This window comes from Syngnathus typhle, linkage group LG21, assembly GCF_033458585.1.
Source record: "Syngnathus typhle isolate RoL2023-S1 ecotype Sweden linkage group LG21, RoL_Styp_1.0, whole genome shotgun sequence".
NCBI lineage: Eukaryota > Metazoa > Chordata > Actinopteri > Syngnathiformes > Syngnathidae > Syngnathus > Syngnathus typhle.
Genome location: NC_083758.1, coordinates 6,927,750 through 7,049,645, shown reverse-complemented (window position 1 = coordinate 7,049,645; position 121,896 = coordinate 6,927,750). Strand labels below are relative to the sequence as shown.

Here is a 121,896-nt window from a genome sequence, read left to right as displayed (position 1 = left end):
CGTCACGAACGTTTGCCGTCCCGATGATGCCGCGGCGGAAAACCAGACTGGCAGCGACGCCAAAACCCATTTGGCAGTTTCCGTACGCCGTCGCCCGTTTGGGCTGGAGTCACACGGTTGAAATTCGATCAGCTTCACAGCATCTCACCTGAAGGTTTCTCCATCATGCCAGTCAGGCCCGATTGGAGTTGCGGACGAGCTAAACGCCCTGGAGTGCATTTTGACTTTCAGTGATTCCGCCACATCCTTTGCGTGAAATTGTTTTCTTTCAAGAAAGCTATCCAAAACTACAGCTCCAAAAACCGGCTCCTGGACAAACGTGAATAAACTGGATTTACTTTCCAGGTATGAAAAAATACAGTCCGCAAAACCTCATTGAAGATAATCTGTCACTCAGAAATCAACTAACAAATAACTGCAGGGAGAATGTACTTGAAAAAAAAATAGACGTGGGGATTTGACCATGCTTGGTAGATTCCAGCAGCTTGCATGCAAAGGCTACAAACCTATGTTTAATTTCCACTCGCTCCGCATCGGTTAGCTTATGAATTATTTATGTCCTTCGGCGGCAAAGGCAGCAGTTCATTTTCAAAGCTCTCTATTTGGTGTCGAGTGGGAACAAGAGACAAAGTGGGATAAAAAAAAATATTGCAATTTTAACGGGTCACGGATGTTTACGTAGAACAGACCTGGGTCAGCGATATTACATCGGCAACAGTCGTGGACCTAAAACAGATCCCTGTGGCATTCCCACTTTTGACTTTTACCCGGTTCGCATGATCTTCCTTCCATGCAACAGAGCTGAAGATTTTAAAGTTCCTGGCTACTCGTTTCATAAGCCTCGATGGTAACACCACCAGAGACTAAAAACACGTAAGCCACACGAGAAGCAAACAGGACCAGTTACACAGATGCACATTAGGGCAATGAGTCCAAAAACACTAAAAATTTTATAGAAATTCCTTAATCTGTGCTCTGTATTAAATATACATGCGAGCTAATGCATGTGTCACCATCTGGTTTGGAACGAGAAGCGCAGGAACAAGAACGGAAATGAAAAAAAATGGATGAGCGAGCCTGCACAGGTGCTACTTCGAATCACACAGAGGTCAAGGGTCACCCTACGTCATGGCCGTTCCGAGCGGGAGTCGCTCATTTGGTACAAACGCCTCGCGTGATAAAAGAGAGCAAATGTGTTACTGACCTATATTCTCCGCCTGCATATAGAAAGCAATCCGGCGAACCGGATCCCTCCTGTACCCATCTGCTACTCCCCCTCCCTCCCCCGAAGCTCGTTGGGAGGTAGCTCTGCTTCTCCGCTGTGACAGGTGCATCCAGACCCGGGAAAAGGTTGATTCATGGATAAATCGTCACAAAGCGATCCTTTTTGTACTACCCGCTGGTACTGTGTCGCACAGGTGCAGGCGGGCTTTGTCGGACACATAAATCACCGTTGTAATTATTAGACATTGGCTTCCGAACAATGCCGGAGCCAATTAGAGCACTGAGATGGAGTTCAAACGAGATGTAGGTCAAATATGAAAACGCATATGTCAGCTATCGAGAACAGTCGTGGACCTAAATCAAATCCCTGTGGCATTCCTAAATTAATCGGATTTGGCTTTTACCCGGTTCCAGGTATGAGTCTGATTCCAACATGATGCAGATAGTACCGTATTTTCCGCACTCTAAGGCACACCTGACAACCTCCAATTTTCTCAAAAACCGACAGTGCGCCTTATAATCAGGTGCGCCTTATATATGGACCGATATTGAGCAGCAGGTGTGTCCAAAGTGCGGCCCGCGGGCCAAATGTATACACTACCATTCAAAAGTTTGGGGTCACAAAATTGCTTGGGTGACCCCAAACTTTTGAACGGTAGTGTAAATATTATTATAATAAAATATTATGAATTAAATATTATAAATTATATCTTATATTTGTATAAGATTATATATAATCTATGAATATAAGTATACATAAATAAGACTTTTTACACAGAAGATTATATATATAATCTATAAATAATTATCTAGATAAATATATACACTACCGTTCAAACGTTTGGGGTCACCCAAACAATTTTGTGACCCCAAACATTTGAACGGTAGTGTATATCTTATATATGGACAAAGTTTTCAAATGGGCCATTCATTGAAGGTGCGCCTTATAATCCAGTGCGCCTTATAGTGCGGAAAATACGGTAATGGGACTTTTGCCCATGTACCGAAAAAACGGCTAACTCAGATGATTCAACTCCCCCTTTCCACGTTTCCCTTTTCTTTGTCTTGATTTGCATTGCAGAGAAACTCTCCCGCCGCTATTCCCTAATGACACTGAAAGCAAATAAATGTTTACAACAACAGACTGATTGCTCACCGCTCACAAAGTGCACACATTACACCGACGCAGCCACCCGTGCACGTAGCAACAACAACGTTGGAGTGAGTTCCAAAAGCCATCAGACAAACGTAGGGGATGAATTGCTTTTTATGCCGTCGTCAGCATCTTTCTAACAATACTTGGCATAGTTCTACAGTATAATCCATGCATCCATTATGTTCAGGGCTGCCGTCTCAAATGTTCTCCGCCTAAACATGCTTATCCGAGTCAACACATTGCTTTTGTCTCCTAGCAAATCTTACGTTGGGCGTTCCCGTGACAAAACGTCTGCATTTGACTATTGATGCTAATTGTGTTGCATTGCACGATTTGGATCCATTTCCAAGTCATCCATCAATTTATCCGTCCTATTCTTCTCACAATGAAACGGAACACTCGATATACACGGCTAAACCTGGCCGGGACTTTCTAATAGCTTCGACTTCATATTGATTGATGAGGGGCTGGCTAGCCTGACGCTGCTTCTGCATTGTAGCTGACTTGCAGCATTTGCCATTCACGCTGCACACGGGTTGTTTACTGCCAACGGCGGTAAAGCGCAACCCGGCGTGTTGTCGTAAACTTCGACGTGGTTGCTTTCACGCAGAAATGTCCGCTTCGTATAAAAGTGACAGACAATTTGCAGTTTTAGGACTGACATGAATTGAATCTGTCTTTGCGGGCCACGTAAAATGATTAGGCGGGCCATATCCGGCCCCCGGGCCTGGAGTTTGACACCTGCGCCTTATCGATACGATCCGTTCAAACAATCAAAGCTTGTGTAGCGTTTTCAAACTTTTCAATGTTTCTCCGCCGCATTTAATCACCACATATGCAAACTCCCCGGTCGTAAATTATGAGTGAGACTTGCCAGCGTCCACCCTGCTCCTCGGCATCTAAATGATCTCATTTCAATATTATAGAAAGAGCATAGTTTAACAGTCTCGGACAGCTCTTCGCTGGCAAGTGGGCCACTGCAGGAGAAGAAAAAGTGCATTTGGCCAATCTATCTGTGGGTGAGTCATGACTAGAGTACATTACAGATGGGAATGTCAGTATCAAACAGCGGCTTTGCGGCAACTGAGGGGAGGTGAGGAGAGGAGGGAGGAGCTCAACCTGGATGTTAGGACAGAGGAAAAATGTCTGGAAGATGTGATGCGGGTGTTCTGACATTTATGAAAAACAGCCGAGTGGGATTTTAGATGATTACCAAAACCCTTGAAAGTTTATTTGAAAAAGTGTAATATAACACAGTGGACAAATTTACTTGTATTTTAATTTATTATTATTGATTATTTTTATTATTATGATTATACCGTAATTTTCGGACTATAAGTCGCACCGAAGTATAAGTCGCACCAGCCATAAAATGCTCAAAAAAGTGGAAAAAAACATATATATGTATATAAGTCGCTCCTGAGTATGTTGCCCCCCCCACCCAAACTATGAAAAAAAACCCGACTTATAGTCCGAAAATTACGGTATATAAATTAAAGCAATAGTGATAGGTTGGTACCTTCTTCTCATTCAATTTGTCTAACGCCTTCATCTTTGAGAGTAACAGTGGGCTAATAACGGAGCCTTGGGGTACTCCGCAGATTGGAAAATATAAAATACAAATAAATACTTTCATAAAACGGTTACGTTTTATGGTTATGGAAAGAACTTGAAGAAAGAAAGAGTGGAACTCACACTGCCGTTTATCCTTTGGGGTTCTTTGTTTCATTTAAGGTGACTTTAGTCATTTGTTTCAAAACCATTAAAGCCAAGGCAACATATTGTGCCCATTAAAATGTATACTGTACAGTAGATACTCCTAAAACCACAAACTCTTAATTGTTTTTTTTTTCCAAATGATGCCTTTTAGATGAAGTTAATTGAAAAATGTGTCTTATTACTTTCAATGGGGTCTCACATAAACATTTGGCTTCAACAATTCAAACAACATAATGAGCAAATATATATATATACGCCAAATATCTGCAATTCTTCTCAAGGATCGTTTCGAATCAGAGGCAAAATGTCTTCAAGCTAAATGGTGTGCATTTCCATCGGAGACAATGGCATTATTCGATCATCTTTTTGGCAGGGGAATGAAGCCTTTTTATTATTGTTATTATTTTAAGTACGTTTCCCAAATACTGACTGGAGATTTCACCGATATTGCTTTTCTCCCAGCGTGTCGTTATTGCCGACCTGCAACGTGACACTGAGGCAAATGGCTTGAATATTTGGCTTGAGTGGAAGGACTGCACAAAATGGAGAATAATTGCATTTTGCCTGAAGCAAAATAGAGAACATTTAAAATAGCTTCACTCTATTAGATTTCTCTTGGGGTGTGAAAAAAAAAAGAAAAAATTGAGAGACAAATCCATGAAATTGTATCAATTTCATTAGTGTGTCTTGTTTTTATGGACAACAAAAACTTGTCATATACTGCTGCATACTCACAAATCCAAGCCTATAATATTTCACTAGTAAAAAAGATATTGAAGCAAATGTATTGTAAAAGACACTCTGTGCTCAATCGGGCGCTTCTCCCTTTAATGTCTGTGCTTTTTATCTGGGCTCTAACGATGCATAAAAGTGCTGACCCAAGTCTATCTTGACATTGCGCGAGAGGCGAGATGAACGCAAACGAGGAGCGATTGGCACGTCGGAAAAGTGCGACCAGATGAAGAACTCAAACGGTGAATCATCAGAAGGTGCGCTCAGGTTGTGGCGGCCCGGGCGGGCCCAGTCACGGCGACATTGTAGTCACATTCGTTTTATTCGTCATTTGAATATTCCACTGGCTTACTTTTTTTGCTCCGACGCCAACTTCTTCACACCAACATGGATCCTGCCACACTTAGTCAGCCCTCAGCTTCTGATCATGAGTCACCACCTTCTTGTTGATCACACTTTTTGGTGCATCAGATGAACACTGTTGAGGTTTGTGGAACTACAGCTGATGGGTATTGTATTAAAAACATTTTTTAAAAAAAAGGTCTCTTTTAAGCAGTATTGAGTGTAATTCCACTTTCAAACTCTAGATGGCAACGTACTATATTTTAGTTGTTGAAAATGATTACCGTTTTTTTCCGTGTATAATGCGCAAAATTTAACTAATTTATTGTCCGAAAATCTGGGGTGCGCATTATACATGGGTACAAAAAATATATATATATATTATATATATTTTTTAATCCGGATATGATACGGAGGCCGCCATTACAGATGCGCTTTCTTCTCTGCTGTTCACTTCAAACACAATGCTCTGGTATCAGACGCTTGCTCGATCACCTGCTCGTTTGCTGTCACAATGTACCCTACAAAAATCCGAAACATTTCTTCGCTATCGAGTTTGCTAGCGCATGCGCAATGATACTGACCGGCAGAATAACATCCGGTTGTTCCCAAAGATGATATTTTTTCTGAAATAATTTTACGTTTACGGACTTAAGTAGGAGTCAAAATTTGGGTGCGTATTATACATGGGTACAGGCTTTTTTCCAGCATCAACACGCCATTTTTAGGGTGCGTATTATACATGGGGGCGCATTATACATGGAAAAAAACGGTAAATGTCAAATTCTGAATTTTACGCCTACAGAAAGTCACGGCTGCAAGGTTTGATGATTAATTCTGAGATTTTTTAGTTTGAAAAAATAAAAACACCACGATGACATAGTAACAAGGGTCCGATGTGCTCCACAAAAATAAACAGCATGCTACGCTAATAAACAAACAGACACTCCACAAACATGGCCAACACAATCTACAAATATGGCTAAGACCCCGTGCTAGACTACGAGAGCAACAGACTCCGCAAAAACGTATCAGACTGCTGATAAAGACCGAGCCGGATAAAAAAAAAAAAAACTAATGAGGGCGGCTATTTCCGAAGCCAAAGCTAGTTTTTCATTTTGAGTGACTGTCAGGCTCATTTCCCTCTCACCCATTTTAATTCTGCACCTGAGAGCTCCCAATTAAAGAGCATCTCAGCACTTCCACGTGTCCTCTCTCTATTATCGATGTTGGACTCGAAGTTTTTTTTTTTTGGCTCGCCGACAGGCAAGCAGATGCTGATTTGTCAAACCTGAGGAAGCACAGCGAGGCTCCATATTTTCCCTCCATGAGCCGGCGTATGTATAGCGAAACACAACAGAGCGAAGGGAAATCAAGTAGCCACATCTTTATCCCTCATCCATCTGGCGATGGGAGGCTGAACGCAACCAGGCGGCGTCCGCACTTTGACAAAACGCTGACTAATCCGGGCCAATTACCAAATCAAATCGCTCGTTTGTGAAGCGGTGTGTTTAATGAAACGATAGCGGCGGCGGCGGCGAGCTTGACCTCAGGACAAAGGCCCATTAGGCGGCGGCGCGCCGTTAGCTTTAAACGGGTGTACGGCATTTCACGCGGGGGGCGCAAACAAATTAATTGTTTGGACGGGAATTTTTACTACCGTCAGCACTCTTGAAGTTTAAATTCAAGGTCCTGGTAAAGCTAATCCAAGAGTCCACTTATTGCGCAATGACTCAAAATTATGGTTGCCATATTTAACGCATGGGAAAAACACCATGATGCTATGTCAAATGGATCTTCTCCAGTCTTCTTCTGGGGTGGGTGTGAAGGTAATTACACACATTTCTTATCTTTGCATTGTTTCTTCCAGCATCTCTTTTATTCTCCTCCTGAGAGACAAATAAAAGTCAAGAGTCTTATCGTGTGTGTATTTTTTTCCCCCCACCCGACTCAACCCAAAAGCTGTTTCTGACTTCATCTTCTCCTTGTAACATCCTCACAGAAGATGAGACCAGTGATTGGACGGAGCTCTCCAGGCAGGCTGATGGCCGCCGTGTTTTCTGTGAAGAAGCCCATCGAGATGATGTGCGATTTTTTTTTTGTTGCCTTTTTCTATTCGCTGCCTCCAAATACTTTCATGTATAATTAGTTCTATCTCATTTCCTCCCTGAACAAAAACTCTGCGTGGCCACGACAAGCGCTTAATGGCTTTCCGTCTTGCGACTTTACACGCCGTGACGGATCAAGTCACCCAAAACGGAATGTACCGTAATTTTCGGACTATAAATCGTGTTTTTTTTCATAGTTTGGGTGGGGGGGGGGGACTTATACTCAGGAGCTACTTATATACATTTTATGGCTGGTGCGATTTATACTCCGGTGCGACTTATAGTCCGAAAATTACGGTATTTGCTTTATTGTGTTTGAAGATTACATGATGTAGTTCTCGAGATTGGGTTTGGACTCAAGGTATGTCTCCCATTAGAGCAGAGGTACCTTCTGCATAATTTAAGTGTCTGACTTTTTCCACCACATCCTTCCTCCTCGCTCTTTCTCCTCTGAGATTCTCAGAGGAAAGACCAACGTATCTTTTTTTTTTTTTTACAAGCTCTGATAAATAGCTAAGATGGAAGGTGTGTGTCTGTATTCAACACCCACACATACGCACTACAAAATGATTTTATCACCACGTAGGTTAATTATTCAGAGATGTCAGATTCGGGGTCTAATTGGATAAATGTGATGACTCCTTCATTGTGTTAGTGATCTTGTTACTCGACCAGAGATGAATAGAGATGATGAATTAAGATGAACAGGAGCCTTAATGACGTTTTTTTTTCTCCTTTGAGGAAGAGTGCCTTATCTTTATTAGGAGAAATTTGGATTTTTGTCTTGTCATGTTAAGTAAGTCATGAAGAAGGTTAGGTTATTTTATGATTGGGAATATTTTATTCAGCAGTGTCAACAATGCTTCTATTATAATTATTTTGTTTGTTTATTGGACATATGACACTTCTACACTTCTATTTTCCCCATCTTTTGTACTTAAGTACGTTTTTTTTTTTTGTACTAAAAATATTGACATCAACCTTTGTCCAACTGGCTAAACAAAAATCGAAGCTTGGGATATTTGACCCTCGCGCCTCGCTGTAGTTTAGAACCCGGAAATACAGCCGCTGTCATTTACTCCTCAACATGTAAGTTTCATTTAAGCGATCTTCAATAAAACTAAGCACCAATTCTTTCACTGTTTACTCCGCTCGGTGTCCGAACGCGTCTAATCCTTCTCTCTGCTTAAAAAAACGAACATATTTAACTTACGGTGATCGGTAAATCAGCGCTAATGCTAACGTTAGTTAGCATACAGCTTCATTGCTAGACTGCCACATCGCCTAAAAACTGAGGAGCACCCATGTAAATGTCTAATACTTCCCAAACTAATGTTCTTTAATACTGTTAGATGCTTGTCACGTTATTTTAGTTTCAGCAAAATCATGTCGCAGCACATACTCTGATTGTGTTGTGAAATTTCACCTAAAATGCCAATGAGTTGAAAAAATAACGTGTATTTTTTGTATTTTTTCTCAGGGGGTGATTTCTAACTTAATTCTGTTACACCAAAAGCCTTACTAGTATCTTCTGAAACATCGTTTTCGGCTTTGTCAGCCATGGCTCACGACGATGAAGAAGAGGAGCTGATCGTGGAGGGGCCCAAAGAGGTGGACATGATCACATCAATACGTTGCCTCGGGTACCTGTCAAGCCTCAACCTCCTGGTGGCAGTGTGCGTCGGAATGTACCTGCGCTGGGAGGTGACGAGCGAGCCCATGATCCTGGTCATCTTCATCCTCTGTCTTTTCGTCCTCGGCATCGCCAGCATTCTCCACTATTACTTTGGCATGGAGCAAGCCAGCTTGAGCCTCTTCCATCTGTGGTTTGGCTTCCTGCTTGGTCTCCTGTGCTTCCTTAATAGTCCCGCTTTGGATTCCAATGTCAAGGAAGTGGTTGCCAATTATCTCCTGTTGGCCAGCGTCATCATCAAGGTGGTGTGGGCCGCCACGGAGCGAATATGCCGCTCGATTCGCTACAAGCCCGTTTTGTTGAAGTCCACCGAGTTCCTCGAGCTGCTGGGCTTTGCCATCGCCAGCACCACCATGCTTCTCAGCAAGTCAGTAGCCATCGTTGGCCTCGTGGTGGCTCTGGGCGCGCTCATCGTGGACTTGAGGATGAAGTCCCTGCTGGCGTTGCCCAATTTGATCAGCTTCGCCCTGGTGACCTCGCTGGTGTTCTTCCAAGCCTTGGGCATCGCCGCCAACCCTTTTGCCTTAGGGTGCTACTTGGGCAGGCTGCTGTGCGAGCCCGTGTTGGACGTGTACTTCAGCGCGCTGGGCGCCACCGAGCGTTGGATGCCCGTGCTCACTTTGGGGAACATGTGGAGGCGGCTGTCCCTCCTGCCGTTGAGCCTGCTGGAGCTGACCTTCATCATCCTGTCCGCTTTTAAGGTACAGCTGTTTTACGTGATTGAATTCCGAGCCCAAAATGACCTTTGCTTCTTTTCCATCTGTTCGTTGGCTTCGCTTCGGACAAAAGTTTGGAAACACCTTCTAATTGAATTACCTCTTGATCATGCACAGCTGGGAAGTGAAAGGGTTAGAGGTCAAAGCGTCACCCACATCATAGAGCTGACAAAGAAAATACCAAAGATATACAAAGCTGTTATGCGGGCAGAACTTTGTCGAATCGGAAATAGTTCCATCAATTTTTCTCAAGTGTTAATTGACATCTCGGGAACTTCTGAGAAAACACATAATGAGAAGGTGTTTTGATTATGCGTATTTTATTTATGAATATGTCCACATCCAGTCCATCAAAAATGATAGTGACCAAACCACAGATCTTAAATTCAATTCTAATCGCAATATTGATTCCTCTCACATAGCTGGGCCACTTGGAATTGTGGTACTTGGTGATCCCAGGCTTCTGCCTCTTCGGCCTCTTCTGGTTCGTCTGCCACGTCATCCTCCTCATCACAGTTTGGGGCTTCCATAGCAAGCTGAGCGAGTGCCAGAGAGCCTGGCGGGCGCAGCGCTCCAGCAGCCGCAGCTTGGAGCAGGTCATGGCCTCCAGGGGCATCCGACATTTTTGCCTCATTTCCGAGCGGCTGGTGTTCTTCAGCCTGCTGTCTACGGTCATTCTGGCTGCGGTATCCTGGCAGGTAGGAAGGAGGCTAAGAACAAATGCATCAGCTTTGGGCATAACAATGAAAAATAATCGATAGAGGACCAAGTCATGATCCCTGCGGGACTCCGCGTGTAACGTTAGCTGATCAGGAAGTTATTGCTCTTTTAAATGAAGAGTGGTGGGTAGGGGGTTATTTTTTTCAATTCAATTTATTTCTAGTCAATAAATTATTTTCTGAACAGTTAACAGTATTTGGGGATCACCGTTAAAGACATCTTGCGTTTTCGCTATTTCCACTTTTCATTCGATTAGTATTCTCGGAAACGGCAGCAGGAACGTGACGAAACCAACACGTCTGCTCGAGAAGGCTAAATGAGACCGCGTTCCAGTGATTCATGAAATTGATTTTGCTAATAGCGTTAGCAACTCCAAAGTTTCTGTTTATCCTTATCAGTTTGCTTCGCTTTTGGATGTTGAACGATGTGGCGACAGTCTTAACGGTCCCTTGTGTCTCTTCTCGCCTGATCCTGCAGTCGGTCGCTCTCGTGTTGCGTAACTCACTTGCGGGCTGCCACCGCCAATTAAGTGCCCGTGATTGCTTCTGCACAAAACGCAAGTGACAAAAGGAAGGAAGGAAGTGATTTTGCCGTGTTCCGTTCTGTCCCCGCAGCCGGCCAATGGTCTCTTCCTCAGCGCGTTGCTAATTGTGCTACCTCTGGAGTCGATGGCCCACGGGTTGTTCCATGAGCTGGGGAGCTGTCTCGGGGGAACCTGCGTCGGCTACGCCTTGGTCGTCCCCACCTCGTACTGCAGGTAGGATTTATTTTAATTTTTTGTATTTATTTTGTTGTTTTTTAAATTTATTTTCATACTTTTTGTTTTACATTTTATTTTTGTACTCTTTGTTTTACTTTTCTTTTTTTTTAATATATATTTTTACTATTTGTTTGACATTTTAATTTAAAAAAAAATTTTTTTTTACAAATGATCCCCCATCCCAAATCCCCTCTCAGTTAACGCAAAACCAACTCAATAAATAGGCCAATAACGATGCATAAACATGCCGCTAATGTTCCGCCCCTAAAGGGATCGTTCCGGCGCTCTCCATGCAGCATACTAAGTCGTGGAGCGGGTTAGCCATTAGCTAACGCCACTCCCGACGCCTCCCCCAGGTTGCTCTCAAGAGGGCCCGGCATCTTTTTTTAATAGGCCGGTTCGGTTTGATGATCTCCTCCCTCGCCTAAAGCGCGGCGGCTCGCCGTCATACATTAGTGATGTCAGCGATGCTCAATCGTGCATGGAACCCCTCCGCGTCCCAACTCCGGTCCGGTCGTCGCCGCCCGCCGCCTCTCTGCATTCGAAGCGGGCCCGCGGGGACGACTTGGGGCATGATGAGAACGCAGTAGCGCGTAATAGGCAGTTTGATGGCCGCCGATTGGTTGCCGTAGTGACGAGCCCCGTGGGGAGATTACAGCCGTCGGGGTGAGAAGGAGGGGGGGGGATGCTTTTTTGACAAAAGGGAGAAGTTCACAGGGAGGATGAAAGCTGCGGCGTGAATCTCAAAGTACGTGAGATCGGAAAAGATTAGATGAGCTTGGCAAGACGCGCCCGGAGGATGAAGCGTGTCGTTTTTCTTATTAAAAGTTGCGCTTGTGTATGCGCGAGGCGTCGGCAGTCAATATCGGCGCGTCCTCGGGCCCGGTCGAGTGACACGAATTTCACCCGGCTGGAGAAATTAGAAATCAGAGTCGCTTAATTGACATAGCATCACCGGCGCTGTCCAAGGTGCTGATGTCACTTCGCTCCATCAAGCCAGCAGATTGAAAGGGGATTGTATGGCCGTGTGATTTGCAGGCAGCCTTGACTTTGCGTGCGCGTGTGTGTGTGTGTCACCCCTTGCCGCCGCCACACGCACACCGGCACACACACTTTTCTACAAAACGACTTTGCCTTCAACTTTTCAATCTCGGTCGTCGTCAAGCCGCTCGCCTCAGACTTTTGCTTTCATTCCGCTGATGCAAAACGATCAACTCCCCCTTTTTCTCAATTTTCCCACGCTTCAGCGCCGACGGCCAGCCCACCCTGCTGCCCCCGGAGCAGGCCCAGCGGTTGAACCTGCGCTCCACGGGCATGCTGAACAACGTGCAGCGGCTCTTCTCGCACCACATGATCCAGACGTTCGGCTGCGACTACTCGGCCAGCGGCGTCAGCCTGGAGACGCTGCACGGCAAGTTGCGCAACTTCCTGGAGTTGCGGACGGCCGACGGCCCGCGCCACGACACCTACCTGATCTTTTACAGCGGGCACACGCGCAAAGAAAATGGAGCCTGGGCGCTAGCTGGTGAGTCATCACTTATATGTATTAAAATTCTGACTCGCCTTAATATGTCAGTTTTTTTCTCCGAAGAAATTGGATGTGTTTTATAATTGACAGTTCAAAATAATTATTTATCTCGGTTGTTTTGGTAGGAGGAGAGAGTCTTCCTCTTTCCCAGCTGTTGGAGTTGTGGAAGGAGAAGAACGCAGGCCACTGCTCACGTCTTATCCTGGTCCTGGACACGGAAAACTCCCTCCCCTGGATCAGAGAGGTACGTAGAGCAGACGGGGTCTACGTCGCCGTGCAAACAGCCGAGCTGTCGGCCGCGAGGCCCGACCCGGAAGCGGGCGAGGCCCCCGCGCTCGGGGACTTCACGTCCGAATGGGTGGAGTTCAACTGCAACCCAAACAGCGACACGCAGTGGTCCGAGAAGGGCCGCGGCGTGGCGGCCGTTTACGCCGTGTCCAAACGCTGGAGCGACTACACGCTGCACCTGCCCACGGGCAGCGACGTGGCCAAGCATTGGAAGACCCATTTTCCCAAAGCCACGTATCCCATGGTGCACCTCTCCAACTGGTGCTGTGGCCTGAACCTGTTTTGGTTCTGCGGCATGTGTCTGCGCTGCTTCCGGAGGTGCAAACTGGCGTGGTTCCCGCCTGCCATTTTGGACACCGGGCAGGGCCTTAAACTGGTGCACTCGTAGACGGGACTTTCGGAGGGGGTGGGAACATTTAAACACGTATGTTTGGGTGAGGTCACGTCGCTCTAAAAAATGTTGGGTAAAAAAAAAAAAAAAATTTGATCTGATTAGGGATAATCCTAACTTTGTTGATACTACACAAAGTTGGGTAAACTTAAATACTTTGCCAAACCCAAATGATTGGGATGTTTTGTTTATTTCAACTCAAAAAGTTGCTTTGGTGCCTTTTTTGATCAAATCAGGTCAAGTTGGGTTTTAGTCTCATTGTAAGACTAACAAAAGAGGAGATTGCAGTCTTTTTTTTTTTTTAATTCATTTACAAATATTGAGATAATTCTAATATTTCAGATTTTTTTTTTTGCTTCCAGTGCCTTATTAATCCTCTTTTGCACTCTTTGGCCTTTTTCTTTGTACATAAACATTTTTTATTGAATTAGGTCCAGCGTGCTCACAAACGAAAGCTGCTGAGAATTTATAGTAATGCGGGGGTGCGCAAAATGACCCGCGCTTTGAAATATGCGATGTAACCACTTAGCTGTCACAATCCAAAAATGCCGACACGCTCATTATTTTGTTGTTGTCGTGGCGACTTAAAAAGAAAAAGAAGCTTTTCACCCGGCAACGCCGAAAGCGAGAAAGAAAAATTACCCTAGTCAATTTTGGAAGGTACTATTTCTTTTCTGTTGCCTTAAAAGGAGCCCATAGAAACTGTATATATCTCTGGACTGTCAGAACAAAATGTAATAAAGTCATTTTAACATTCATATTTATCGTAGTCCCCATGTGGCGTTTGTCTGGGGGAAAAAGGAATTGCGCAGGGAAGGGGAAAATGAGGAAAAAAGAAAAAAAAAAAGAGATTAGCTTCCGAATAATAAAAGGAAAAATTAAAAGGGTGACTGCTTTTTCATTTGATCGCTAACAAGCTGCAGCCTCAGCAAAGGCCAGCAATACATTTGTGGATACGCCAACAATCATTCACCACGATATTAGATTATGGGCCAGATTCATCCCCCAAACTGGATTAGGTAATAAAAAGACCCCCCCACTGCCCCCTTTTCTGGACGATGTGCTGAGTCAGAGTCCACACGCGTGTCGTGTGCGGCTCCTGGCTTAGCACGCAGCTTCCAAAGTGACGCAACGCTCGACGGCGGAAGTAAATGTGCTTTTTACGGCCTTTTTTTTTTTTCATCTGACAAGCCAACATTTCTCTGAAGGCAAAGCGAGGGCGGAGGGCAATTTTATGCCCTTTAACACGATTCTCGCTCGCTAGTTTTGCTCCAGTAATTTGGCGCATTACCGCGGGTCCATTCATTAAAATTGCAAAAGGGTGTATGAAGTCGGTAAAGGAAGACTCGATAATTGCTTTTTAATGCCTATGAATGAGCGCAGCGTGATGGCTTTTTTGGCGTTTTACGCTTTTTCGCTACCACTTTCACACATGAGCTCATCGAAATACACGGAAAAAACAAAACAAAATGGACGTAAAGATAAACGCTGAATTTCCTTATATTATTTCCGAGTCCTCTCAGAGCGGAGGAAAGCGATTACTGCTTTGTCCCGATGTTCCGAGGGCATTGCTGATCCCAGTAGGCTTCTACTATCACCGACAACGAAATGTCAAAGCTATTACTTTAAATCACAGAGGGATGGATGAGAGGACGTGTTCACCGCTCGACGTCGAGAATTGAATCAGATATAGACAGAAATCGATATATAACGCAAAGTTTTTTGATCGTGGTCATAGTTTCCTTCGAAGGGCCATTACGACTGACGACTCAAATAAATGTATGAACGTCTCATTATATCAGTTTTGAAATCGGAGACGAGTAAAAATTGTTCACATTTTTTATAAAATTATTTTGAAGTGAAGCCAATTTGCAATTTTAGTAATGACACATAAAATCAATTTGTCTTTGCCGACCGAATACAATGACACTGCGGGCCAAAATTAGCCCACGAGCCGCAGTTTTAAACCACGGCCAAGTTATATTATAATATTTTGTTGCACAAAAATCTTGTAGGCAGGTGCTCAGTAGAACCGATAAATCCCAATCATTTTAAACGGGGAGGAAAGAAAGCCGGATGTATTAAATTAGGCCGGAGTTAGTTTGAAAATGGACAGATTATCTCGTTAATAGGCGCCGCGAATGTCGTTTTACAGGTGTCGCTGTAAATAGCTGAGTCGTCTCTCATCAAAGATATTGTAAGTACACTTTGAATGAGGCAAAGAGCTGGCTCGCCTGATGGCATTAAAAGCCTAAATGGAAAACTAACAAGACATGGCGCTCTGCGGGATCCCGGCGCTTGGTAATCAGCAGGCGGAGTCACGGTCGGCGAGATTCCCGTTGTGCATCTGGAACTGGAGTCGGAGGGAAATATCGTTTGCCTCGTTCTGTTCACGGTTTTATCGAGCCCAGCTTAAACCGACGGCATTCTTCGTCTGTCGTCGCTTATGCTACGCATGAATACGAGCTATCCGAGCTATCTGCCGGCTGTCAGGTAGCGACGGCCTGGTGTCTTCTCAAGCGTGACACAACAAGGCACTCAGGCAGCGACTTTTATATGTTTACTTCTTGGAAAACAAGCAAGCGGCGGTATTAAGAAAGCTTGACTTGACAGGGACCAAATGTATGCGGTGATGTGTTTTATTCCGCGTGATTTCAGTCAGGGGTGGATGTGTGGTTCCTATTTTCTGCGTGCGTGTGTGGAGAACCACGGGGGGTTCTACCAGGAGCTTGTTTGATTGCAGCCTTGAAGCTGCTTCCCACTGAGGATGAGGTGCGGCAAACAAGGCAGAGTTTAGAAGGATGAGACGGATTTATAAGCATGTGGAGATGGCTCAATTGTAATTGTGTTTCAATCGGGCCATCTGTCTTGCCCAAATGGAGCTAGCTAGCTAGTTAGCATTCCAATATCTTTTTGTATGTCCAAAGTAATATGAAGAGCGACAAAATAGCTAGCTAGCTAGCGTTCCAACATCTCTTTGTATGTACAAAGTAATATGAAGAGCGACAAATATTGCGTTGCCCAAATGTAGCTAGCTAGCCAGTTAGCATTCCAATATCTTTTTGTATGTACAAAGTAATATGAAGAGTGACAAATATTGCGTTGCTCAAAAGCAGCTGGCTAGCATTCCAATATCGCTTTGTATGTACGGTATTGCAGAGTAATATGAAGAGCAACACCGATTATTTTCAGGAGACAATAAAGGACCCTTGCCATCTGTTTTGCCGAAAAGTAGCTAGCTAGCTAGCATTCTAATATTTCTTTGTATGTACAAAGTAATATGAAGAGTGACAAAGTAGCTAGCTAGCTAGCTAGCGTTCCAACATCTCTTTGTATGTACAAAGTAATATGAAGAGCGATAAATATTGCGTTGCCCAAAAGTAGCTAGCTAGCTAGCTAGCTAGCATTCCAATATCTCTTTGTACGTACGGTATTTGCAAAGTAATATGAAGAGCGACAAATACTGCGTTATGCAACGCCGTTTATTTTCAGGAGACAATAAAGGTCCCCCCTGCCTCACATGACACAAATCGAGTTTATGTTTCTAATATTGTGGCAATTTTACTGCAATCCACCCCGCCAGGTCGGGCTGACATCATTTCATTATTTATTTCCTAATCAGCGGAAGATTAATGAAATTCCAATTTAGAAAGCGAGAGACTGGTGCCCCTAACACCCCCCCCCCCCCCTTGCGGGCTACATTTTCGTTATTTACTCATCATTGATGTTTACTTGGAGATGCGGGACATCGGGGAGTGACTTTTATCACCCATGGGTGGAGGTGCAAGGAGTGGGAGTAGCGCTACTACTCGGCGCTTGCGGCTAGCCACCATGTGGAATAAAAGCTTTTTATCGATTGTCTCCGAGCGGAGTTAGACACGGCGGTGATTGCGTTCTCTGCAGAGTGCATCAACGGCAAAATGACTCCCAAACCACATTTTCCCCCCTTTTCTTGTTTATTCATCGCAGCAATGGCCTTCCAGACATCTCTCGCTGTGTTAATTAAAACGTCTTGCAGTCAGACATTCATTTGCCTGTTTTGGAAAGTGTCAATCGTTTGTTTCCCCATGTGCTGAATTGAAAGTAAAAACGACCGTGTTGGCGCCAGAGCAGCCTCTGGGAGGAAAACGAATGACCCGGAAAGTAGTTGCTATCAAAGTGAAGCATTACCCCGTCGCAAATTCATTTTCATCACGCTTCGGAATAACGCTTGTTCTCGGAAGCGCCGGGCTGAAATTGCTTTGGGGTCAACTGGACCGCAAGACAGCGTCGGGTGTTTCCGCGTAAGCCAAGCGCTGGTCAGTCAGCATGCTACTTTCATATTAGCCAGGTGATTTATACGTGCGGACGTGCTAGGCGGTCCTCGTAATGGAGGCTTATGACAGCATGACCGAGTGGCTTCACGCTCGACTCCATTTCCAACATTTTTTTTTGTGTCCCTGTTGCCATGAGACCAGCCCTACATTTTCAAGCCATAAATATCGTCGCTAATCTACGGTCAAGCCTCGAGTCGCCGCACGCTCGACCACGGCGGCTAACTTTGTAAACAACACTGATTGACCCGCGCCGCCTTACAATCAATCATACTAATTTATGCGAAGAACTCCGCTTAGTTTGTTTTTATTTTTCCCCCTCCTTCTGTCGTGCTGTATTTCTGCCTCCCTTCATTTTTTTTTTTGTACAACTCGCTATCGACGTTGCGATGAGTGCTGCCCTGCTTTTCGTACATTTTGCTTTTAATAAGTGCATCCCAGCAGAGGCTGGCAGAGATGTCCGGGAGCCGCCAGGGGAGTACATTGCCTATTTGTTGCATCAGTGCTTTAGTGGATGCAAGCCCCGGAGGAAGCGTCCGACTCAGCACTTTTGCCAACGATTATCGGCTTTTTTTTTTTATGTCTGACAGACATGTCGACGACGAGACACAAAAGAACATGAGGGCGAGCGTAATAGTTTCTTCAGTTTTGCATGTTCCTCTTTCTTTTCTTTCAGGGGCTATTTAGCACACAAGTGTCAAACTCAAGGCCCGGGGGGCCAGATAGGGCCCGCCACATCATTTTATGTGGCCCGCCAAGACAAATTGTGCATCAAATTGGTGTGTCATTACTACAATTGCAAATTTGTCTTCACTTTTTTTTTTAAAAACTCTTTTGACTCGTCTGATTTGAAAACGAGTCAGGTTGTTTTGTAGCTTTTACTGTATATAATATGTGGTGCTCATACATTTATTTAGGTTGACAGTCATAATGGCCCTCCAAAAGAAGCTATCACTACATTGGGTCCCGCGAAAAAAAAAAGGTTTGACACCCCTGCCTTAGCAGAAAAAGTATTTTGCATGTGTCGTACTAGCATCAGCATCAAGCTAGTGGACTAAAAACTGTTGGTTTTTTTTAAATACACAAAATCTTTGTTTTCAATTTAGTTTAATGTAAATAGTGTCAGTAAAGAACTTGAAGCCTATTTTTAAAAGATTTCCCCCCCAAAATTATACATGCCAAGCTGTGAAGTACACCAAAAGTATTTTTTTCCTTGTTTGCATTAGCATTAAGCTAGTGAACTGAAAAAGTGTGTGTTTTTTATTTTATTTTAAAATACACAAAATGTAATTCTCTGTGTTGTCTATTCATTCGAATGTAAATAGTGTCAGTGAAGAACTTGAATCCTATTTAAAAAAAATATTTTCCCCGAAATTATACGTTATTTGTTCATTAATTCTCCTTTTAAGTACATGTTTTAAGAGCCTCTCTAAATTCCCGAGCCTTGACTATTGATTAAGATTCCGTGTGTATCCACACAAGTGATTAAGTGCTGATGCTAGGGGGGAGGTCTGGCCGGAGGTGCGGGCGCGTCGCCAGCTCTCGTCCTCGTTGTAGCCACACAAAATCGAATACAGATGACTTCATCATTTTTTTGCCTAGCGACCTTCCCGGCATTCCTTTTTTCCCGCTCCGCACCCTTCCTCCTGTACGACCTTCCCAACGTTGCTCAAATCCCCCTCAAGGGCGTTCCCGCTCCGAACGATTTAAGGCTAAGTGGCGAAAACTCTGCTGAGTCGAACCGGCCCCCAAATCGGAGAAACCGAGCGATCGATAGCTCCCCCCCCCCTGTCGACTGTCAACCGTTTTATTTCGCAAGATGTGTGCATTTATCAGACGAGTATTTGTGCGAGCTCCTGCAACCTCGTGTCTTTCGAGCACATCGAGGCCTTACACGTGTCCTGCGGCTCATGTCCACTCGTTGGAGGTATCTGATGTGCAGAGCTGCAAGCGCTAGAAAAGTTTTTGTTGCGTTGACTTATCTCGCTCAAAAGTTTCATCCGTCATCCACCCGTCCGTGGCCGGGATCAATTTTAGCGAGACGGCCATGTTTTTCCGAGACTAGGTCACAAAGGTATTGAGTTACGACTTTCATATGTAGGAGGAAGGACGAGGCCAGATGAGTTGCAGAGCGAGAACTCTCGGCTCATTTTCATCTGCAAACGACTTTGCCGGCGATGACTGTAAATCACCAGCGTGGGAAGGAATGATTTTGCCGTTTGTTTGCAAAGGGCAAAGAAGTCAAGGCGGTTGAATAGCAAGATGGTCGATCAAAGCCAGGTTAAAGACTAATTAGAGGGGGCATCAATAGTGAGGTGAGGCTGCTTGAGGGGAGGCTCAGGTTGTAGACCACCTGACCAGAGGTTAATAGATGAAGGGGAGTGACACTGACACACATTGCGGGAACGTATGCAATGGGCTTGTTATTTATAACGGCGCCGTTCAGGCTCGCTTCGAGGTTCGGTTGTCATGGAGATGCTTAGAAGTCGCAGCAGTGTGACTGAAGGCACCTTAGATGCGCTTCGTTTTTATTGCCATTTGGTTCCTGTCCATTTTTTTGCCGATCATTTGAGTCCATTTGACCAATGTGTGTATCCTTCAATGAAATTGTCACCACGTTGCGTCCGCCAGGTTAGCGCTGCATGGTTACCATGGTAACAGCAGCACTAAAGCGGGCTCACCAGAAGATTCTTCTAAAAGATTCTGTCTTTGACTTTTTGACCATAAGTCACCCTCGTGCAACGTTTGTATGTGTTGCATTGTAGTGACGCAGGGTTTGCTTGTTAGTGTGTAAAGGCTCCAGCGAGTTTCTGCTCGTAGCATCGCTGCCTAATGAGCTGTGAAACGAACCACTGGCCTTATTCCCCTATATGCAGATACAAGCTGCTCGACACGTTTCATCTCGCATTGTGGCCCGGTATCTGTCATAGTGAATGGAGTGTAAACTAAAACAACAGTGGATAAATATACTAGCGTGTGCGTCGAAAGCTAAAATGGCCGCCGACGGGAAGTGTTACATGCTAGGTCGAAATGAAAAAATGACCGTAGCACTGTTTCCTCCTGAAAGTCGGCATAGTATTAGGAAATTGACAGATATTGAGATGGCACAACTCGACTCATCAGTACGGCACTAATATAGACTGCAAATTCAATCTCCGCCCCGATCGAGACGGGCGCCGGCTTTATCTCTCCGGCGAGGACCGGGCGTTTGTTGTTGTGACAGACGAGAATTTATCACCGAGATTACCGGCAGCCGCGGCACCTTACGAGGAGACAAAGCCGTCGAGAAATTCTGTGTGGAGAAAAGTGGTGAGACTGAGAGAGAAGTTGCGTGATTCACGGCTAAGGCGTCGGGATTCCCGATTGGAAAATCGTATTTATTATTGTGCGTGCTTGTTGACGATAACAAACAAACTGTGAGAATTTGCCGCTTTTCTTTTTTTTTTTTTTTTTACAAGCCGTTAATGTCGAGAGACAAACCCGCCTTTGTATTTGTCATTTTGTTACATAGTTTAGCTTATCTATTTTTATTACGTTGTTTTTATTCAGGCGGTGTTCCAGCTACCTAAAAACACCAGGCTTGTATTTCATTCCTTTTCAGACGTAGCCGCAGAACCGGTTTTGTTGACGGTAATCTGGAAATCTGCTGAGGTCAACTGAAGGCCTTCAAGTATTCTGATTTTATGTATTCTTTATCATTTTCCTTTCATATCATTTTTACATAAGCCCTTCTTGAGGCCCCTTATCAGGCGCTATGTTAATGTTCCATCGTCAAGCTCCGGGAAGAGCGAGGATCAGTATAGAATGCTTTTAAAATTAATATTTTTTAAAAGGTCGCTTGTCGGCCTAGAAGTGCGAGATTGAAGGGAAAACGATAAGCCAATCTCGCCTCAGATCATATAAATCTCTCAAAGAGCTTTCTCAGCCCGGGTTGCCATGGCGACGTGGCCAGACACGGCCGTGGCGAAAAAGTGAACCCGATTTGTGACGTTGACTTTTAACCGTTGCTCTTTCGGTCTGCTCGCACAGAATGGTTCCATCCACATCCCAAAATGTTTTTTTTTTTTCTTTTTCTCCAGCTGTTCTTTGCAGATCTTTTCCTCGCGTGCGCAGCCCGCCCCGAGTGACCTTGTTAAATTCAGTACGTGCATCGCGGCGCTCGGGCTAGCACGCAGTCTGCGGCCCCTGCGTTTGTTGCTAACCGGCGAGCGGGCTCACCTTGAGGCCGGGGACATGTTTTGTCTTGTTTATCAAAGGCTATCAAGTGCTGACGGCGAAAAGGCCGCTCGGTTTGAGTCTACCTCCATCACTCGTATGATCAAGTGCGGAACGGTCGCCTTTGGGTTTTTTTCATTTCACCTCGGGGGGGGGGGGGCGATAAAGGGGAGTAAGAGGAGCGTGGTGGACGTGCTAATTAAATCGCGCGTGCGGCGATAATGAGACGACCGAAAGCATCTTGAGGAGCTTCCTTTACGGGGAGCAGCCAATCCTACCGGCGAGTTTGCACACTGATGAGCCCGCTCGACCAATCAAGTGGCTCGTTCCGAGCCTTGGCAACAACCTCCGCGGCAAAGCAGAAACAGCAGTGCGATGTGTGGAATGAGAGGGAGGGTGTCTTTGCGTGTTGTGTGTTTGGCTCGTAGCGCCTCGTATAAAACGTGTCTGGACTCTCTTGTAGGCAGCTCGGGTGTTTGTGTGTGTGTGTGAACATGCACACACTATACACACACACACAACGCCACGTCCCATTCCAATCTCTGTAGTTTCTCTCGCGGGTGGCATAATACTTGATGACCTCATGAAGTCCTTACGAGCATCCAATCTATACACACACACACGCGTGTCAGCCTTGAAACACGCTAAGGTGTGCGCTCGCATAATTAAGATTGAGCGGAAGATTCATCCGAGTCGGGAACGGAAGGAAAATTGATTGTTACAACAGCTGATGTCCCCCTTGGCCCGTACGAATGTAATTCAATTGGAGTTTAGATTGGAGCCAACGGTGAAAGGAATCCAAATGAGCAAAGGAGACAAGTTTTCCCCACATAAAAAAAAATAAAATACAAATAAATACATCAATTTAAAAAATAAAATAAATAAATACATCGATTAAAAAAATATATACCGTAATTTTCGGACTATAAGTCGCACCGGAGTATAAGTCGCACCAGCCATAAAATGCCCAAAAAAGTGAAAAAAAACCATATATGTATATAAGTCGCTCCTGAGTATAAGTCGCCCCCCCCCACCCAAACTATGAAAAAAAACCGCGACTTATAGTCCGAAAATTACGGTATATATATTTATAAAAATATTTAAAAAATGGTTTTTTTTTCATGTCTCGGCTGAGTGCTTTTGACTTGGTGCCGGTTTCCCGGCAACCCGAGAGACATGATGTACTCTGCAAGTCATTTACGAGCGGCAAAACAACCTTGAATATTCAGTCCGACTAAAACGATGATTAGACATTCTTCGATTCGTTCGTTTGACAATATTGCGAAACTACTTGACCCAAAGCGAGGTGTAAAAATGAATGGATACTTGTCCCAAAAATAGAGGGAAAATTGAAAGTTGCCAGAGAGATAAATGTTTCATTTAAGTCCGGGGCGCTACCAGTAGTTTTTGTACCCGACGTGCATGACTACGGCCTCATCCGGAGAACAGTTGTCAGCCCTGATGGGGGTCTGCCATCATCAGTGGCCCACATAACGGGATGGGAAGGAGGGAGGGTTGCGTTAACGGGGGTGTGGCGGGCAGGAGTGGGAGGTATGATGTGTCTGCATGTGTTCATGTGTGTGTGCTCATAACAGCAATGAGTCACACAGTGTGGGGGCTGCATTGCATCTGCGCCCGGCACGACAAAATGTGCATCGCTGCACCGTGTTTCAAGGCTGCGAGCACCTTCCATATGCTCCGTTTCCACTCGCACATGAATGAAACGCATGTACGCTCGCTTCGTACGATTCGATTCACGGGATTATCATTTGCAGGGGTGCGTTGTCGTGGTCGAATCGAGGGTTGCCATTGTTGTGGGTCGATTTGAGAATTGTGTAATGGAATATTTTCAAGCTCCAAACTGGGTGCTCGGTGTCATCACTCGTGTTCATTTTCAAGTGGAGACATGATTAGTGTCAATGCGAGGGATGCTGCTGCAGCAGCCAGGCAGATGGAGGCAAAGCGCCACCACTTGGCCAGCAATGGAATTGACACTCTGCTCACTGAAAATTTTAAATACATTTTTCTATTATATATAGAAAAATATAATATATACACTACCGTTCAAAAGTTTGGGGTCACAAAATTGTTTGGGTGACGCCAAACTTTTGAACGGTAGTGTAAATATTATTATAATAAAATATTATGAATTAAATATAAATTATATCTTATATTTGTATAAGATTATATATAATCTATGAATATAAGTATATAAGTATATTATAAGATTTTTTACACAGAAGATTATATATATAATCTATAAATAATTATCTAAATAAATATATACACTACCGTTCAAAAGTTTGGGGTCACCCAAACAATTTTGTGACCCCAAACTTTTGAACGGTAGTGTACATATAATTGTTTTATAAATATTACATATATACATATATTAAAATAAATATTAATATACATATATTGAAATAAATATTTAAATATACATATTTAAATATATCCCAAAATTTCAAATCATTTTTTTGCCAAGGTACGACTTTCCTAACCGTATTCGAACGATCGCCAACGACGACACAGCTCTTACTGCCCCGTTGCTAACGAATAATAGCTCGTTAGCATTATTTTGCCAATCCAATCAGGACCATCTTGTTTACTTAACAGGATAGCTGCGGCTAATTGTTGATAACACGCTTCATGGTTACTTTGTCCGCCTCCCTGACAATCTTGCAATAACCACAACCTTGGGGAGTTCACAAGTGTGTCTGGGATAGAGGGAAGTGGGGGTGCACATTGTTCTGCTGGGTACCCTTTATGGGCAGATTCCTCACTCTGATATAGAGTCGTAAAAGAGATTCACACACACGCCAGTGGCTCACAATGACCTTCTCTCGGTGGAAGGTTCCCGCTCTTTAAACGTGCTAAGCAAAGCGAAAATATATATTCCAGCAATCCTGGGGAAATTCATTTGACAAGCCTTTTTGTAGCTATACTGGATAGTTTGACATTTCTGCCAGTGGGGGTGAATATTTGATCATTCCCAAGGTGAATGCGTTCCTCAAAAAAAAAGTCAAATCCTTTTGTTTGCACTTTATTACCACCGTATTTTTTCTTCTTCATACACCCAATGCAAAATATAGCAACACCAGGTTGGACACGTTGAAACTTCTCGTGGTCAGCTAGCTAGCGCAACGTAACAAAAGAGGGCGGACGAAAATATAAATACGATCAGTACTAATCTAACTTTACTGGAATTTTGAAATCTGACATATGTACAATATCACAATGAGTGTGAACGCGCTTAACATACAGGCGTAGTGTTACAAATGGTGTAGAAATTACCCAAAACGTTACACACATGTTAAAACAAGTGATTATAAGCAAAGAATATTTGTAAATAAGTTGTTCACGGGAAAAAAAAAAAACAACTTAGAAGTCGCCCACATCTGATCTCTTGTCCCTAAACTTGCTTCTGGCTTTGGTCCGAGCTTTGAAGGCGGCCGAGTTGTGAAGATGCTGTGAAAAGGGAAGCCATTTTTTATTTCAACATTTGCTCCGGCTGCGATCAAAAAGCAATTTTGTGGCTTACCCTCTCAAAGCGGGAGATTTTCATGGCCTTTATCGTGGCCGAGTCGACCAGCACTGGGGGCCCGAGTTGGAACACGTCTCGGATGAATTCGTTGGCCTGCGAGGGCGGACCGGCGGGTTTCGATTTAGGACGGCGTGACATCACGGCGGCGACAAACAAACGCACCTGCAAGTGGTAGTTCATTCCCGAGCCCACAAACTCCCTGAAGGCGTCGTACATCCTCTTCCTGAGCCAGCTGTCGATGGTCATGCGTTCTGTCCCGAAGCGAATGCTCTCCGACTGGAAGTCGCCCTCCTGGAAAAGACCGAGATTGGACTCTCGACGTCATGCGAGGCTCAAGCGTCGGGGTTCAGACTCACCTCGACGGCTTTGAGCACGTCCCGGAACACGGAGCGTTGCTTTTTTTTGTCCGTCTTGGCGCGATGTTTGTTGCAGTCGGTGGCCAGCGCGCTCAGTTTGTCACACAGCTCGTCCCAGGCGTCAAATTCAAACTCCTAGAAGACATTTGAGGTTCTGGTTGATATTTAAAAAAATTAAATAAGAGTCACTCTGGATTTTCAGAGCACATATAGGTCAACTCATGAGGTTCCGCAAGGTTCTATCTTAGGCCCCCCTCTTTTTTGCCATTTATATGAATGACATAGCAAATCGGTATTTCTATGACATTGTTATCTCTGCACAAAGTAAACATCTCTGCCATTTTAAAAGCATTCAGCACGAGCCGCTCACAGGGTCCAAATCTCTGGCCAGCTCGAAAAGCAGCGCGATGGTCTCTCCCGCGGCGATCCTCATGTTGACGTCGTCGCTCTCCAGCAACCTCGGAAGCTTGGGCAGATGTCTGAACAACAAACGTGGGGAATTATTCTCAATTTGTTACCCGTCTTGGTAGAGCGCCGTCATGACGTACTTGCGCAAGATGTCTTTGAGCTGGCTGCCGGTGCAGATGGTGAGGAGCAGGGCCCAGGACAAAAGAGCGTTGGTGTGGAGCTGGCTGACGGGAGCGCTGATGGAGGCGCACGTGCCGTCCGCCCTGGCGTAGGAGCGGCTGAAGAGGTTCTCGAAGCATTCCATGGTGGCGCACACGTCCTTGAGAACGCAAGCGGCCGAGGTCAACCGTGTGACGCCACTTCTATCAAATCAATCAACTTACCAAAACGTCATCTTCGGCAACCAACGTGCAGAGGCCCAAACTTGTCGCCACCTAAAACAAGAGCTTCATTTGAGTTTCTCTTCCTAAAGTTCCTTCACAGCGATAAGAAGAGCCACCGACCGCCTGTCTGCCTTGCATGTTTGCCGAGCCGTCGGCCAGGATGTTCTTGAAAATAGGCTTGAGCGTCTTCAACACTTCCTCGCTCTCGATGCCAGAGCCCAGCTGGATGCACAGCAGGCAAGCCAACGACGCCGCGGCCCGCTGCTCTTCACCTTTCCCTGACAACAGCGACCCGTTAAACCCGACCCCGATGTTTGCATCTTCCATTCCGGAGCGCCTTACCTTTCTTCAGACTGCGTTCGATGCTATCGGTGATGGTCATCCTTTGCTCCGAGATGAACTCGTACAAGATGCGCGTGGCCATTGCCGTCTTGAGCCCGTCCAGCGCCCCCTGTCTGGTCTTAGCGCTGAAGAAACAGCAAACGTTAACCGCGGCTCATCCTTTCAACGCGACAACTCCATTACCTCTTGTCCACCGTGCTGTCGATGAATCCCTTGAGCTTGTACTGGAAATCCTCTTGGGCTGCATCCTCGCTGGCCTCGCCACCTTAGAAAAGAACCCACCCTTAGTACTCTTAACACAACAATTAATATTTCCTGCTCACCTTCATCAGCCACACTGGTGACATCGCTGAAGCTGCTGCAATGACTGAGCGTCTCAACGGAGGCGTCCTCGTCGCTGAAAGGCTGCACGTTTCCATGCTGCGCCCCTGAAGAAGAAAACAGTACATCTGCTGCAACTCTTCTTACATAATACTGGCAGAGGTACCTGCGCAAACACGACATTTATCTAATCTGTTCCCCCGTGTGCTGCTGGTTTGCAGATTACAACATGCTCGGGGTCAGTCTGGTTTATTTTAAAAGCTGTTCAAACAGTTTGGGGTCATAAATGCATTGACGGGGCAAGATCTCAAATGATTTACTGGGCATTCCAGGATATATGTTAAAAGATCCAAGAAGCGTGATGTTGGGACTTTAGCACACGTCGGCCATTTGAGTGCATGTGTTGACGTGTACTGAACAGCTGATCTACGGAGGGGGAGAAGCCAGCACCGCCTTTAACACGCCCAAAACAACCAGCAAATGTCCGCATTCAGTCCCGACACAACAACAGGGCCTAAACGCCTTTAAACTGCAGAAATAATCCAAAGCATTTAAAAGAATGCAACTCCAAGACATATTATTGAAGAAATAAAATCGGAACGTTTAACTACGGTACAAAACTAACTGATGCAAAGCTAGCTAAAATGCTGCAAAAAAAAAAGGGAGGAAAACTCAAACTTTAACCATGGCTGGATAAATACACTCGGGCTTTATAATACTATAAATGTTAAAACGGGCAAACATTAACCCACGTCGTGTGTTCGCACGTTTTTACCGCTTTGTGTTAGCTGCTAAAATAGCCGCAAAATAGAGTTGGACGAATACGAGTCCATGTTTGTAGTCCGCGCGCGAGACACGTGCAACGCAAGTCAACGCCCGGGCGCCCCCGTAAAAACTACAACTCTCATCGCCCAACGCTAGGCCAAAACAAGGCCCGATTTCCTCACTCACCTCTGCCGCTCTTCTTCTTGGCCTTTCGCATTTTCTTTGCTTTCCAAATCGTCACTTTTTGATCAAAAATCAGCCAATACACGACCAGCTTTTATTGTGTTGTCTAGCAAAATGAAAATAACCCCGCGGCACCGTGAAGAAAAGGCAATTGAAAGCGATCTGGGAGGTACACTGTTGTCCGAGACGATACATTTTCCTCTCATACACACCAGTGCTGCGCTGATCACGCGACACCACCACTTTTTACCGGCAAGGCTGACCAATCGGGCGACGGGATCACAGTCGCGTGTGCGCACGCGTGACGTATTTGTGCGCACTTTGTGGGCGTCTCGTACAACGCTCACGTTGTAACTACAGTTGCATTTGCATACTCTTGCAAACGTGCACACATTTGAAATGATCTTTTTGAAGGCGGTGCAGTGTAAAGTAATATAGGAGATTATGTCTATGCAAGCGTGGGTCACACCCAAAAAGTATAATCGGTGAATTAATCACTTTACGTGTCACTAACAAGGTCTGCATGATTGCATTTAATTGTTACAGTAATGAACTGGTTGATTACATCAAACACATTTTAAAGGAGGCTGCAAGAGGACTCTCCAAAACTGGCACACTAGGGGGAGCCATTCTGTTTGAAATTCAAATAGCTTTGCCTCACAGCCCAGCAGCACCAGTTGCAAAGGAGCGAGTGAAATTCCCACAGATAGGTTTCTGTGATGCATTATTTAATTTCACTATGCTCACTGGTTAATAAACAGGCACTGCAACCAGGCTGGATTGCAAAAGTAGGATTTATGCGTGCCGTCTTAAGAAAGTGCGGGCTGTTTATCTGAAGTTTTAGGAAGTGAAGGAGATGTGAGTGGATAATCACCTGCCACAAGAAAGAGGCAACACAGAGAAGCCCAGCGTGTCGGCCGCTCGGCATGCCGTGCACGTCGCATGGGTGGGCACGGGCCCCGACCAACTTGATGCCAAAGGAATACTGATGATGGCACCGAGGTAGCGGAGTGAGATGGCGGCGTGAGGCGATTTGGCCGACAGCCCACGATAGATGGAAAAAAAGGTGAATATTAATCGCCACGCTTCGTCGTTTTTAAATAATGTATCTGGCGAGGCCCCCCCGCGGCTGCATCGGTTGTCAGGGAAGGAATATTGAGGCCTAAAGGCCGACGCATGTTGAATTGAAGTGACTCACTTGTTCCATTTTATAACCATGAGCAATCATTTCAAACATCACTACGCACGATTGTTACAAATTGACTGTCATTTTCAGCAAAGTCTGCCATCTAGTGGTGAGCGCTGTTATTACAACTCAACATCTCTCTTCTAGATCAGGCGACTCTCTGTTAGCGGTTACGCTAATGCTAACACAATATGAGAGATATGCAGGCAAGTCCGCCCATATTAGAGTTAATTGATATTTCCGCGTCGCCACGGTAACAATGGTGATGACAAGTCACTGTGTTATTCTGTGAGCCAGGAGTTGCTATTTTAATTCTTATAATGGTTCTGGTGTGCTTTCTTTCGACTAATTTGTATGATTTCATATTTCATCTACCCACCCCTTCATCTTTTAAGGGTGACGGAGGGCCTTGTCAGCAAAACGCCCTTTCTCCTGATTGGCGACATGGATTTTAATTGATGAAAGCAAGCCGAGGGAGTCGAGCGGCGGGGGAGCGAGGGAGAAAGAAAGGTCGGTCAAAAAGTCCCGACTCGCTCTACCTTTTCATGTCTGACTTCAAACCTCATCACACTCTTGTTTTTTTTTTAATAGAGACGCTATTTGCCCGCGCGGCTTTCCAAATTGTACGCTCGTCAATTTCTCGTCGGAAAATCTGCATCGAGTGCTTTTTTTCGGGCTTATCTGGAGCTTGTGAAAAATCCATTAAGCCACCTTTGAGGTGCGCCCCCCCCCCCAAAAAAGATAAGATATTGTCAAGCATCCATCCGATTAACTAGATTAAACACACATTGGTGATAATTTGTCACCTCATTTACCTGCAAATATCAAACAAACCCTTTTTAATTGTCTCTTTCCTGTTGCGGGAAGCCATTTTGCCCACTTCCAAAGACAGATGGGTTTCCAATCCGTCGTGAGCCATGCTACCGGACAGCTGGTTCTGTTCCATTCCCTTCCAAAAAAAGCACCAAAAAAAAGTCCTTTTTCTATTCAAGGGATGTCCTCTACCCCCCCCCCCGTCCTTCTTTGTGGCGGATAAATTGTGTTCTCACAGCCAAATTGAATTTGTATTTGAATGTGACCCTTTCAACCTGGTGTTCAAGTAAATGTCGAAAAATAAATTGTATGTCTGTGGAGTGGAGACGAGGCCTTTTTTTTTTTTTTTTTGTGAGCTTATAAGGACGGCTTCTGTGCACTACAGCTGCATTTAACATACAGAAGAAGGCCAGTGTGAGGACGGGGCGGCACAGTGCGATGATTGTTCCGTCACAGGGTGGAAGGCTGCATTTTACACTACGCAGCTTTTTATTTATTTTTATTTTCTGCAAAGCTCGCCACTTTGGCAGCGGCATGGGCCGATCCTCCCGTCGCAAATCATGTCGCGTCCGAGCGGCGGCGTGCTAATGTTTGAGGACGTGCGGCTAAAAAAAGAAGATGGCGCACAGACAATGTGGCTCCAATGGTGTGGCAGATCCCACGACTTTTTAGGGCAGCATCAGCGAAACGGATGTTGTCACTAATTTCAACTCTTTCTGACATTAGAAAGGAATAGGGAGGTCTGCGCCGCTGTGGGAGAGCTCACAGCTAAATTCAATCAACACACAAAATCCAGCATTGTCTCCCAAAAATAGAACCCTTTTGATTATTTCACGACTTGATGAGCAGAGAACCAAATGGGCTCTCCGAATGATGCAAAATAGTTTTAAATGTGTGTGTGTTTGGCACAGAAAATGGCAGGGACACCAATAAGTAGACCTTGTTGGAGTTGCCTGGCAACCCTCTAGGCCACAAAGAGGGGGAAGTTTGGCACTGATTAATATCTTACGTAAACACGGCTTGCATAATAGAAAGTGGATGAATACAGCCAGGTAATATATTTGCCACACTCCAACCTGGCCATACTATATTCCGCTCACTCCTCTTCGATCCGATGCACCCCGCTTTCGTCCGGGGTGATATTTTGGCTGCAATAGGTCAGCACCCACTGAGCTCCACGGGGGGGGGGTGCAGCCCACTGAAGCCACAGGAACCTCCTGTGAACCTGAAGCGAGGCACGCTGGGGAGGGGGGACGGGATTCCACACACTGTTGCACTCCGAGTGTTTGAAATAAAGCATGCTAAAATCATATATGATGTGAAAACAAAGAATTAGCCAATCAGAATTCAGTACAGTGAATAGAGGAATAAGTTGTAAATCAGCAACTGTGAATTATTATGATGATAATATATTATCACTGATTGAAAAAGACACAAAGAGCGATTAATACATTTCTTTTTTTTTTTTCGAGTGCACCAAAATATAACCCATCGAGTCAACCCCCAACCTGTCTTCAGAGGATTCCATCAGAATTCTTCACATGTCACATGATTCCATGCAGCTAATGTATGCAGACAGATCAAAGATCCACACGTACGTGAAGCTGCTAACCGTCTTCAAAAGCGCCCGGCGGGCACAGGGCGTTGCCAAGGCCAAACAACTCCAAATATCGCTCCCTCCCATCTTTCACAGTATAGCCGTTCATCTGTGCTCAAATCTGGATACTGCCAGGAAAAAAAACAACACACACACACACACACATTCTGGTTGAGTTTCAAATCACTCGGCCTGACATTTGCCAGATTTTTTTTTTTTCCAGCATGGAAATCTGTTTGTCTTGTCTGGCCATTGCGGCAAATCAATCCATCAGCAATCCATCCGTCATTGACATAATCCCGCTCCTCCTTTTTCGTCTCTTCCTCCTTCCACCGATTCAGCCTCCGCATTTTTTTTATTTTTTTTATGCGGAGTGAAACTTTCATATTATTGAATTACTATCCTTCGTATAAGGCAGTTTAAGCGTAACCGTGTCTGCCACCTAGTGGTGAATCCTGATATTACAACATAAAACTACATTTCATTATTATTATTTTGATTGTATTTTAAATATTTTTATCAACCCAACCGCATATGGAACCAGAGCGACGCGCGTCATCATCGACGCAATATAACGACCGAGCTAATCGCATAAGGAAGGAAATCACAGATTGGGATCACCAGCCGGATTTCATTAAGCCAACTTGGCTTATCTGTCCGTCAAACCGAATGAAATATTACACCGTGGGTTGTTTCAAATATTTCGGGCCGCTCGTCTTGAGAAATAAATGCCTTTCTGACAGTGTCATGATCATTATTTGTGTTTGAGGGAAAGGCCTGAAAAGATCCACTCACGCCAGCAGCGGCCTGGAGGCGACGGTGCGAGCGGCACCAACACCCACCGGGCCGAGGTGCCGATGGAAAAGCCCGGGCAGATAAAGAGCAAGTGTGTCATTCGGGCCGTTGGCCACTCACTGTGGTTTTTGCACGTATGAGTAAGACGCGTGACTAAAACCAAGAAACAAAACTTTGCTTGTCTGCTCGCTGCTCACGGCACTCAGCTTAAAAAAAAAAAAAAAAGGAACCGCATGATTCAGTGTTTCCTCCTTTATTTAGATACACTTTAGTCCATTTCTACCAAAGATAAATCTGGCATTGGGGAATCGCTGATCCGAAAATATTGTTTTTTCCCCTGCGCACTTGACTTTTGCCATCACTTTAAATCCAACATTGCATTGCATTTTTACATCAATTGAGATACCGTTTTTTTCCGTGTACAGTGCGCCCCCATGTATAATACGCACCCTAAAAATGGCATGCTGATGCTGGAAAAAAGCCGGACGTGAAAAAGGCGTCTCTGTATGGGAGAGACGTTGAAGAGGAATAAACACACCCTTGGAAACCAAAACTTGGTGATTTCAAGTTTCATTTCGAGGGACATTTGTCACGTCTCGTCCCCAGTTTTGCTATGTGTCTAGGTTGCCATAGTTTCTGTTCGCGTCGCCCCTCTCTTCCTGCGTCACCTCAATCGATGTAACGTGTTTTGTATTTAAGTCCTGTCTGCCCCTCGCTCACCGTCGGATCATTGCATGTGTTACTGTCATGGTGTCTGTTTGCTTTCTGTTCCTGTCTTTGGTAATGTCACCCTGTCTTTTTGTTCCACGACTTTGTCGGTCAGTCCTGTTGTTGGTTTTGTTTTCTAAAAAAAAAAAAAAATTAAAAAATGTTTGTACCCATGTATAATGCGCACCCCCGATTTTAGGACAATAAATTCGTTAAATTTTGCGCACTATACACGGAAAAAAACGGTATGTCAAAATGAATCCGTTCATCGACAACAAGTAAATAAAGTACAATAAAATATAAGTAAAACAAGATAATCGATTCTAAGAATAGTGATAACCTATAAAATTATAACATTGACAAAAAATAATCGTGTAATATTGACTCCACCCAAAAAAATAATAATGGTTTCGCTCTACTGCTCCGGTGTAGAAATTGGACATGATGCGTTGAACGTGATCTTGCAAAATCATTTATGAATGCCATCTGTCATACACTTGCGGGCACAATCGGGGTTTTTTTTTTTCGGGGAGGTGGCGGGGGGAGGTCCAGGTGGTGCAAAACTATAATTTTGCAGCCACAGAGTGCGACAGCACGGGGTGTGTGAGTCATAAAAACACACTCAATCTGGAGCAGCATGTCACCAAGCAAACCTTAGAAGAAAAAAAAAAAAGAGGCTTTTGCTTTTTATGACTTTTTAAGTGGTAACATGACACAAATGAAAGCGCTTGACCGGTCCAGTTGCAGTTTTTCATTACCCCATTTTGTGACGTCAACGCTCAGCAAATGGCCTCAGTCGTTCCTGTTTCTTAGAAGTCCAATAAAAATCCCCTCGGCGGTGCCGCGAGGTGACAAAAAATACATTTCGAATCATCTTTTTGATGCACAAACACGTGAGGCGGAAATCTTTTTAGATGTTTGAATCGCTCAAAGGCTTAACGAGGAATGGACATAATCCGACGTGAGCTTCTGCTCTCACATGTCCGTGGCCATCGGAACTTACCCTAAGTGGGGCAGCGTTTTAGAGGAAAGTCCAGAACGTGTCCATTATGAAGATTCTATTTTTTTTCCTTTCCATGTTTATATCTGGAGACCTGCTGCTTTTGTAAGTGAGGATGTTGCCTGCTGCGTCCAAGCTGTGGGATGTTTTTTTTCGACCCACACTTCCTGCTTTGTTGCAAATCTTTTTTTTTTAAATCAATACTTGTTATGTAAATAAAAACAAAGCCGTGTAGGACGCATCATCATATTTTGTTCTTATTCAAACAGATGATCACATGATGTGCTGTGTTTCCTTTATGAACAGGAGGAGTCCCTCAAGGTACAATCTTGAGTACCGTATTTTCCGCCCTATAAGGCGCACCTAAAAACCTAAATTTTTCTCAAAAACCAACAGTGCGCCTTATAGCCCGGTGCGCCTTATATATGGACCAAATTCCTAAATTTAAACTGGCCCAAAGCATTGTGTCATGAAATCAATCATAAGTGGCCCGCTGAAGACTATGAATCATGACTCAAAAAGACTATGGATCATTATTTTATGATTATAAAGTAATTTGTTTTCGTCTGAAGTTGAAATAAAAAAGATAAAATGGAGAATGATTTGATTTGGATTAAAAATCTGACATGATGCATTAATGGTGCGCCTTATAGTCCGGTGCGCCTTATATAAGGATAAAGTTTTAAAATGGGCCATTCATTGAAGGTGCGCCTTATAGGCCGGTGCGCCTTATAGGCCGGAAAATACGGTACCCTTTCGTATTTTTATTGCTATAACCGCACGGCAGGGGAAAAGTCTTTTTAAATCATGCAATGTTTTCCCTCTTATTTCTCAGGAGTAGCAAGTCCCACTTCTGTTTTCACGTTTTGCTTTCGTTGCACTGCCATTATGTTGACAACACATTGATTCGCAGTCGCAAAACATCACTCGGAAACGAGATCACCTCTCTGGTCCTCCATGGGATGAATCTGCGGGCTTTTTTTCTTTTACTGCGCTACTAACCCCCCCCCCCCCCTCTTGCGCTTATGATTTATTCATATGCGGAGTAGAACATTCTACAATCCAACAATTTACCCCCAAAGCTCCAATCAGAATGACCGAAGCGAGGCAGCATGTACTGTACTACTAATCCCATTCAGTCTGGTTTCTTTTAATTAAAAAGGTCCACTGGAATCTTTTTTTGTGCAAGACTGTAAAAGACAGTCGGGTGACAACCAAGCCGTGATGCTCCCAGCATGCAAGAGCTTTTTTTTTTTTCATTCATAATTCACCAATGAAAAGACAAACTAGACGTATAAATGGACATGATAAGCGCTAATGGGACAGAGCGACATGTTTGACGCTTTGAAAGCGTCATTAATGGGTACAGCAGAAGGCATGAGCTTCGGAACACGGTTCGATTTTTTTTTTTGTACTCAAACTGTGAGCCAGACAGATGATGAGAACCCGAGAGTGTGTGTGTATTTGAGTGGAATTGGGTGTATTAAGGAGTGAGGACACAGCCTGCTCATAAAAATGGTGTGACATTTGGTGCACATGCACACATAGAGGCACGCACATGTGCAAACTCACTTCTTTATGCACACACACACACTGAGCCGCCTTTTCATTTGGGCTATGCAACCTTCTCCACTTTTTAGCTTCCTTCATAGACACTCATCCATTTTTCATGCATCGGTTGTCCCACTTCAAGCTGTGTGCTTGCGGGCGCGTGTGTGTGTGTTCATGGTTTTGGTCAAGGTCATGTTATGCACCTCGAGCAAGAAATGAGATGTGTGGTGTACACAAGTACATTGTCAAAATATAAATAAAAACAAAACAAACACAACTTTTGTTGCCTTTTTTTGAGCACACAACTTTTTTTTTTAGTTTAAAGCATAATATATTATCACTTTGTGCTTATATTTATTTTTCTTTCTTTCTTTCTTTCTTTCTTTCTTTCTTTCTTTCTTTCTTTCTTTCTTTCTTTCTTTCTTTCTTTCTTTCTTTCTTTCTTTCTTTCTTTCTTTCTTTCTTTCTTTCTTTCTTTCTTTCTTTCTTTCTTTCTTTCTTTCTTTCTTTCTTTCTTTCTTTCTTTCTTTCTTTCTTTCTTTCTTTCTTTCTTTCTTTCTTTCTTTCTTTCTTTCTTTCTTTCTTTCTTTCTTTCTTTCTTTCTTTCTTTCTTTCTTTCTTTCTTTCTTTCTTTCTTTCTTTCTTTCTTTCTTTCCTTTCTAATTAAATGTGACATGATGGGAAGACCGCTTCTTAAAACCACATTGACGTCACCGGATGCTACTACAACACCCACAATGCAACGCGGTCCTTTCTGGCTGTGTTGCCCGGGCAGGAGCATTCAAATACACCTCGGACATTTGTGTATTCGACCGTTTAAAACCTTAACTGTTAGCGTGAACGTAAATGAAACTATTTAGAGGTCATTCCAGATAATAATAGTAAAATGAAGTCTTAATTACAATGTCGTTTGCGTTGAATGCCTAGTATTGTATAATTACGGAAAACGTATCACGCTTTGAAAAACGCCATAAAGTTCCAACGTCCGTGTTATTGACTCACCACTAGTTATTATATCCACAAATTTGCCCTTAAATAGATAAACGAGTCCAAATGAAATCAGTGTCACCACGTCAGATTCAACTGTCAAATCACGTCCGCGTAGTAGCTAGATTTCCGATGATACCTGAACGCACCACACTCCGTACCTCGACCAGCTGCGGCTGCCGTGGCAGCGGCGCATTCTCGCTTTGCAAATCCAAACAATGACTCCGACTACGGAGCGGAGGAAAGCACGCCAGTAGAATGCATCTGATGGCGCCGCTATTTGCACGTCAAACTTGAAAGCACCCGCCGGAAATATGTGGATACCTACGGAGCAGGAAAAATACGGCGTCGGTAAGTTGATTGCATTTTGTCTTGTTGAATGACAAAGTGCAATACGAGCGCTGCGTTGACTGACGCGGTGATGTTTTGCATTTGATTGTTTATTACGAGGGGGTGCTTTTGTTGTTTTTCTCCCCCTTACAAACAATGGGAAGCATCCGATCTAATGATGAGAGGTTGACTGCCACATTGCAAAGCACAGTGTTGTCGCTGTGACCCCCCCCCCTCTCCTCCTCCTCACACCCCCGCCCCCCACGGGTTGCTAAATGAACAGCATCTTAAATATTTTGTCTCTTTTATTCATTGAATCACTTCTGTGCAGATTTACTTCATTACTTAATTCTCATTAAGATGCGAACATCCTTGACTGCATTGTTTCAGGTTGTAATTCAAATACTCAAGACAAACAAGCCTACACAAACCAAATGTAGGAAGCTGGAGGAGGAAGGGGGGGGGGGTAACACAGTCTTTTATTCCTGCTTGTGTGGTGTGAATTCCTATTTGCTACCCCCTCCACCCCCCTCCTCCTGCTCCGCCTCTTCCTCACAATGACATGATCATTGAGATGTGAGCGTGTTAAAGGTCTCATAATAACATTCCCTTGAGATATAAATCTGCAGTGTGGGAGTGATGCTTCCTAAAATTCCCCATAATCAATTTCTGTTTTTTTGCCTCCTCCATCCTGTCCCGCCTCTGCACTTTGAGGCTACCCTTACCACCGTGACCTAAAAATCAACTAGTACAGTCAACGTTCTGGACTTCTCCCCCTAACTTCCTATTCCTGGCGGCAAAAAATAAAAAATAAACGGTCCACAGATCCTCCATCCAGTCTGCAGGATCCCCATTTTAATTGCAGACTATCCAATTTCAAAGTCCACTTGGGCTGGATTAGAGGGAGGATATTCATATTTAAGGCTGGGTAGTCACCATTGTCCCCCTCAATCTGCCGTTAATTGGATTAAAAGTACTCCATCCCTTCTGCTTGAATAAGTGCAATTTCATTTTTGAAACATTCTTTGCTAGCAGAACATCTTTTGTTTTTTTTTGTATGGGTCCCCTTTTTAGGTTTGAGGAAGGAACCGGTGTTTTCCTGTTGTGAAACACCAAAAACACATCTGAAGATGTGTTGGCATGACTTCAGGGCATCGACGCGAGTAGGTGACGAGGTCGCACAGAACCTTTCAAAGTTGAGTTTCCAGATTGGATCAAATATGAAAACGCATATCTCCTCCATAAGTCACTCAAGGCGACGTAGTGTCACATTATGCCCCCAGACAGACTCCGCCTCCTCTCCTCATTAAGACCTTTTGTTAAAACCAATCAAGCGTATCATTGCTCATCACAAGCGCATAATTAAACTATTTTAACGAGCTGGCGTGCGTCAAAAGTCTGCGTGCGTTATGAACGATGATTTATAAGCTACGTCGGAACCTCCAAACGGAACAAGAGCTCGTCGGATTATTGCTTGTTTGTCGCCGGAGGCCTGGCTGGGAAGGAGACCCCGGCCCCCCCCTCCTCCTCCCATGGGGGGATGTCACTGTGGGTGCTGGCGCGTGTCAGGGGCGGGTTTATTGTCAAGGGGCACCCGCTCTGCCCCCCCCCCCCCTTGGACTCCACAGGGGGTTTAGCAGGTTGTTTCCGAACGGGGCGCCCATTCCACCATTCTCGCCGCAATCCCGTAATGCAGCAAAACCCCCAAAGCGAGGTATGGATAGAATTTTGGGGGGGGGAGGTGAAGTGTGTTGAGGTGAAGCCTAGCAGCTTTTAATTGCTTCCCCGCCTGCCGCCTCGTCTCCGTCTGCAAAGATGGCGCCCCTTCGCCAACGTCAACATGGGACATGTCGGCGGCCCGCCCCCCCCACTCCCTCTTGTCAGTTGAACAGATGTTGAAGACAATGGATTAGGAAAAAAATAAATCCCATAATAAAATAAATAAATAAAGTAAGTAAAAATATAAATAAAAAATAAATAAATAAAGTAAGTAAAATATAAATAATAAATAAATAAATAAATACAGCCTATAATTGTTGTGTTCAACTACGGCCGTCCTTTTTTTTTTTGTGCAGACACACTGGATAATAATTGAAATGCATTGTTACGCAAAGATGAGAAAATGCCCTTGCCGCTTCGTTGTTCAATTCATCCACGCTCTGTTTATTTCGCCCTGCAATTGATGTGAACGCTTACTTGCATCTGTCAACACAAAGATGTAAGGAAGAAGGAGATGAATGGAACGCGAGGAATGAGGTTCCCCTCCTTGCCACTTCTCGCTAGCTTATCCCATTGTTGGCGGTGACACAGACAAGCCCACATGCAACATTAGGCCACAGCTATGCATGATGTTATGACAGGCCACCCCTGGGGGGGGGGGCTGACACGGGCTTTCCTGCTGCTTTTCCACTCCAGTGGCATCCATATTTTATATATGAGTCCTGGATTCATTTTTTTGGAGAACAATCATGAAATTTGGCAAGGACATTTCCAAAACAACCCGCTGTGGTGCTACTTCTCGATATCAATGTGTGAACTGGAGGTTAATGGGATGTGTTAGTGGAAGATGGGCCGAACGGGGAAATATGATTGGCGTGGAATTTTCATACAAAAAAAAAAAACAATTGGGGTGCCTGCCGATGCCAATCACTGTGATTGGCAGGTGAGAGGCGCCGGGAGACACTTGTTTTTCATCCTCGTTCATTGTGTAAAAAAAATGATTGCACACGTTGGCGTGGTGTCAGTTCTCCGTTTCCTGCGGCTGTAATCACGGCCGGCCCGTATTGACCATAAAGGAAGTGTACATCGATTAGTGTGTGTGTGTGTGTGTGTGTGTGTGTGTGTGTGACCCAGTGTAATCGTAATGACCTCAAGGCTTCCATTTCCCCATACTGCTGGTTTTAGTCAAAGCTATTTTTTGCTCAGCTGCTCAAGTTACTTAAGTCAACGTGGGGGATTCATTATTAATATTCTCGTTAAAAAGGGAGAGATGTGATCATGTAATATTGAGAGCTAATACAAGTGTCCGAGCTAGCTGGGAGCAGTTAGTTCAAACTAAACAAATGTACTTGTCATATATTATATTATATTATATTATATTATATTATATTATATTATATTATATTATATTATATTATATATTATATTATATTATATTATATTATATTATATTATATTATATTATATTATATTATATTATATTATATTATATTATATTATATTATATTATATTATATTATATTATATTATATTATATTATATAAAATAAAGAAATATATATATTTTTTATTTTTTCAATTATAAGGTATGCAGAGATGTATGCAAAAGTAAGCCTAACTATAGTACCGCTAAATACTCAACCTGCTTTAGTGACCGTGACCTAAATGGTGCCAATAATGCCAATAGGAAACGGCATGAGCTCAGCGTGGAAGTTCAGTTTCACTCGCAAGCCCTCTCGTGCCGTTCAGGTCAGCGGGTTTGTCAGGATTAATTCCAAAGTAAGCCAGAAGGCCCGAAAGGTCTTTGGACTGATAGCGCTTAAGAAAGCTGCCGTTTGACCTTGACTTGTCTTTTCAACCCTTAATTCCGTCTTTGGTCGATGTTTTACTTCAAAGAGAAACATTCCCAGCAAAAGCAAAAAGGGTTGGATGAATTTTGAAAAGAAATCCAAAACGTGCTTCCGTAGTCGAGCATGAAAAAGACGTTAAGTCCTGTTTCCTCCTGCCCCATTTCCTGCCTGGGTCTTGCGTGTTCCAAGGTAGTACTAGCCTGACCCTTATCTCACACTCTGCTCCCCCCCCACCCCCACCTGCTCAAGCCTCATCCTTCTTTATCTCGTACTCCTTCAAATCCATACTCATCTGTCCCAGATATTCCAAAACGTGCTTGCTTATGCATAATTTGTTTATTTGTAGCCCGCACACTATCGCATGTGCAAGCCTCGGTGGAGCTCACGTCTCGGAAATGATAAAGCACTACAGATGCTCGGCGGCGGCGGCTTAGGAGAGCCTCTTCAACCCCGCGAGAGGATCTTTGGTGTGCCACTCTCAAATCTTACAAAACATGTTATGCTTTCTTTGGAGGCGTGTTTTACGCTGCAATGAGATTTGAAACGGCTGTAAACTGCTTTTTTTTTTTTTTCTTTTACGCTTCTTCTGTCCCTTTTTTTTCTGTATACAAATGCTGTTAAATGAGATTAGCGATGGATGAAGCTTAGCTCCGTTTTTTTTGTTTTTTCTTTAGCTTTTTTTTCAGTCACAGTCCAAGGAGTTAAAATATGTAATGTAATGTAATGTAATGTAATGTAATGTAATGTAATGTAATGTAATGTAATATAATATAATATAATATAATATAATATAATATAATATAATATAATATAATATAATATAATATAATATAATATAATATAATATAATATAATATAATATATAGATAAATGATTGCAAACAACGAATCGTCTAAATAAACCATTATGTTGAGTGCCACTGCTTTAATTAATCAGGTTGATTAAATCTGTCGCGACCCACTTTGCCCCACACAGAGATAAAAAAAAAAAAATAAATCTGGATTTTTTTGTTTTGTGCATCTTCATGTCTTCTGCTTAAAATATTTTTTTACAAGCCTCATAACTAGCAAATAGTATTTCCTCATCTATTTACATTTTGTTTGATATTATGTCAGTCCCGTGGTAATCTCACTGCCTTTTTTAAAAAATCCACTTTGGTTTGAAGTGAACCACCCCACCCCCTCCCCCCCGCTCGCCACAAGCTTAACCTCATCGAGCGTCCACCTGGCGTCTTCATTTTTCCGACTTCAATCACTCCCCGGCCTCAGGGGTGGGAGTCCGAGGACCTCTAAGCGTCAAGTGTTGCTTCTAAAAGTAGCTGAAACATATCCCCTTTTGTGTGGGCGAGAGGAAACCACCGTGGGAGCCTTTTGTTTGACCGCCGCATGGCGTACGGAGACTTGAGTATGGCAGAAAATATGACAATTGAAAAGGAACCTCCGCCATCCGATGGTTTTTCCAACCCCCGATGAGGCCGCACGGCTATTCTTGCTAACAAGCAATTTGTGTTGAGAGCTGGCCCCAGATAATATACATACAAACGCTAGCATGGAAATAATCCAGCATGTGGCACTTAGCAAACGTCCACGTTTCACTGGGATTCATGGCCAGATTCTGTTTGACGACAGATGGCTTTGTTGATCAAGCGAGAGAGATCGGGTTGTGGGGGTTTCTCCCCCCCGCCAACCCGAGGGGGGGCTGAAAATGTAAAAATAGCTCTTGACTTAGAGTAATCTTCACGATTAAGTCATTCACTGCCAATCCAGTTTGTTGTCTATAACCGTCAATGGTGGTGAATGAGTTAGGTGTCAAACCCGAGGCCCGGGGGCCAGATCTGGCCCACGACATCAACTTTGTGTCCTTACTAAAATTGCAAATAGTCTTCACTTTCAAAAATATTGCTAGCAATTTTTATAACTATTTATCTTATTAAAATATTTGAACAATATTTACGAGTCTCTGATCCCGCGACAAAAAATAATTCGACATGGATCAATAATGGAAATCTTTCGGCTCCCTTTTTATTTCAGTGGCTCCGTTCTGACCTTGATGCTGGCAAATCTCTGGATCAGCTTTCAGTCTTTCATGCTCACTTAAAGAGCAGGAAAAAAGCAAGTCAGTGATTTGTGCTTCTTTGAAACTGGACTCCTTCCCTGGTGGACATTGTTCACACCTCAAGGGCTGGCTGCTTTCAAGCTATGCTGTGAAATGAGACCTATTTGTTTTTTCATCGCCCTTTGAAATGCTAAGATAAACGAACGGGATGCCCCGTTCTGGACCTTTTTGAGCCTTCTCCTCTGCCGTGCTGACCTAATGAGCGTGGAGAATCTATAAATAGTGACCCGCAAACGGATCATACCGCGCCTCCTGTAGGATTAGCTCTCGGCATGCTCAAGGAATACACGGAAGGTTAATATTTTTTCCCCCGACTGCCTCGTCGGAGATCAACTGCGGTTATGGGAATGAATGATTGATTTGGATGGGTTTCCAGACATCATCAGTGATGATGGGCCCACCCGTAAGCTCCCCCGGGACCCTCATCTGGACTGTAGCCATAATCCTCTTTGCCCTAATGCACCAGTGACCTTAGCATCACCGTGGTCACCGAGGAATACAGATTCAGAGCCTGAACGTGGCTAACGATTCGCCGGGTAGTCTTCCGATAAGATTCCAGTCTGTGGGGATTTTTGTTTGACAATCCACGAGTTTTGTATCACAGTATCCGGTACAAATCAACCAAGAACAAGGCCAGGAGAACGAGGAGACAATAATAGGACGGGCTGTCAACGGACAAAGTATTCTTCCTCTCAGCCGGGCGGCCATGTTTGTGTTTCTCCACAGCTCATTAGCGTGTTTTATACTTTCTTCCCTCCAGCGAGTGCCAGGCGTAGAATGGGCCCATAAATGAGGTTACCTTTTCTGCTTTGTACAACGGTGGGAGGAGAAAAACAAAGAGGAAATTAATCACTCCAGCCTTGCCCGTCCCTCCTCTTCATCTACATCTCCCTCCTGTAGATTTTTTTTTTTGGGAATACTTTTATTTAATCACCACCATCCACCGTCACTGACCTAAATGGCGAAACTGGGACAGTTTTGTTTTCCCCCCTCATCCTTAGGTTGATTTTTGTCAACGTGACTATAGCCACGTCCAATTTAATCTACCGGATTTACCGGGGAATTGGGATTCAATTGAATCCGAGGTGCCTAACAGGAAGAGAGCCATTATGAATCCGTCTTACTCTCGAGTTTGGGCGATTCGATACATGTTCCACAATCCATAGGGATTCTACAAAGACTCTTTCCAATACCTCATTGTCTCTGATAATCATCCACACCAGACATGCCAGAAGTTCCTCGCTCCCCCCCCTGTGGAACAATCCTCCACCATCCACCGACGGAATCCTGGGTACAGTAAAATAGCCTGGACGACAGCTGAACCTTCTTTATCCTGCTGGAATGCCAGACGACGTGAAGGCCAGTGGGTTCCCCTCGATAAGTTGACTAATCAGTCCAACCCTTCAGGGCTTGAGTAGAACCACCCTGTCAGTTTGTAGACCGAAAATAAAATCGGGAACTAAAGTACGGAGACATTTTCTCGTCCAACTGGTGATTGGAAATCTATTGTTGTGCACTTCTATTGATCTCCACTTCTTGCAGATGTTGGTAGCATTGGCAAGACAACAAACCGCAGAATCCAAGCCGCCAGGCTCCTTTTTATAGGAAAGAATGAGAAGCCGTGCCAGTATAGACACAGCAGCCGCACACTGGCTCCTTCATTTTCCATATGTTGTGGCTCATGAAGAGGCCAACGCATATCACATGAAAACGTTTTATTTTTATTCCGAGGCTCGGGCTGGCTGGCTGACTGAGTGATCCCGCCTCGCTCGCTGTCCGTCTCCGCTGGCACTGTTTTGTCATCTGGCCATTGTTCTTGACGAGAAATAGCCCTAGTAAAGAACCCCGGCTATTGTTTTATTGTTGCCCGGGTCCATTCACTGAATCTTTGTCTTGGCTAATAAACTATTTTGGGAGGTGTCTGCGGTCTTTGCTTAATTACTTACTGGATAACAAAAATGTGACCTTGTCACTAGACAATGGGTGTCCAACCTGAGGCTCGGGGGGCCAGATACAGCCCGCCACATCATTTTATACGGCCCCCGAAGACAAATTTTTGTCTTAATTTTAAAGAAATACAGATATTGCTAGCAATTTTTTATGACCATTCATCTTTTGAAAGCTCCCCTGAAGAAGTTCTCAAGGGCGTGCTTTTCTTTCCAAAAGTACAGAGTTGACATTTGTGACTTTGTAGTTTTTGACTTCATGTTTGACATTGAGCGTCCTGCAAACTACCACTTTCCAATCCGCCCAAACTGGCCGACGGGCCTGGCCGATAATGAGGTCCGCTCCATTGGCTTGTACTTGTGAAGCACCTGCCATCTGTGTGTCCTTGAGTGGAGGCCCTGTTTTTGTCTTCAGTCGATCTGGCCGCGCTCCGAGGCTAGCGCCGTCTGTCGAGGCGAGCCCGCGCTTATCAATCGAGACTTCCTTCTGCGTCTCGGCAGATCCGTGCGTTTCACATGGAGACCCGCATCCACTTCAATGGAGACCTCCAACACTGCAGTCTTTCATTGACTGTCTCAAAAAGCACACAATTATCCAGTCTGCCTCTCACTGAGGGCTTTGTTTTTATCTCGCTGAATGAAGGCTACTGGGCCAGGATGTAAAGCCAATGTGTGAGATAACGACTAGACAGAATTTGGGATTCGGATCCGCAGGGAGCAACGCTCAGCTGTTTGTGATGCTTCTTTCATCCGCCTCGCCTTTTTTGTCTTTGAGCTTGTTTGCGGCAAACTAGGCTAAATGAGACTCTCGGTGGTTGACGTGCCACATTTGACGAGACGTGCAATAACAAATTTGGCACTGGCCGTCTTCCTCTCATTTGCATTCCCAGCGACTTGGGTCTGTCTCGGTGGTTGCGCTCTACTGGAACTTGTGGGGAGGCTTTGCGGCGTTTCTCCCAAAAAGATGTTTGGAGAAAGAGTTGCCAGTCTAAGTGATGATCACGCTAACTTGATCATGCTAACTCGTGTTGCTATGGCCCGAAGCCATGGAAAGTCGGCGAGACGGTAAAATATGCAGCCCTGTCAGATTTTGCGTGTGTCTCACAAAGCAAGGTCACACTCGGAGACCTGACGCCACTTTTGTGTGTTTATAGTTGCATGCGGCATAATTTTTTTTTTATTTGATTCAAGAGAGCCTGAAGTGCAGATGGAGGTCGATGCCACCTACTTGCTAAAGGAAGCGGAGAGGCTTTTTTTCTGCGAGTCCGAATGCGCCGCCTACTTTTAACAGTTGGGTGGCAGAGCCAGGCAGATGTTTAGTCGCCTGCGTCTTTTTTTTTTGCTTTCCTCTTTCGGGAAGGTGCGTAGGGGGGTCAGCCCGACCTGAGCCGGAAAACTGAAAATCCGCGGCGCCCCCGGAGAGGCGACAGATGCCGATGACGACCGAACATTAATCCAGACTCAATTATTGGATCACACTTCCTTTTTGGATGCTTCTCTTCACAAATGTGTGAAAGTGATGATGATGTCACGCTCTGGGGGGGATTAGGAATCTTAGCAAATTCGAACGGATGCTTTTAGCAAGCAGATTAACGTGATCCGGTTCACTGACCTATGTTCAGAGGAACCGGACCAACGTACCTGATAGAATATCGAATTCATTCGGTGTCCTGTAGAATATCTTAGCATTTGCAAGTGTTGCTATTTCCAAAAAGTAAGTAAGGTTGCGCTTCTGCAGTGTGATTTGGTGGTTTTGTTAATCTTACGGCGTTCAAGGCCTCCCTAGCGACGAGCAATAGCTCGCGCCTGACCTTTGGTAACCTTGTGGCGTCAGGCTAATTTGTTTGCGGGAGACTGAGAAATGTGTTGAGCACCACCGAATGCTTTTCCGGGACGCCACCATTTGTGCTAGCTTGTTAAGCTAGCGCTACATCGCCGCGACTGTTTTCCCAAACGGTTTCTTAACTCATACAATCGCACTAAAAATTGTCTTCCTTGTGTTTTTGGAGAGTTTGTCATCCAACTTGCGTCGCTAACCACAATCCCAGACTTATAAGGTCGCGGGATGTATTTAAAGTTTTTTTTTTTTTAAACTTCACCACAGAGTGCGAGATAAATGCGGAAGGGCCCTTTGATTTAGGAAACAGTGTTCGCAGCGTTGGCCGAGACAAAGCATAGCTCGGCTAGTTTTGGTTTGAGTCGGAATGTTTCCATGTCACATCGGCGGACTAAAAGTACCCATCTGGTGGTTTGGCGGCTTTACACGTCAGGTCTGACCCAGTGAACATGCGCAACAGAAAGCAACGATGATTGTTCTTACCATTCGATGTATTTCACTTCTGTTTGTTTGCACTTCCAGTATTGCGAAACAGCGGGGAAAGAAGTGCCGCTTCCTCTTTTTTGCCGTGCTCGTTCTGAGCGCGTCACGGCAAGTGTTTATTGGCGTGTTTCGTAATGCTCACACGTTCTGTATATTCCCAGTTGAATATTCATGAAGCGTGCATTTGGCAGCGATGCCGGCGAGGGGAACGCCACCGGTTGCTGCGTTAGCAAATTAGCATATTAATGATATAAATGCTGTATAATGAACACGTGGGAGAGGATTACGCGGGTGAATCATTGTCAGATCAGTCAGGGAGAAGAAGGAGTCAAGCTAAGGAGGTCAAGATGTCCCTTAAGATGAGTGGAATGTCTGTTTTTTTTTTTTTTTTTAATACTCCTGAATTTAACCTAATCTGCCTGTAAAATACGATCAGGTACTCCAGCCTCCTTTAATCAGTCTACACGTTTTGAATGGGCTTTTTTTTCCCCGCACTGCCGTTGCACGTCGGCTGCGTTTGTTCTTTTGAAGCAGCGACGAGCGAGCCCAATTTAACGTGCTTTGACAAGCCGGGGTTTCGAGTGGAAGCGGCAAACACCTGTTAGAGCCATCTGACGAGAAGCCTCGTCGGTCGGCCTCACCACTTCCTCTGCAGAGCGGCGGGAAGCACGTGAACCCCACCAAAATGCAAGCACAGCTGAAATATTCCGTCTCAGTATTTTTTTAAGGGTACTTGTGAAGCTATCCTGATACTTATCCTAAAAACCAAACAAAAAAGCCCTCCTTGCCAATAGTTGGCGCTACACTTTCGGACTATCACTCTAATTTTGTTCTGGAAGTAATTTAAATAGTTGGGTTAGGGTTAGGCATTTTTTGAAACAAATAGATATGTTTGATCTTAAACAGCCAAAGCACAAGCTAGCATGCAACACGTCTAAATATAAAGCTGCACACTCGGTACTGACGCTTGAGGTGTTAGCGCAGGCATTGACACCTACCTTGCATGTTTAATGAGCTGAAAGATGTGACAGCAAACACTGAATTTGAATGACATGCATTCGATTTGCATCGTTGAATTGTTCCATTTTTTTTTTTTTCTTCAAATTTAGCAATTCTGTCCAGGACCTAGATGGGCCAATAGCATGGTAGCGGTTCCTTTTTGTTCAAAGATCAGCTTATCTCCTCTGACAACCTTGACATGAAGCGCCAGTGTGACAGCATCATGGCTGGTGATGGAGATGAGCGTTGACATGTTCACCTTGCGCACACCCGTCTGACACACTGCATCTCTGTCACACCATTCACCCCGCCCCCTCCCTCTCTCCTGCTTGTGACCCGTCAGATTTTATTGAAAGACCAAAAATGTTCCGAGCTGCTTTGATTGTCAGTTTTCTGACTCAGGCAGGGAATCCAATCATAAAGAATGCACATATTGAATTTTTTTGCCGTTGCTGTCCGCAGTGCTGGCCAGTTTCCGAGGCACCGTCCAGCACGGCCTCCCGTTGGAAATTGGCGACACGGTGCAGATCCTGGAAAAATGTGAAGGTTGGTATTACCACGCCAAACATTAACCGGACACACTTCCTAATCAAAAACGACTCAATTGAAGCTCAGCCAAGATTTTTATTGTTCATTTTTTTTCATCACACATGCCCAAACCACATAACAGCTCAGCTCTCATTTTAAAGACGGCGTCAAATCACACTGGCTGCTGTTTTCTTTCAAGGGAGCTAGCTGACTGCTTTTCCAGCCGTCCAGCCCACGCCGAGTCTGTTTTGCTCCCACGTACACAATTTTGCTGTCAGTCCACTTGAGCTCCTCTTGTAATGATGGAAAATCTACTTTTGGGGATTGTTAGGTGGTACATACATTCTGTAAGGCATCGAGCGCAATGGAACTTAACAAACCAGATTTCCTGTTCAGGTTTCGGTTGTGTGGTTGTCAGGTTAACCGCGCCAATTCTCCCCTTTTGACTTGTCCTCACTTTCTCTTCCTGTTTGTACACGGAGACAGGCAGTCAGTCAGAGGAATGTGGCCTTGCACACACGCATCCCTAGGAAGTTGACAATAGCCCAGCCAATGGAAGACTTTGCCCAGAAGGCAACAGCAGCGGCGAGATCATCAACAGCGAGGATGCTGAGTGACAAGCGGCGTGACAGTTACAGAGGCGGGCTAATGGCTTTGCCTCACGTCGCTGCCGACACTTCAAAACACTGCAAAAGTGTTGACGCCGACACGCAGCGGCGGTGTGATTTTGTCTTTGAACAGCACTCTCTGCGTTTTTCCACAACGTCGATCCAGATCTTGAAATAGTCAGCTGTCGCTTCCAGATGCGTTGCCGTCTCGATAAGCGTGTTCATCTCTAACGGCAGCGGTGAAAGGAGAATGACATCACTCACTTAGCAATCCTGCAAAATCTTGCTCCCTTTAAAAAAATAGACAGAATATTGACATTATATTTACCACACATGCTGTGCCATGTTGCTCGATGGTATGATGAAAATAACCCAATGGCGCTTGCTTTCTGCAGGCTGGTACCGAGGATTCATCTTGAAGAATCCAAATGTCAAGGTAGATAGCCTTTGGAGAGCTGTTTATTTTATTTTATTTTATTTTATTTTATTTTATTTTATTTTATTTTATTTTATTTTATTTTATTTTATTTTATTTTATTTTATTTTATTTTATTTTATTTTATTTTATTTTATTTTATTTTATTTTATTTTATTTTATTTTATTTTATTTTATTTTATTTTATTTTATTTTATTTTAGATTCTGCATAATCTGGCTAACATATAGCTACGCTAGCCCGAACGCTAACCCTGATGTTTGTCGTGGGCCCCCAGGGAATCTTCCCAACCAGTTACATCCACCTGAAGAATGCCCACGTCAAGAATAAAGGCCAATTCGAAACCGTCATCCCCGTGGAGGACTCGGTCATCACCGAGATGACTTCGACGCTGCGCGACTGGGGGGCCATGTGGAAACAGCTCTATGTGGTACCGATTCCTTTTCAGCTTTTTGCTTCTTTGTTCATTTCAATCACCAAAAGCCATTTTCATTTGTCGTATTGTGACCCGTGAAGTTATCTGGGCCGCTGATGAATCCTTACACATCAGACATTTGAGGCTGAAAAGCAGCAGGACGCCCAAGCTAATTTGCACAAATCCTTTCAAAGTTTGGATCCAGTCTCCGGCTCACATGAAAGTTTCATAATTTGCGCCAGATTGTTTGAGCGTTCTCGCTTCTTCCCTCAGAAGAACGAGGGGGATTTGTTCCACCGGCTGTGGCACGTGATGAATGAAATCTTGGACCTGAGGAGGCAGGTTCTGGTGGGCCACCTCACCCACGACCGCATGCGGGACGTCAAGCAGCACATCACGGCCCGCTTGGACTGGGGCAACGAGTGAGTTCCGAGACACTTGCTCTGCCTTTTCTGTGTTTTTCTTGGCACGTTAACTCCTCGGTGTGCACTCTGTCTTCCACCTGTCTTTTTGTTTTTTCCAATCGCCCTCCCCTCAGTGCCACACCGGCGCTAAATAAATGATTAATCACTCTCTTCGGATCCTTCACTCTATATTTAGTGACATCTCGTCTGGGTCTTTCTGGGACTTTTTTTTTTTTCTTCTTCAGACAACTGGGTTTGGACCTGGTCCCTAGACAGGAGTTCAGCATGGTGGACCCTGATGAAATCAGTGTGACGGAACTCTACAAACTGGTGAGTGCTTTTCCTTGAGACGTGCCCATTGCACTCCAAAAAGTTCTCAGAAAACAGAAAAAAAATCGGAAAACGATATTAGCGGGAATGACAGGGTGGACATTTATGGCTAATGTTAGCATTTAGCGGGACGTACAGTCAAATCAGTGTATGTTTTGTCAAAGCCGGAGCTTTATAGATTTGGAAACGTACACTTACCTGCTCCCTTGCTTCCCCTTCACATCTTCTGAGAGCGCTGTTACCATGACAACCACACCTCTCTGATACACTGTCGGGAAAATTGCAGCTCACGCATACACACACACACACTCAAAGTGAGATGACTTTCCTCTCACGGGGGGTAATTGAAGCACTTAATCCATCTGTTTCATTTTTGTTGTTGCAAACAAAAGCAAACGCAGCAGGATGGCGAGTTTCCTTCGCCCCACGTTGGGCGCCACATGTCAAATCCGCACTTATTTTAACATAAGCAACCGGAGTTTCCGTTCAAAGGGTTAAGACTCTCCCGGGTCCCCGGCAACTCTAACCTCGCGTAATGGGGAGATGCAAAATGGGCTCTTTTAACCCATTGGTAGCACCATGGCTACGAATGATGAGCCATCACAGACACGATTTGGGCTTCTTTTTATTTTGTCATTCAGTCAACCTTTGTTTATACAGTAAAGGGAATTGAGGAGAGATTCTCCATGTTGATTTTTGAGAATGAAAGCGTGTCCTCGAACGATTCATTATTCCGTATTTAAGCACAAGTGTCATTTGTTAAACACAGCAAAATGTGATTGGCTGCTGTGGAGATTGTTCCTTCAATCGGATTAACTCTGTTTGATTTGCTCTCATCCTGTATTTGAGGATTTTCAGCTTATAGATTTAGCTTTTTGTTACCCTCAACAAATCCATTCCTTTGTATAAGTCAATATTTTTTATTCGACGCCTGTCTCCAAAATGGATTGCATTTTCCCCTCATTTCACTTTTCGCGCCGCAGATGGAGCATCGGCATCGCAAGAAGGAGACGCCGACGCCCGCCAGTACGCATCACTTGTTCGTCCACGTTAAGAGTCTGATGAGTGCCAATTTGGGGGAGGAGCTTGAGGTCTTCTTCCACATATATGACGGGCGAGAGAACCGACCGCTCAGGTATTCACCAAAGTGGCTGAATGTCAATCGCCACAAATTAGCATCCAGCGCTAGTCCGCTAAAAGCCTTTTTTGTATCTCTTTCTTTATTCTTTAAGGAATAATTACAATTCAGGCATTTTTTTTCTGTAATACACTGAAAAAATAATAATCAGTGAAGGACATAGGGTCAATCTAAGAGTGAAAAAAAAACTGGGTCAGAGGTCATTCAGCAAAGGTTTGTGTCGAGGGGGGAAAAAAAAAATCCAACCATGGCACCTCGCCAGCGATGTCTCACACTGTCTGGCAGCGCAAGTAAACAGACACACATTTCCAATGGCCGCCTGGCAGAGCGCCATTTCACCGCTTGACTCCGACGTCACAGACCAGATGGAGGTCCGGCCCGTCGTCTCAGTACGGCGCCGCTCGTCGCCTCCATTTTCTTTGCGTTGGCCACCATAGTACCCGTTTGGTGTCTTTACGGCTTTCTACAATAGCCCCGCCCCCTTTGCAACGGGCGAGCGCACGGGTCCAAATGCAATTATCGATATCAGGAGAGAGCCGAGCGGGCCCAGAGGGAAGGGAACCCGGCCATTCATGTTGTGTTAATACGAGCGCTGATAGAACCAGATAAGGTCCCACTGGAGTTGGAGGAGGGGGGGTCCTCTAAGCTCGGGTGATCAACACGCGGCATCTGTGATGGGGGGAGGACACGAGTAGCTGTTAATTGACGCGTTTTAACAATAGGCTGCTAATTAAGGTGCTGTCTGATGCACAGGAATCCGTCTGCGTACGGTCGGATAAATGGCGTGGAAAGTTCTCGGGAGCGGCTAACGACTAGCAAGCCAATTCCCAAGCCAGGCTAAAAAATATTCTCCGACATAAACGCTTGAAGTTTTTTTTAATGAAATAAATCATCTGAAGGCTAATTAATTCAAACACGAGCGCCAAGCAAACCCAAAAGACCAGCTGGATTTTTTTTTCCCTAAAGGCTTGGTTCCAAAAAAAAAATGAAAGTGAAACAAGCAGTGTTTTTGTTCGGCGCTCATGATGAGCAACAAGTCGATTTGAAATGATTGGCAATGAAAGATGGACGCATCCACACAACAGCGTCGGGTTTTTGGTGCCCTTGCGAGATTCGCCTTGTCAGCAGTTTGGCACATGATCAGGCTCTGTGGTGCATTACAAGGGTTTCTCTCCGCTTATCTCGCCAACTGTGAAAGTCACCTAACCGGATTGCCGGGGCCCAGCAGGATGCCTTTTTATTTTTTCTTATCCAAATGCAAGTCGTCCTTTCTGCTTTTGTCCGTCATGCGTGTTCTGGTCATTTGTACCAATTTGAAATATCATCCCAGCAGCAGTCACAACGCCACTTTATCCAGCTAGCATTTTTTTTTTGCCGCTTAATATTTCACAGCGATGCTAGCTTAATCCCATTTTTGCTTTTCTTTTCTTGCTACAGTGAAAGGTTCTTTGTCAGGCTGAATAAGAGCGGCTTGCCCAAGTCGCCGGAGAAGACGGAGAGACAGTGCACACTGTTTGTGGTAAGGAGACGATGCCAAGCGTTTTTTTTTTTTTTTTTTGCGAATCCCTAACCGAGTATGTCAAAGCCGTGTTTTGTATTCCCGTCAGGATCTGGGGAGCAGCGATCTTCGAAAAGATGTCTATATTGTCGTGCACGTCATAAGAATAGGTGGGCAAAATAAATAAATAAATATATTTTTTTAAATTTTCTTAAAAATTAATCCAATTTCATTTCGTTTTTTTGCACAGGGAGAATGGGCGCCGGGGAGAAGAAGAACCAGTGTAGCGTTCAGTACCGCCGTCCCTTAGGCTGCGCCATCGTCAGCATCGCCGATCTGCTCACGGCCGACTCCAAGGACGACCACTTGCTCAAGGTTTACGCGTAAGAACCCAGCCGACGCCCCCCCCCCGTCACCACAACACACTTCCAAGATCAATCGGATACGATTTTTATTTCATGGTTCCTATTCTTTTGAACCGATTATTACTCTTTGTGGCGTCTCAGGTGTAACACAGAAAGCGAGTGGTACCAAATTCACGAGAACATCATCAAAAAGGCCAATTCCAGATATAATCTGTCCGGATCCAACACAGGTAAATATCGCAGTCCACATGATGACATTGTATCTTTATTTTTTTAAATGAGAAAATAATTTGTCATTTTAGTACCGTAATTTTCGGTCTATAAATCGTTTTTTTTTTTCATAGTTTGGGTGGGGGGGGGCGACTTATACTCAGGAGCGACTTATATGCATATATATGTTTTTTATCACTTTTTTGGGCATTTTATGGCTGGTGCCACTTATACTCCGGTGCGACTTTACGGTAATGACACAAAGTTAATGCAAAATGTATCTTTGCCGGCCGCATGAAACGATGTGCTGGGCCATATCTGGCCCTCCAGCCTTATGTTGGACACCCACGTTCTAATCTAACCCCATTAGCGATTTACTGATTTTTGCTATACTAGAAATTAGAAATCTATCTGTGTGAGTTAAATCATTCATGTTAATAATAGGAAGCTTTACATCCCGTTTTAAGCTATAAATGATGTTGCAATTTCTTCAATTGGTCTCTTTGCCTGTGTCATCATAAGTCTGGTGCCGTGAGATCAGTCCACTTCCGGCCAGTCTGAGTCACAGTGTTGTTTGGTGCGCATTCAACTTCTTCTTTCCGGAGGAGCGATTGAAAAGTCTCACATGGTCGTCTCCGCAGGAAGCCTGCCAGCGGTTGCAAAATGCATTCACACGCTTTGTATAAATAGTACACGGAAAACAGCCGCATCAGCCGTTTCTCATGGCAACAGGTTGGCCAGAGATGGATAAAAAAAAAAAATAATATATGTCACAAAGATTACGGATCGTCACATTCACTCCAGAGCAGTTTGATACCTGTGAAAAGCGGAGCTGCATTCACAAATTCCCAAAAGTGCTTCGTCAGCAATTCTTTCCACCTTCCCCCGGCGAACAAATAATGACTGCAGGAGAACTCGGGAAATGATCATTTATCATCTCTCAAAGGCGATGCGGCAAAATTGTTATCTTGATGTATTTGGAGATCGGGTGTCGCCGAATATGAAGCGGAGATTTTTTTTTGTTTTGGTGGGCTGTTGCAAAAAAAGAAAAAAAAATCTTCCAGTGCATTGAAAGCGGTCGTTTCATAAGAGTGTTTGTGCAAGCGATGAGTCAGGGCCAGGTAGTCGCTTCAGCTCTCACCTCCATGCCAGCGTAGGCAAGCTCAAATGTTTTGTTTTGGACTTTCCTTCCACCCGCTCGACGAGGAGGCGGGCCGGGTGGGCTGAGGCCAGCGCGGGGTTGAGGACGCTTTTGTCAGCCCGAATAATAATGAGGGCCGGCGTAGATGCTTTTGTGTGTCGGAGAAAGAATAACTCGCTCGACACAGAAAAAACGTTTTATGTAAACAAGTTGTTACCCCCCTTGGGTGGCTCCGCCCCTTAGGCCCTGTGTACATCCTATAAAACTATTCGACATGTATGAGACATTTATTTCTCAATTTATCTCCTCCTTGATTTTTTTTTTTTTTTCCATCTCTTTGGTCCATCACATGACTTCTCATAGCGTTTTCATCTCTCCGACAACAAAACCTCAAGCGTGACCTTTTCTACACGTGCTATTATTCATGCGGACATTTCAAGTGGTCCCATAAGGGCAGCTTCGTATAGGGTGTGATTTGTAAAATAAAATAAAATAAAATAAAATAAAATAAAATAAAATAAAATAAAATAAAATAAAATAAAATAAAATAAAATAAAATAAAATAAAATAAAATAAAATAAAATAAAATAAAATAAAATAAAATAAAATAACTTGGCAATGCGTCACAGGTGTTTTATTTTACTTTTTGTGTGCAGTGGGTGTTAGCGGTTATTAATATGGTCAACAAAAATCCGTGTGTGATGCCTCCTTGTGTTTTCAGGGCTGGCCGTGGCTCTCCAGCTTCTCCATGGGGACATTGATCAGCTGAGGCGGGAGTACATGGTGCTCTTCACAAGGGGAGTGTCCATCACTAGGAAACTGGGCTTCTCTGATGTCATCATGCCAGGTGGGATAGCAGTAAAGTCGCTTTTCAAGCACGACGGGATGTAAAGGGGGCAAGCTTTTGCGGATAAATGTTTTCCCGTCTGGACATCCGCTTCTCGCTCCGGGCCGCTGCTTCTTTCAATCCACTTTAAGCGACTTAACACATGACTTGAGGTTTGAACGGCAGCCAAAAAGCCGTCATCTTCTGAGCCCCATGCGGCGGAAGGGCAACAGTAAACTCTTTTATCATATCCTAGCTCGTTTATAGGCTCCCAAATCACATATTGAGACTTTTTAGATGTGCAGTATTTCACTCAGCTTTTGTAGTTTGAAGTTGTAATGTCACTAAACACCACTAGATGGCAGACATGTCTTACTTGGGTTTATATTACGTTATTAGGCCCAATAATTTTTTTTTGCACGTTTGAAAATGAGGAAACGACAAATGTAGCACTTCAAAATGACTGGAAAACTTATAAAAAATGATTATAACTAAAATTAGCCATCCCTAGCACAGTATTGCGTGTGCTCTGTATACATTGACCTGGCTTTTAATAACTACAGCGGTTGCCTTGGCAACATCTTCTCACACAGCTCGAGAGCAAATAACCTATACTTGATTAAATATTCATCAATAATTCTCAAGTGCACACAGTGTCGATAGGTGCCTGTCAAATGATGCAGATGACCTTATTGTCATGCATCACATGACTACTCCAAAAAAAATGTATTTTAAATATTTTTCCAGTATGACTGGACAAGTCTTTTTTTTTTTTTTTCTTTTCCTGGGTAAAGCGAGGTACACTGTCTGGTCACACAGATAAAAAGCAAGCGCAGACTGCGGCTCCCCCAGCGCCTCACTAACACAGATTTATGTTGGCTCCCTTTGTCTCTGCCTGACTACAAACCCCTTCCACTCACTCCCTCGCTCTCTCCCTCTCCATTACTGACCAAGAAAGTCCGCCTCTGGGCAAAGGAAACCGTCCCGCTCGCTCGTCTGTGGGTGACTGCATCATTTGCTCTTTTTTTTTTTTTTGCAAACTCCCCACCCCCTACCAACCACACCTTCTCCTCTTCCCTTTTTCGCCGATTCTACCCAAGATAATTGAGTCTATACTTACCTGCCCATATTTTTATTTTTTTTTTATCCATTTGCGTCTGTGCGGTTACAGTATTGGATGCTCTTTGTTGCTATGGTTACCACTGTCAAGAGCAGCAAACAGCAGCCAATAAATGTTGACTCGAGATAGCAATATACAATTAACTCTATATTAAATAAATGTATAATATATATTTATATATATATAATAATATATAACAAACAAATAAATATATAATATAATATAATATAATATAATATAATATAATATAATATAATATAATATAATATAATATAATATAATATAATATAATATAATATAATATAATATAATATAATATAATATAATATAATATAATATAATTATCACTATAAAAAATGTATTCACGGGACTAATAAAAGTTATATTTTATACGGGGGTCAACCGTAACAGTTAATATGATTTACGGATTTTTTCTAATCGTCTTTCCGAACATGCAAGTCCAACTAATCTCTTTGCAGAGTCACCTGTCTTGCCTCGGAGGCAATTAGCTTTATTTCTTAACTTGTTAGCGTGACTACATTAGCCCCGTCAACAATGACAAAAAGCTGACCTTGGGAATATACTCAACTTTATCGGCCGTGTTATTAGATTAGTGTCCCTCGTGTGATAATAAAACACAAAAGGGCAAAAACACAGTGAGTCGAAGTCGGGTTTTTTTTTGTTTCTTTGTAATTTACTCGGTACTGACGTCTAAGTTCAAATGTACATAATAGCCGCTAAATGTCAGGTCACTGGCTTTGATTTAACGACAACACAAAATGTAGCGTTAAGTGCTACTAATGTAAATGCTGTCCACCCCCTGTCAGAATACATTAACACACACACAGACACACACACAGACAAAAATGTCTCGAAGCTGTTGGTAGGTCTGCTTGTTTTGTTTTTTCTTTTTTTATAATCAATGTCTGGTTTTGCAGGAGAGATGAGAAATGACCTTTACGTCACGCTGGAGAAAGGAGAATTTGAAAAGGGTGGGAAGAGCGTTGCCAGGAATGTAGAAATCACCATCTACTTGCTGGACATTGATGGACACATCCTCAAGGTATAAAAGATGAATATTTGCAAATTGACTTTCATCCAATTAGTCTGGAAGCTGGTTCAAAAAATTTCCCGTGTCATTTTCAATGAGTCTCTTCTCAGCAGTAAACACCTCCAATTTGAGTCCTTAGTTAACTTAGCTTGTCCCTTAATGGCTTCTTATTTTTAGATGCTAGCTTATTATAGAGCTAAATTCTTCATTTAAATATGGCTGACCCAGATGAGAGCCGCACCTCCAGCGTGTTGCTCATCTCCGAGCACTTCTGCTTCTTTGCTTTCCGTATCGGACAGAAAATAGAAACGCATGGAAACCACTGGATTTTTTATTTTTTTTTCTTTCAGAGTCACGTAGCCGCCGGCTCGGGGGAACCGGGCGGGGACGAATATCACTCGTTGGTGCTGTACCACAACAATAGTCCACGCTGGGCGGAGCAGATCAAGCTGCCCATCCCCGTGGACATGTTTCGGGGATCGCACGTGCGCTTCGAGTTCCGACATTGCTCCAGTAAGAAGCCATGGATATGCATGCCCGGAAAAAATATATAATGTATAAAATAAATACATATATAGGTATAAAATAAATTAAAATATTTAAAAAAATATATAAAAAAATAGAAAATACAGTTTAAAAAAATAAATAATAATAATATATATATATTGAGCTGTCCATGTTCGCCTCTCTCCGCAGCAAAAGAGAAGGGAGAGAAGAAGCTGTTCGGCTACTCCTTTGTACCGCTGATGCAGGAGGACGGAAGGACTCTGCCAGATGGCACCCATGAGCTCATTATCCATAAGGTACTGGCCTGTTTGCCCTCTGCAGCAAAAAAAAAAAACTGATTCAGTTGACAAAGCTTCTATATTGTCTTGGCTGTAATTTCATTTCATTTTAAGCCTCCCTATTTATGCACACAAGCTATTTGTGTGCATCTTGCAGCTTTCCTCCCAAATGGAATGACAGAGTGTATGATTATGTGATTCACGCCTTCTCAGTGCATCTTTTCACTATTTAACGCCACGGGCTGTCAAATAATAAAAAAAAAAAAAAAGTCATGTGACACTTCTCACTCACTGCTTTTTAAAAGTACCTCATCTGCATCCTGGCGTGGCCGTATTAAAGACGCACGCTCGTCGCTTCAAACCTTTTTAGTGGTGACGCATCGAAAGCCAGGAGCAAATAAACCAGCCCAAAATCGTCATTTAAAATGAAAAAAAAAAAAAACATCCCGCTTGGGCCGTAATTGCAGGCTGCAGGCAAAAGCGGTGTGTGTGTGTGTGTGTGTGCGCAAACCTCAGGCACAATGACGCGCACGCCGCATTGATTTATTTGTCAGCCCGCCGGACACGACAGTCACCCAACGTCTGATTCTTTAATGTATTTTTACTTCTTTGCTCGCTATAGGCCATTGGTAGCATTGTCAGATTCTTGCTTGGGGGGAAAGGGGGGGGGGGCGTGGCGAATGTCAGATGCAAGTTGCCGAAGAGCTCAATGAAAACTTCCATGGCCTAGTTTCTCGTCGGCCCCAAAATAGATGCTGAAGCAGCAGTCCAAAATGTGCCAAGCTTTCGAAGCTCCAGCGGTCGGTCTAAGGCACCGCACGCTCCATCAATAAAACAGCCCCCCCCCCCCCCCCTCATGTGTGATTGCGTAACGCCAACTTGGGTCGGATTCCCTAAGGTGACCTTTCAGGTACCGACAGGCGGAATTTGGACTTTTTTTTTTTTCTCTCATGTGTCCAGTGTGAGGAGAACACCAGCTTGGCGGACTGCACTCGCTATCTGAAACTGCCTTTCTCCAAAAGCAACATCCCGTCCAATAACCAGACGCTGAAAGGCACCAAGGAGTCTTTCTGGATCACCAGCTTCCTCTGCTCCACCAAGCTCACACAAAACGGTGAAAAGTCCTTTTTGGCCATTTTTTTTTCTCTTTCCTCTCTTCATATTGGAAGCTTGCCTGATGAATTGTGGTTAAGCTCAGTCTGGACTGAACGTAATAGTCACAAATAAAATGGCAGGCTGAAAGCTGGGAAAAACATTTTGCTTTGGTTTTTCGTACTTGGGTGACCCAGAACTGAATCCTGGAATTATTTTTAAAGCGGGTGCGTCCCTGCGTTCTTCACTGTGATGATTTTTTTTATTTAAAAAAAAAAAAAAAATCACGGAGAACTGTGACTTCGTTGGATTGACTGTAAAAATAATTTGCTCTTGCGTAGAAAAACGCTTTGAGTGCGACAACCCAAAAAAAAAAAACGCCTCAGGTTCAATCCAATACGAAGAGACAAGCGGAATAATGTTTTATTCATGTTTTGGGGGACGGCGGGAAATACGCGGCTTTACTTGAAAACGTTTGTTTAGATGTGCTTTTACCTTTGGTCGGCGTAATTGAAGACGGCGGCCATGTTGACGCGGCTTTTTTTTTTACATCTCAGGAGAAATGCTGGACCTGTTGAAGTGGCGAGCGCACCCCGAACGGATCAACGAGAGCCTCTCCAAGCTGAAGGAGATCGACGGCTCGGAGATTGTCAAAGTACGCTCGGAATCGTAGCTGGTTGACCTTTATGACCTTTAACGTGTATTGTTTTTTTTTTTGTAGTTCCTACAAGACACTCTGGACACACTTTTTGGTATTCTGGACGAGAGCTCTCAGAGATACGGCCTCAAGGTGTTTGACTCTCTGGTAAGCGCTTTTCTTGAAGAATAAAAACGCTGCACCCGCTGTGGGAAGATGGAGAGACGTAAACACATGAGAGCGCCGTAAAGCAATCTGGGCACCGTCACGCTGAGCTGCTCTGATAGATCTTTGTCTCGGAGCACATGTTCTCTGCTCGGCGAGGTGCTCAGAGCGGAAAAAAAAAAAAATCTGCCGGATCCGATTGTCACCTTTCCGTGTAGTTTTTAAATCTATGACAAAACATTTGGAAAATGACTGCGCTATTGAGTATGATACCAGGTATCACAAATATCGGTATTTGGTATCGGTGCGTTCTCAAAAATACTAGTTTGAAAAATAATGAATGAATGATCATCCCTAATCAAGGTATGCAAAAGCGTTATCGATATCAGATCTCGAAAGTATCGGTGCTCGGTATCGGTGCGTTCTCAAAATGTGAAGACTCATTTGAAAAAAGAAATAAATTGATTATCACAAATATAATGCTGTCTCTGGCAGGTCCACATCATCAACCTTCTCCAAGACAGCAAATTTCAGCACTTCAAGCCAGTGATGGACACCTACATTGAGAGCCACTTTGCCGGAGCTCTGTCATACAGGTGCGTTGAAGAAAGAACTCCAAATGTTTGGGCGCCCCCTTGTGGCTACACAAGAGAGCAGAGTAACTATTGGGAATATTCTGCCTAAGGGACCTGATCAAAGTTCTCAAGTGGTACGTGGACCGCATTGTGGATGCCGAGCATCAGGAGCATATTCAGCAGGTCCTCAAGGTACGAGACCATTTATTGATTATCACGATTATTGTAGGGGATGTAAATTTTTTCATTTCTTTTCCAGGCCAGCGAGTACATCTTCAAGTATATCATCCAGTCTCGCCGCCTCTTCTCCTTGGCAACGGGGGGCCAGAACGAGGAGGAGTTCCGCGTGTGCATCCACGAGCTCTTCATGTCCATTCGCTTCTTCCTCTCGCAGGAAAATAAAGGCACCAGCCCGGTGGCACAAACACAGGCAAGCGCGAATCTGGAGTCGGCATCTCAGACACACACATTTCCTCGTCGTGCAGTTTCGATTGAATCGTTTCACGCTCCCAGCGAGCGGGGCTGGAGTCAAACTGTGCTATGGCTTCTTGTTTTTTTTTTTTTTTTCCCCCCTGCTGGGAGAAGAGGCAGAGAGGCCTTGACGGATTTTAAGAAAGAGCAAAACAAACAGGATGAGGATGCCAGTGATGGTGGAAAAATATCCAACGATTGCGCTTGAAAATTAACTCGGCGCTGAAATGATTATCACTATACTATTCTGGCACGTGTGAAAAAAATGCTGTATTGGACCTTAACTGAATTGCTGTGTGGCTAAAAAAAAAAATCACATTTTTAATTCCACGTCATTCCATATCATTCCGCAATTTGGACCAACTTTTTTTTTTTTTCCATTTTCATTCCATATCCTACAATAGTATTTTTTTATTATTATTATATATTTTTATAATTTATTATTATATATAATATTTTTAGTATCATGATTCAAAAGCATTATCGAAGCACATTTTTCATCATCATATTGCATCATCAAAATAAGCATCACTTGTTTACGCTCCTGCCTAGTAATTACCGTAAATTCCGGACTATAAGCCGCACCGCACTATAAACCGCACCAGTTAAAATTGGGGGATATTTTAGTTTTTTTTTTATATAAGCCGCACCGGACTATAAGCCGCACGTGCACACGCGTCTTTTTACAAGGAAATACCGTTCACAGGAAGCCTTTTTAAAGTTTTAATAACATACTTTAACATGTCTTTCTAAACACTGCCTGTGACGAAGCGTTTAGAGCCCTTTGACGCAGGTCACCTAGCGTGCATTCCTACTAAAGCTCATAATAGTCACAAGCAACACAGCCAGAATAAGCAGCATCCGTAGTAGTGTTTCATAATAGTATTTTTGTTGTTGTTTTTTTCTTCAAGATACCGCAGTGTATAAAAGTGATCAAGTCATCACAAAAATCACGAAAAAAATCCTTATATAAGCCGCACCTGACTATAAGCCGCAGGGTTCAACATTTTGGAAAAAAGTCGCGGCTTATAGTCCGGAATTTACGGTAAATCCCTATTATAGGCTCATTTGTAGCCTGAGTGCTTTTGGCTGCTAAGAGTCAAGCAAAGGATTTTCAATCTTAAGGAAAAGTGGCTCTTTAATTTCCCTGCGCATGCATAATTCATAACGACACGCTTCTGCGCACAGGCGGTGTTCCTCCGAACTTTCCCGGCCGTTTACGCCGAGCTTCTGAAGATCTTCACGGTGCGCGAGGTGGCCGGCTTCGTGCGGGAGACGCTGGGCAGCCTTCCCGCCATCGTCCACGCCGACTGCCCCTTGGAGGCCGTCAAGCTGCAGTGCCTTGCCAAGACGGTGGAGAGCCAGCTGTACATTAACCCAGGTGAGGACATTCATCGCGGTGCTGATCTTCAAAGCGACCATTTTATTTATTTTTTTTAATTCTAGAATCGAGATGCATCCTGTTGCCGGTGGTGCTGCGCATCCTGCAGGCTCACATGCAGGAGCAGCGAGACCTGGTCATGTGCGCTCGCATCCTCACCAGCATGCTGTCACTCATCAAGAAGGAGGAGAACGGCACTTCTGTGAGTATTCAAAGGGTGCACAACAGCAATTTCCCAGCCTGCATTCTCAGATTGCTTTGTTTGGTGCCTTCAGCTCAGTTTGTCCGAGGCGAGCTAGCCGCCGCGCGCTAATGAGAACCATCAATTTAGCAAGTGCTCTTTTGTGTGTGTGTGTGTGCGCACACACATGCTACCAGATCTAAAGCGACGTGACAGCGGTGACAGTCGATGGGCCAGGCCAGAGCATCTTCTCATTATGGCTCGGTCCAAAGCCTGTCACCTGTCTGTCTTGTCAAACACACACACTAGATTTTCATATCAAACTTCTATTGTCACCTTCTCAACATGTGTGTGTTTTCTTGCCAGGAACCGGTGGTCTCGGAAGAAGTGGACCTGATTGTGGAAAGTCTTCTGGGAGTTCTTCTCAGGACCATTCTGGAAATCAGCAACCGACCGCAACCTGCCGGACCTGCCATGAGACTTCAATTCCAGGATGTCACTGTATGTGTGTGTGTTCTCCTTTTGGCAAGTCATTATAGATTTGAAATGAAGTTAGTGGCCAGTAGAATTGTGCCAACATCATTAACACAGATGGCTGTAATTAAGATTTACAATACAACACACACTCGGGAAATGTGTGTGTGTGTGGGTGAATAACAATGAACTCATCATTGACATCTCCCGAAGGCTCCTTGAGGAAATGTGTGTGTGTGTCATGTCTCCACATAACTTGCGGCTAAGTGAATTAATTAGTCAACGGCACTGAATCTGATCAATTATTTCCTTGCCGAAAAAAAACGAAACAAAGCGAATCTTTTGGTGCGCCAGGGGGAGTTCGTGGCATGTTTGTTGGCGCTGCTCCGACAGATGAGCGACCGACACTACCAGCAGCTTCTGCAGGCCTTCAGCAGCAAAGACGACTTGAGGGTAGGAGTTCAGTTTTTACCGTCAGACGAAATGGAAAAGTCTGCTCGCTTAATGCTAACTTAGAATGGAAAACATCATTGGAACACAAATGGTGCTGCAACACAAGTTGACTGCAATGGCTGGAGTGTTTTTTTTTATTTTTGGCGCAGGACTTCCTCCTTCAGATCTTTACGGTCTTCAGGATTCTCATCCGACCCGAGATGTTCCCTAAAGACTGGACTGTCATGCGACTGGTTACCAACAAGTAAGCTCCAAAGATATTTTTTGTACTTTCTTTCTCCCAAGTTGCTTCTCTACAGCGATTTTTTTTTTGGAAAAATAAATCAAGGGCCACCCACCTCTGCTCCGGAGCTTTCCTTTATTTTTATTTCTTTATTTTTGTGAGTGACTCTCTGTGGTGCTGCTTACAGCGTCATTATCACCACCGTCCTCTACCTCTCCGAAGCCCTGCGGAAAAACTTTCTCAATGACAAGTTTGACTACAAGGTAAAGTAAAAAAAAAAAAATATTAAAAAGAAGCCTACAAGCCGCTAAGCAGGTTTTTTTATGGGCCTTAAATCAAACTGATGTTCAGTGTAGGCGTGTTTTTTTTTTTTTCTTCTTCCTTCCAGGTGTGGGATTCGTATTTCTACTTGTCAGTTTTGTTTATCAACCAGCCCTGCCTTCAACTGGAGTCGTTTTCTCCCTCAAAGAGGAAGAAAATTTTGGAAAAGTAAGCTCAGGATTACAAGTGGGCACGTCGACGTCACGTCACGCCGTGTTCTTGTACCGTGCAGGTATGGCGACATGAGGGTGATGATGGGCTGTGAGATCTTCAGCATGTGGCAGAATCTAGGTGAGCTGATTGGAGAAATGCGACAGTAGAAATATACAAAGTTGGATTCAATATATTTTTTTGCCGCACGTCTCCAGGGGAGCACAAGTTGAACTTCATCCCGGCGATGATCGGTCCGTTCCTGGAGGTGACGCTCGTGCCGCAGCCCGACTTGAGGAACGTCATGATCCCCATCTTTCACGACATGATGGATTGGGAGCAGAGACGTAGCGGCAATTTTAAACAGGTACACTCCGACTTTGCAAAGCTGTAAGTTTGAGGCTTGAAACTCAATCTTGCCTTTTTTAAATTTAATTTAATTTAATTTAATTTAATTTAATTTAATTTAATTTAATTTAATTTAATTTAATTTAATTTAATTTAATTTAATTTAATTTAATTTAATTTAATTTAATTTAATTTAATTTAATTATTTCTCACATAGGTGGAGGCAAAGCTAATCGACAAACTGGACAGCCTGATGTCAGAAGGCAAAGGTGACGAGACGTACAGGGAGCTCTTCAACAGCATGTGAGTTGGACGAATTTATTTATGACCGATCCACATGCGGCGTTTCGATTCAAAACAGAATCATAAGGTCCTCACAAATGTGAGAAGATGGCTTTGGTATCCTAGCAACCAATCAGCCCTGCTCGAAACAAACACATAGTTTTTGTTAGCTTTGAATGACTTCAAGGTGTATTTATGAGTCCATAATAAAAAGGTGAGTGACTGGGGGGGGTCAGAGTTCATCTCCACTTTGCATATTCACACACCGTGTCCAGTCTTGGTCCACTCCGTCCTTGTCTTTCCAGGTTTGTGCTCCTGCATGCTTAATGTGCGTGTACATCTCATTTCTTTCCAAATTTTCTCCTTGAGTCCTCCTTAGTGAGCCGTTGACACGTATTTTTATTTTTTTTTGAAAGCGCTACTAACCCCAAAACTAACCCGAGTGTGCATGCGTGCCGGTATTAATCGTATTAATTTATCCCGCCTATGCTTTCCCGCCTGGAGTAGAATTCCTCTGTTTGGTCCGTACCCGAGGTAAGACGTTCTTCTCGGTTTGTCGTTTGTGAGTCCAAAAATGCTCCTCAGTTGGGTCCAGTGTCTTTCTATCGCATGCATTATTTTATTTTTTTTAACCTCATTCGTCTTTTGGCAGCTTGCTGAAGAAGATCGAGCGGGAAACGTGGCGGGAGAGCGGCATCTCCCTCATCGCCACCGTCACCCGATTAATGGAGAGGTTGCTGGATTACAGGTGAAAGGTCACCCTGGCTTCAAAATTTATATTCAATGAATTAATTTCAGTCGATTTAACCAAAAATGCTAAATTTTGTCACAGGGACTGCATGAAGCTCGGGGAAGTGGACGGCAAGAAAATAGGATGCACCGTCAGCTTATTGGTGAGTACAATGGCGAAAAACGGGAATTTGGATTTGTGCGATTTTCAAAAACGACATCCGGTTTGTTATGGCTGTGCAGAACTTCTACAAAACAGAACTGAACAAGGAGGAAATGTATATCCGTTACATCCACAAGCTATATGACTTGCACCTCAAAGCGCAGAACTACACAGGTAACCACCAGAAGTTTTACTTATGACACCACTGGTGTCAAACATAAGGCCCAGGGGCCAGATAGGGCCCCATCATTTTATGTGGCCCCATTGACAAATTCGTCTTCACTTTTAAAAAAATAGAGCAATTTTTATGACTCGATTATTATTAATTACCTTTAAAAAATATGAATATATATCATTATATATTAAATAGAGCAATTTTTATTTATAATTTTATGATCATTTTTATTTACATTTTTAAAATATCTGAACCATTTTTTACTAGTTATTCATCAGTTAGTTGTGTAGCCCAGACTTTGTCAAAGAATAACCCCGAGCCCCTAACCAATACAGAAGCGTCATACACCCTGCTGCTGTACGACGAGCTCCTGGAGTGGTCGGACAGGCCCCTGCGAGAGTTCCTCAACTACCCCATGCAGAGCGAGTGGCAGCGGAAGGAGTTTTTGCACCTCACCATTGTCCAGAACTTTGACAGAGGCAAGGTGAGGAGCGGAAAGCCAGCGTTGACCTTGAATTCCGTAGGGAACTTTCCGTCCAAATAAATCCTGTTTTTGGTGTCATCAGTGTTGGGAGAACGGAATCATCCTGTGCCGAGAATTGGCCGACCAGTACGAGTCCTACTATGACTACAGGAACCTCAGCAAGATGAGGGTGAGAAAGAAACCCACGGCAAATAATAATAATAATTTTTTCTTAATTGCCTTTTCGTGCATTACAATTTTCTGGGTTAGATGATGGAAGCGTCGCTGTACGACAAGATCATGGACCAGCAAAGGCTTGAGCCGGAATTCTTCAGGGTGGGATTCTACGGAAAGAAGTTCCCTTTTTTCTTACGGGTAAATCACTTGCTTTAAGTAGAGTATGACCAAAGTTATCTCCACGTCTACTAGTGATGTCATCAATATATATTTATTTGTCCTGCTGAGTTGTTGAAGAAGTAACACGCCCAAAAGGAGAATTGGATTTTCCAATGCTAATGTCCTGTGCAGTAGCAGCGTACCACCAGCAGGTGGCAAACTAAACCCACACTGCCTTTCGCCGCCGCCTCAGAATAAGGAGTTTGTGTGCCGTGGCCACGACTACGAGAGGCTGGAGGCCTTCCAGCAACGGATGCTCAACGAGTTCCCGCACGCCATCGCCATGCAGCATGTCAACCAGCCGGACCAGACCATCTACCAGGCCGACGCGCAGTGTATCCAAACTCTCTCTTTTGCAACCATTTCCGTAAATGTGAACAAATATTTTTGGTCCAATTGCTTTTTTCCCCTTAACACGCGGGCGACCTTTCCAGACTTGCAGATCTACGCCGTAACGCCGATCCCCGAGAGCCAGGATGTGCTCCAGCGGGACGGCGTGCCCGACAACATCAAGAGCTTCTACAAGTTCAATCACATCTGGCGCTTTCGATACGATCGGCCCTTTCACAAGGGCACCAAAGACAAGGAGAATGAGTTCAAGGTATCTATCTATCTATCTATCTATCTATCTATCTATCTATCTATCTATCTATCTATCTATCTATCTATCTATCTATCTATCTATCTATCTATCTATCTATCTATCTATCTATCTATCTATCTATCTATCTATCTATCTATCTATCTATCTATCTATCTATCTATCTATCTATCTATCTATCTATCTATCTATCTATCTATCTATCTATCTATCTATCTATCTATCTATCTATCTATCTATCTATCTATCTATCTATCTATCTATCTATCTATCTATCTATCTATCTATCTAAATATATAAATACATCTATATATATATATATAAAATAACAATATATTTTTATATTTAATAATTAACAAATAATTATATATATATATATATATATATATATATATATATATATATATATATATATATATATACACTACCGTTCAAAAGTTTGGGGTCACAAAATTGTTTGGGTGACCCCAAACATTTGAACGGTAGTGTAAATATTATTATAATAAAATATTATGAATTAAATATTATAAATTATATCTTATATTTGTATAAGATTATATCTAATCTTTGAATATAAGTATACATAAATATTAAGATTTTTTACACAGAAGATTATATATATAATCTATAAATAGTTATCTAAATAAATATATACACTACCGTTCAAAAGTTTGGGGTCACCCAAACAATTTTGTGACCCCAAACCTTTGAACGGTAGTGTATATATAGTATACACAGATACTAATGAGTGTGTATATTGCACATATATTATTCATCCAGAGTCCTGTCGAACTAATTATAGTATGGAACGGTCATGCACATCTTAGCAACGATGAGCGTGCACACACTTGAAACTCCCGCACGACCATCTCTGTGCACGTTATCTTATTTAGCGTTCATCAAAAGCTACTCGAGCTCACATGATGTCGTTCCAACAGTTAATGAAGCTAAAATGATTTTATCCAGGCTGGAGAAAAATACCCAAAGGTCACGCTTATATTTGTAAGCCGTACGGTATTAACGTCTTCTTTTCATGGACTTAAATAAAGCACAACATCGATGAAGGTCACGCGGGTCGGCGAGTGGCTCCTTCATCATCGATCGGCGGGGCTCGCTACTGGAGTGTCCTTGAGCAAGACGTGCTAGAATTTTAAATAAATCAATAAAATGACGAATAAAAATCATTTTCAACTGTTATTGCGATACATGATTGATAAATACAGTTTGGATTGACAATTATTTTTCGCCTCTTTTACGATCTCCATTATTTTTACAGTCGCCGTTGCTTTTATAGCATCTTCGGGTTTGCTGTCAGAGCGACCTTGCGGGGCATTTTGACGAGCACGCTAGCCGGCGAGCTAAGTGCCGCGATGTCAATTGATGGTCGCAGATATAAGACGTGACATATGACCTACTCCTTTAAGTGGACGCTTGGCCGGCGAGAAGTGTGTTTCCTAATGCGTGTGTGTGTGTAAATGATTCCCGGTGGGTGCTGTTGCAGAGCCTGTGGGTGGAGAGGACCACCCTGACACTGGTCCAGAGTCTTCCCGGTATCTCGCGGTGGTTCGAGGTGGATAAACGAGATCTGGTGAGTCCAATTTTAGCAGGTTGACATTTAAAGCACAGCCCCCCGTATTGATCCGAGTTATTGCATTGGACAACAATAATCTCATATTGGCTGCATGTAATCATCCAATATTTAATTTTGTTTGTTTTTATGACAGACAACCATTTTCAAATCTTCGGGAAACATATTTCTGTGTCGATACATTTGAGAGCGTGGTGTGAAATTACGAAAGCAGTGATGACAGCTCGCTGGTGCAATAGCATATCAAATATGATGCTGGCAAAAGCTCTATTAAAGAGGATTAAGGCATCGGTACAAAAGCTTTTTTTTTTTTAGCATCCTATTCAAGGATGACCCAATGCTAATTATCTCTTGCACGTCATCCTCCAAGCCGCTGTGCTTTTTATACACACAATAAATTGAAAGATTACAAAAAAAGGTGATGAAAGGCATTTTATCGTCTTTAAGTGCATTGTGTCGGGTTTGTGGCCCGCAAATGACTCCTTGGTTCCACGCAGGCAGTTGGCTTTTTAATTGAAACGACTGTAATCACTCTGCAACCGCGCATTTAAAGTCAACACGCCGCCATTGGCCAATGCTTAAACCGCAGAATGTCCCCAAAAAAACGGTGAAAGACGCATATTAGCAATTAGCATAAGGCGCGCTGAGCTCAAATTGGAAATTAGCAACGCGATCGCACGTTAAAGAACCTCCTGTAATTGCTGACTTCAATTTGCTGAGTCCAAGTTGTTGTTTGCCATCGAAAAGGCCACATTAAGGATATTGATAGCTTCCATCGACTACGCCCGAGAGGCCCAAAAGTAACTTCGGTCTAACCCAGGGGTGGGCAAACTACGGCCCGCGGGCCACATCCGGCCCACGGGACCGTTTAATCCGGCCCGCCAACCCTGAACAAATTGTATTATTAAACTTTTTTTTTTTGGTCATTTTGCCTGCAATGACTGCGTTTTCCCAGTAGATGGCGAAGCGTTCGCCTGCGCATTTACTACCGGAAGCCGTGTCAGAAAGCTCGGTGCTGCGCATTTACTACCGGAAGCCGTGTCAGAAAGCTCGGTGCACACTCACAAGTGCGTGTACGTACTCAGTAGTACGGACTTGGCGCACTCTCGCTCTATTCGTATCAGTCCCGAATTTAGAGCGTGGGCTTTGACGACAGCATTCCTATAATTCGCGCGCTGAGCTTTCAGATGCAGTTTTGCGCTAAAGCCACCCACAAATCTTCCCCTGGAATCCTTCCATTAAAATGAGTGGCCCGAAAAAAAGAAGTGAGTGCCGAATGTTAAAAAAGAGTGGACAATTTGGCTCGACGTACGCGACGTGACGTTCAGCCACATCAACATCAACCCGTCACAAATCAAGGTAAACGGACCAACACCTCGGATCTCGCCTAAGAATTGCCACAACAAATTTTACTCCAGACTATGACGCACTAGCAAAAAAGGGAGACCAACAACACTGTTCCCACTGAAAATGAACGGGAGGCTCTCAAGTTTATTGTAAAAAAATGCATTTTGAATATGATTTGTACACATAGCAGGGATTGAAACTAGCGACCATTCTCATTTTCAAACAATGCAGGATGCTCAAGGACATTGATGCACCACCTATTTGCGACTAATCTTAACCTGTAAAGTTCTTAAGGCTTACTTTAAGGAGGTGTTTCCCGTTTCCTCACCTCTGTTACCAGGTGTTTGCGAGTTAAAACTCTGCTCTGATTTTCAGATACCCCTCACCGTGTTGCTGTTTTGATTACTTTATTTGGATGTATGCTTTCACCGATTCTTCAAGATGATATATTTGGTCAGAATGTTTGCCGTTTGATGTGATCTCATAAGATAAACATCTTTCATTAATCTGACCTGCAGGCACTGAAGTGATGGAGATTGTTATTCATAATAACAGTGTCGTATTTTATGAGAATCACTGATAGCAGTTTTTTAGTGAATTATTATTTTTTTAATGCTGTTAATAAATGCATTTGTTTTCAAAAAAATTGTTTGGAATATCCATGCTTTACTACCTACTAAAGGCCAAGATCTTTTATGCAATGACCTTTACAGGTCGCTTATATGACTTCACACAACGCCTACGTCCATCTGCTCCTTGTCCGGCCCTCCGGTCCAAATTTAGAACCCAGTTCGGCCCGCGAGTCAAAAAGTTTGCCCACCCCTGGTCTAACCGCTGGCATATAATAAGAGATTTGAGTCACGTGACTTAAGTCTGCACTGTTAAGAGTTACCTGGGGAAAGACTCAACTTGAGTTCAGCTTGATATTTATTTTTCTTTAAAAAAAAAAAAAAATCACAAAAGTCGACTTGAATTGAATTTCATGGGTCTGGTTCTGAAATGATTTATCGTAGCATTTGAACAGGGGGGTGTAGACTTTTGCAATTTGAGTATGATCTTAATTGTGATTGCAGGTGGAGGTGAGTCCACTGGAGAACGCCATCGAGGTCATCGAGAACAAAAACTTGCAGCTGCGCACGCTCATCACGCAGTGCCAGAGTCGTCAGATGCAGAACGTCAACCCTCTCACCATGTGCCTCAACGGTGTCATCGACGCCGCCGTCAACGGGGGCCTGGCCCGCTACCAAGAGGTACGGATGGAATGACTGATGATGATGATGATGCGTGGGTGGGTTTAAGTGCGGGATAAATGGATGGATGAAGGTTTGATGAAGGGGCGGTCATGGAGGCTGGGACTATGAAACGAGTCCTTGAGCTGTTTGAGTACCTCAATTGGGGAAAACAAAATGCTCAACCTGGTGACTGTTTATTTGGTGTGCGCCATCAGGAATACGAGTCAAAATTAACATTTTTTTAATAAAAATGAAGTGCAAAAAAAGGGTGAGAATATTTAAATTTTTGATAAAATATAATATTTTTGAAATATTTAATATTTTGATAAAATTATAATTATATTTTAAAAATGTTTTTGGAAATATTTTGAAAAAATAGTGACCGCATGGATGATGGAGCTGCTTTCATTTTGTCTCAAGTATCGAGATCAAAAGTTAAAAAAAGAAATAAATAAGTCAGTTGCCGTGGTTTCAACAAAACGGAAGAAAAAGACCATCTCGAAAATGTTTTTCCGCCCTCGACGCTGTGAGTGGACTGGCGCAGCGTGTCGCATAGCAACCCATTTTCCACGGAGAGGCACTTGAGCGGGGCGGGTGTTTGCGTCGAGCCGGAGCGGCCTCCGCGTAGATGTTTACACTGAGTGAAGTAGTTTTTCCTCATAAGCGGCGTTTGCACGAGGGCTTCTTTTGCTGCAGGAAATTGAATCAAGCCCACGGCAAGCACCGCCCAGCCTCGGTTAATTTCCCCAGCGCGTTTCCGATTGACAGCTGTGGAGGTTCGTTCGGCGACAAACGAAGGCAACATTGCGGTTATTAATATTCAGATTTATTGCTTTAATTCGAGCCCAAGTCCCTTTTGGGAGGTTGCGGAGGGGATGCTGTCTTATTTATTTCAGCTCCTCCTTGTTCTAATTGGACTTTTCCAAATGATTGACTGAGCCACTCGCTCACTAGTCACGCAATTCTCGGAATTTCCATGAAAGCTCAAGGTCTATTGATTATTTTCGCTGCCTCTTTTCAGTTATTATTTTTGATGTTTCGTCGTTAATGATTGATATGTATGACCCAATCAAGTCAAATCTAGCTTGTTTTTATTTGATTTATTTTTAACGAGCCCTTGTTTCATTAATAGGTAAGTAAATAAGTTAATTTAGAAGAACAAAAAGAGATTTTTTATTTTATTGCTTTTTAACAGGCACTTGTTTAATTAATAGATAAATGAATAAAAATCCATGGTAGAACAACGAAAAAGGAGACTGCACCATTGTTTGTTACTTTGTCAGTTTGCTCTTAAAACTTTATTTTTGTCTGTCGGCCCAGGGGATTCAGATAACAAGGTAAAGGAGGGGGGCGGGGGGGGGGAATAAAACGTCCTGCTGTTTCCTGTTTGTGCCTAACAGATGTTTTGTCTTCACACAGGCCTTTTTTGTGAAGGACTATGTGATGAATCACCCCGAGGACGGGGAGAAGATCGGACGCTTGAGAGAACTCATGTTTGAACAGGTTGGTAAGAGTAGATTAAAGCTACAGTCAGTTTTTTTTTTTTTATATATAACATCCCCCGTTCCCACCTACACAAACAAAACAGCTTGAATAAAAAATAAGCATTGCTTTCTCTCATGTGAGGCGAAATTTGTTCACGTGTCGGCCAATCACGTGATGCTAGTGCTAGGTTTCCGGAATTCCACACGAGTAGGCAACATTTTATTATTTTATTTAGTTTTTAATTTATTTTATTTATTATAATAATAATAGAAAAAAACTAGCACCATGGCGAGTCACTTTGGATTATTTTATTATTTTATTTATTATTTTTTTTAATTGATTTCATTTAGGATAATAATGAAAAACAAAACTAGCACCATGGAGAGCGACACTGGGTAGAATCCAGACAAAACAAGCTGACGCTGGAGAGCCACGCTGGATTATTTTATTTATTTTATTCATAATAATAATGAAAAACAAAACTAGCACCATGGAGAGCGACGCTGGTTAGCATCCAAACAAAACAAGCGAACTCGCGAACCTTGACATCCGCCCCTTTTGGATGTTTAATTGCTCCGATAAAAAAGGTGCAAAAGCAGGACACATCTGTTGGCGTGAGGAGGCTTATGTTGAATATGAATATGAAACATAGACGGCTGGCAAAGGCGGCAGACACGTTTGAAGAATGGCCACAGGGGAGGACGGCTAGGTCACGGGGACAAGAAACAAACAAGGCAGGAAGGAGGAGAAAAGAAGCTCGCTATGCTTGACTGCACATCGTCATGACCTCTTTGGCAGAAACTTTAGAGGGGGGGAGAGTTGAACAAAGTCCTCAGAGGGAATGATGAAACAGCTGCATGCTTAAGTCCCCTGAAGGTTTTAACAACCCAATATACAAGGCCTGTGTTTGTTTTGCAGGCGCATATTTTGGAATACGGCCTGGCTGTGCACGAGAAGGTCGTACCTCAGGACATGAGGCCTCTGCACAAGAAGCTAGTGGACCAGTTTCATTTGATGAAATCCAGTCTGGGCATACAGGTTGGTAGCGCCTCTATGCCAGAGGCCTCTGTTGGGAAATTCAAAGTGTTTCAGCTTGAATTTTTTGGGGTTGTGCCCCAAATGCAGGAGTTCCCGCCTTATGTGCGTGCAAGCCCCGTGCACTTCACCAATGGAAGCCCACGCACATGTAGGAATTCGGTGCCCAGCATTATCAGCCCTGATGGCACCCGAGGGGTCGCCAGACGAAGGTGACCAAACCCATGGACCATATATACATTATTTTTATTATTTATATTATATAAATTATTATATACATTTATTATATTTTTATCATTATATTTATATTATTATATATTTTTTTTTACATTTTTAGAGAACTTTTTAAGGTAAAATCAGCAGTTACTATATTGTTAAAATAAAAATGTCATTTGCTAAAAAAAAAAAAAAGTCCCTCAGATTTGCAGTATTTTAAATACAATTTAATTCTAAATTAAAATTTTTAGTTTGGAATCATCACCTCAAACGTGTGTTGACGTGTTGGGTGACCCTGCCATGACATTCTGCCTCGGCAGTTTGATCCCAGGAGGCAGCGGCGCACATACTTGACACGGAAATTCATATTTATAAGCCATTTCAAGCCAACCTCCATTTTCCTTCCATTTATATTTTTGTCTTTCTTCTCTTCCTCTTTCTCTGTGCGGCTCTTGTTGCATCCTGGTGAGTTTCCAAAATAGCTCAACATCGGATTTTATTGATTGTTCCTTCTGGGATTTTGACACTTTTTTTGCATCCCCACCAGTCTCCTCAGCTACCCGGCGGTGAACCGCTACTCCTCGTCCTCGCTGTCCTCGCAGGCGTCCAACGAGGTCAGCAACATCACGGGGCAGTCGGAGAGCTCGGATGAAGTCTTCAACATGCAGGTACTTGAACGCACCGGGCGAAGGTCGAGTCGTTGAGTTTGAAACGCAATGAAATAAAAAAAAGCTTCAAATTCATGTCTGAGGGAATAAGAGAGCTCAAAATGCTCTTTATTTATTTTTAACTTTTTTTTTTTTATACAGCCTGGAATTTTTTTTTGACAATGATTTTTTCTTTTTTATTATTATTTATTAATTAATTTTTTTTATACTGCCTTGATTTTTTTTTTGACAGCGGTTACCATGGATGCACATATACTGTCGCAATTGTAGGCTCATGTTGCACCATGGCTTTAGTTTTTCCCCCCCAATTTTTTTTCATTTTGTCGTCATTTTGTTAGTTGGGACCAAACGCAGTTGCCGCTGAGCCCCGCAGTCGTGTCCTCCTTTGAAAGCAAAGCTCTTGTCAGGCACCAGGCGAGGAGGAGCTCAAGCGCCACTCCATGCCCGTTAAAGCCTCTTGAGCCATTTTGACTTTGTACTTTTTTTTTTTTGGCCTGGCTTTGACGTCAGACGTACTCTCTCTCGCACGACTCATCAATGGCGGGGATAGAAGAACAGCGGTTTGATGGCTCACGGTGATAACGTCCTACTTTGTGTCTCATCCCAGCCCAGTCCGTCTACCTCGAGCCTGAGCTCCAACCACTCCGCCTCGCCCAATGTCACCAGCTCAGCGCCCTCCAGTGCCAGAGGTGAGACTCCACGAATTGATCCATGTCACCAAACGGCATACTTGTCACCCTTTGAATAGGCCGACTGACATTCGTTTCAAACCTGAGGCACGTGGGCCGGATTTGGCCCGCCAAATCATTTGATGTGGCCCGCTTTTTGTGTCATTACTAAAATTGTCTTCACTTAAAAAAAAAAGAAAAAAGAAAAATCGAGATATTGCAATTTGTATTGTCTTTTTAAAATATTTCAAAACGAGTTCTATATCGCCTGGGTCGATTTTTTTTTTTTGTCTTTCAAGTCACGTATAGGAAACGTTGTCATCCCGCTTTGGCGGCGATAGACAGCCCGGACCGCACGTTGCACATTAACTACGAGGAGGGAGGTTGGAGAATGAAAAGTTCCGAAGTGAGCGATGGAAGGAATGCCAAACGAAAAATAATAAGCGGGCAACACGGAGCACAAGGGGGACAACCTCTTGGACCGACCTCATTACAGTCTCAGCTGAATATCTAAGATCTTCTCTCGCCTTTACTCTTATCACGCTATATTTCAGCCTGATCCAAATCATAAAAAGAGTGAATATACGCCGACATTTATGGACGCGTGGACTCTCGCCGTCGGCGGGCAGCTGGCGGCGGGCGCCGCCCGTTGTGACTTATCGCTTGTGTGTTCTTGTCTGGCTGAGAGCCAAGCGGCAAATGTCGCACCATCCGTCCACTCCAACTATTTATCCCGTTGCGGTTCGGGGACTGGACTCCGATCTTGGCGTGTAACAGTCTGAACGCCCCCCCCCCCACTGCAGGTTCGCCGCAGATGGGCGAGAAACACAAGCATTCCAGAGAGAGCAACGCCTGCCTGTCGCCGAGAGAGAGACCCGTCAGCGCCATCTTTCCCAACCCTCTGGACCCTGCGCAGGTTAACATATATTTTCCAGTCCTTTTGAAAGATTTAGCAGCAATTCAGCGTTGGCTGATGTTTCATTAAGGTGATTGAAAAAGAACTTTCGGAAAGAATACGCCGCTTTTCACAGCGAAGGCCGAGCGCGTACGCACTTCAGCCTTGGCGGCGGCTTTTTATTTAGAAAGGAAAATAAACGACATATGTATTTGCTATCTAAAGGCTGTTCACCTCCCACTCATACTTCACCTGCACACAGGTTGTGAAAGAAATGGAATATGGATGATTTTTTTTTTCTTTCTAGTGATGTACACTACCGTTCAAAAGTTTGGGGTCACAAAATTGTTTGGGTGACCCCAAACCTTTGAACGGTAGTGTAAATATTATTATAATAAAATATTATGAATTAAATATTATGAATTATATTTTATATTTGTATAAGATTATATATAATCTATGAATATAAGTATACATGTATATTGTAAGATTTTTTACACAGAAGATTAGATATATAATCGATTAATAATTATCTAAATAAATATATACACTACCGTTCAAAGGTTTGGGGTCACCCAAACAATTTTGTGACCCCAAACTTTTGAACGGTAGTGTACATTTTTGTGGCGCCATCTTGAATGTTTTTTTTTGTGTGTCCGCAGAGGGCCGCCCCTCATCAAATAGGGGACACCACGTTACCTCGCAGTGACCCCAACCTCTCGGCCCCAGACAAAGGTAAAAAGCGCCACTTGACTTTAAAGAACGTCGTCAAGCTAGCGAGGTTTCTCGGAATGACCCTCGAGTGTTGACTTGAGAGTTTCCCGACTGTATCGAGCACGTCACCGCTATTGTGTTTGAAGCCAGATATCTAATTAGAGCGGGGATTTGCGTGACTCATACATTTGCAGGCTTTGTTGACTGATGTGTGCGGAATTCATAAATATGAATTCACATTTATCAGCAAAGCCCCGGGTTATGTTTTTTTTTTTACCCCTCTGGCAACTACCCCAAATAATTGTTTCCTTGCTGCGTTAGCGCGTGCAAATGAGGAAGTGCCGCCGCAATATGGTAACTTGACACCTTTAGCTACGCTACGGCGCAATTAACGCCAAAGAACTGAAGTGTGACAATTTGCGGAAAAACTTGCGATCACATCGTCTGCGTGGAGATGACACGTTCTAATTGCGGATACCTCGAGTTAGCTCGTGTTGTTCACAGAAACGTCGAGAAATGAGTTTATGGAATATTCTACTTTCAATTCAGTATAATAATAATAATAATAAAAACAATAATAATAAATAAATAAATATGTAAATTGAATAAAATAAAATTAATTATATTATAATATAATAATAATAAATAAATGAATATGTAAATTAAATAAAATAAAATGAATTATATTATTTGTTTTCACCAATGTTCCCTTAGCATGCTCATATTTGCATTGACGCAGTCGTCTCAACACGCATGATTGTTACGGTCGTGCATGCCTCCATCATTTTTGTTGTTTTGGTTTGCTGTGGTTGTCATGGTGATGTTGATGTCTCCGTGTGCCGTCAAAAGTGCGACCCACGCCCAGTAGCTGGAGCCTGGACAGCGTCAAAGAGGGCGTGGTGTCCTTCTCTGACCCTGTTGGCAAGCTGCTAGTCCCTCCCATCCCTCCCAGGCCACCGTACACAGGTATTCCATTCCGACTGCCACCTCCCATGTATATTTATTTGACCGGTCCCATTTGAGAATCGTGCCGTTTATTTACGTCTTTACCCTGGATTTGTACTACATCGATGCTGGAGCTCTCCCCCCGCCCTTTTTTTTTTTTGCAAAAGGCGACAGCAGCTGTTTCATGTCTAAAAAGCATTTAAGGCCGCCCCAAGGGCCCGTACGACACGGGCAACCATTTGATTCATTCACGCTTGAAGCCCCCCTCGTCTCTGAGCTGCATGTGTGGATGTTTGCATGAGTCACGCTGTGTCACGGCGCTGGTGGGCGCAAAAAAAACATTTCAATGTGGCCTCGGTTTCACCGCCTCTGCTTTCCTACCACGCAGGCTCTTCGGCGAAGAACATGAGGTCGCAGTCTCCTATTCCCATGTCTAGGTCGCCGCAAAAGGTTGGTTCTTTTTTTTTTTTTTTTAAAGAGGAGTGTAAATAACACGGCAGCGGATTTCGAAGACAGTAGCACCCGCTGTTTAAATTACATTAAGACGGATGGTAACAGAATGTGCTCGTAAATCGGCGACAACCTGCGGTTCCATTCGCTATAAAGCTAATTGGATTAAGTCAGGACTGACAACAGGAAGAAGTAATGGTAATGCGTCCCGCTCCACTAGGCCACCATGCCGCCCTTCACCCCGTCCCCGACCGAGTGCCACTCCACAAGCCTGGTGTCCAACTCGCCCGTCCTCTCGGGCAGCTACAGCAGCGGCATCTCCTCGCTCAGCCGCTGCAGCGTGTCCGAGGCGTCGGGGACAGAGTTGCCCGCCGGCGAGCAGCCCACCCCGCCCATGGCCACCACGCCAGGCCCGGACGAACCCGTGCGAAGAGAAAACAAGACGCCGCCGCCTTACAGCGTCTACGAGAGGAACAACCCGCGAAGCAGACCCGTGCCGCTGCCCCATAGCTTGTCCATCCCCCCGCAGACGGACCCTCCCGCCCTCCCCCCTAAACCTCACCAGCTGCGCACGTGCAGCATGAAGCTGGACGGAACCTCGGACCCTCGCGTCCCCAGGCCGAGGCCTCTGCCCCGGAAGGTGTCCCAGCTATAGGAAGACGGGAATGTGGCGGGAAGAAACACACTGGCATTATTTGCACTTTTCTACTGGGCACTCTTTTTTTTTTTTTTTTTCCCAGCTTCCGTACCTCCACTCCTATAAAAGACAGGCAGTTTTTCAAAAGTTTTTATATAGCTTACACTTTAAAGGACAATTTTGATAGGCGTTATCATTTCACATACACTGTATGAGAATTGTTTTGCCTTAAGTATTGGAAATCTTGCACGTTTTTTTTTTTTTTTTTGTAACAATTGTACATTTGTACACTGTATGGCTAACATGGTGCTTGAAAAAAGAGCATGCACTTTGATGAAAGTGTAGTTAAAAAAAATCGAAATAGTCATATCCACATGAGCAACGGTACGATAAATTGACTTTTAACTTTCTTGTTTGAAGACCAGCAAATATTTTCGTCTCCTTCACAACCCGCTGCCCTTTGTAGACTTTTTCCCTCCCCCAATCAGCTTTGCACTTTTTACAATGGAGACCGAAATAGGACCAAACGCATTGGCAAATATTGGCATTTTGCATGCTTTAGAGGCTGGACTTGTCCTTGACCACATTGCATGACCTTAAACGGATGGGGCACAAGTATTGTGCCAAAGTGTAATGCACAACGGAACACTTTTTTTCTTCGCCCCTTCAAATAGTGCCAAGAAGCCAAGGAAATGCTCAACTCAGCAAAGACTCTGAAAGGTGATTAGTGAAGCCCCGCCCCCAAGTCCTCGAATCCACTCGTCAAATGTCATTTTAAGCACAATTCTCTGATGCTATCACGATAAATACTGTTTCGTATTCTCCCAGTAATCAAAATCAAATGTAAAAAGTCGATTATTGTTGACCGCACTAAGGAAATGAAAAAGTATTATGAAGTATCAAATATTCTTAAATTATGAATCCAGTGATGCATTTTTGAGAGTGGGTTCGGGAGGGGAGGGGATTAGCTTTAGTATTGTTTGTACGTCTCAATTTTGTAGTTGTTTTATGAGTTGTTGTGAATTTTCTTTTTTTTTTTTTTTACATGAAATATTTCTATTAATCAGTTCTGGAGAAACTGTAAATTATGTGATGAGATTAATGTAAGTAAGCCAAATATTAAAAAAAAAAAAAAGTGTATTGCAATTTATGTAAATACTGTGTTTTTAACAAAATGTAGTTATAACGATTTACAGCTTTGAATGTAATGTTGAAGCAGCAAATGATTATTATTATAAATGTGGAAACTTTTATGGGTTTTGTGAGTGTAGAAAAATAAAAGGTCATGCTTTAATGACGCCTAACACATTTACAAGTTCAATAAACTGCCCACTGGAAATGTTGCTTGTTGTGTTATTAGGTTAATTTAAATTAAGTACTTAAAAAAAAAAAAAAACTGTAATAAGAGCCATCAGCCAAAAAAATGTGTAAATGAATTTCTTAAAGAAAATACACTACCGTTCAAAGGTTTGGGGTCACAAAATTGTTTGGGTGACCCCAAACTTCTGAACGGTAGTGTAAATATTATAATAAAATATTATGAATTAAATATTATAAATTATATCTTATATTTGTATAAGATTATATATAATCTATGAATATAAGTATACATATATATTATAAGATTTTTTACACAGAAGATTATATATATAATCTATAAATAATTATCTAAATAAATATATACACTACCGTTCAAAAGCTTGGGGTCACCCAAACAATTTTGTGACCCCAAACCTTTGAACGGTAGTGTACATTTCTATCAAATATCCATAATCCATTCTTTGTTTTCATTCTGCAGAGGATTTAAAAAAACAAACAAAAAAAAGTTATTATTCAAATCTCCAGGAATTTGAGTTTTTTAAATGTATCACATCGCCGGACAAAAAGCCACAAGGGGGCGCTAATTCCCCAGTAAACTCCCCCCAAAATAAATAAATAAATAAATAAATATATTATATATATATATATATATATATATTTTTTATATATATATATATATATATTTTATATATATATATATATATATATATATATATATTTTTTATATATATATATATATATATATATATATATATATATATATATATATATATATATATATATATATATATACTCTAAATACTATACTGTAAATATTGTGCAGTTTTTGCAGGGTAGTCATTACATTTAGCGTGATGTTTCTGCAGCACCATTATAAAAGCACAAAATATCCTCCATTTAGAGCCAGTAATGATACGAAATGATCAGCGGTGTGAGGAAAACAGCGCTGGGTATTTAGTCACGGCTGCCTCGGGTACATTTTGGATAACACACAACCACAGAGAACCCCAAAGGTGTTTGTCTCTTTTTTTTTTCTCCAAATCTCTCCAGGGACAATGGAAAATGTCTTATCTGACTTTTCCACTCACAGACTTGCTCTATATTCTCCTTGCATATTATTGGGGTCCCTCCCGCCCCCACCTGCCAGCTTCAAACACCACCGCTTGTTTCTAACGGTGTTGCGAGGAGGATTTTTTGACTGGCGCCAGTCCTCTGTTGCTTCATCCCCAAATGTAAAAGAAGACAAGCTTGTTCCGTGCATTTTGAAAGCAGATCAAGACAAAGAGGCAGCGGGGAAATGATGTTGTGTGAATGGGGGAGGCTTAGATGACATATATTTGTGCGCAGGAAAGATGTTAGTGGAAACCAGGAGCAATTCAACCATGTGTTGAATGCCCCTTGATTTATGAACTGAACATAGAAATATTAGAAGTTCTTTTTAAGATCCTGAAGAAAATGGCAGATGATGTTGAACCTCATTGTCTGAAAAAAAATGGATAGGGTGAACTCAATTGGCTCAATGGAAATTTCACCACCTGAAGTGATGAGGTTCCCCAAGATGGCGGACAACGTCAAAGCTGGTCCAAGTAAAAACAAAATCCTCAATGTCTGACAACTATTGAAAACAAAATGAACTCATTTGCCACCTAATGTGATTAGAAGATCAAGAGAAGACTGCAATGACATTAAAACTTGGAAAGGTAAGAAATTCCATGATTCATATTTCCATTTGTCATCATCTAATCATTACTTAGCTACCTATAGATTACCTTGTGCATTTTTCATATCTAAAAAAAAAAACTAGGTCATGTTATTTGTGTGTGTGTTGGAATAAGGGGATTAAATAAATTCAGACTTGCTTGTCGTCCATGAGCGGATGGGGAGACAGTTGGGAAGGGCGTCGGTGGCATACCGCGTCAGGGCTGCGGCCCAATCCATCCGTCTTCATCAGTGAGCCGGGGCCCGCTAAGCACCAGCTGCTAGCTGTCTTTTACCAACATTCCCACTGAGTGCGACATATTTACAGTAAAACCAGATTGGAGGGTCTCTCAACTCTCTCAGTTTCATTTTTCACTTCATTTTTTTTTTTTTTTTTTCATTATTAGTCATTTCTGTCATTTGATTATTTTTGTCATTATTTTTTTTCATTCCAAAAGTTTTACGATAACACAAAAATACCTGAGAATAACTGGAGCTCTCCATGGTACTCGAACTGATTGTTACTTTACGGGTTTTGGTGACTACGTTGACAAGTTATTCCCTAACGTTAATCGCCCTCCTCGAAAGTGTCACGTTTTATCGAATTAAAACCATGAGGTCCCAATGATGACGCCAGCCCGGTTGAGACCCCGAAGCCAAGAGTCCTTCTCATTCCAGTGAAATCAATTCTGGTCTAAATGGCAATGTGATTAGTGCTCGCTAATGTGCTTCTGTTTCTCCTTTCCCCCCACCTACAAGCTTCTAATTTGCTCTCTTGCTATTGGAAATGCTCATTAAGTATAACATTGTGGAAATGTCTTTTTAAAAGGCAAGTTTTTGTGTTTTGAATTCAAAGTAGTTGCTCCGACATCCATAAAAAATGGAAGGAGTGAGACCTACAACCAACATAGTACCTGACATTAGCCATCATCTCCTTGGTGGTATAGAAATAATGAAATGTCGGCCTGCTCCGGTCGCCGGCCGCACAACAATAGCGCAGTACGTGTGCGTGATGGTAGAATTGAGGCCGATGGCACAGTGACATTAGCTGGCAGGCTACAAAAAGGAAAACATCCTGTTTGCCATCTTGGCCCTTGGTGAGAAGACACGAAACGGCGGGTGGCGGAGATGAAGGGACGCAGGTGTTTGTGCGTGGCGTCGTGTCACACTTTAACTGCCAGCATGTGAAAAGGATAAACCCTTAAAATGCAAATTAGGTTTAAGTACAAGAATATTTAAATTGACACGGTTTGCGATGAAGAAAATAGCACGGTTGTCATTGCTACGGCAACAGTGGATCGGCATCTCAGTCATGCTCAATATTAGTCCTCCAGTCTGGAGAGCTCATGTGTCTGCATTCACATTAGTGAGCCGACATAATCCAAATATGATGCTAATCGTGTATGCTAGCAGATCATACAATATAGAGCAGGGGTGTCAAAGTTGTAGATTCCCTCGGACGGCCGGGATGACTGTCAACGCCTTGGATTTTATATAGTATAGGCGACACAACAATTTGTAATTTGTCTTTGCGGGCCACATAACATGATGTGGCCCCGGGCCTTGAGTTTGACACCATTGGGATATATACCGTAATTTTCGGACTATAAGTCGCACCGGAGTATAAGTCGCCCCCCCACCCAAACTATGAAAAAAAACGCGATTTATAGTCCGAAAATTACGGTAGTATCATTCATATGTGTTTTAATTGCAGACATTGAATTTTTATTTTTTGTGATTTGACTGGAATTACAAAAATCGACTATTGGCTCAAGCATTTTTGGGGGGGGGGTCTTTCTTTGACTGGACTCATTCCAGCCAAATGCCCATTTTGGCTCTCTACCTAGTGTATGTTGAAATGTTGACGAAACACATCTTTCCTTTCTGTTACTAGCTTTTTCATCATTTTCTTATAATCTTTTTTTCCCCACCAAAAGAAAGAACCAGAATGCGAAGCGAGCTTTCACCCAAAGTGTGTCAGACATACGTATGCTGAACAAACACTGACATGACGAACGAGACGGAATGAGTCGTGTGCTCAATACTTGGAGACGCTCACCTTTCGAATGTTAATTGTATTTTGTGCAATCCCAATGCACAATCTAAGATGTTATTTATTTTGCAAATTTCAAACGATTTAAGGGCGATACATTTTAAAATTGAACGTTACGCTTGGTAGGTGATGTAACTCTTGAATCTTGATTGTTAGCAAGCAATGAAAGAGCCATCACGCTGCATGGTAGCTGCAAAAAAATGAAAAAAAAAACAGTTTTTAAATTACAGCTATATAAAAGGTAAGGTAGCCTAATTAAACAAAATTGTTTCTTTTTTGGTGTCGACGTCTTTTCCAGTGGAGCAGCGGCTGACCTCGCGCGTTCCAATTAGAGACACAGACGAGTCAAATGAAAGGGAAAACTTTCACTTTTGTTCAGGTTGGGGAGAAACGCAGCGGTACCACAAAGAGATCAGCAAGTGCAAAGATCACTTGTGTGTGTGCGTGTTTGTGTTCTCCTGACGGGTGGCCAATTAATGCCAGTGGCTGCAGGCTGTGATGCTGCAGTTTGTTGTGAAGCTAAAATTAGTCTGCGTGCCGATTGGTCGACCTCCCGGAGATAATTTAATTCTTGTCAAAATAGCATTCATACAGTAAAACAGGAAGGCGAAAATCTATAATAAAAATAATTTTTAAAAAAATTCAAAAACTCTATCATAAAAAATAGAATCCATTTCAATAGGACAAAGGCCTTTGTGATTTATTTTGCAGACATACATTCGGCATTTGTAGTGCTATGATGCGTATTCATCACGGGAGATATCGGGTTGTACAAGCGTGACATATTGCAAGCAGCCTCCCACCCGCTTCCCTCCCGCCACCCATCGAGGTACCTCGGAAACCGCCAACGGTAGGCGGCTGTTAAAAAAAAAAAAACTGCTGCCGATCCTTGCGTTGTCAACACATCCTTTCTGAGAATGCTCTAATAGGTCTGGGAAGTCACAGGTTGACACTACGAGCTGTGGTGTACTTGCAAACATCACACGCTGCGAGCTCATGTGTGCCTATTAGCACTTAAAATGCAAAATCCCCTTAATTTTTTTGTAACGCTTAGCTAGAAATGTCTTGCGGGCTTCAATCTAGATCGTTATCCAGAGAAAGCGGAACATAGATAAATAAAAATACTTTACTCAACATTAACTCAATACTATGTATTATTCTCATTTCAAAATACTAGATAGTAAATACCGTATTTTCCGGACTATAAGGCGCACTGGACTATAAGGCGCACCTTCAATGAATGAGCGATTTTAAAACTTTGTCCTTATATAAGGCGCACCATTAACGATTGGATTTTTAATCCAAATTCTCCATTTTATTTTTTTATTTCAACTTCAGACGCAACAAATGACTTTATAATCACAAAATAATGATCTATAGTCTTCTCGATTCATGACTCATAGTCTTCAGCGGGCCACTTATGATTGATTTTACAATACTTCGGGCCAGTTTAAATTTAGGAATTTGGTCCATTTATATAAGGCTTTTGAGAAAACTTTAGGTTTTTAGGTGCGCCTTATAGTCCGGAAAATACGGTACTATTTGTATAGCATACACTTGGTCCATTTACAATTTCTGGCTAGCTATTTAGCTATCCATCTCTTTGCAGATTTCACAAGTGATGAATTGTATCCGTTCAATTGGAGTGACTACGATGTTCGGAAAAAGCCACTAAGATTGTTCTTTCTCGATCGACGGAGAAATGGGTGTGTGTTTTCCGTCGTTGTGTGCATCTTTGGGTCCGGTGCCAGGAAGGATTTGTTTGAAATGTCTGTTTAGGTGGAGCCCTGAAGGTATCCGCTCGCAGCAAAGATGCGCTGTGAAGTTCAGTCATCACAGAGTGGATGGATGTGAAGAGACAGCTGGAGTGTTACAAACACACATATACACAAATATGTGTACGCACCCAAAGGGTCAGAGGCACAAGGGTCAGGTAAACTAAACAAAGTACCAAAAAGGAGCTTGAGGAAAATATGTATGACATATCTACTTTTACATGCAATCAATATGTTACTATTTTACCGATACCAAAGTTGGAGAATATGCCACTTTCCCCGAGGCGAGATAAAAAAAAAAAATCGGACTCATTTAAATATTGGAGCAAAGCCGTTGGATAACTATCTGTCTTATCCAAACAAGATTACGCCAGTTGTTTTCCTTTCTTCTCTGTTCAAATCTTTTTCCAAGGATACGTTCCAAGGAGTGCTTATAGCATAACAGAGACTTTTTTTCTTCCTGTTCCAGAAAGAAAATCTAAATCAAATGCACTGCCATTTGCCATTTTTACAAATGAGTTTAACTGAGGATACAACTTCACGACATAACGTGCAATGAAACCTGAAAATAAATACAAATGTTTTTTTTTTTTTACGCTATTGTAAGATGAAGACATTCTGAATGCAACATTTTATTAAATTTTCTTTAAATGATTTTTTAAAATGTAATATAAAATAATATATACATTCATTATATTTATTATTACACACACAAATAAATATTTGTTTTATTTAATATAAAATAATATAAATATTGATCATATTTATTTACACACATACATATATGATTAATAATAACATTAAAATATATTCATTTTATATTAATATTATATAATATTTATAAAGGTAAGGTATATAATAGAAGTGCCTCTTCCTGGATAAACTCAGTGCTGTATATTGTATACTGTCTATGCGGTCATTTTCCAGCCCAGAGGGGGCACTGTGTTACTATGTGGGGGGATGGCGCGCTCCAGGTCAGTGAGCAAACTGCAAACATTTATCCCGGACCCCCCACCCCCACCCCCCACCCCCCAACCTTACATCACCACCTCTCCTCTTGACAAAGTGCACACGGCTCCTTCGAGGCATACTAATGCTCCTGATGTGTATTAGCTTCGGAAATCTGCCATTCAGCACGGCCACAGCCAGGTGTTTGGAAGGTGAGCGCAAGCCAAGACCCTAAAACACACATATTTTGGAGTTTTGAGAAGTAAAAGTAAGAATAAATAGTCAAATCAAATCAATAATCATAAATAAATGCCATGTCACCCATCTGATTGGTCGTGACCTGCCTCGTCTGGCTCATTTTGTCCCTCTTAAGAAACATGACCGATAAAAATGGAGGCCAGGGGAGAATTCCAGGCTACTTCATCTTTAGAAACAGCATGTGAGCTTGCTTCAACCAATCTTGCTTTTGCAGGCGTGCACCGGCCCACTACGGGGAGCCGCGGCGGCGCCGTGTTGTGCTTTGCCACGAAAAATGAGAGAAAATGGCCGCAAATGAAGTTGGCGGGCTGCGGGGTATTGTTCGCCGCTGCTTGTGGTAACAGACTGGGGGAAATTGCTCCCTGGTAGGCCTGTTTCTCATCTGTCAGGTGAACTGGCCACACACACATATGGGTGTGTAAACATGTGCAATCTGACAGGAAGTCATTTAAATGAAGCCACACATTGGTTTAACCTTCCTCACCCAGTTTGTCATTATCTCTCGTGGTCTGACTCAGCTTGATGTCTTTTGGCTGCAATGTTTATCGCAAATGAAATATTTAGTAGCTGAAGACCCGAGTGTGTACATAGTGCGCATTTCCACATCATCCGCGAACAAGCAATCACAGATGTGTACACATCTTGTTTCCCGCAGACAACTTGAGGCTATTTTTAGCTTAATCGTGTGAATGCATCTATCATTTTGTATTTTATTTAATATTATTTTTTTTAAATGATTTTCATTTTATTTATTTAATTTTCTTAAATTATTTTCATTTTATTATTTTATTTATTCCTCATCATTCCATGTTTTTTCAGTATTCCGTATTTTCGTTTTATTATTTTATTTATTTAATTGTTAAATTATTTTCATTTTATTATTTTATTTATTCCTCATCATTCCATGTTTTTTCAGTATTCCATATTTTTAGTCCTATTCCCATTTTTTCATTAACAAACAAAAAAATTAAACTAACTTTACCATTATAGTGATTCAAGTCGACACAAAATCAAAGTAACACATAGCTCACACAAAGTACAAAGCTACAGATGGTGCAAGTGAAGAGAGACGAGTTAACGCGAAGCATTCTTGCAATCTTTAACACTTACTTTTGGTGACAGCCATTGTTTCTCCTCCATATTTGCTTTTAAAACGCTTTAGCATATTCTCTCGCACTATTTATTTTCAGCATCGCGGCGCTTGGTGTGAACCATTTGTGTGAAAATGAAAATATAAACTGTAAACACCTGAATGTTATGATTGGACCCACAAAAAGTTTCGTTCGGAAAAGTTGTTCGGCCACATAACGAGAAATCAAACTACCGTATTTTCCGGACTATAAGGCGCACCATTAATGCATCATGTCGGATTTTTAATCCAAATCAAATCATTCTCCATTTTATCTTTTTTATTTCAACTTCAGATGCAACAAATTACTCTAGAATCACAAAATAATGATCCATAGTCTTTTTGATTCATGATTCATAGTCTTCAGCAGGCCACTTATGCTTGATTTCATGACACAATGCTCCGGGCCAGTTTGAATTTAGGAATTTAGTCCATACATAAGGCGCACTGGACTATAAGGCGCACTGTCGGCTTTAAAGAAAATTTTAGGTTTTTAGGTGCGCCTTATAGTCCGGAAAATACGGTAAATTGAATTAACCCGAGCAGCCTAGCACGCCGCCCGGGGTAACGTTTGCCTCGTCGGGTGTATTTTAAAAGACGTTGGACTCTTTTTGCTTCATAGGATCCCCCTGCGAATAGTGCTTACGTTTCCTGTGGTGCGCTGTCTGCCACCTCAAGTTGTTTTAGCCTCGTGTTTGTTTGCGTATTTTTTTTGCATGTGCTTCTCTGCGTGCCACCTGAAAGTAACCGCTTCCTGTTTGCTTTAGCGCACTTGAAAGATGTTGATGTGATGGAGAGAGAGAAGTGTATCTTTTTTTAAAGCAGCACAAAAATTCAACTCAACAGCCAGAGAAGTAAATGAGTAATGTTCTCTGCTTCCAAAGGCATCTATAAGCAAAGTAATATGTGGAAAGGGCCTCAAGCAAAATTCTTAATCCCCGACTCTTGCAGGAAAGCGGTTTAAGTGCAGAATACAAGAGATGACGGGAAGATTCAGGACTATTGCTGGATGTTAACTTGGGAAATCAACAAGGTATTTTGCATTGTGGGAATGCAAAGAGACAAGCAGATAGACAGTTCTGGGTCAGGATGTCAATTTTTGTTGACAGTAAATTTTGGCCAGCTAAATATGCTGCGTGAAAATTGAACTTTCATTTTTTTTTTAGACTTCTTTTATGGACCTTTTTAGACATTATTTTAGACTTTTTAAAATGTTTTTTTTAGACTATTTTGGACTTTTTATTTATGAAACTTTTAGACATTATTTTAGACTTTTTTAAATGTTATTTTTAGACTATTTTGGACTTTTTTAGACATTATTTTAGACATTTCTTAAGACTTTTTCTAGACTATTTTGGATTTTTTTCAGACTTTTTTTAGACTGTTTTTAGACTTTCTTTAGATTTTTTTTTAGACTTTTTTTTAGATTTTTAGATGCACCACCTGTTTGCTATTTTTGAATTGAGCACATGCTACATCAAAAAAAACGAATAAAAGTCATGCTGGAACATATCTCATGCAGCATAACTGACCACTGCATGATGATTTTTTTCTTTTTATCCTCAAGTGACTTTGGACTTTTATTTTTGGGCTGACTCCACAAAAGGCACTAACCACCAGAGACTGTCCTGTCCGCTCTAATCCACCAAGTTCTAAATCTGCCCATATCCAAGAACAATGCACCCTGGAGCATTGGGGAGAACCCGAGAGACGGGTTAGGGAATAGAGAGTAACTTGGCGCTGTGGAGAAAGTGGGATAAATCCTTTGTGAATATACAATATTGTTTTGTGGTGTTTTACTACTTTCTTTTCTATGTATATGAGAGCTGTAAATTGTTTGAAATAGATGGGAGCCAGCTATTAAGTTTATAGACCCAAGTTGGAACTTCCAACAAATGATGGAACGTATTGGTTAAGGTCACCTTGACGAGGCCATTAGACATAGAAAAGGACAGGAATGCCTTTTAAAACTAGCAAGCTGCCAGGATCAAGGATGAAGTGCTCTGCCCCCTCCCTTGGCTTCATCAAACAAGAAGCAAAGATAAAAATAGGTCCTAGTACTTCTGACAAGGAAAAATGTCCCGGGTTCAAATGAACCTCTGCCGACAGAGCCTCGCTGGAAGCGCTGTTGCTTGAGATAAGCTCTTATATCGTATGCATACATTGGTCATGGTTATTTGGCATTTACAGCGCTGCCCATGTCTTTCAGATTAAGGTGGATTTGAAGTTTGTGCGATTGAGTGTGTGTATGTTTCAATTGGATGTATATTTACTTGTGTGTCTCTGTGTGTGAGTGTCTGTGTCTGTCTGTGTGTGTTTGTGTGTCTGTCTGTGTGTGAGTGTCTGTGTGTGTCTTTATCTTTGTGTATGCGTGTGTGTGTCTGTGTGTGTGTCTGTGTCTTTGTCTATCTGTGTGTGTTTGTGTGTCTTTGTCTGTCTGTGTGTGTGTTTGTGTGTCTGTGTGAGTGTGTGTCTTTGTCTGTCTGCGTGTGTTTGTGTGTGTGTCTGTGTCTGTCTGCGTGTGTTTGTGTGTGTTTGTGTGTGTTTGTGTGTGTCTGTCCTTGTCTGTGTGTGTCTGTGTGTATCTAAGAGTGTATTTGTGTGTATCTACGTGTGTTTGTGCGTATCTGTGTGTGTCTGTGTCTATCTAAGGGTGCCTTTGTGTATCTGTGTGTATCTAAGGGTGCATTTATGTATCTATGTGTGTATCTATGTGTGTGTCTGTGTGTGACTGAGTGGTAGGGTTGGTTTCAAATTTTCCAGCTGGATCAATTCTATGCATCTCTTTGTGTAATGGCAAGTGGAGCCAATCATTTTATCCATAAATAAAAAGCCAGTTTAGTTTGCATTGAGTGTAAATAAACTGCGCTGGAGTGTGGCCCCGCATATCATCAGGTTATTTAGTAATGAACTCGGCCAAGTGTGCTTGGGTCTCGGAGTGCCTCATTACTCCCAGTAGATCACAACTTTATTATGGGCCATCGTGTCGGGGTGGGGGGAAGTATGATACATGGTTCTAAAATAGTCAAGCGGAAAGCTGCATTAATTTGCTCCATTTTGTGTCCAATATAAGCTTGGGTGAAGGGAGCGAGAGGGCGTCTGCTCGCCTGCCTGCTCGTAAAAAGAAATGCCGTGGTGCTCGGATAAATTATTCAATTTTAATACTCCATTTTTATTTTTTTCTCCAAGTACAACAAACCCTCCATTTGGCGACAGGTGTTGAGAGCGATGCCGCTTGAAAGCAAGAACGGCGTAATGTACTCGCCCGGGCCATTTTCTAGATACGCAATAGCTCTGAATAATGAAAATGGCTCCACTCAACAGATCCATTCAGTCCTTAAACAAGCCGAGCGGAGGAAAACCCGAATAGCTGATTTGAATTTGCTCGTGAATAAGGCTAACTCGTGTTTGTGCGAGACATTTATATGCCTTGATCAAATTAGAATAGGCGGCAATGTGGTGCTGTCTTTTTTTTTTTCCGTGTGTGTGTGTGTGTTTTCTAAAGACTGCGGAAGTTCATTGTGGGTAATCTTTGCTTAAGCATGGCCCCTTAAAAAGCATCAGCCCATTTCCCCATAATGGCTCCATCGTGGTGCCAGCTCCCGTGGGAACACCAGCGGTAGCCTCGCTCCGCTTTAGTAAACTCGCCACCACCTCCCATTTTGTGGAAAGTATAGAGCGGTAGATGAGAAGAAAAGATGTGTGTGTGCGCTACACATTGTGCTGTGATGAGCTGATGACAGCTTCTTATTCTCCCTGGTGGTGTCGGGAGCAGACACAGATATTCATTAAAGTAATGAAATAGGACCTGTAGGGTAGGCCACCATCTGTGGGAAGAAAAAAAAGAAATAATATATATATGTATATACTATATGTATCCTCCTGAGACCCAGAAAAAAAAAAACGATCTATTTTTTTTTTCCACCACATACCGTAGTTTCCGGACTATAAGGCGCACCGGACTATAAGGCGCACCATCATGTCAGATTTTTAATCCAAATCAAATCATTCTCCATTTGATCTTTTTTATTTCAACTTCAGACACAACAAACGACTCTATAATCACAAAATAATGATCCATAGTCTTTTTGATTCATAGTCTTAAATTTAGGAATTTGGTCCATATATAAAGCACACCGGACTATAAGGCGCACTGTCGGCTTTTGAGAAAATCTTAGGTTTTTAGGTGTGCCTTATAGTCCAGAAAATACGGTAATTCCTAGGGGTGGAAAAAAAAAAACATTACTACAATAAAAAATAAAATAAATGTATTTATATAAGTGTCTTTTGACAGGCTAGTTCTACATTATTACGTTTGACAAGGTAAAATGTTAAGTGGAAATTTGGACTTTACTGCCATTGCCCTTCGGCTGGCTCTTTATTAAAAAATGGGTCAAGCACCTTGAGGCCTTTAGCGTCAACCTTTTAAACTCTCCTCATCCCATTCCTCCTCGTCGGGTACTTAAACACAAGATCCCAAGTCGGCCTAGCACTCTCCTTCCATCATCTCAGCTTTGGAGCCCTCACCTTCGGCCCGTCTCGTTCCCCAGCCTGGACCTGCAGTCTGCTATCCGAGGTTGATCTTTGCAGTGATTAATGGGAGAGGGAGGTGGAAAAACCCAGAGCCACCCCCCCCCACTCCACCATCGCAAATCTCTCATCCCGTTGGGGCTGAGGTCTGATGGGAGAGTGTGGGTATTTTCATCCCCTTTTTATTGCGGTTTCTGTTGCCGCGAAATATGGGAACATTTGCTGATGATGAATAATTGCATTTCGTATCTTTGCCTGATCTAATTATTTTATTTTATTAATTATTTTATTTCAATTATTTAATTTGAATTTAATGTATTTTTTTGCTTGGGAAAGATTGCATGTCCTACCTTTGCCTAATTATTATTTTTTTAAACATTGCTTGGGGAAAAATTTACTTTCATTACGCCTCACATTGAAAAGATTCTGCAGAGAGTCTTTAAGTCATAATACCGTCCGGAGGGCTATGTAAATGACAGATCTCGGTGGCCATTTTTTTTTTTCTTCATGTGGTTGCCAGGGAAACGGGTTAAATCAAATGCGCCGATCTGCCCGCCGCTCGTCGACTGTAACGTCGTGAATATTAGAGGCTCTCCTAATGGTTTTGCAAACCTCTCGAAAAGGCGTGTGCTGCACAGTTTGTGCAAACAGCCATGCAATTGAACATGAACATAGATAAGTGTAAGGATTAGGAGGATAAGGATCACACTGATAGATAAAGACTTCCTAAAAGGAACACACAGAACTGCCTGATATTTCCTTCCATCGAGTTGAATTATGTACTTATGGGCTCCTCTGGTTTCTAATGATCATTGTGACTTTTTTAAAATCATTTGTGCGCACTGTGAGACTCATCAGCCCTTTTTTGTGTTAGTCCATGATTTTGTTTTAAAGGAGCCTGTGGGCTATGCTAGGCTTTAATTGGTGAGCTAGTACTTTGCTGTTGTCATTGATTTTTATTTGCATTGTTATTTGTTGATGGATACAAAGCCAGTGGCGTTCTATCGATCACGCTGGCCGAAGCAGCGTTGAGAACAAACTGGGCAGTGGGAAGTGCGTGTGACTAATGTAAGAATTAGAAAGAAAAAAAAAAAAGATCAATATTACAGTACTCCAAGCAAAGTGGGGGATGTGATTTTTATGAATCCATGTATTTGTTGTTTTTTTTAATTATTAGTTGTATATCATTTATTTATTTTGTATTTTTGTTCTTTAAAATTCAGGATTTTTTATTTATTTATTATTTATTCATCATTTATTTATTTTGTATTTTTGTCCTTTGTGACATTTAAAATTCAGCATTTTTTTTTTTCTGTCTCTACTGAATTAAGTCTTTTGTCGCTGTTTTCAGATAATGGTGTCTAAACTCTACGTGATAAACTAACTCAATAGTCATGCCCATAAAATCATAAATATTTTAGACATATTCCAGCCTGTGAATGCGTGTGACTGAAATAATTCCTCATTCTCTCGTTTTTTATTTACACGTCGGCTAGTTTGTAGCTGGAATGCCTCGGAAGAATTGTTTGCTCTTAATCTACTTGATGCAAACTTTCCAGTCTTGAAGGTCAGACGTGATATCGCTCAGTTTAGCCGCCGAAGGTCACGCCACACTAATGCAGCCTTGTTTACTTCTACTTTGCGTCGCCTCAATTTGGATCAATCCACGAGCGGAGATTAGCGTTGTTTAACAAGGTTCTGTTGGTTGACTTTGGCACATCTTGCTAGCTTTCCTTTTCACAATGCATTGCCTTAAGAGACTGCTAGAGTGATCCCACTCAATCCCCGATGTCTTTCCACCAATGACAATAATGCTAAATGGGTTAGCACTGGCGATTATTGGCATTGTTGCTAGTCTACGGTGTCTGGGTGCTTGAAATCAATAGTCGGCACAATGCAGAAAATCTTGGCCACCGATGAGTCAGGATGGTTTGGATGGGATAGAAGAAGGATCACAGTTGGAAAAAAGCAGATGGATGGAGGTGTGACGGAGGGAAGTATTTCGACAGGGGATGAATTGTGTTTCAGGAGCGTGATGCTTAAAATATGCTTCCATCTTCCTGCCAGGGCAAAGAGAAAAAAATATGAATGGTTGGGGGTGAGGACGACTATAAATAGTAACCATTTCAGAATCGGGGAACAAACGAGGACAATGGTTTACACCAAACGAACCATCTGGGTGGGATAAGAAAACAAAATTTGGTGGTCTGTCGTAATGATCATAAGAGGTTATTGAGTCAAAAAATGATTCATGCGAAGATGGGTACCGTAATTTTCGGACTATAAGTCGCACCGGAGTATAAGTCGCACCAGCCATAAAATGCCCAAAAAAGTGAAAAAAAACATATATATGTATATAAGTTGCTCCTGAGTATAAGTCTCCCCCCCCACCCAAACTATGAAAAAAAACCGCGACTTATGGTCCGAAAATTACGGTACATAAATCATTTTTAAAATCCGATGAATATAATAAAAATTGCTCAAAACATCTCTATTTTTTTAAAAAGGGAATACAATTTGCAATTTTAGTATTGACACAAAGTGGATGCACAATTTGTCTTTGCGGGCCACTTAAAAGGATTTGGCGGGCCCTATCTGGCCCCCGGGCGTCAGGTTTGACACCATTGATGTAGTGCATCTAATTCAATAGTCTTCCTCATGTTGGTGTCTCTGAGGACACAAGAGGGGCTGAAGTTCACTGCCGTGTGTTTACCAAGACACACTTACCTGCTTAATTAGTAAGCCCCAAGCCAAGTCCACAAGTTTACAGACAAGTGAAAGTCGAGACCGCCGGGAGTTGCAAAGGCGCGGCGAGATCAGACGTGACGACAAACAGGCAGCCTTGACCTCCTTTTAAATTCTCAACCTCCCTGGTTGTTCTCCAACATGTTCCCTATGCCTATCTAGTCATATTAAACACCTTCCAGATAGCGAAAGATTGATTGAAGTCGTCCCACTCGCCGTGCCGCCATGGCAAAGGGAATTATTCATACTTGAGTCTAGCACATGTAGCACAAGACGGTTTCAATTTGTCACCGACTTGCTAGTGTGTCACGAGATCTTCGTAGGAAAGCAATCGGACATATTTGTGAAGGGAGCAGATGATGTAATGTTAACAACCTAGCCGTTTCTCCCGATTTTATTTATTTTTATTTGTATTATTATTTATTCTGTTTTCTTATTATATTCTTATATATATATATAAGAATATAAAATATTATATATTATATATAAATATTATATAAAATATCTTATATTTTCTTATTTACCTTATGTGAAGTTGTAGAAGAACTGAGAAAGGATTAGAAAGTCCGCCTGGCTAAGCTGCGAGAAAAGTCATACTCAGAGCCAGTGAAATGTGCAATTTAGCATGAAGACAATTTCATACTTTCAGTTCCATTTTGGAGCCGGCAGCCATTGCTGAAAGCATCGCATTCTGTTTTGTCATGTGTTCTCAGGAACAAATTGTCACCGGCAACTCGTCTGTCGGATTGATTGTCGGAGTTTTTTTTTTTTCTCCTTTTTTATTATCACATCTTGTATCCATTGCACGTGTTGTTTCTCTCGCTTCGAGTGAGTTCGGGTTTGTCTGAGTTCAAAACCCTCGGCCGTGACTCTTTATTTGGGGCGGAAAACTCGGATTCTACTTCCTCTCGGCTTGTAGTTCCACTTCATGGACATCTCTTCACAAGTCTTTCCAGCGAGGCTGTTAAAAATAAAAAAAAATAAAAAGTGGTTACTTGGGAACAGTTCTATCCAAAAAGAGTATATAGATCAAAACAAGTCAAACACACCATGTTTATTGCTCTAGATTTGCTTTAACCACAGTGACAACCCCGGAGCAAAAAATAAATAAAAATCCCCCACTGACGATTTACATTTTTTTTCCTTGCAATGATAAAAAAAAAAAAAAAGCATTGCAAGAGTTGTCCACAAGGAGCATAAAAGCACATCATTTGATGATCTGAGAAGAAGCTTGACACTCCGTCATTGTTTGGTGCTCTGGCCACAGGGCCTTCACACGCTGCTGAGCTCGCTGAATGGACAATTGAACATGGTGCTCGCTTGTCCTCACACATCACACTCAAACGTACACGAGGCAACTGAGATCGCTCGGGCGAAGGGCACAAGACCATGTGCGAATGCTGAGACACGACCGTTTTGGAATCATCGTATTTTCCCGACTCGCTTTGAACCCTGCGGCTTTTTGTCCGGTGCGACTTATCGATGGATTTTTCATGATTTCGACGTCATTGTAGGATTATTCTCTTATATATTTTATTAGTATATATTTGGTGCGGCTTATATACAGGCGCGGCTTATACCGTAATTTTCGGACTATAAGTCGCGGTTTTTTTTCATAGTTTGGTGGGGGGGGCGACTTATACTCAGGAGCGACTTATATACATATGTTTTTTTTCTCTTTTTTGGGCATTTTATGGCTGCTGCGACTTATACTCGGGTGCGACTTCTAGTCCGAAAATTATGGTAGTCAAGAAATGACGGTATATGGAAAAGACCATGACATTTTTCCTCAATGCTCATCCTGAATATTGATCACCTGTCGTGATATAATCTTTAGGTTGCAAGTGACATTTGCAGCAAAATGGCGTCCCAGGACAGGACAGGACAGGATGCCCAGATAGTATCAGCCTTGCATCTATTTCCGACCACAGAGTATCCGTGCTGTCAAAAGGATAACAACTCTAGGAAGGTCACGCTTTATAATGTTACCTGTCAGGCAGCCAATACGCCATTGCCCCGGAAGAAATTTAATTAACTTGAAACGACAGCGGAGAGAAAGAGAGAGGGGGGCGACATTAAAGCGATTGAACAATAACCAGCTTTTAATCCTGTCCTGGCAAAAGAAAAGACGGGCAAAAAAATAAATAAAAATCTCCATCGAGCCGCCGTGACTTTGACGGAGGTGGAATTCTTTTAACGTGATATGTGGTGTAATTAGCAATGTGTGTGTGTTTACAAGATAAATAAACCACCTTCGCTTGCCTTGATCTTTAAAGGAGTCGTGGTTAAAGAGGCTCGGCTGGTTGAGTCAACGATTTTTCATCGCTGTCAAAGAAAATAAAAAAAATAGTCACTTAAATTAAAAATACATCTTTACCGATATCGCCTTTTGCTCTTCAACACACCAGTAATGTATTTTTTTTTTTATATCCAAGTCTCTGTATTCGTCTAAACACAACAATCAGGGTTTTATCGTCTTCTCCCGGTTGGCCTTCCTCTTCTAAAATATTCCCTCTGATGCACTTATTCTAATTAGCGATCATTCAGGGCTTGGACTAATTAGTCCAAATGTTTTTGTTTCGTCTAATCTAAAACAATAACGCCAATGCGAGAATGCTCATGCGAGAGTTCAACGAGCGATGCTCGAGCTCATTTGGTTTGACATGCACGCTTTGTTTTGATCTGACTATTGCGCTTGCAAAGAGGCTTTTGTTCAAACGGTACCCCGCAAAACAAAGAAAAAGCTTCAGTGTTTCTTCTGGAAGCAGTTGTGACGATAAGAAAAAATGAAAAATACTACCCCGCCATGATAAGACGTTCGTAATGTACTTATAGTAACGCTTTGGTCGCAAAGTTATTTCATCATGCATTCAAGTGTAATATAAAAATATAGCGGTCATACATTATGATAAAACATTTTACGATTGGCCGCAACTCCATTTGCATAAAAGTATGTGAAAAGTATAAAAAAATATCAAATATAATCCATAAAATATAAAATTTCATCATGCATTAAAGTATATATATATTTTTAAAAATACACCAAATATTAAAAAGTATCAATAAAAAGTGTAAATAAAAACAAAATTGCGGTCATACATTATGATAAAACATTTTGCAATTGGCCGCAACCCCATTTGCATAAAAGTATATAAAAAGTATAAAAATATATAATCCATAAAATATAAAAACACAAAAAATATAAATAAAAAAGTATCATATAAAAAGTAGCAAATCTAGCATTACGATATTACATTTTATCAACTGTAGTGCAAAAAAGTCATTGTAATTCTCAGTGAGTTGACATACCTGCCAACATAAGAAATTATTTTCAATAGTTATTGATTGTAATATGCACAGTTATTAAAATATTTTTTTATTTTGTTTCACAAGGCATTGTGGTATATGCCAACAATGCACCGCAGTCCTTCCCACACAAACACACCCACATTATTGTCTGGCAGCGGCTGCCTATGTGCAAATGAATTTCATATTACAGTAGGTCACTGAATTCATTTCAGGAAAGGCAATTGGTATAATCTCTCAAGGGACTTGTTGTGAGTAGTGGGCCACATTTACTGTGTTAGCCTTCCACCCCGGCGTTGATTAAGAAATACATCTCGCCGCTATCAAACCATCAACTCCGCACCATTTGTCCACATCGTACAGCTTGCTTTCGTCTGGAGTCAATTTTGTGAGCGAGAACCGCCTCTTAGAACGGACCAAGCATTTATTTTTATTTTTTTTTGGAGGTGAACTGGAACAATGAGAAAGTTGAGCCTTGATGTGAAGGCCATATAAAAGATATGAGCTCCGGTGAATTAGATATTGAAAGTCAATAGTGCAATAGAAGTTTTTGCGCTGGGGTTTACCAAACTTTGCAAAAAAAAAAAAAAGCAATTCGGCCATGAGCTATTTTAAGAATAAAACATTCAAGAAGAGAAATATGAGCACTGCATCACCAACCTAAACATTGGGCACTAAATGGAGCGTCTCCTGCTCTCGCAACGACCTTGCGAGTCCCCCCCCCCCCCTCCCCCAAAGTGGCCTCTCCCACACCTTGTCGCCATTGTTGCTGATCTTATCGTTCAGCCTATCACAGGACTAATGACCCCGACAATCGTTGCTGACCTGTCAGGGGAAGTGCATCTGCCAAAGAGAAGGGAGGAGAGTCCATTAAAAGATTAATGCAAGGAAGTGGGCAATGTCCTCGCGGACCTGTGGAGCTCTAAAGCGGTAACCGGGCGGATTTGATTTATCGTCAGCCCCTCCCTCCTCCCGTGCTTTAAAAGGCAAAGAAGGATGAGTCGAATCTCGCAGCAACGCGGAAACAAAAAAAAAAAACGCAATACGAGCACAAATGATCCGAAAATCAATGGTGTTAAAATGTTCAGAACAAAGTCTGTAGGAAAAAAAACTATTTCAGATGTTTGTCTCATAAATATTCATCCTCTTTGATTGGGTCCGGTTAAGCAGATAATTATCTTTTAATCAATGAAGGTCCTTTCTGATTATCCGATGTGAATTCCAGTCACACTTTTGGTGCGGCCAGCGGATTTTTCGCCACACTTTCAGGAACAATGATTGTGTGAGCGGAGATTTGTTGGATGGCTTATAATGGCCCTTCCTACCATTTACTGTGCGTGCACCATTAGCCCGTGATGGCTTTGCACTTGATGACTGAGATTAACAAGGTAGTTAGGTGTTGGGGGGGGGGAAATACAAAGTACACCTGGGCACAAACAATTAGAGTGTTACTAAATCAGCAAGATCACGCAATTAAAGTCATCAATCTGCTTGGATATATGGCAGGGGTGTCAAACTGTCAGCGCCTTAAATATAGTATAGACTACACAACAAATATTAGTTTTGAAATCACAGACTAGTAAAAAGGGTTCGAATATTTTAAAAGGATGGATGGTATTAAAAATTGCCAGCAATATCTTTATATATTTTTTTAAACTAGGATTATTTTATGATTGACACAATGAGGTGGCGGGCCGTATCTGGCCCCCGAGCCTCGAGTTTGACACCTATGATATAAAATCAGTTACATTCTGTAATATAAAACCAATACTTTCAATTGACTTTTATTTGGCTAGCTTAAGGATACATTCTTGCGGTTGGATAGAAATGGACAAAATGAAGAAAAGACAAATGGCTGGGTCAAGGATTGTGGCATAACGGAGTGTGATCCAAAGCACTAAAAGCCTTAACAGGATTGTTCAGTAAGATACCTCCAGCTCACTCGGCTCATCTTAATGATTGCTTGGCAAGATATTTTAGATGCAGTAATTAAATTGCTTGGTACAGTTCTGTAATCGATATGAGCCCGGTGACATCGAGTACATACGAGGACGTAAATCTGGACCTGCTTCCTTGCGGGAAAGGAAGGCAATTGGATCTATGTAAATAATCACATTTCAAGGTGAAGGCTTATCTTGGGGTTAAGGTAAGGTTGATAGAACTCTCCAGGATTTCAGTAATGTCGTCAGAAATGATCCAAATTTCTGTTTGTGTGAAGCCGGCGGGACGGCAAATAGAGTGGCGGTAAAAAATGGCAAGCTAAAATTTTATGATGACAGATGAGATGCTTTATTGGAATCTTTCGCCTGGAGATGCCATTACAGGACACGGCTACTTTAAATGTGGGCTACCTATCGACTTAACCTCGCGTCGGGCGTCGGCGGCGCCTCATTATGCCCGGAATAAATCGGGCATTTTGGCTCGCGGCACTCCAGCGCACGGCGGTTGCTGTAATGGACGGCGTGGAATCCATTTGTTCTCCCCTCTTCTGTCCTGATCCCACTTCTCAACCTCCATTAACTTTCAACATTTTTCATTTCTTTCTCTGAGCCCCTGCTAGCCTTTGGTCCTCTTGCCATCTTTGTTTCTGTCCTTTTTTTTTTTTTTGCCGCTGTGGGATTCCACTGGACTTACTCGACGCTGTCCTTCAGCCCAAAACAAGTGGCAGATAAAATACAAAACCTCACTTCTTTGATTTGCTAAAGCTTCTCCAAATTGGATTTGAGCTCAAATATATTATTAGGCAGGAGGAATAATTCAATGCGTGTTGCTGTCATGTGACCAGCTCAGTAATTGGTCCTTGAGGCTTTTACCTGGCGTCATCGACCCATCAAATCTTCTTTTCTTTGGACCTTGTTGGCCATTTAGAGCTCGTTAGTTTCTAAAATAATTGAACTGTCAAGGAACTGGGAGAGACGTTTTTTTGTCTAATTCCAAATCGAAGATGTTTTTAGCTTCAAAGATAACGGACGCTATAATGAATTCCACGTTTTTTGTTTAAAAAAACAAAAAACAAATGATTCCGACTTCATTGTTTTTAATCTCCTCTAATTAATTTGAAGACCAAAAATGATGAAATTGTCGAGGGGAGCGTTGTCTGAAGTTTTATGTGAATCCAGCGCTTGTGTTTTGAACAGCACTGTTCAATAGTTAAGCACTTTTATGAGTCACTCTCCCATTCAGAGCATATGGATGATCTTTTTCAAAGGCTTGTGAAAAATCTCTTTAGCAAATTTCTGTTTGGCCAGCTCCCTTTCATTTTTGAAGCGATAGAACATTTAATCTAGCCGCAGTGCTGTGATGCACAGCGGGGGGAAACTACATATTGTATGTTTGCAATTTTTTTTTCGCCTTGTCTTCAAACCTTATTGTGTTGACTTCATGTAGAGGTTTTTATTATTTAATTTTGATTTCCTGTTAAATGCTTGGATGAAAGTGGAATTCCACAAGTACTAATTCCAATGGAGGCTTATATTGAAAAGAGCCTGATGACATGGAAGACGAAATAAATAATACATCAAAGATTTATTTTTCACTTTCCAAACAGTGAATAAATTAATCATTAGAAAGAGAAGGCGAATTTAGAGGATTTGAGATGTTGTGCATGCGAGATTCTTGGTTTTCAATCTTGGGAAATCAAGTCAAAAATAACGACCGCTGGTAATTGTGACATTTGGAATATTTTACTCAATTTTATAAGCACTGGTAATAACAATAATAATAATAATAAAGAATAATTGAAAATAATATTAATAATTGAAATTAATAATAATAATTGAAAATAATGAGAGAAAAAATAATAATTGAAAATAATAATAATAATTGAAAATAATGAGAAAAAAAATAACAATAGTTCTACAGACAAAGCAACGGACTTAGCAATTCCTAAATGATAATAATTGAAAATAATAATAATAATTGAAAATAATGAGAAAAAAAATAACAATAGGTCTACAGACAAAGCAATGTACTTAGCAATTCCTAAAAAAAATAGCGTGTCAACGTTGAAATATGGACTATGCTACAACATAAGCATCCCCAAAGAGTAAATTGAGTAAATCCTAGCAGAACAACAGAGGGACGACATCCCACCACTATAATCATACATGGGCGATGAAGCATCCAATCATCCATAACGTTTTATAACTCAACGTGTTTACTGCATTCAAAGCAGATGAAATTCATGCATTCAAGGTCCCATCCATGTGGGACTTGCAAGATGACTCATACAAACGTGGGGAGTGACGTTATTATACTGACGCCCTCGAAACCTTCAATATTTTCTTTTTTTTGTATGATCTTTTTTTGTGTGTGTGTCTAGAAACAAATCTATTGTCAGCCATAGGAAGGATGTTTACACTGACAGTCTGCCAATATGAGAATAAACATTCAGGTGTGAATAGCAAGTGCCGGAGCCCCTTATGGCATGTATGCAGCGGAACGGTTGCCAAGGCGACGTTATCACCTTCACTGGATGCAACAAATCTAGTCTCGGTGTTGTTTTTATAGAAATGGAGGTGACAGAGTGGTGGCGCGGAGAACACTTTATTGATCAACACAAGACCCGATTTGTCCCCGGTTTGTTCTCCGGTGGCAGTTGCACACACCTTTCAAGTGTGTGTGTGTAGCGCTGCTACTTTCTCGTTCGATTGTGGTTTATGGCAGCTGTCATTGGTATGCGGAGGTGTATGTACCACAACAACAAGCTGAGCCCTAAGAGTCCCCCTAGGAAGGATGAGTTGCTGAGCTAGGTGTCAAAGGTTGCTTTCTGGGTGTAGAACAGTTTGCGAAGAAATTCAGGATGGGATGGAAATAAGAAAGTGTGTTTGTGCAAGTCATCTTGTTCTTGTTGTCGGGATGAGTTGACAACTACTGTTTGTATATTCGCAAAGTAAAAGCAATTCATTTAAGAATTCAAGAAAGTATTTTGTTCGGCTTCCCTTTTCACTGTAATTCCACAGATGGCCACTAGATGGCCCACATTTAGTTTGACACTAAACTTGATTAAAGACAAATAAAAACAGGAAGGACAGTATTTTGGGCTCACTCTAGTTTTTACTCTTCAACTGGGTATTTCATTCCCCCTTGTAGAAGAATTGTTTATATAAATAAAAAAATAAATAAATACATAAATAAATACGTAAATGAATACATAAATAAATAAATACATAAAAATAAAGTTCCTGCTTCCATGGAAAAAAAAGCAGGTCAGGGTTTTGAAGAAAGTAGAATACAATTTCAAAAAATATATTGGTGTGTGTATGACTCGTAGCACTGTGCGGTGCAGATATCTCCATCCCGCCTACACACCTTGGTGGCAGGCCGAGGGTTTACCTTTGCCGATTGCGCCAAACTATATGATGCAGCTCGCTGCAAACGGAGCTTTAGTTGCATCAATTTGCGTTAAGCTGACAAATGCTCACAGCCACGCAGGCGGTTAAGCCACCGTGGGCCGACATTGTTAGAGGCTGCTGTGAGTTATTTGTGCAATCCGGTTGTGACTCCATGTCTTGGGCTCACTAAACCCTCGCGTTGGTCAAACAAACACAAAACGCTTGTGCGCTACCTGCTGATGATTTGCAATACAGGTGTCCGACACACAAGCTAATGCTCGACGAATTAGCTTCCAATCGGGAGCTTACGATTGGAATAATCTGTCCAACTCAATAACACTTATCTTCACACTAGTTATGTGTATTGCTGGTTGAAAGGGCACAATTGTTTTTTTTTTTCATGCCCAAAAAAGCCATTTATGTTTGGACAGCATTATTATTATTATTATTAATTAATTTATTTATTTTGGGGTCACTCACATTGGGCAGCATTAGTGCAAAGGTTAGCATGGAGATCCCAAGAGCAGGGGTGGAGCAACATGGTTCCCACTCTTGGCCACGACCCCAGTGGAACAAATCTCAGTCCAAAGCATTTAAAATTGTTAAGAATGAAGGGATTTTTTTTTGTCACTGTGCTTCTTAGATATTTTTGAATTTCTCATGATTAGTATATTTATTTTAGATTTGTTGTCCCATTTCATGGTTGGTTCAGTCCTGCCTTTCTTTTCCAACCAATCAGCTTGTGGCTTGACCAGGTGTGCCATCTTGTCCTGGTAATTTGTTTTCAGTTTGTGTTTGTTGCTGCAACTAGTCATGTCAAAATTTCTCTGGACTGTAATGGTGAGTGTTTGTAAATTCTTAACTTTGACATGTTGTAGTTTGATTTTCAGCTCGGCATTGGTGCCTGGAGCTCACCTGAACGGAATACAAAATAGATTTTTTTTTAAGCTGGGTTGGTGCAAAGGTTTGCATATTCTCTCATTTTGGCTTCCTGGTTGTATGTCTATAAACTCTTCGTCCAATCTGATAGAAACTGGCCCAAAATGTATTTATTTTTTTTTAAATGGAAGCAAGATGGTTTTAAATGCACGCAAGCGCAGCCCTCCAAATAAAAGCCCCGCACTACTTGTCTTCCATGTCGGCTTCCGAGATGGCCTTCCTCTGTTAGGGGAGATATATGAGATGGAAGATACGAAGCCAAGGCTCTTAATAAAAATCATCCATTTTTGTCAGAGGCAGCCAGGGGAACATTTGGAGCAGCGTCAATAGACAGCTACTCCCCTTGCCTTCTCTCCCCCGCCACTTCTTCATCTCCATCTCATCTCTCCATCTTGCTGCCTTTCTTTCAGAGGATCCATCAGTAGGAAGAGAGCTTCCCTTAATTTATCACCAGCCTGCTGTCATTGCCATACATTTTTTCACTATCAAGCGGCCCTGAAAGTCACAAGGTAAGGGCCCCGTTTTCTCATTTTCACCCCCATGAGTATTTCGGGCCATTTTTTTTTGGACACTTTTCTTTCTTCAATGAAGAAAAATATTTTCAAATAATGCAAGTTCTGTTTTTTTTTTACTGTGCTGTGACTCATTGGTTGTGTATGTTGAGGAGTCAGTCCTGTGAGTAGCAAGGGGAGGGGAGTGCTAAATGTGATGAGGGGAAAAAAAAGCGTAAACACATCAGTCATAGTGGTGTTGCGGAGGTTGCTGATACACTCCTGTAGGTGGGATTGTCATGCCCGGGGAGAATGGTGGGACTCCTCTCCAGGAGAGCATGAAACAGGATTACCAGCACATCAGCAAACATGCAAACCATCTGGCTTTATTTTGGGACAACTAAAGACTAGGCTTTGTTTGTTTTTTGCCATGAACTTTATCTCCACTGCCACAGCAGCGTATGTCAAAATATTACATGTAGTAGAAATCTGTGATAAAGCAAAAGCTAGTATACTATATATATATATTTTTTTTTTATTTTTAAATATATGATATAAATAATTTATAAATATTTATAAATATATATATTTATATAAAGAAAGGATATATTCATTTAAATATATTTATATTTATCATTATATTTTAAAAAAAAGATTATTTTTTTTTACAGTGCTAATAAATAATTTATAAATATTTATAAATATATAATATATACTATTTGTATAAATAATATATTCATATAAATATATTATTTATATTTTATATTTTTATATTTAAAAAAGAAGGAAAAAAAAATCTTTATACAGCGCTAATAAAACTCATTTACACATCAAGATAATTGAACAGTGTGATTTCACCTCGCTCCTAGTTGCGGCATATTCATTTACACGTGCCAGTTTGATCTCGTCACATAAATTATCAGGCAATAAATTTAAATTCCAGATGTTTTCTCCCCCGAATTTCAGCACACCGTAATCTGTTAGGCCTGTCAAATTTTTACCTAAAGTGTGCCAAGTCTCCTGACATTTGAGCACTTCCTGTCTTTAATTGGCACCAAATCTGTGAAATAAGACGATATGACGATCAGCGTCTGTGTTACCAATCGCTTTTCATCCCCTGCATGTTTTTAAATGAGGCTGTCTGCAAGGCAACAGAGATGTAAATTCAACATGTGGGGAAGAGCTGTCCATCAAGAGAGAAGCAATTGGCAGGCCGAGGAAAAAGGCTAGACATGTCTGGACGATAAGCAGTCAAATGTTCTTCTCCTGGGCCGTCTTCTAGGAAATGCGAATCATTTCCTACTCGCGTCTAGACGCTGCACTCTTCTTGACTTTAGCGCCAAAGGACGTGTTCCAGTCATATGTATGCAAATTAGCTCGCTGCAAAGCAACAAAAATAAAAGTTGGCCCATGAGCAGCGTCATTTTAAATGCTGTTATTTATTATGGAAAATGTCAGCGTAATGAAAAACACAAACTCCTGTGACATGACCGCGCTAGCAGCACGCTAGCTCCATACTGATGAACATCTACATCCAATATGTTGCTCCATTGATTCTTCATTATCCCAATTCCCGGGATCATTTCAATGTGGCGTGGGAGCAACGTGTACACAATTAATTTGCATTTCTATTAAAACAGCCATTAAAAAGGACGCTGCACAACTGTTTATAATTGAAAAAATAATAAAAATAGTTGCACAATTATCAGGCAAAAGTGTCATTAGTATTGGCACTGTGTATTGTATATTAACTAGCAAATTTAAACTCGCCATGCTTTTCATTTCATGTTAATTAAAATTCATTTAATGAGACCAGCATTTATCGAAAGTTCAAAATTGACACCCAGAAAGCAATAATCATATATTTAAAATGTTGCTAAAATTATTACATATACTCCATACATTAAAAAAAAGTACAATATCAACTCTAAGTTATTTGTAAAAATTTAAAAAATAAATTAATAATAAAAATATAAAAATAAAAAACCCTAAAATCAAACTAAATGCAAAGATTAATAATCAATATTATAAATGTATAGCAGGCCACCCCTGCTCCGCCTTCCAAGTAACAACTCTATCACTTCATGGTGCTAATGATAGGCAATTGACTAGCTTCACTCCTAAATTGAGGCCCTCATGTGAATCTTGGAGAAAAAAAAAAAATTACACCACATGGACATGATTAATGGTGTTTGTAGATTAGGATCTCCTGCTATTTACATAATCAGCAGGGGACCCATTGCTATTTGCGGCGTAGGGTCGTCAGCGAGCAAAGCGTTTTTTTGCAGCGAGCGGCGCCGCATTGTCTTCCAACTCTCGATTTCTGCTCGCCTTTTAATGAAGAGCTCCCGTAATGAGCGCTGTTAAATGCAAAACATGGCGGACTTTAATAAATGACCACATCCGATTAATTCCAATTCACTTTTAATTATGCCCCCCCCTCTATTCACAAAGGAAGTTGTCTAAGCAACGTAGTCATTTCACCAATTCTAAAAAGAAGCCCAGACTCAACAATCAGTCAGCTTTGGTTCGACAGCCATAAATTACTATCGCCTGCATTCGGTCTGATTTTGTGTGGAACAGCTAAAAGCAATTTCTTTATTTTGTGTTTTCCCAGTAGTAATTCCAAGATGATTAAAAAAAAAAAAACAAAAAAAAAACACGTGAATGGTCCACTGTCTGAATTTGATGTGAGGCACCTGAGCGATGGAAGCGTCCCATGTTTGAAATACACCAAACAGGAAGTGCCCCAAATTGAACAGGAAGTGGACAGGAAGTGCCCCAAAATGAACAGGAAGTGTGCCCATTTTGCCATTTTTCAACGGGACGGGTTTTGTTGCTTATGCTCCTCGACACTTTCAGTAACTGTATTTCCATTTGAAAGGTTCGCTCCCGCCGATCTAGCGGTGATGTATTCTTTAACGCGGCATCTCACCGGGTAGAGGCCCGATGGGTTGTGACTTCCTCGTGGCTCGGGAAGTGCTGAGAATGATGTTATTCCATCTGACAAGCTTCTCCATATCGGGCCGTAATCACATTCCTGCTGCTTGCTCTTTCAACGTTGGCCTGTCCATGATTATTTTAACAATGGATTTCAGAGTAAGCAATATGTAGTACACCAGGCGCGCCTGCAACTAAACAGGCGAGACCGAGAAGCACATCTAAATAAAATATCACCTTTCTGTGTATGCCGCTTTGAATCCTTTATTTTTATTCCCACTAAAATCCCATGTTTGAAATACACCACCTGCCACTGCTACAATGACAAAACCAGGTAGTATGTAAGTATTCAATGTTGTCAAGGTAACGTAAATCAATGTTTGGCTTCTCGTTGGTTGGAAAGATATAATTCTGCAGTAGGTGTCAAACCCAAGGCCCGGGGGCCCAGATAGGGCCCACCACATCATCTTATGTGGCCCGCAAGGAGAAATTCTGTATCGACTTTGTCATTACTAAAATTACAAATTGTATAATCTGGCCACTTACTTTTTCCCAATGCCTTATGTTAAAGAATTAAATAAACCAAGTGACCCTCCCCCAGGTAGCACTTTCATGCCAAAGGTAACTAGGCGGTCCTATTCACACGCTTGTTGAGCGCGGCAGCTGTGTTGGGTACGTTACTGCATTAAATCCAAGCTAATTACTGCCATCTCATTGCTCTGATGCCCGAGAGCTGTGGTGATGCACGAGCAAAAATACGCCATGCCTCAGTCTTGTGAACTGGGCTAAGGCGTTTTAAAGTCTACAAATATGAATCTCAAATATGCAAATAAAAATATTAAAATAAAACAAGATATATGAATTTCAAATATGCAAATAAAAAAATAAAAAATCAAATAATAAATCAAATGAATAAATAAAAAAATTAAAAATATAATCTCTTCTCACTACCTTCCAAAATATAGAAAGTAGAGAACGAGATTGCACTCTAAAGCATGGGCTGAATGGAAACATAAATCACAATTAGGTTCTCTTTGAAAGCTTGCTATCATTGCTCCTCAGATTTGATTGTCGAAAAATTGCCTCTATCTGGTCAAGCTTTTGTAGTGTTTCCATTTTTTCTTCCATTCGTTGGGCTTTTGATACCTTCTCGGGTCAAGCGACACAGTCTGATATCGGCTCGAGCACTTAGACGCAGTGTGACGGAGGGGGCTTTTTGAGGACAGCTCTACGGGGAACGGGTCGAAAATCTAACCTCTGAAATGGGCCGCTGTATGTGACCTGATGTGTCGCGAAAAAAAATAGAATGCGGAAAGAGAATGGATGCATCGAAGGTTGTGGAAAAAGAAAATGCCGGAGACATTGCAGCTTGTCAGATTGCCGTGCCAAGCCACCGCCGGCGGGACACACTGGAGGTGTGTGTCAGGTCAATTAGTAGTACAGTACTTACATTTTCCCCCTGACTTCCTCCATTAGTGTTTTTGTCTGTAGCTTTCAAAGTGTCTGCTCCTTGAGTCAGACGATGGAAGTTGGAAAGAGCCAAACATGGGACAAGGTCACGTACTCGCTTGAAGCTTTTTGAGGTTTACTTGGACATTCATTGAGATGCAAGTAAGATTCTGATTTGTTAATCCACTCAAAAAAAGTCCAATACTTGGACAATTGTATTCTTAAGCGGATAATGCCCGATGATCGTGCTGATTAAATCCGCCGACTTTGCTGAAATGGTCGATTGCGTCGATGAATTTATAAGATTATGAGGAAAGCAGCTGGAAGTCGATGGAAGCAAAAAAAAAAAAAACAATTCCTCATTAATTGCATTTTTTACAGCCACCCAAAAAAAAAACATCTTCACAGTCACCATTTTTAGAATTTCAAATTCTAACGTTGAACCCCACGACCCATTCATCACATGGTTCCGGTCTTAACCGAGCGAATAAATCGGCATCCTCAAAATGCCGTGATGGCCTGTCACAAGCTCTCTCATCACTTTGCTTTATTGGATGTGGCCTCATGCCTCCAGATATGTCTACCTTTTTGCAGCCATAGCGGTTACCAAAACAAAACAAAAAATAAGCCTTTGAGCAACTGAGAGACATCGGAAAGCCGGGAAGGGATTTGGCGCCGGGGACGTCCTTTCGATCCATCATCAAGCCTCAGTCGCTGGGTAATAGCCGCACGCTGGGCGCTTTTGGAGGTTATGCGGGAGATGAGGGGATCGGGGAGTGGCAAAGCTGGAACGAGAGGTAATTTCCCCCAGCTAGCAGAGGCTTCTTCATTTGGGTGCACCGGAAGGTATCGGCGTCGCGGGGGCCCCTAAGGGAAAACGAGTAAATTGCTCCTCGCAGGAACCTGGCAACCCTAATAAAGTGGATGTGACAATATGAAGAGTGCTGCCACTGCAGACCATCTTCATTTCCACTTTGTGTCTTTTCGGTGAAAAATCCTCCGCACAAGCGTTTGGGCTTGTCCGTGACGGAGGAAAAAAAAAATAAACGCTGGTTTTAAATTTGAGTGGCTAGTGTAACTGAAGGCAGACAAGGCCCCGACATCAAAAGCTGTCATCTCCTTTTGTGAACAAAAAAAAGCTTCAGGAGTTGAACAAATGGAAGGTCCTGGTTGGCTTCACGTTTAACTAAATTGAATTTGTGAGGAAAGGCATTGATGGAAGTCATAGGTGTCAAACACAAGGCCCGGGGGCCAGATACAGCCCATCATATCATTTTAAATTGTCTTTATTTTTAAAAAAAGAAAAAATATTGCTGGGAATTTTTAATACAGTCATCGTTTTAAAAATATTTGAACAGATTTTTTACTAGTCTCTGATTTTAAGTCTGCCTTTTTTTTTTTTTGGGATTCAAGTCTTGACCAAAGAAAAGTCAACGGCCGTATAAGAGTGCAAGTTATTTTTCCGCATGTCAACTTTGAAAAGTGACTCGCTTAAAAAAAAAAAAAAAAAAAAAAAAAAAAGCCAGCGCACTGAACTTGCAGCCATCTTTAATTGATGTCAGAATACCAGAGGGACATTTTAAGATTCATTCAAGTCAGTGAGGATGAGAATTAGAATTCCTAACCGCTGAACACACTGTTGGAACAGTCAAAGGCCGCGGGCCTCCTTTTAAATGTTTGAAATGAATATTATATAAAGGCATAAAAGGTCCTTAAGTGAAGCGATATAAAATTGAATTACTGATAGGAGCAGGCATATATTTAAAGCCACGTGTCAAATCATGCAGTGAAATCAGTTTAAGAAACCGACTCTTTGTTTATTGCTAAAGTCTTGCCGCAAAATTAAAACCACTTTTCTCTGCAATACTTGATTAGTTATGATTTTTCTTTCACATCATGAATACAGAGCGGTATTTCTGGTGGGAAAAAAAAAGATAAAACTAAAACACTCTTCTTTTTTTCTCCCCGCCGACGACGACACAGAGCGAGCTCTTGACGAGTTAATGAATCAGTGAGGATAAAATCAACAGTAGTGTAGCGGTGAAAAATTCAATTATGAAAATAAAAATCCCTGCGCAGTCATGAATAACGTAAAGGCAAAGATGCTGTCGGTTTCACTTCAGCCGTGTCGGAACATTTGAAAATATGCCGGTAGATTTGAATGTTATCTTTGTTTTCGTTGGCAGGTTTGCTGCCTTGTGTACTGTTGCTGCACAGGCAGAATTCTTGTGTTTGCAGTATTTAAAAGATCCCAGTCTTCATTCCCCAGTGTGACTGCAGCGAGCCAGCCGATGGAAACAATATATCTCTCCGATTGCCCGGTGCTGGGCTGTCAGTCAGCTGCTTCCTTTTAACAGACATCCCCAATCCAATAAGCCACCACACACATACGCCAAGATGGAAGATAGGTTTGATAGCAAAGGCCAATGTTTGCGCCAATGGATCTGACACCCATCTGAATGGGTCACGGCTGTTGTCGTGTACATATCCCTACCCCGAATGTTTCTTTTAGAGTTTTTATTAAAACAGTAAAAAGGAGGGTGTGTTTCGTCAGGCTGCCGTGGGATGCAGGTAGGCATCTTTGTATTGACAGCATGGAGTGATTTTAGGAATGTGTGCTCACACCGTCTGCCTTGGGGAGATGGGCTTCGCGACATGGCGGAGATACAGTGTGTTCAGCACCATGGACAGCTACTGCCACGAGCGCTTATAGCCTATTCTCTAACAAAAACAGGTTGGAATGATCTCTATAAATATAAATAAATTCTAAAATTAAACATTACATTTGCATTGGGATTCAGAGAAATTCATGAAAAAAATAAATGTTTATTTTATTTATTATAAGATCAATAAATTCCCATTACAGCAACGAGTGAAAACAAAAATCAGACATATTTGTATTGGGATTCAGAAGAAATAATTAAAAAAAAAAAAACCCTCATGAATTAATTTAAAAAAATAAATTAAAAAAAATACATATTTTATTTTTATTTTATTTTATATGAATATCAATAAATTCCCATTGCAGCAAGTAGTCGAAACTAAAATCAGAAGTTACATTTGCATTGGAATTAATTGCAAAACAAACTCATTGCTTCCCTGTGCGTTCAGCACCACAGACACGTTCCCTTTGTGTTCAGCACTACGGACAGCTCCCGCCACTAGCGCTTATACGGGATGGACTGATCTTTATAAATATCAATAAATTTCCACTAAAATCAGAAATTCAGAGAGATGAATTAAAAAATATATATAAACAAGTCTATATTTATTATTTTATGTATCTATAAATATAATATATTGAAAATAGTCCCTGTGCTGTTTGTTGACATGCAATGGATCACCCACATTTGATTCATGATGTAGGTCAGACTGAGCATCTAGATTGCGGTCGCATCGGCTGCCTAATCGTTTATATTCAAATACGGAACAAGCCTCCATTGAGACAGTGCTTTTGGGGAATGAAGCAGCAATGTCAAGGAATGATTTATGGACACTGCCCACCATGTCATATATCCCTTTCCCGAGAAATTCAATTCCGACCACGCGCAAAGTGATCAGTGTGCCGTTCCCAGAAATTGGATAGCTTTGTTTGATATCGTATCCCGAGGTCTTTCCGTGTTAGGTCGCCGCTATTTTTTTTTACATCAGAGCGGCGGGCGGCACGCTCTCATTGCTGTGTCAGAGAAATATAACAGAAATTGCAGTTACCATTCCAGACAGATGAGTCACGGCCGGCGAGGCCCGGAGGTCACGGCCGGCTAATTAACAGTTTACAAGCAGCGGCGTCAGGACACAAAGTCCATTTGCAGTTTACAATATAGCGTCAAAGAGCATCGTAAAATTCAATTAATTGACACATAACCATGCATATTAAGTGTTTGGTATAATTCGTTTTTGTGAGAGCGATGCTTTCCCCCTACTCAAGCGAGGTCATAGTTTTAACTGGCTGAATCCCAAACAACGAATCACAATTGTCGACCGGGGTCCTTTTAGCCTCCCCTTGACATTTACGCTTGTTCCTGTCACCACGCGGCTCAGCAACAACCGTAACCTATCACAGGTGTTCCATTTGTCTTCATCGGCATCACCTCGCAATCTTAGTGACCCATCTCTGCTGGAAGCGTGAAGAATAGATGTGACTGGTAGAGGAGGGCGGCCATGTTTATTTTCCGGATGAGCCCCGGCAGCCTTTTGATGTCAACCAATCGAGATGTATCACCTTGTTTAAGTCGATAGTGTGGCGGCATAACCTGACTTGCTGAGCTATAGTAAAGTGCTAAGGGGGGGAGGAGGGGGGCGGGGGGCTTATTATTATGCTTTGTATGCATCCGGCGACCTCACTGGTAATCACAGAGAAGAAACAAAGCTTTTAATTGGTGTTTGTGTAAATGTCTGATCCCATTGAAATCTCAACGCTTGGAAGTGGAGATTTGTATGATGTCATTACAAAGCCAAGCAATTCCAAATGTAATTGTGATATGGCTCTTTTGTCAAATTTAGGAGCGCTTAATCAGAGAATGCGTGATTCTGTTTAGCATTACAGTGGACCCGTGATAGTAATTGGCGGAATACATTTCAGTCTGTACACTCCAGATAATTTATACAGACTCGTTTGATTAGGTTTCTTTATTTAACTGAAGTGAATTATTTGTTAAAATGTGACTTTTACAGAACTGCTTCAAGCTTACGGTTTAAGACAGGCCAACTAGATATTTAAGAATCGAATGAGTGATAATGTTCAAATATTTAAAAAAGATAAATGGGAACAATTACACTACTGTTCAAAAGTTTGGGGTCACAAAATTGTTTGGGTGACCCCAAACTTTTGAACGGTAGTGTAAATATTATTATAATAAAATATTATGAATTAAATATTATAAATGATATCTTATATTTTCTATGAATATAAGTATACATATATATTATAAGATTTTTTTACACAGAAGATTATATATATATAATCTATAAATAATTATTTAAATAAATATATACACTACCGTTCAAAAGTTTGGGGTCACCCAAACAATTTTGTGACCCCAAACTTTTGAACGGTAGTGTATGTTCGGAATATAGCTATTTTTTTTAAAGACAATTGTAATTTTGATATTGATACAAGTTGATGGACAATTTGTCTTGGCGGGCCATATCAAATGTTGCGGCGGGCCGTACCTGGCCCCCGGGCCTCGAGTTTGGATTTTAAAGGCTGTCATGTATTTTTGAGGCCTTGGCAAGCTAGTCTCAGCACACTGAGCGTTTTCACAATGCCGACTCCCAGAGCCACTGTCCTGCTCCCGAGCATGAAAAATGGAAACACAGATGAATTATACACAACACCTGCTCGTTTGACATGCCAAATTGAAGGGCCTTATGCCACGGGACGGAAGTTTCTGCGGTGACACACCTGTTCCCTAATGTGACAAGGCGCCGACGCCTCGTTTCAGCGCCCCCGCCCTCACTGAATCATTCTGTCTGAATGTATTATTGAAATATGTAATCTTTCATGTCGCTCAGCCTCTGACCCCCGCACTGCCGTTCTGACAGCTAGGCTGTATCATGGAACTTTGATTTCTTTCCCACTAATTGCCTTGCACGGAGACGAATGCGGTCGGAGGGAGGCGGGGTATTGATTCACGACGGCGAGCGCCATAAGTCTGCGTTCTAATTACACTTCTAAGACCGTCGGTCACACGAGCTCGCAGGTGCAGCCTTAATGATCTCGCCGCAAGACCGCATCGGTGGATCAAGACGAGAAAAGAACAAATTAATGAAGGCAGTTGCATCCAGGGTCCAAAAGTGTTCCGTTGGACGTAAAAACCTAAACCATAAAATATCATTATTGTTCTAGTTACTGATTAATTGGATTTATAGATCTATATCATCTTGATTTATGGCAACATATTTATTTATTTTATTTTATTTACGAGTTGGATTTTCAAGCTTGATGTTGCTCAGGCAAATATATATTCATGACATTTTTTTAAATTATTTTTTGTAATTTATTAGACGTATTTTGAAGTTTCTCTGGCAAAATCTAGTGTCGGAACTTATTGTAAAAGTTCCTTTAAGACACTGGCTGAATCTTTCTCACCCTGTGGAAATACTGTCATCAATAACCGCTAATGACACATTTTGACCTTTGTAAGCTTTTAAAGGGACACACGCTGATAATGCAATTTAACCGGCAGCGTCTCCCGGTGCATAGCTGCATTTGGACTCTTACAACATGCTGTTTCTGGCGTTCACGTGGCTTTGTTATAAATGCCCTGCCTGGTCACAGCCAGGAGAACATTCGCCTGGGATTGCTTGTCAAAGGTCACACAAAGAATGGCCAAGGCTCAAAAAGAAGCGCCAAATCGGCCCGCTATGCAAAAAAGAGCGGCATAATTACAAATGTAAATGAGAAAAGTTGTCAGAGCAGAAAATGAATCCAGAAGGCAAACTGGAGCAAATGTTCACCTGGGCCATCTGTTCTTGTGGAGAGCAAAGAGGATGACTGCACATGAGGGGCAGCAGGGGAGGTGCCCCGAAGTGGTGCGGGATAGCCTAGAAAGGAGAGTTCGAGAACAACCTTGATTTTTTTTTTTCTCTCTTTTTCATCTTTTTGACTTGACTGAAACAGTTTTTTCCATTTTTTTATCTTCTCGTCTCTTCAATCTTCTGTCAACGCGGACTATAGCCACTTAAGCTAGCTGGTATTTAGCTCTTATTCATGTATTGAAATGGATCATATTCGACCAACTCCAGTACTCTGGAAAAAGGTCAACCCAATTCCTTATTTCAACGCTAACTGCATCCATCATCTCGAGACGACTTGGAGAGTTTGCGGAAGTGACTCTGAAGTAGCATTTTAAAAGTGCCTCTCGTCTATAATGGGATACTTGGAGAGCTGAATGGATGTTTTGGCAGGACAAAGTGTTTGCAGTGTGCCAACAAGGCCCGAGGCTTTCGGAACCATAAAGCTTCTTTTTTTTAATCCAATAAAATTGACCAGAGTGCCAGGGTATACCTTTCTCCAACATCAGTGTGTCCGATATAATTTTCCTGTTCCATAGGAGAGCGATATAGTTTGGACTTTTTCCTGTTGCAAGGCGGGTTCAACGGCAAGATGAAAGTACAAACCGGGAAATTGCTGACACGGACCCACCAAGACCCTCGCACCCCTGAAAAAGCTTTGAGCAATGACCGCAATGGTAACCTGTGAGTAAGCGCCGCGTGAGAAGCCCAAACGAGCTTGTAGTCTTAACGAGCTGCTTTTGTGACTCATGGTTTTGCCGCTACAAGTTTTGTGGAGCCATTTTTTTTTTTCCAAGAAAGAACTGAGCAATATTTTTCTGCCTGACTCGTTCCCTTTGGAAAGAAATAGACAACAGTCGTGCGTCATTGGGCTTTATGGTCTTCCTATGAAGTGTAGCGCTCTAATGAGATCCGGATGCTGCGATAAATTAATTAAGAAGTCAATAAGTTCCACGACTAAGACCCTTGGAAGAGGTTTTCATGGAGAAGGGGCTATTTTGTCTCGTTTATTGATTTTGGGTCAAAATATGTCACCCATGATGCACTCATCCTGTATTGCACTTTATTTATAAAAAAAATAAAAAAATAAACTCTCTAGAAGCTAGTCACACTTATATTTAATGTACAAATTACAAAATCACTTTCTACAGAATAAATTTTCGGACTATAAGTCGCGTTTTTTTTCATAGTTTGGGTGGGGGGGCCACTTATACTCAGGAGCGACTTATATACATATGTTTTTTTTCACTTTTTTGGGCATTTTATGGCTGGTGCGACTTATAGTCCGAAAATTACGGTACACTTTTTGTGTGCTGCAGCACCGGTTCCAAAAATGAAAATACATTAAAAAAATATATATTTCAGTTCCAAAAATAGAAAACAATAAATACAATAAAAAAAAGAATTTATTTAAAATTTCATTTCATCTTTGTGGGAAAAAAAAAGGTTATTGGAGAGCTCACTTTTTTAATAAGGCATTTTTTTAGAACCACGGCCAGCGGAATAATCCCATCACGCCGCATCGGCGTTTCGGGTTCGCTCAGATCGCAAGCCCATCAAAGGGACACTTGTGGTGGAGAGTTTGCAAAGGGCAAAGCGGCAAAGACAGATGTTCCCAACTGCTGCTCACAGATGCTCCAGCTGCTCCAATAGCTCTGCCAAGACCATCATCCGCCATCTCCAGCAACACAACAGACTTGGTTTCACTTTTTTGTTCCCCTGGCTTCATTCTAATGTGCTCCAAATGATTTCTGGATCACCTTTTCTCGCCTTGTCAGTTCAAATGACTGTGTTACTAGCACGCTTGTGCGGCGTGAAGTGAAATCATTTAAAGATGCTGGATTTCCTACCTCCACAGCTGGAGCGTTAAAATTCATCCCGGAACGTCTTCATCCTTTGACAGTGAGGCGCCGTTAGAAGTCCGTCTTTTGCCCAGCTGGATCAGCAGCAAACAGTCCTTATTAAATCCTCAGGCTACATTGCGCGGAGGTCAAAATGAACTTTTTCTCTCTCCGTAAAGATCGTAATCAGATTTAAGAGCTGGCAATTATGTCAAAATGTGTGGAGGAAAAATAAAAAAAGTCATGAAATGGGTTGTCTTAAGGCCACTCTAAACCTTCCCATCATTTACATATATTAATTTTACTGTGGTTATTTTTTATGGACAGCAGACTCACATTTCATAGATGTTGTAAAATGCCACCGACGTGGACTTGACCGTGTTTGGATTTTTTTTTTTTTTCCACACAGCTCAACCTGAATATTTTTGGAGCATATTAAATCACTATATGATAAAAATGAACTCATTGCTATAAATCTACTGGTGTATATAAACGATCAAGATAATTTCCATGTCTGACCTATTAAAAGGAATAAATATTTTTTTTAAATATTAGTTATTAATAGTTAATATTAATAATGCTACTTGTATTAATATTTATTACTATAATTAGAAATATTTTTTTTATTAAAATTAAAAATTATAAGCAAGTAGATGTACAAGATTTTTTAATTTTTTGCCCCACATGTTTGCTAACACTGGCTAGTGGTTTTACTTCTCTGCCCTTTTGAGGAGCAGATTAAATCCTGATGACCTGCTGGAGTTGGCCTTTAATGACTAAAAAGCGTTTTAGTCATCATAAGGCGTGGTCATCATATTCATCCATTCAACATCGTCTTTGCATTGCTCTGAGGCTGGACTCGTTCATCCATCGCCTTTGGTGCCCTTTGAAAAATGATTGCCTTCCAACTTTGGTCTTTGCTTCTTTCAAGGGAATTTGCCTATTGTATGAGTCTAAATAAACGAGAAATGAATGAAAAGCGTAATGAAAGGCGGATAGATAGAGATGACCTTTATTTCGCCTTGTCGTGTGTGTGTCCTGTGATCTCACTGCTGGAACACAAGGAGAGCAAATTGTGAAAGGTTTCGCCCGGAGATAAATTGGCTAACCTTCTTCTGTCATTAATGATACGTTTTTCCACCGGCGAACACCGAGACAGGACCGATGGCGGGATGAGGGCAGGCGCCGAGGGGGAGGAGGGTCGCCGTGAAATGTAGGACGATAAGAGCCACGAGCCAACGGTAACAAGCCACCAAACAACGGGCCCTGACACCTTACCTGGCGGGCTTCAGAGCTCGGCCAAAACCGGAGTCTCGGATGATGACGATTGTTCATTCGGGTTGAGGTCTGAATTCTGCGCAGGCGCTTTTGTGAGTCACTTCAAGCTGACACGTCGGCCCTTGTGTATTCACGGGAGAGCAAGCATTATGGCAACACGGCTTCTCTAAACTCCCTTCTCAGTGTCACGCCCAAGCCACTCGGGTAAACCCTCACATCTTCTGCCTGTGTTGACAGGCTCTTCATTAGACTCTTTGTCCTGGAAGACTCGGCTACATAATTAATGTCTCCATGATGGATTACACGGCCGCCAAATTGCAAACAGCGAAAGGGTCGGTAGGAAATAGGTGGATTGATGCAGGGGCCACGCCTCCTACATGTACTTCTTTCTGCACCGGTACCAAAAGTGCTGATTAGAAAAGTCACAATGTTTACACCACCAGTTCTAAGTTGAGCACTGGTGAAAATGAGTCCCGTGCGTGTCCTCTCGGAGCTTGGCGTGATGGAAGACGGTCATCTACTCCTGCGGTCCTCACAGGCGGGGCTTGGGGGTCGACGTGGGCCATTAATCAAGAGCATTGTTAATGACGCTAGAAGCATGGTGGAAATTAAACGCCATCTGTTCCGCCTTTTTTTTTTTTTTTTCCTCGGAGGGGGCAGATTACAAAGCTATGGATAAAAATATGAGGACAGTCTTATATTTTCACAAGGCGTTCCAAAACCTTTGTGCACGGGTTTCGCTTTATCGGTTAGTATTATGAATGGCTTTTCTTTTTGTATTTTCCACATTCACTTTTATTATATATGATGATGCCAGCTGTATTTTATTTTATATTGTATTATATTATATTATATTATATTATATTATATTATATTGTATTGTATTGTATTGTATTGTATTTATGTTATATTATATTTATTATAAAATATATTATATTATATTTGATATATTTTATTATAATTTTTAATTTCCCACAAAAGTAGGACATATTTCTATTTTCTATTTTCCACATTGACTTTTATTATATATGATGATGCCAGCTGTATTTTATTTTAAATTGTATTATATTATATTGTATTGTATTGTATTGTATCGTATTTATTATGTTATATTATATTTATTATAAAATATATTATATTATATTTGATATATTTTATTATAATTTTTAATTTCCCACATATTTGCAGGTACAGTACACCACTCAGCACGT

The 121,896-nt window shown here is 42.2% G+C and overlaps 3 protein-coding genes and 1 long non-coding RNA gene across 12 annotated transcripts; 3 read left to right on the top strand and 1 right to left on the bottom strand.

Moving 5' to 3' along the window:
- The first annotated feature begins 8,301 nt into the window (after nucleotides 1-8,301).
- tmem168a (transmembrane protein 168a) lies at nucleotides 8,302-14,137 on the top strand. The gene is made up of 6 exons (XM_061268983.1): nucleotides 8,302-8,370; nucleotides 8,762-9,675; nucleotides 10,113-10,388; nucleotides 11,025-11,167; nucleotides 12,418-12,695; nucleotides 12,824-14,137. Exons 2-6 carry the CDS (start codon nucleotides 8,842-8,844, stop codon nucleotides 13,372-13,374), a joined length of 2,082 nt encoding a protein of 693 aa, XP_061124967.1. The 5' UTR covers nucleotides 8,302-8,370; nucleotides 8,762-8,841; the 3' UTR covers nucleotides 13,375-14,137.
- Nucleotides 14,138-24,932: 10,795 nt separating this feature from the next.
- ifrd1 (interferon-related developmental regulator 1) lies at nucleotides 24,933-28,437 on the bottom strand. The gene is made up of 12 exons (XM_061268386.1): nucleotides 28,211-28,437; nucleotides 27,262-27,366; nucleotides 27,122-27,203; nucleotides 26,939-27,063; nucleotides 26,717-26,874; nucleotides 26,597-26,647; nucleotides 26,354-26,532; nucleotides 26,176-26,284; nucleotides 25,806-25,940; nucleotides 25,612-25,740; nucleotides 25,447-25,542; nucleotides 24,933-25,373 (listed from the first exon to the last, which is right to left on the bottom strand). Exons 1-12 carry the CDS (start codon nucleotides 28,239-28,241, stop codon nucleotides 25,287-25,289), a joined length of 1,287 nt encoding a protein of 428 aa, XP_061124370.1. The 5' UTR covers nucleotides 28,242-28,437; the 3' UTR covers nucleotides 24,933-25,286.
- Nucleotides 28,438-28,457: 20 nt separating this feature from the next.
- Nucleotides 28,458-30,122, top strand: LOC133145188 (uncharacterized). Its single transcript, XR_009710843.1, has 2 exons — nucleotides 28,458-29,273; nucleotides 29,789-30,122. It is a non-coding gene; the product is annotated as an uncharacterized LOC133145188 (long non-coding RNA).
- A 6,859-nt stretch (nucleotides 30,123-36,981) lies between these two features.
- Nucleotides 36,982-81,479, top strand: dock4b (dedicator of cytokinesis 4b). 9 transcript variants are annotated; one of them, XM_061268378.1, is made up of 51 exons: nucleotides 36,982-37,195; nucleotides 48,585-48,668; nucleotides 49,654-49,694; nucleotides 49,971-50,123; nucleotides 50,385-50,530; nucleotides 50,758-50,842; nucleotides 51,826-51,977; nucleotides 53,418-53,499; nucleotides 53,588-53,648; nucleotides 53,729-53,861; nucleotides 53,985-54,073; nucleotides 55,916-56,041; nucleotides 58,079-58,203; nucleotides 58,542-58,704; nucleotides 58,888-58,994; nucleotides 59,937-60,090; nucleotides 60,626-60,723; nucleotides 60,790-60,873; nucleotides 61,366-61,466; nucleotides 61,556-61,637; nucleotides 61,705-61,875; nucleotides 63,105-63,297; nucleotides 63,363-63,499; nucleotides 63,845-63,985; nucleotides 64,307-64,405; nucleotides 64,555-64,649; nucleotides 64,816-64,891; nucleotides 65,017-65,117; nucleotides 65,182-65,240; nucleotides 65,318-65,466; nucleotides 65,665-65,750; nucleotides 66,382-66,477; nucleotides 66,562-66,622; nucleotides 66,702-66,795; nucleotides 67,132-67,280; nucleotides 67,363-67,449; nucleotides 67,530-67,634; nucleotides 67,849-67,990; nucleotides 68,090-68,256; nucleotides 69,758-69,844; nucleotides 72,265-72,441; nucleotides 73,843-73,926; nucleotides 74,827-74,946; nucleotides 75,034-75,155; nucleotides 75,707-75,827; nucleotides 76,435-76,516; nucleotides 77,299-77,411; nucleotides 78,053-78,125; nucleotides 78,954-79,070; nucleotides 79,438-79,499; nucleotides 79,720-81,479. In XM_061268378.1, exons 1-51 carry the CDS (start codon nucleotides 37,159-37,161, stop codon nucleotides 80,152-80,154), a joined length of 5,904 nt encoding a protein of 1,967 aa, XP_061124362.1. In that variant the 5' UTR covers nucleotides 36,982-37,158; the 3' UTR covers nucleotides 80,155-81,479. The 9 variants fall into 9 exon arrangements, 8 of the variants coding, with proteins under 8 accessions (XP_061124362.1, XP_061124369.1, XP_061124363.1 ...); XM_061268385.1 differs by having other exon boundaries at nucleotides 50,382-50,530; nucleotides 63,845-63,979; nucleotides 75,716-75,827; XM_061268379.1 differs by having other exon boundaries at nucleotides 50,382-50,530; nucleotides 63,845-63,979.
- Nucleotides 81,480-121,896: the final 40,417 nt, after the last annotated feature.

Coding starts and splice junctions, on each gene's coding strand:
- dock4b (XM_061268377.1), top strand. CDS start 37,159: ATGTGGATACCTACGGAGCAGGAAAAATACGGCGTCG. Junction 66,623..66,701: donor GATGCACCGTCAGCTTATTG/GTGAGTACAATG, acceptor ATGGCTGTGCAG/AACTTCTACAAAACAGAACT. Junction 75,156..75,706: donor CGAGGGGTCGCCAGACGAAG/GTGACCAAACCC, acceptor CATCCCCACCAG/TCTCCTCAGCTACCCGGCGG.
- tmem168a (XM_061268983.1), top strand. CDS start 8,842: ATGGCTCACGACGATGAAGAAGAGGAGCTGATCGTGGAGGGGCCCAAA. Junction 9,676..10,112: donor TCATCCTGTCCGCTTTTAAG/GTACAGCTGTTT, acceptor CCTCTCACATAG/CTGGGCCACTTGGAATTGTG. Junction 12,696..12,823: donor TGGAGCCTGGGCGCTAGCTG/GTGAGTCATCAC, acceptor TTGTTTTGGTAG/GAGGAGAGAGTCTTCCTCTT.
- ifrd1 (XM_061268386.1), bottom strand. CDS start 28,241: ATGCGAAAGGCCAAGAAGAAGAGCGGCAGAG. Junction 26,285..26,353: donor CTCAAAGACATCTTGCGCAA/GTACGTCATGAC, acceptor TTTGTTGTTCAG/ACATCTGCCCAAGCTTCCGA. Junction 25,543..25,611: donor GAATGAACTACCACTTGCAG/GTGCGTTTGTTT, acceptor CCGCCCTCGCAG/GCCAACGAATTCATCCGAGA.